Below are 144,179 nucleotides of genomic sequence, written 5' to 3'. Positions count from 1 at the left end.
AAATAAGGCAGCTGGGAGCCTAAGCAAGCCAGTCTTCTCCAGAGCTGAGACCCTTAAAGTTGTACAGCAGAGCTCCAAGGGCCAGGACCACCAAGGGCTGCTACAGTAGCTGAAGATGTGTGTATGGCAGGCACACCTACTGAGACTTATTCACACAAGTCTAATCCAATATGGTAATCAGCACTTCACTCTCCATGCAAAGACCAAGCTTCTTTTCTCCCCAGCCTGTCTGTGGCAGGGGATCTTCCTGTCATGTAGAAAGGCAGCGTAGCTCACTGCTTATGCTGCCTTTGTTTATGTCTCTCACTCACTACTGTTGTTTTCAACTCTGCTGGGGGCTGATGAGGGGAACAGAAAGAAGAGAGGAATGCTAAACTTGTGCATAGAAAAGTGCTTATCTCTCAGTGGCTCACACTAGTAATCCCAGCACTCTGGGAGGCCAAGGAAGGCGGATTGCCTGAGCTCAGGAGTTCCCCACCAGCCCGGGCAACATGGTGAAACCCTGTCTCTACTAAAATACAAAAAATTAGCCAGATGTGGCAGTGTGTGCCTGTAGTCCCAGCTACTCGGGAGGCTGAGGCTGAAGAATTGCTTGAACCCAGGAGGCACAGCTTGTAGTGAGCTGAGATCAGCCACTGCACTCCAGCCTGGGCGACAGAACAAGACTCTGTCTCAAAAAAAAAAAAAAAAAAAAAAAAAAGAAAAAGAAAAAAAAGAAAAGTGCTTATCTCATGGAACTATCTTAAGGCGTTGATTCTATAGTCTCGGGATGTTTTCTGGGGTTCTGAGAGTGTCTCCTGCTGAGCCCCTACAAGGCAATTTTCATATAGAGGACCATACATTCTGCTCCTTTTTGGTAGAGTCATCAGTTCACCCCACACAGACTTTTTCTATGGGGATCTGCACTCCTTCAAAGTCTGCTAGGAAAGAATGTCAATGCCCCCAAGCTGGCTCTTATTCTATGGGGCTACCCCCTGGCTCATAATCCCAATGAAGTAGCTGTGGTCTCCTTTTTCCTAAGCAGCTCGTAAGCCCTCCTCTGGTGCCCTCTTGATTTTCTAAGTGTGAATCAGATGAGGGTCCACCATATCCCACAACTGCCAAAATCATACAGGAAGTTTTGCAAGAGACCTCTGGACATGGGCCAACAGGACTCCCATGGTGCGCTCAGAAATTCCTTTTACAAAAACCTCCCAAATATTTGACTCCTTTCTAGCGGCTCTGCGGGTAAGGAAAATTCAAGAGTCACACAAAGAAATCCTAATTGGCAAATGCCCCACAGTGAGCGGGCATCTCATTTTGGAATTTCAAATTGATTGTATCTTTATGCTTCAGTCAAAAGTTCTAATTCAATATCCGCATTTACTGAGCACAAATCATGAGCCAGGTACTTCTTATAAGTCTTCTAGATATGTTGTCTAAAGTATGCTTCAAAATAATTCCATGAAGAAGGCGAAACCAATATCCATGTTTTAAAGAAAAGGAACCTGAGACCTTGATTCTAAACTCAGTTCAGTACAAAGTCTAAGCTCATAACTATCTCAAGCAAAGGACCTGGACATATTCAAAAGTAGTCTATTTTGTTATTGGCACCATTTTACTATGAAGCTCATTCAAATCTGTCTTTCCTGCCTCCCAACTCCATTAAAATAACTTTGTTGAAAGTAATCAGGGTACTCCCTGTTGCCAGATCTTAGCATTTGACACAGTATGAGCACTTCTGTCATCTTGAACCACTTTCCTCCCTAGGATTCCAAGACAACACACTCTTCTGATTTGCCTTCCACCCCACTGGCTGCACCTTCTCAGGTGCCCCTTTGATAGTTCTCCACCTGACCTCTAAATGTTGAAATGTCCTAGAGCTCAGTCTTGAGCCCTTTTCCTTTTGTGAATTACATTTTCTCCCTAGGCATTCTTATTCAGCATGATGCCTTTAGAAACCATTGCTACGGTGATGACTGCCCTATCTAAATCTCTCAGGCTGACCTAAGTACCAAACTTGTATATTTCCACTTGGAAATATTCATAGACATATCAAACAAAATCTGTCCAATGTGGAGCTGATGATAACCTTTTCCTATCCAAACATCTTTTTTCTGCCTTCTTTCTTTCCATTTTTCCCATTTAATAAAATGGCATCACAGTGCATCAAGCCAAATACCATTGTTACACTGCACATAAATATACTGTGCCCTCATTCTCCACCTTTCTTCCATCATCAAATTCCACTGGTTTTGCTTTCAAAATATATGTCAGATACTTTTAATCCTCTCCAACTTTATGGCCATCACTCTAGTCTGAGCTACCCTTGTTTCTGCAGATTATGGTGACAGACGTCAAATAATCTCCCTGTTCTAGCGTTACGACATCTGCTCACAGGGCAGCCAACGTCATCTCTTAGAATTGTGAATCAGAATGCATTACTCCCTAGATTAAACTCTCTCAACACTATCCTATGGCATTTCAAATGCAGTCCACACTCAGTTTTATAGCCCACTTCTTTCTTCTTATCTCAAATTTCTTCTTGTCTCTAACTATGCTTCAATTCCACTGCCTTCCCTTTATTTCTGAGCAGATCTGGAAATTTGCATTTGCCATGCACTGTCCTTGAAACACCCTTCCTCCAGCTTTTTGCAGCAGGGCTGGTCCCTTCTTCAAATATCAGCTCAGGGAGCACCTTCTCCCAAAGGCCATTGCTGTTTTATTTGAAATGACTTTTTTCAGTTACTCTCCAGCTCATCGATCTCTTTGTGGCCATCATAATCTTATCACAATCTATAAATAGTCTGCTTATGCGTAAGTCTGTTTAATTGTTGGTCTACACATCAGTAAATAAGGTTTAGGGGAATAGGGCTCTTGTCTATCTTTTTCATTATTATATTCATGTAACTTCTCATATGCTAACTAATCAACAAATATGTTTGCTTGAGTGAATGAATGAGTGAATGAATAAATGATGTAGAGATAGATGGAATATACCACAGAGCAGGTAACATATGACATTCCTGATTAGAATCTGACAAAAATGAATAGCCCACGAAACATTAAATAGAAATATTGACCCTGTTTTCAACTGATCCCCAATTTTTCTACAAATTGTGCCCCCCCTTCCCCTTTAGAAGCTGAAGCCACAGCACTCTTTCTAGCTAATGTTCTGGAAGGAGCAACAGAGCAGAGTACTCTGGGCATCTGATGAGCGTGAGGCAGCCCAGGGGAATGGCAGTTGGAGGAAAGTACTACTTCCATCAGAACAAAAGTCTCCAGTAAGGCTTCAGGTTCCTGAACGATGATAGCACCGAAGGCTCCACTTGGAAGATTTTAATCCTAGAAAAATGGCTCTAATGCATAACCTGCTGTGGGGATATTTATTTGGGAGCAGATTGAGCTTAAGTCAAATACTCTGCATGTACAAATCCAGCTGATTAATACATAGCCACAGAATTTTGCTTTTTCTCTGCAATACACTCAGTAAAATGAATGGCTTTTATTATTCTACTTATTATTTTTTATCAGCAAAAGTTAAAAAAAAAACGTGATTTCTCCCATCCCGCCCAAGCTGTAAAATGAGAGTGGCAGTGTGATTATACACTGCTGGAAAGAGATGCAATTGTAGAGAATTATAAATCATATTCTTTTGTTTGGTTGGCATTTTTTGTTTATTTGTTTCTAATGCAAAGAGCAGGAGATTTACCATAATTTGCGTTCTATAACCTGCCGTACATGTGACAGGAGAAAAAAAAATCTATTAGCAAAAATATATTTTGCCTTTCTAGACCAAAAGCAAAATAGCACCGGGTTGAAATACTCATCTGTTTCTTCTGCTATGGCTTATTCCTTTTAGTGACAGTCTTCCACCTTTAAAAAACAAACAGACAAACCACAACTCTTGGGGATTTTCTCAAGAATAGATTGGTCAAAATACAAAGCTTTGTCTTCTGGTCTACCCTTTGCAGATCATTAATAACTGCAGTGATGCTCTTCTTTCTAAGGAGGAGAATTATTTCTCTTAGGTTTCGTTTGTTAAAAAAAATGTGAAGGACTAAGTGTATTTTGTACAGATTCTGAGAGTGGAACAATATGCTTGGAAGTACTTCTGCAGCATTATGTGCACCCGAGGTAGGAATACTAGGTAAGGGCTAATTCCTCAAGTGGGTTTATGTGTGCTTTACATTCTGAAACCACATCTCATGCCAGTATTCAAGCATGTGAGGGAATAATGCATGAATGGTTGAGCAGGTTTTGTGATCATTTCCTTTATATCCACTTCAGAGCAAGCCAAGAGGCTATATATTTAAATTTTAGTATAAAATCTTTAAGCTACACAATTGGAAAGTCTTTGAAACTCTGAAGTTAATAAGACATGAGACACTGTTCCTAAGGAAGTCAGGAAGTCTTAATGTTATAATCTATCCCAAGGAGTTTCAGTTTTGTGTTATCTATCCAATGACATGCTCAAAGCAGATATAAAATGAGTCAACCAACATGTCACTTTGTGTGTCATTTATGCATTGATATACAAGGAAGTACTGAGATACATACATATGTAAGTGGTGAAGATACTCATAATAAAAGAATGGTCAAAATGGGATACAGATACTGGAGATTTTTTATGGCAAAATAAGTTTCGGTCATGTGTGATATGATACATACATTTGACAGAATAAAAACCAGGAAAAGATAGGGTATGTTGGTTCTAAAGAAGCCAATATTAAGCGTGATGTCCAACCCAAGATCTGAGATCAGAGGTATGCAGAGGAAGAAAGGGGTTTGGCATAATAAATCAAGTACTAAAAGTTCCCTAGGAACTAACATGAGTTAAGCAGGAGAGCTTTTGCTACAAAAGAGGAGCTGAGGGTAAATAACCAGGAAAATACCAAAAGAATCTGCTGAGGGTAGAAAAACAATTTTTTGTGCAATCAAGTATAATCTTACTGAGATCTGTTCTCCATCCTAGAGCTGTACTCACATAGGCTGTAGCTCTATGGCATCCTCAAAGCACCACCTGCATGCTGACAGTTTTCCAGGACAGGTTAATTGCTGGGTTGATATGAGTTCGGTTAAATCAGGAGGAGATTGTGTTTTAGTGAATACACACACACACATGCAGACTCACCAGCACTTAACTTCAAAAATTTTATTAATGCCATGTTGTTCTGCTAATCCATTGTCATATAATAAAGCAAGTGAAAATGTACTATTTTTATTATGCTTATTGAATCGATGCATATGAAATTTGGACAGTGTGCAGCAAGGATGGCTTGTGCAGTTGCATGGTGTCTGGGGACTCAACTAGAAAAATTCAAGGCCTGGGTGGTTTGTTGTCTGGGGCTGGAAGTCATCTTGGAGGTGCCTGTGATCACACATCTGGCACTCGATGCTGGCTGCTTGCTGGGACTTCAGCTGAACTGTCAACCAGAACACCTCCACATGGCTTCTCCATGTGGTCTCTCTGCACAGGCTAGTTCAGTCTCCCTCACTGCTTGGAGGCTGGATTCCAAGACAGCAATCAAGGAATGCATAGCTTTTTTCTTTTCTAATCTAGCCTCAGAAATCAGTATTACTTCTCATACATTCCATTGATTGTGGCAGTCAAAAAGTTCTTCCCAGGTTCAAAGGGAAGTACGTACAGACCACCCCTAATGGGAGGGATGTCAAGGTCCCACTGGAGGAGAAGCTGTGAAATATAAGAGATAGTTGTGACCATATTCAGAAAACACATACTGACTTATCAGCTCATCAGCACGAAGACTGGGGACAATTTACCAAGAGTAGAGCATTATAGAGCATCTTCATTTTTAAGAAATCCTCAATATTAAGCTAATAATAAGACATTTAAAATTATCTCACCCAGCAGAGTTTGATGCGACCATTCAGTAAACCAGTGGCCTCCCCCAGTTCCCTACTTTGGGAAGTTCCATCTTACCGCATTGATGGGCAATTGTTAAGAACCAAATTACTGAAAGACAAGGGTGGCTCTACAACTGGTTGCTTAAAAAGGCTTATGACTCATGTGTGTACTCAGGAAATCCTGAAAGCAAGATGGTGTGTGCAGCCTTCAAAGGGGCCTGGAGGCATGATGGAGGCTGGTGGAGGAAGTTTTAAATAAGCAGATCTCTTAAAGGGAGACAGGATACCTTGGTACAGGGTGCACTAAGCTTCACAGTTACTGAGGGATCGGGCACCAGGAGGATGGTCTTCATATCCACCTCGGGCACTGCCAGGACACTGGGAGACATCAGCATTCATGTGGACCATCTCCAACATGAGCACCACCTGGGCTCTAAAACTCATCATTTCCAATGGTGTTTGCCATTCCCATAGGCTACCGCTTCCCATAATGACATCTCAAGCCTTGTTATCACTCACAACTGCTGTATCTCAGAATCTCCCATCCTCTTCTTACTATTCATGTTCTTTGTACTCATAGAGACTTTCAGTCCACTAACCATCTATTTTGAACTAATCTGTTGCCCCTCTCTTTTTTTTCTTTCTCTTCTTGTCCATCTTAAATTACCTCATTATTATCTATCTCAGATAACAAGGTCTATCTTTTTCATAATATTTTTTACCAATGCTCTTAAGCTCTATTCCTCCCTTTTTTAACCATTCATTTTTTAGAAACCAAATCTAGGAAGATTCCTTTATTCCCACCCCCTCATAAGCCCTCCTGGGGAAATGCTTGAATGGGGAAAAAAAGGAGAAAACTACCTAGATAGAAAGAACAAGTCGACTAATATTTCAAAAAGAGTATGTAGCCTCATTAGTTTACACAATATTTTAAAAATAAATGTACTCATTACTGTAAAGAAGTTCAATGTACTATCAGGACATGTAATCATGATCCTAGCTCTTCCTTCACCAAGAGCCCAAAGAGTAGCCTGAAAGCTTCCCATTGTTAAAAAATGAAGTTCATCCTCTTCTTGACATTTATACCTCAAGTTGGCAAGCTGACTCCCATCAACCAAAAAGTATAGGTGGCTTAGCCTTCATGCATCCTGTATAAACATCTCAGAATCTTGCCATCTGTGACTTATTCTTGTTTCAAGAGCTCCCCTAGAAAATGGTTTACCTTCCTCTAATTTTGTCTTTAAAAGAATAACAGGTTTTACATGTTTGTGATAATGGGGTAAAGTCAGAGAGAAAAGTAGAAAGCTCCCTAAACCCAGCCTCCTCTTAGGATAGACATTGGCTCTGCCTTTGCAGCCCAGCACCAGCCAGCAGCCACAGCTGCAGAAATGATCATGCGTGCAGATGATGGTGTTGAACCAACCTGACATTCATCCTCTGCTGCGCTTTGACAAAGAACATTAATTAACGATAAGTAGTCTTTCTCCGGGAATTAATGAGAGACAAATATTGACTTCGAATATGGAAAAGATATGCTGGTAATATTCTAAGCCACCAATAAGAATCAATGGCAAATCCTGAGTTCTGGCTCCAAATGCCTTTTCCCTTTTCCACCAGAATGATCTGATCCTCTACACCTACTGACCATCAGCTAGAGACAATTGCCCTGTCCTGTTGTAAAGTCGGTACAAATGGGAACCTTGCTTCCTCATTTGAGCACTTAAGAAAAGTCTACAACCTTCTCCCTTTCAAAATCTGCCCTCCTCCTCATTTATCTACCTGCATCAAATCTGTCATTCTCCAGGGTCTAGGAGGAGCAAGATAAACACAAGGCCCCACCATTGTGTATGGTCTGTCAGTTGCTAACATGGGCCCGTGGTGGCTGGTCCTTCTATCTGTATTAGAAATCGTAGCAATTCATTCAGAAACCGCTGTTCCTTCCAGGCAAATGTGAGATAATGCAGTTGGCCCATTAACATTGCAGCTGCATAGCAGATTAGACACATTGTGCGGTGCTGCCTGGTTAAAGCATCCACAGCCACTTATGGAATTAGGGGCTGGCACCACTGCAGTGAGCTGGTGCGCTGTTTACAATCATTCCCCAACACAGACAACACAATCGTGATTTTCTGTGTAGACTGGATGGCTGAAAACGTATTCCACCAAGATGGTACTTTCTTTCCAGCTCCAGAGTAAGTAAATATTTTTTAAAGCAGAGTTACAGAGGCTTTTCACTAAAGTAAAAACAAACAAACAAACAAAAAAGGATGGCCTTTATTGACTCTGTCAAGTAAGGAGACTAATAACTTTCTCAAATAAACTGTGTTTTAATAAATACAAGGCTTCTGATTGGTTGCAGTGTATCCTGCAATGTCTTAGAGGGCAGGAAATTGGTGTAATTCTCCTACTGCAGCATTCAGCATCAGGACATATGCCATTAGGCTCTTTGGTTTTAATTTATCTTTAGAAATACATTCTTTTTTATTAGAAATACAAATATTTCATAAATATCTATGGATTAATGTTTTAAAGATTTTTGGGAGAAATGGAAGACCAATACGCAGAAGCTACTTCCATTTTTGCTACACTTTTTTATTTTTTATTTATTTATTTATTTATTTTTTGAGATGGAGTCTCTCTCTGTCGCCCAGGCTGGAGTGCAATGGCATGATCTCAGCTCACTGCAACCTCCGCCTCCCATGTTCAAGTGATTCTCCTGCCTCAGCCTCCTGAGTAGCTGGGACTACACCTGAGTAGCTCCTGAGTAGCTTGCCACCACACCTGGCTAATTTTTGTATTTTTAGTAGAGACAGGGTTTCACCATGTTGGCCAGGATGGTCTCGATCTCCTGACCTTGTGATCCACCCTCCTCAGCCACCCAAAGAGGTGGGATTACAGGCATGAGCCACTGCGCCCAGCCTACACTTCTTAAATGTAAGGGAGAAATGCTCTTGGCACAGACTAAGCATATTTCCGAGCCCTCACTAGGGCTAGCATCCTTCGTCCTCTCAGGGCTGTGCAAGGCATGATGTGGAGGAGCTCCAGGTGCAAACATAACTAACAGAAACTGAAGAAGTTAAGCCAAAGATGGCAAATACCTCTCCCAGGTTTGAGGCTAAAAGTTAATCACGCTTCTCACATTTCTAAGCTTGGAACAAAATAAAACCCAGTATAGCGGTCAGAGAGACCAAGGAAATACTTAGCTTTATTACTGGTAAAACATATTTAAGAATTCTTCTCAAATGTGTTGCCACGCTGAGTTTGCTAATACCTTCCCTAAAGTGACATTCTCACCCTATTGTCACAGGACATCACAGACAGCCCTCTGCTGTAAGTGCAGGCTACCACTGCAAGGAAGAGCAGAAGAGCGATGTGTCCTGGGGGCAGCTTGGCTCATGGTTTCTTGGAACTGGCTGCACACTGGAAGCAGCTGCGGAACTCTGAAACGGTCAACACCCAGAGCTCCACCCCAGATGAACTAAGTGGGACCTGGACTTGGGGATTGTTCAAAAGCTCACTAGGTGATGATGATGTACTTTTAGGATTGACAACCACCAGACTCAATCAAAAGAGACAAAAAGGAAGGAGCTGGGGAGCACATTCTCACTTATTTCTCCCAGTCTCACTAATCACAGGAGTTGTTCTTCTTCCCAGGAAAATGAATGAGTGAAAAACGAGACCAAGCATCCTCTAGGTCTACACTACCATAGTCAAGACTCTTTGGGAGCAGGTAGGTTGGTTCAGCAGAAACAACCACCACACCTGGTCAGGTGGAGGGGCGTTGTTCCCTCTTTCACTGCTCTTGGCATCTGAAAGCAGGGACCTAGGTGGTGGCCAGTCTCTAATAATCAAGGCTCCTATTTCAGGTATAGGCATAACACTTTCAATCGTTCATTTCATACCAGCTCATGGGGGCAGAAAATTGTTACACCCTGTCTTTGCACAAGACACTTATGGACCATGGAAAGCTGAGATTTAGTTCTCTACTCCCTGCACCCCTCTGGCAACTGGATCTCAATTCTGGGCAGCCAGTCAACACGTCAGGAATCCACTAAAGCAAATCATTTTGCTTCTCCACAGCAAGCTGACTTCGGTAACCACCAAGAATTCATTACTGCTCTAGTTTGTTTACACTGGCTAGGAACAGACACTGTTGTGAATTACTTGGAGATACCCCTTTCCCTACAAATTAGTTTCAAACTATGCTTCAAATCAATAGGCCAGCGACAGGAGTTTCTTCTTTTCTCTTTCTTCTTTAGGCAAATGAACATACAGACACTTCCCTTTAAAGAGCATATCCAGTCAAAACAAAAATGTTAAGTAAAATTTAATTTTGGTAAACCAAATCCTACTTTACATTTACTTGTATTTATTTGCAAAGGCATATTTTAGCATTACTTTGATGGTTTTCCAGTTAAAAGCATCACCTGTCTCTTTACCTTTAAATATATCTGTCTTCCATTTCTGTTGTGTGGCTTATGTATGATCTGTAAGGAGACACTTGAATGATCTAAAGAAAATGACTAAATGACTCTTTAAAATAAACTTTTAAATTTAAAAGTTTGAATGAAAGTTTTAAAATTAAAGGGATAAGTCACATTTTCAAGTACTAATATAGTAAGAATGTTGATTATTGTGTTTCATTTAGTTTTGTTGTGCATATTAAGAAGGTAGCACCAATTAAGGTTAATCTGGCATATAGTTCAAACACCAAAGCCATGATGACTGGTGCTTCATTTCTATTTCTTTTTCTTATCACCCAGGCTGGAGTGCAGAGGCATGATTTCAGCTCACTGCAACCTGTGCCTCCTGGGCTCAAGCAATTCTCTCCTCTCAGTCACCAGAGTAGCTGGGACTACAGGTGCATGCCACCACGCCTGGCTAAGTTTTTTATTTTTTGTGGCCATGTTGCCCAGGCTGGTCTCAAGCTCCTGGGCTCAAGTGATCCATCTGCCTCTGCCTCCCAAAGTGCTGGGATTACAGGCATGAGCCACTGCGCCTGGCCTGGCCCTTCATTTCTAACACAAATCCATTCAACACTTAACATGTTGGCACAGGAAGCAAAGCTGAAAGAAGTAAAAATCCCATAGCATTGCGTTATGTTGCCCATTCTAAAGGGGGAATTTAGAAAGAGCAGGAGTTACAAATAAGTCTTTTTCTACATCTTAGTGGAAGCAATATATAATAAAATGTTCAGCTATATCCTGCAGACCAGAAACGTTTAAAGAGGCTCTGCAAATGAATTGGCCATTTGGTGAGTTGATGTGAATCTTTCCTGGAATACCCAGGGTAAATCTTAACCAAAAGCTCGGTGCAAATGCTGAAAAAAGAGAAATAACAAATATTTTATGCTGAATGGTGGCTCTGTACCACAATCTACTACAGAAGTCAGAGGTGGAAAGGGGCTGGTCTATAGAGATAAAAGAGTTTGAGTTTATTGGGTTTTTGTTTTTGTTTTGGCTCATGCAGTTTTAATTTGAGTTCTGTTCATATGATTCTCTAATTTTAATTAGAATGATTTTAATATTGTTACTTTGCCTCTAGACTTGAAAATATCCCAAATGCAAGAGTCTCTACAGAAATTTTTATGTACCTATCACATGTCTTCTGGACTGGACTGGACATGACTCTGGTCATGCCTCTAGGACCAAGGGTTCCATGGTAATAAGTTATATTTTTTCCCTCCAGAGCCTCATTTTCCTTCCCTATGAAAGTAAATTAACTACATGTATAGCTCTGACATATTGCAGGTTTGGTTCCAGGCCACCGCAATAAAGTGAATAGCCCAATCACAATACAAAGAGTCATACACAATTTTTGATTTCCCAGTTCCTGTACAGTAAAAGTTGTATCTACAAAGTGCATGCAATAAAACAGGGTAAGCCCGTATTTACATCGAGATAAACAGTTGTACCAAACCAGATATTCAAAAATATCCCATCAACAGATAGCAACTGCATGTCCAGTGAATGCCAATAACTGTGTTCACTAGGTGTCACTTCCGTTAGAGAAATACACGTGACCTTAAGATGTATTAAGCCAGTATCTCCCCTATTAGGAAAGAATCTTCTCCAGGAATAGTTTATGTCTTATTCATCTCTTTATCCTCTGCGTAGGCAGTAGCAGATAGTAGACACTTAGTAAATAAATAAATATCTTACACATCATATGTACAACTGTGGGGCTGCAAAACTCCTGGGTTTTAACCCCAGCACCAGTGCTATTTATATAAAATTTGGAAAGGTCACTATATTAGTCAGGGTTCTCTGGAGAAACAGAACCAATAGGATATAGAAAGATAGAGAGAGAGGGAGATGAAAGGCAGTTTATACAGAAAATTGGTTTACTGTCATGATGACAGAGGCTGAGAAGTACCAAGACGTGCTGTCTGCAGGTTGGAGACCCAGGGAAGCTGATAATATAACTCTCAGTCCAGAGTTGAAGGCCTGACCTAGCGGGGCTGCTAGGACAAGTCAGAGTCTGAAGACCAGAGAACCTGGAGTTCTGATGTCCAAGCACAGGAGAAGATGAGTGTCCCAGCTCCAGAAAAGAGAGTGAATTCACCTCTCCTCTGCCTTTTTAGCTCTGTCCAGGCCCTTGGCTGATTGGATGGTGCCTGCCCACACACTGGGTGACAGCGGATCTTCCTTTCTCAGTCCACTGATTCAAATGCCAGTCTCTTCTGGAAATACCCTCACAGACATACACAGAAATCATGCTTTAGCAGCTTAAGTTTACACTAAAACTAACCCTCATAGTCACTTAGTTCATTTCCAGGAGGATGGAAATATTAAACTGGCCGTGGTGTACATGATGTGGAAATCTCTGTAAGAATAATGACAAAGGAAGATAGAAGAGAAATATTGGATTTTTATTTAATTAAATTAACTGAAGGGTTATTGATCACCTGTTATGTGCCAGGAGTTATGCAAGCACACAGAGAAAAGATACAAAGAAAGGGCATGAACCTGCCATGAAGAATTTCACTTTTAAACACAGACCTTGGTTAGCCTGGTATCAAATGTGGATACCTACAGGTCGTGACAGTTATAAAGATGCCTTAATCAATTTCTTTAAAAGAGCCAAATGTTAGGGTTCTGGCTTCATTTATTTAATTTTTGGGGGTGAAGGGGAGAATTTAAGAAGCACTCTTTCTCCGGAAATATCACTCAAAAGTAAAACAGAAGCCCAATCTGAAAGAACAGCATCAATATTTAATCACAGCAGGCTAAGGGTTGTGGAAGCAATAGGTATTAAATGTAATTGAAACAAGGTATCCTGATTCCTTGTGGGGTGGAAGGTGGAGGAGGTAGAGGCTGTTCTCTGGGTGTCTCCATCTTACAACCTGCTGGAATATTCCCTAAGTGGATTGTGTCCATTATAAACACATCAAATCAACATCCTAGGAAGGTTTAGTGTGTGCGTGGCCGAAAGACACCTGAGGTAATTTCACCTCACATTACAAATTGGTCTCTTATTCATACAGTAGGAAGCATTTTCTTTCTACAAAATGGATAATGCAGAAGAATAATCTAGCCAGCATACTAATAAAGGGAAATAAAGGTGTCTGGGAAAACTCTTTGAAACCCTCAATGGCTAATTTGGGAATTCTAGGCGTTGTGTGCTAGAGAGACACAGTAAAGATATTATTAAATAACTCTAACACATGAGATGTATTACATCCAGGATGTACTCTTATTTTTGTAATTGCTACTTATCTCAGACCTTTTATTCATTTTCTCAAAGGACATTTCCAAAAGCTAACACTGTCACTACATCCTGAACAGGGTTATTGGAGAGTTTCCTTTTCTTATAGAAGCACTACGTTCATGCTCCCCTGTCCCCAACAACCCAGTTTAATAACTGTGTCCTTTCTGTACATTGTTATTAAGCTGGGGTTTGTTATCCCCTTTCCTGAACATCCGATTAACATTTTTGCCTACCATGCACTAGGGAAATGGCAGGCACATTCTTGATTATTCCCCTTTCTGGATGCCAAAGCTGGTGAGTCTTAACTATGGTTGTATGTGTTTGTGTAAGATAGATAGATAAATAGATAAATAGAGAGATGATAGATAAGATAGATAGATGATAGATTGATAGATAGATAAGATGATAGATAGATAGAATTAAGTCTCAGATTTGGAAGTGTGTTTAAAGGCCAATAACTGTGGCTATCTCTTGGCCCATAATCAGAAGCAGACACTCCAGGCACAAACTGCATATCTGCAGGCTTCAGTGACTCACTTGGCAGAGCTAGACACAACCAACCTAGAGACATTTTGCAGTAAAGAGGAGAGACATAGTAACCCCCGGGCTCAGGTGCAGCCACTTTGTAGACGGCCCCTTCATTAGACTCAAATACTGTTAAACATAAACAATGACACTTGTGTGTCATCAGAAGACCCCATGACATTGTTACAGTGATGTCAAGCGAATCAAGAGCAGAATTTTATTTCCTAATAACTTTTATCTTTACAAGAATTGTGCTTTCAAGCGATACGCAAACTACGCAGCCAAAAACATGTTTTGCAATCTGCTGGACCAAAGTTATTTAAGGATTGTTTTCCAAAAGAAAGAGAAAAAGTCTAAGGAAAGAATACATACCCATTAGTGCACTTCATGTTACTAACTTGAAATATTCCCAACTCTGTCATAACAAACACCAAGACACGAGGCAAAATGCATACATTTTTGGTTCTCGATTTCCCTATCTGTAAAAATTTTCCCTATTTTTAAAAATTTAAGGGAAAGGTGGTCCATGTGCCATATGCATTATATATAGTGGCAAACAAATAGAGCATTGGGTTTGGAATATATGTTGTATTTATATTTTCAAATTATTTTAAATGTAAAAATATAGTGAACATTTCAGTAATTGGAGTTATAAATTACCCTTCTCCTTTAATTATGGAATGGAATCAAAAGTGACTGTAATTTCTTATTTATTGAGTTTTCAATGCATGTCAGTTTCCATGAATGCTATGGAAATCTAACAGACATAAGATTTCCCTGGGAGAGAGAGGGTCTGCAAGTGTCTGCAGTGAAAACTTGCCATCCCTAGTGTCATCCAGAGAGCTCTTGGTAATACTGCAGATCTATAGAGTTTCTGCCTACACTCCCTGGGACCTGAGGTGTTTCAGGCCATCATAGGACAGCTGCTGTGTCTTTTCCACCAGTAAATGGTCTATCTGGAATTCAGAGATGTATATGGCCTCTCTCTAGAAGAGACTGGCTGAGTGGAGAGAGAAGCACTCCAGAGTTGTCATATCAGATAGGAGCAATACCCGCATAGAACAAGACAAAACAGGAATCTGTAATTGAGAGTTGAGTTCAGAATGGAACTTTGCAGAGGACAGTCACACATTTGCTGGACAAAAGATCCAACCATCAGACTTTATAAAGACTGAGGGATGATGTAGTACAATCCCACTGTGTTAAAGATTCGTTTACAAGGAGCCAGAGAAGTTGACTGACTTGCCAAGTCACATTACTAATAAATGAAAAGGAGGAAATGATACCAGATCTTCTGGCTCAAAATCCTGTATCTTTCTTCACCACAATGTGCAGTCTTCTTGGGACCCCGAATACTCTGCCTGGGTCTGGCTTCACGAAGCATTGTTTGATGTGCTCAAAATAGTTGGTTCACACAAAATTGAACTGCCTCTAGAGAAATGTCATGTTGCACTGCCAATCTACCTGTGGGCTCAGCTCACTATGGTTATGACCTCTTTATTCATGGCAGGGGTAAGGGAGATAATTAATTCAAAAAATAAATAGGAGGTATGAACTTTATTAAGCTACACAAAGTTGAAAAGACTTAGTCCCTGGCCCAGAGGAGATTTCAGTGCATCAAAGGAATTAGACAAACAGGGACAAAATATATTGCAATAGGTGCAATGAAAGAGGTCATCAGAATGGGCTATGAGAGCACAGAGGAGAAGCATTTGATCATATATGGAAAGTAGGTAAGATTCACTAGGGAAGATGGTGCCCTAGCTGAATATGGAAGGTAGATAAGAGTCACTAGGGAAGATGGTGCCCTAGCTGAATATGGAAGGTACGTAAGATTCACTAGGGAAGATGGTGCCCCAGCTGAATATGGAAGGTACGTAAGATTCACTAGGGAAGATGGTGCCCCAGCTGAATATGGAAGGTACGTAAGATTCACTAGGGAAGATGGTGCCCCAGCTGAATATGGAAGGTAGGTAAGATTCACTAGGGAAGATGGTGCCCCAGCTGAATATGGAAGGTAGGTAAGATTCACTAGGGAAGATGGTGTCCCAGCTAAATTTTAAAGGAGGGAATAGGAGATAGTCAGGTGGAGAAGTGAAGAATATTATTAGTACCAGAGACAGCGGAATGTTTAAATGCACAGGAATGTAAAAAACAATGCAAAGTTTAGGAAAATGACAAGCATTTGCACATGGCTGGAACGTGGTTGTGGTGAGAGGTGTGGATGCACTTGTGACGAAGGTAAGTGACAAACTCTGAAGGAGCTTTATACCATACTGTCAATAGGCTTCAGCTTTTTAGTTGGAAGGCAATGGGAAGCCACTGAAGTGATACAATCAAATATCTTTTTAAAGGTTCATTCCAGCAGCTGTGTGAGAATGGGTTTGGAGGGGAGGGGAAGCTGGGAGCTCAGAGAGACCAGCTGGGAAGGAGGTTACTTCAGTGACTCAGAAAACAAGTGTGATGGACAGTAGGATGTGCCACCCAGACTCCCCTTCAGGGACCAAGAACTTGTGCCCTCAGCAGCTGGGAGTGCTTCCAAAAGACAGGCCTCAGCTGTCAGCCTTTTTTGAGAATTGCCTTGGCTAAGAAAAGTTCTGTGGTCAATGTCACACCCTCTTCCACGAGCAACTCACATCTAACATCTGTTCAGTGTGGTGTAGAAAAGCTCAGCTTCTCCACCCCCAACTTGGAACAAGTCTGAAGGACCATCCCAGGTTTTAATGGAGTTCCCTGCAGCCCAAGTTGGGACTGCATTGAGATTCAGCTTCTCCTCCTGCCCAGCCCTGCTTCTGTCCACTCCCTCCCAAGGTGGTGATACCAAAAGCATTTCCAGTCAAGTACCTGTGTGCTAATTGCTAATCTCCATCTCCAGGTCTGTGTCTCCAGGAAACATGCCTATGGTAATAAGGACAAAGACCTATACCAGGGTATGGGTACTAAGAAGTAGGAGGGAGCACAAACTAATTCAAGACATAGATGGTATAGGACTGACAGGATTGGGGGACCAACTGGACACAAAGAAGAGGGACAATTTTCTAACATGAAATATTGACTGGCTGACTTTCTCATGAACAACCTTAAATACAAGGATGGACTATAGCACCCTGGAGATCGCATATTTGAGTTGAAACACAGAAGAAAAATCTTTGAGATTATATATATATATAATCTCAAAGATATACAATCTCCAAAGAATATATATATTATATTCTTTGGAGAATATATATATATATATATATATATATTCTTTGGAGAATATATATATATTATATAATATATTATATATAATATAATATATATTATATAATATATTATATATATAATAAATATATAATATATTATATATATAATAAATATATAATATATTATATATATAATAAATATATAATATATTATATATATAATATATATTCTTTGGAGCCTTCACATCAGATTCTAGATGATTCAAATGAAATCATTAAGAAAGAGAAGAAAAATGTCTCAGAATGGAGACCTGAAAGGATCCTCCCAGGTTCATTCTGGTAGGAGCAGAAGGACCAGTAGAAGAGAATAGAAAAGAGAAATGAGAGAAGTAGGAGGAAGAGAAGGACACTAGGGTGTCACAAGAAGTAAGAGAAAAGAGTAAGGCCAGTGTTAATTAAATTAAAATGTATTGAGGAGTCTAATGAGATCAGGACTAAGAACTCTCACTAACTTTTCAACATGGAGGATGTTGGTAACCTTACGAGGGCAGTTTGGATGGTACAGGGGACACCAAATTGAAGTGGGCAGAGGAGTGAATGGGGGAGATATTTTTGAATAAAGGTATTGCAATGGTACAAGATCCTTCAATGAGATAAGCTGCAGGCTACACTTATACTGCAAATCGTAAAAATTATAAGAAAGATCTATTTTTAAAGATTGACTTTAAGAATGTATAACAGTACTGGGAAATGAGAAAGCGTGCCACCAATGGGCTAAGAAGTATAAAGAATGTCTCCACAATGGAATGTAGATGGGATGGACAGAATGAGAACACCAAGTCCAACCCGTGCAGGAGGGGGCTGATGGGCAAAGTAAGAGTGAATTTAGAGTCCTCCCATGCCATTAGATGGTGGATTTTAAAAGCAGAGACAAAGGGGCCAGTCGGTGGGTGTTTGGTTGTAGAATAATAGAAAGAACAGCCAGGCAATTTGGTCTCTCTCTCTGCCTCCTCTACCAGCCCCACCCTCAGATACCGCTGAAGGCTGGGTCTGGAAGGGAGCAGTGCCCTGTGTCTGGTGATACAAAGGAAAGGCGCATATGCTCATAGCAGAGCAGCTACCTGAACAGCTCCCAGGTAGCACTATCTTCCCGTCATCACAGAAAACCAACACTGTAAAGAAATAAAGATAAATGTATAATGATGATTCAATATCTGAGGCAGAACAGCCCCAGAAGGACAGACATTTCAACAGGGATCAACTGATGGGGATACTTCCAACATAGCAACATGATATGATGGGATTCATGACCTGAGACACTGAGTACCATTAGGGCACTTAAAAGACAATGTTAAGGATAGGAACAGAGTAAACATAGCTGTGGAGCCAATAACTGAGCTGGAAACTACTGCTGAGGAATTATCCTCCAAACACAGGAAAAATTAGAACTATGAGGGATAGATTCAGAAGTTTTAGCAGATATTCAACAGCAAATTCAGAAGGGGAAGGTAGAGAAATTTTAGAACACCATCAAATAAAGAAAATCATAATAGCTTACGGAGATCACCTATGCAAGAATGAAGAGATTAAAATAAGATTTATTACTGCCACCACCTGTTTCAAGAAAAAAAATGGAAATTATCCATAGATTAATAAGACAAAAAATTTTGGAAGAAAAATGTGTTATCCCCAGCCATATTCTCATTCAAATATGAGAACTAAGCATATCTTCAGAAATTACGGGTCTCACGAGTTTTATGGCTCTGAATGCTAAGCTACTGATTCAGGTGAATAAAAATCAAAGAAGATGAGGTAAAGATAGTAGATTGGGCACCTACAGCAACTTCTTTTTTTCTCCTAAAATGTCAGGAAAATAACTATAAATGTATTTTAAAAGCAAAACCCTCCAGAGATAGGAAAGATGAGGAAGGGGTAAATAATAACGAAATTTTGGATAGTGCATATCAGATGGCAATGAATATTTCTGAGGCTTGAGAAGACTGAATTCCAAACAAGCAGGAGAGATATCCAACAGCAAACACAATTTGTACTAGAACCTCCAAAAGTCTCAATCATTGAGGAAACCATGCATGACAGAAGCCAGTTTGAAGGAAAGGAGCTAAATTAACGAGGATCGGTTGGAAATTGATTTGAGCAGTAATCAGATCCTCTCACCAACTCAGGTTAGCAGGCTGACAGTCTTTCCTTCGCCCTGGTAAAGAACTGAGACTTGTATTTTGAGAGAATAAAACAGCAGCTCTGTACTCGTGGATAATAGGTTCAGTTAGGACATGAATCTGTACATTAAAAACAGGGGATTTAAGTGCATGCATGGGTACTGGGAACTGATAGCCCATGTCCTATTTTCTATTCAGCCCCATAAATGATGAGAATCAGTTCTTCACTCACTAAGCAAGAGACTAGTAGAGTTTTCTCTGGGGAATTTCACCGTGCCAAGAGGAAAGACGTAAAGAAATTGACACAAGAGGTTTTCCCACTAACTGTCTGAGTCTGATTCCCCCAAGTCTACATCCCACAGCTGCACTATGAGAATTTCCAGTGAGCTTTGTAACAACGACTCAAAAACAGGATCTGGTAATTAAGGACTACCAAACACCTGAGGATAGTTTATACAGGTTGACCATCCTTTATCTGAAATGCTTGGGACAGACATGTTTTTCATTTCAAAATTCTTTTGGACTTTGGAATATTTGCATATATACAATGAGGTAACTTGGGAATGAAACCCAAGTCTAAACATGAAATTCATTTATGTTTCATATGCACTTTATACACATAGCCTGAAGGTGATTTTATATAATATTTTTAATAATTTTGTGCATGAAACAAAGTTTTGACTACATTTTGACTGAGACTCATCACATGAGGTCAGGTGTAGAATTTTCTGCTTGTGGCATCACATCAGCACTCAAAAAGCTTCGGATTTGGGAGCATTCTTATTTCAGATTTTTTAATTAGATATGCTCACCTTACGAAAAATACAGATCAAAACAAATATAAACAGACACAGCTCAAAGAAAACAGTGACTCTGCAAGGAGAAGAAAACTCTTATCTCTATACTTTTAAATAAGAAAAAAATTGCAACCATGAAACAGGAACAGACGTCAAGTAAAGAAACACTAGGAGCTCCAAAAGGAGGCCCTGGACGTTCTAAAAAAATCATATACTGGGAAAGAAAAACTAAAGAGAAGTTTCGAAGACAACATTGAGAATCTCTTACAGAATATGTAGCAGAAAGTAAAAAGGAGATGGAAAACAGGAAAGCAAAGATGAGGAAATACGAGGACCAGTCCAGGTGGTACAAACATAGATGATCACAGCCAGGTCGTTGGATCCAAGGTCTTTGTGATATCAAAGGATCGTCACTGGGGCTGGGAGGTGCTTGAATGAGTGAGTTGAGAAGATAGCGTGTGGGAAGAAAACTAACAAATTGTAGTGTTAGAAGAGAAAACATGAGTGAGAACTTCACTTTAGTCATCTCAAATGCTACAACAAGGGCATATAAAATAAAGGTGAAAAAGCAATCATTAGATTTAGGTTGCTGGTCATTAGGAACTTGGCAAGCAAAGTTTCTTACAAGACATAGAGGGAGAACCCAGATGGCGCTGGGCTGAGTAGCGGTTGATAAATGAGAAAGTGAGAAAGTGCCTTTGGCTACCTTTTAAAATGTTATTTCTAGGGATGTAGGTGTGAATAGGAGTATGCTGTGCAGATGATGAATCTGCGTGACTTCATTGTCCATCATAATGCATAGTCTACAAGAAAGGTTCAGCCTCGGCGAGAGATTGAAGAAGCCCTCCTCCCATGCAATCTGCTTACAGTGAACTAAAGTTTCCGCAAAAACTAAACTAAACTAAAAAGGACGCTAAAGTGTTCCAAGAACTACGAAGGACACTAGAGTGTTCCAAGAACTAAGAGAAAAGAGTGAGGCTAGTGTTAGTTAAGTTAAAGTCTACTGAGGTGTCTGATGAGATAAGAGCTAAGAACTCTCATTAACTTGTCAACATGGGGGATGTTGGTAACCTTACAAGGGCAGTTTGGATGGTGTAGGAGACACCAAATTGAAGTGGGCAGAAGAGTCAATGAGGAAGATATTTTTGAATAAAGGTATTGCGATGGTACAAGATCCTGTAATGAGATAAGCTTCAAGCTACACTTATACCATAAATCATAAAAATCATGAACATAGGGAATAACTGCCATGTCTCATCGAGGAGTCTGGAAGCTTGTTCCTGTGGGAAATGCCTCACAGCCGTCCTCCTCACAGGCTCAGTCACACACACACCATGAAGACTCCTGTGCCCTGGATACGGCTGGCTTTTGGAATATTTCCAGGGTCTTTCCCTGACTCCTCTTTGAGCTATCTTGACAATTGAGTACTACAGATTTTTAACCTCAGATCTGAATCTCCCTACATGTGGACCTTGTTATTCAGAGCTTCCCTTGCTTCTTGACACAGCTTCACTGAGAACCTGGACATCCACAGCCCTGGATGTCAAGCCCACACTGGCAGGAGCCCAACTGTCCCCACAGCAACCCTGGCTGCTAGAACCCAGGCTTAGAGCAAGGTCTAGCCCAGAAATGGAGAAGAGAGATGAGAAAGGAAGGAAGCAAATTGTAGGAAGAGGTGTGTATAGAGCACCCTTAACATAAGTAACTCCATCTTAGAAAAAGACTCCATTTTACATTTCAAATGGTATCATGCCAACTAGGACCAGATATTCACCTAATCAATAAAAACTGCACCCAACCAGATAAGAACATAAGCAGGCATACTCTTTCACATCAGTCCTCACCAGAGCACTCTGGCAATAAAAAGAGCAGGACTTCACCAGCTTGAGACAGGTGTCTTGACTGACCCCAACTTGCTGTCATTCATGATCAGCACTCAGCATCTATGGCTGAAGGCTCTGCCCAAATCAGAGACTGTTCCTTGCAAGACATTGCCGTCCATGAGGATCGGGCCAAGACACTCTCCTTATCCACGTCACTCTCCATGGACTGGTTTATTAAGCATTTTTTTTCTATCTCTTTTTCTCTTCGTGTTAAATGTTACTTTGTTTGATGGGAAATGTTTAATCTATAACTTTATATATTGATTAAGTACACTATTATGCATAGTTTGCAGTATTGACTGACTTGTGAAATGGCTTGAGCCTGCGTGCCCACAGCTCTGACTACTGAGTGAACAGGACGTCCTAAAGAGAAATGACCTTGGGAATTCCTTGTAGCTTGTGGCTTTTATGATTGAAATTGCATCAATAAAAGTCTGATTTTCTGGAATGACACAAACATGCGTGGACCTGGTTATGTCTGACCTTGCGCCACTCATGACAAGCTGTGTCTATGACAAGGGTGTTAATCACACAGTAGCATCTTGGGATCGTACCGGGATAACGGGATGATCAAGTTTGAGCACAGCGCCTGGTATATGGAATGCACAAGATAAAAGTAAGTTGTGATTGTTGTGTTGGTGGTTGATATTGTTCTTCATACAGAACAACCAGCTCACCTGCCACCACTAACAGCAAAAAGGAAGGGGTCACGAAGAAATGAAGGTGAGGAATTGTCATAATAATGCTGTAAGTTTAAGGTGCCAATTCACCTCAAATGTCACTGATGGGGAAAATGAGTCTTAGAGAAGGAAGAAACCAGCCCAAAGCTAGTAAGTGGCTGAACCAGCATAGGAGCCAGTTTGACTGCTTCTACACCACAGGGGAAACATTTTACAATTCATCAAGATGCGACTACAGCACTTCATTTTTAAGGCATTTGCTTTTCCAATTAATGTAAACTTCCAGAAGCAGATGCGCCGTCTACAATCTGAACTGAAACAAGCTGACTGCTCTTCAGGAGTTGAATGAGCAAAAGGTATTCCAGGGGTATTTTGTTCTCCAGCCGCTTTCAGCTAAAGGACTATCAGATTACAGAATTGGACCCAGAGGCATTCGTTCCTCTCCCCTTTTCCATTTCTCCCTAAGTTAGTTTTCATTTCATAACAGTCATTAGCTAAGCTCTGGGAATGAAGTGTAAAAATTTCCCCTCACCCCGGAGCCCTAACTGGCAGCAGTTCCTTGAAACTCCTGCAATCAACGCTCCATTTAAGCATCAAAACCTTATCAATTAGGCCTCAATGTACAGGGATCACGTGGCCGGCCGGTCACGCTGAGCCGGCCGCTGAGGAGTACCAGAGGCCTCATTACAGCCTTGAGCTTTTGTAAAATTCCTGAATAAGCAGCCCATGGAGTGTCTGCAGAAGGGCTGCATTTTATTTTTTTATTTTTTTTATTTTTTTTTCACCCAGCTTTAACAACTGCTTTTACGGACAATTTAACACTGTGGGTTGCCAGCTGTGTTAATGCCTGACCCCCTTCCTTCATGATGTCGCGCCTTGTGAAATGGCTGTCAGATGCGGAGCCCACGCCCCCCTTCCTGAGAAATCTATGCTTTTCTTTTTTTTTTCTTCTTTTTTTTTTTACCTTTTTTTTTTATTATTATACTTTAAGTTTTAGGGTACATGTGCACATTGTGCAGGTTAGTTACATATGTATACATGTGCCATGCTGGTGTGCTGCACCCACTAACTCGTCATCTAGCATTAGGTTTATCTCCCAATGCTATCCCTCCCACCTCCCCCAACCCCACAACAGTCCCCAGAGTGTGATGTTCCCCTTCCTGTGTCCACGTGTTCTCATTGTTCAATTCCCACCTATGAGTGAGAATATGTGGTGTTTGGTTTTTTGTTCCTGTGATAGTTTACTGAGAATGATGATTTCCAATTTCATCCATGTCCCTACAAAGGACATGAACTCATCATTTTTTATGGCTGCATAGTATTCCATGGTATATATGTGCCACATTTTCTTAATCCAGTCTATCATTGTTGGACATTTGGGTTGGTTCCAAGTCTTTGCTATTGTGAATAATGCCGCAATAAACATACGTGTGCATGTGTCTTTATAGCAGCATGATTTATAGTCCTTTGGGTATATACCCAGTAATGGGATGGCTGGGTCAAATGGTATTACCAATTCTAGATCCCTGAGGAATCGCCACACTGACTTCCACAGTGGTTGAACTAGTTTACAGTCCCACCAACAGTGTAAAAGTGTTCCTATTTCTCCACATCCTCTCCAGCACCTGTTGTTTCCTGACTTTTTAATGACTGCCATTCTAACTGGTGTGAGATGGTATCTCATTGTGGTTTTGATTTGCATTTCTCTGATGGCCAGTGATGATGAGCATTTTTTCATGTGTCTTTTGGCTGCATAAATGTCTTCTTTTGAGAAGTGTCTGTTCATGTCCTTCGCCCACTTTTTGATGGGGTTGTTTGTTTTTTTCTTGTAAATTTGTTTGAGTTCTTTGTAGATTCTGGATATTAGCCCTTTGTCAGATGAGTAGGTTGGGAAAATTTTCTCCCATTTTGTAGGTTGCCTGTTCACTCTGATGGTAGTTTCTTTTGCTGTGCAGAAGCTCTTTAGTTTAATTAGATCCCATTTGTCAATTTTGTCTTTTGTTGCCATTGCTTTTGGTGTTTTAGACATGAAGTCCTTGCCCATGCCTATGTCCTGAATGGTACTGCCTAGGTTTTCTTCTAGGGTTCTTATGGTTTTACGTCTAACGTTTAAGTCTTTAATCCATCTTGAATTGATTTTTGTATAAGGTGTAAGGAAGGGATCCAGTTTCAGCTTTCTACATATGGCTAGCCAGTTTTCCCAACACCATTTATTAAATAGGGAATCCTTTCCCCATTGCTTGTTTTTCTCAGGTTTGTCAAAGATCAGATAGTTGTAGACACGCGGTGTTATTTCTGAGGTCTCTGTTCTGTTCCATTGATCTATATCTCTGTTTTGGTACCAGTACCATGCTGTTTTGGTTACTGTAGCCTTGTAGTATAGTTTGAAGTCAGGTAGCATGATGCCTCCAGCTTTGTTCTTTTGGCTTAGGATTGACTTGGCGATGCGGGCTCTTTTTTGGTTCCATATGAACTTTAAAGTACTATTTTCCAATTCTGTGAAGAAAGGCATTGGTAGCTTGATGGGGATGGCATTGAATCTGTAAATTACCTTGGGTAGTATGGCCATTTCCATGATATTGATTCTTCCTACCCATGAGCATGGAATGTTCTTCCATTTGTTTGTATCCTCTTTTATTTCCTTGAGCAGTGGTTTGTAGTTCTCCTTGAAGAGGTCCTTCACATCCCTTGTAAGTTGGATTCCTAGGTATTTTATTCTCTTTGAAGCAATTGTGAATGGGAGTTCACTCATGATTTGGCTCTCTGTTTGTCTGTTGTTGGTGTGTAAGAATGCTTGTGATTTTTGCACATTGATTTTGTATCCTGAGACTTTGCTGAAGTTGCTTATCAGCTTAAGGAGATTTTGGGCTGAGACAATGGGGTTTTCTAGATATACAATCATGTCATCTGCAAACAGGGACAATTTGACTTCCTCTTTTCCTAATTGAATACCCTTTATTTCCTTCTCCTGCCTAATTGCCCTGGCCAGAACTTCCAACACTATGTTGAATAGGAGTGGTGAGAGAGGGCATCCCTGTCTTGTGCCAGTTTTCAAAGGGAATGCTTCCAGTTTTTGCCCATTCAGTATGATATTGGCTGTGGGTTTGTCATAGATAGCTCTTATTATTTTGAAATACGTCCCATCAATACCTAATTTATTGAGAGTTTTTAGCATGAAAGGTTGTTAAATTTTGTCAAAGGCTTTTTCTGCATCTATTGAGATAATCATGTGGTTTTTGTCTTTGGCTCTGTTTATATGCTGGATTACATTTATTGATTTGCGTATATTGAACCAGCCTTGCATCCCAGAGATGAAGCCCACTTGATCATGGTGGATAAGCTTTTTGATGTGCTGCTGGATTCGTTTTGCCAGTATTTTATTGAGGATTTTTGCATCAATGTTCATCAAGGATATTGGTCTAAAATTCTCTTTTTTTGTTGTGTCTCTGCCTGGCTTTGGTATCAGAATGATGCTGGCCTCATAAAATGAGTTAGGGAGGATTCCCTCTTTTTCTATTGATTGGAATAGTTTCAGAAGGAATGGTACCAGTTCCTCCTTGTACCTCTGGTAGAATTCGGCTGTGAATCCATCTGGTCCTGGACTCTTTTTGGTTGGTAAGCTATTGATTATTGCCACAATTTCAGATCCTGTTATTGGTCTATTCAGAGATTCAACTTCTTCCTGGTTTAGTCTTGGGAGAGTGTATGTGTCAAGGAATTTATCCATTTCTTCTAGATTTTCTAGTTTATTTGCATAGAGGTGTTTGTAATATTCTCTGATGGTAGTTTGTATTTCTGTGGGATCGGTGGTGATATCCCCTTTATCATTTTTTATTGCATCTATTTGATTCTTCTCTTTTTCTTTATTAGTCTTGCTAGTGGTCTATCAATTTTGTTGATCCTTTCAAAAAACCAGCTCCTGGATTCATTAATTTTTTGAAGGGTTTTTTATGTCTCTATTTCCTTCAGTTCTGCTCTGATTTTAGTTATTTCTTGCCTTCTGCTAGCTTTTGAATGTGTTTGCTCTTGCTTTTCTAGTTCTTTTAATTGTGATGTTAGGGTGTCAATTTTGGATCTTTCCTGCTTTCTCTTGTGGGCATTTAGTGCTATAAATTTCCCTCTACACACTGCTTTGAATGTGTCCCAGAGATTCTGGTATGTTGTGTCTTTGTTCTCGTTGGTTTCAAAGAACATCTTTATTTCTGCCTTCATTTTGTTATGTACCCAGTAGTCATTCAGGAGCAGGTTGTTCAGTTTCCATGTAGTTGAGCGGTTTTGAGTGAGATTCTTAATCCTGAGTTCTAGTTTGATTGCACTGTGGTCTGAGAGATAGTTTGTTATAATTTCTGTTCTTTTACATTTGCTGAGGAGAGCTTTACTTCCAAGTATGTGGTCAATTTTGGAATAGGTGTGGTGTGGTGCTGAAAAAAATGTATATTCTGTTGATTTGGGGTGGAGAGTTCTGTAGATGTCTATTAGGTCTGCTTGGTGCAGAGCTGAGTTCAATTCCTGGGTTTCCTTGTTGACTTTCTGTCTCATTGATCTGTCTAATGTTGACAGTGGGGTGTTAAAGTCTCCCATTATTAATGTGTGGGAGTCTAAGTCTCTTTGTAGGTCACTCAGGACTTGCTTTATGAATCTGGGTGCTCCTGTATTGGGTGCATATATATTTAGGATAGTTAGCTCTTCTTGTTGAATTGATCCCTTTACCATTATGTAATGGCCTTCTTTGTCTCTTTTGATCTTTCTTGGTTTAAAGTCTGTTTTATCAGAGACTAGGATTGCAACCCCTGCCTTTTTTTGTTTTCCATTTGCTTGGTAGATCTTCCTCCATCCTTTTATTTTGAGCCTATGTGTGTCTCTGCACATGAGATGGGTTTCCTGAATACAGCACACTGATGGGTCTTGACTCTTTATTCAATTTGCCAGTCTGTGTCTTTTAATTGGAGCATTTAGTTCATTTACATTTAAAGTTAATAGTGTTATGTGTGAATTTGATCCTGTCATTATGATGTTAGCTGGTTATTTTGCTCGTTAGTTGATGCAGTTTCTTCCTAGTCTTGATGGTCTTTACATTTTGGCATGATTTTGCAGCGGCTGGTATCAGTTGTTCCTTTCCATGTTTAGCGCTTCCTTCAGGAGCTCTTTTAGGGCAGGCCTGGTGGTGACAAAGTCTCTCAGCATTTGCTTGTCTGTAAAGTATTTTATTTCTCCTTCACTTATGAAGCTTAGTTTGGCTGGATATGAAATTCTGGGTTGAAAATTCTTTTGTTTAAGAATGTTGAATATTGGCCCCCACTCTCTTCTGGTTGTAGGGTTTCTGCGGAGAGATCCGCTGTTAGTCTGATGGGCTTCCCTTTGAGGGTAACCCGACCTTTCTCTCTGGCTGCCCTTAACATTTTTTCCTTCATTTCAACTTTGGTGAATCTGACAATTATGTGTCTTGGAGTTGCTCTTCTCGAGGAGTATCTTTGTGGCGTTCTCTGTATTTCCTGAATCTGAACGTTCGCCTGCCTTGCTAGATTGGGGAAGTTCTCCTGAATAATATCCTGCAGAGTGGTTTCCAACTTGGTTCCATTCTACCCATCACTTTCAGGTACACCAATCAGACGTAGATTTGGTCTTTTCACATAGTCCCATATTTCTTGGAGGCTTTGCTCATTTCTTTTTATTCTTTTTTCTCTAAACTTCCCTTCTCACTTCATTTCATTCATTTCATCTTCCATTGCTGATACCCTTTCTTCCAGTTGATCGCATCGGCTCCTGAGGCTTCTGCATTCTTCACGTAGTTCTCGAGCCTTGGTTTTCAGCTCCATCAGCTCCATTAAGCACTTCTCTGTATTGGTTATTCTAGTTATACATTCTTCTAAATTTTTTCAAAGTTTTCAACTTCTTTGCCTTTGGTTTGAATGTCCTCCCGTAGCTCAGAGTAATTTGATCGTCTGAAGCCTTCTTCTCTCAGCTCGTCAAAGTCATTCTCCATCCAGCTTTGTTCCATTGCTGGTGAGGAACTGCGTTCCTTTGGAGGAGGAGAGGCGCTCTGCTTTTTAGAGTTTCCAGTTTTTCTGTTCTGTTTTTTCCCCATCTTTGTGGTTTTATCTACTTTTGGTGTTTGATGATGGTGATGTACAGATGGGTTTTTGGTGTGGATGTCCTTTCTGTTTGTTAGTTTTCCTTCTAACAGACAGGACCCTCAGCTGCAGGTCTGTTGGAATACCCTGCCATGTGAGGTGTCAGTGTGCCCCTGCTGGGGGGTGCCTCCCAGTTAGGCTGCTCGGGGGTCAGGGGTCAGGGACCCACTTGAGGAGGCAGTCTGCCCGTTCTCAGATCTCCAGCTGCGTGCTGGGAGAACCACTGCTCTCTTCAAAGCTGTCAGACAGGGACATTTAAGTCTGCAGAGGTTACTGCTGTCTTTTTGTTTGTCTGTGCCCTGCCCCCAGAGGTGGAGCCTACAGAGGCAGACAGGCCTCCTTGAGCTGTGGTGGGCTCCACCCAGTTCGAGCTTCCCGGCTGCTTTGTTTACCTAATCAAGCCTGGGCAACGGTGGGCGCCCCTCCCCCAGCCTCGCTGCCGCCTTGCAGTTTGATCTCAGACTGCTGTGCTAGCAATCAGCGAGACTCCGTGGGCGTAGGACCCTCCCAGCCAGGTGCGGGATATACTCTCGTGGTGGGCCGTTTTTTAAGCCCGTCGGAAAAGCGCAGTATTCGGGTGGGAGTGACCCGATTTTCCAGGTGCCCTCAGTCAACCCTTTCTTTGACTCGGAAAGGGAACTCCCTGACCCCTTGCGCTTCCCAAGTGAGGCAATGCCTCGCCCTGCTTTGGCTCGCGCACGGTGCACGCACCCACTGACCTGCGCCCACTGTCTGGCACTCCCTAGTGAGACGAACCCGGTACCTCAGTTGGAAATGCAGAAATCACCCGTCTTCTGCTTCGCTCACGCTGGGAGCTGTAGACCGGAGCCGTTCCTATTCGGCCATCTTGGCTCCTCCCCCCATCTATGCTTTTCTTAACAACCGGAACTCGGGGCTCCACACCAAGGACAAAGCAAGATTTTCTTCCCAGTTGCTGTGTGCACGCAGGCCCTTGTACACACTACTACCTGTTAATTTGGGGGGCGTGGAGCAACTAAGCGAATGAAGTCTGTGTTGCTGGCACTGAGAAAACGTTAGGAATAGGAGTAGAGTGAGGAGGGAGTCATATCCAGAGCCCAGCTGCCTCTCGGTGGTGGAGCAGCAGAGGAGGAGAGGTATACATGGTCTCCATAGGTAACTGTTTGGAGCCTCCACACTGAAGGGGCGGTTTCCGCACATTTATCGCTTTGGTTCTTGGCCCAGCCAAGAGAGGAACGTGTCTTATGTACTGTCCGGCTGCTCCGGCTAAGCCTCCTGTAACTGAATCATCCTAGATCCAAAGCTTGCTTCTTCTAGTTAAAGACTCAGGAACTGACCTTTGTCAATTTGCTTAGTACTGATTAGGCTCTAGGGGCATCTAACATATTGACCAAGTTCCTATTTTACTTATAGATAAAACAGACTGCCATTAGGTTATTTTACAGTGAGAAATATTAGAACACTCTTGTTCCATGGTCCGTGTCTTCTATATTCTCTACCCTTAAGGCAGAAAGGCTTGAAATCTATTTCAAAGCTGTTAGAATACTCTGCAAATTTGTACCTGCAATTGCATCTAAAGAAACTCAAACTAAGGAAATCATTAGGACTTTATATCAATATTTAGTTACACGAAGCATTGCTTATAGAAATCTAGTATATTGGTGGAATAAAAAACCTAAAAAGGATCATCTTTAAAAATACAATTTAGCCATGCATATGTATATTAAACTTTAAATTAATATTCATGCTGTAGAAATATAGTATGCTCTCCAGTTAACCAGCAGACAATAGACTTCATTTTCTTGTAATGTGTTAGGCAAAATAACCTAAGCATTTGTCCTGCAGAGAAATAAATTCAGGACAAAATATATATAAGTATCTTGTGAAGGTATATAAATGATGAACAACCAAATAAAATGAGCATTTCTGTTACTTAGACTTTGGTTTCGAACTATAACTTCTCACTAAAAGAAAACAGAACTTCATGGAAAAGCAATTGATTCTAAGTCTGGGGCAGGAAATTTACAAGATGAGCCTGAAGCATCCAGGGTCCTTTTGCAAGGGCTTCAGAAACGACTTGAAGAGACTCAGTGGCCAAAGATGAAACAATTTTTGTTTCAGTAAAGGTAATACTTTTCATAGATTTAAATTTGTCAAATATATTTAAATCTATGGGTTCACATATATATGTATATAAACACACAGTAACAACGCATGTCTGTGTGTGTATATGTGTGCATGTTTGTACTATAATCGCTTCAGGTGAGTAAGAAACTAATGCATTACAGTAAACATTGGTACATAAACAAAGTAAACATGTATTCTCCCTGTCCTATGTAAACTGCATCACTAGAAAATCATCTAATTGATAAACAGAAGTATCTCTTTATAAAATTATTCAAATTTACAATGCAAATGAAATGATAAAATAAAAATATCACCATTTACCACCCCTGATTAATGAATAGATCAATGCATTGAGAATAAACAGATGCTAGTATCACATAGAGACAGGCAACCAGACACTGTGTGGCCCTTGGTGAAAGTGCACATCACCTCCTACAGACCTGCCAAAGGGATTCAGCCTCTGGACCCAGGGAACAACCTGCAGGAAACATAGAGGACAGAGGAAGATGTGGAAACATCACCATGAATAGACAATCAGCAAAATCCGTGCTGTAAGTGTTTGTTTTCAATAGATAATTGTAAAGAAAAGGGGGGGGGGTCAAAAATTAAAGAGTAAGAAAAAAGGAAATAAAAGATTAACACAACTAAATTTTAATGTCTATGAATGCACCCTTGGGTGATTAAGCTGCATAGAAATCCAAGAACATGAATACTACAAAAGTCAGGACAATGACTACTTTTGGAGGGAAAAGAAGGATATGTGGTTGATGCAGAGCAGATGGATATGGTGGTCAAGTCCTATTTCTTGTCCTGAGTGTTTGTATAAGGATGTTTACTTTATATCTTAACCTATACATGTTTGTGCAGTACTCTGTATATGTTTTTAACTTTACACTAAAAGGTTAAATATATTAAATGTGCCATTGATTTGGCAATAAGGCAAAAAAATCCAGAAAGCTCAAAACGAGAATAAAAAGGGAAATTCATAGAGGTCAATGACAGCTGAAGTCGGCTTTTGATCCTGAGGCCAAATGCTGAAGTTTGGTGTCTTTCAGCCTCTGCTTTGTGGGTAACATCAGGCCTCAGTTGGTAATATCCCAGGGTCTCTGTTGGAAGCAGATTAAAATCCTCTCTGGGCCGGGCGCGGTGGCTTACGCCTGTAATCCTAGCACTTTGGGAGGCCGAGGTGGGTGGATCACCTGAGGTCAGGAGTTCGATACCAGCCTGACCAACATGGAGAAACCCCGTCTCTACTAAAAATACAAAATTAGCCAGGCGTGGTGGCGCATGCCTGTAATCCTAGCTACTTGGGAGGCTGAGGCAGGAGAATCACTTGAACCTGGGAGGCAGAGGTTGCGGTGAGCTGAGATTGCACCATTGCACTCCAGCCTTGGCAAGGAGAGTGAAACTCCATCTCAAAAAAAAAATAAAATAAAATCCTCTCTGAAACAGCACAGCTTCAACTCTAGCATCAAAAATTCCCATAGATAAACAGATAAAGTTCCAAAGAGCATGAGCTTATAGTAAAAATGCCAGAACTCACAAGAAAACAAGGACCTCTGATAGGGAGACAGCAGAAACAACTGACATCAGAATCAGGCCTGTGAAGAATTCAGATGCTGAAGTTAGAAAAAAATCATAGATAATTAGTGTGCTCAGTATGTTTAAAGAAAGCAAAATACTGAAAGTCTGACAAGTAGATTTTTTAAAGCATCTAATGAAATTTCATAAATAAAAATAAATAACTGAAATTTACAACGTGACAGAGGCACATCCAACTAGTTTCACGCATGATGAAAAGCCTGTGGCAGAGCAATGGTCTTGCCAAGATTAACTGAAAAAGAGAATAAAATACAGACAAACATCTATTTGAGGAAATATTAGAATGAAAAAGGTAGTCAGGTTTTAAGAGGAAAAAAATTGGGAAAAATGGGAAACCTCAGAATGAACTGACACTCTGCAGCAGGTTTTTACCTCGCTGTATTCGTTAATTTGTGGTGCAGAACAACAGCCTGATGGCCAAGCCAAAGATCTTCAGCCCAGAGACAATAACCAGTAGGTGGAGAAAACAGGGCATCTTCTGACAGTAAAGAAAGAAAAAATTACACACTTGAGGGGCCAGATGCTTAAGTGAGAAGGGAAAGGTGAAGATCAGAACCTAATGTTATTATTTTGTTTTTCTTTCAAGACGTAGAACAAATTCTGAAGCTGCTTGGGACAGAAGGCTAAGAGACCAAACAAAAGGTCCTTGTATAAGCAGAGTGGTGTTTTTGGTAGTTTCACATTGCAGAGAATAAAAAGATCAGGTTTTGAGGTCTGCCAGTGGAAAGAGGCCTTTGTGAGCATTCCAGGCTGCTATTTGGAAAACTTGGAGCAAGGACAAACCAGAGCCAGAAGAAAGCAGGTGGAGCACAGTAATAGCCAAACTGTTGTTAATGGTGTCAAAACATATACAGAATTAAACTGCAAAGTAATATTAACATAAAAGAAGAATTTAATAGAGTTAAAGTATCATGTGGTTTATGCCTTCTCAAATGATTTTTTTAAGTTCTATTGAACCTGGGACAGCATGTTGCAATCTCTATATTTACCGCGGAAATTAAGTAAAATATATGCATAATCAAACAGATGAAAACAAAAATAAATTATAATATCTGATTAATCCAAAAGTAGGCTAAAATAAACAAACACAAGTTACTGGAACAAAGATAAAACAAATAGCAAAGTGGTGAATAGATAACTATGTTAACAATTTCATCAAATGCAAATTAGATTAAATCCAATTAGAACGCTAAGATGGAAACAGAATAGGCATTCTTCTCAACTTCATGTAGAAAAATTTCTCCCAAATTGGCCAAATGCTGGATCATAACCCAAGCCTCAATAAATTTCAAAGAATTAAGATCTTCAGAATGTATTGCCTGACCAAAATGAATTTAGGCTGCAAATAAGTGAATAAAGATAGGGAGAAAATCTCTATTATGAAATTAACCAATATGCTTTTAAATAAACTACAGGTCAAGAAGAAATCACAGAGTAAATTAAAAATATTTTAAACTGGATAATAATACAAAGATTACATACCAAAACTTACCAGATGTACAAAATATGTGTTTAGAAGGATATTTATATCTGAAAAATCAATTATCTAAGAGTGTATCTCCAGGCACTGGAAAAAAATACTAGCAAATTAAGCCCATAGAAAGTACAAAAAACAAAGGATAAATGTATAAATGAATATATTTTTTAAATATGCAGAATAGAAATTAATACAATGAAAACTTGGTACTTTGAAACCAATAGTAAAATTGATAGACCTCATGCAAGACTGAAAAAGAAAATAAAGCAGAAAAATACAGATTGACAAGATCAGAAATCAAATAAGAGATATCACTAGCAAATTTTAAAATAGTGACTATGTAACAATATATGTTATGATAACAAATCAGAAATTTGTGATGACATAAACGATATCTTGGTAGCACTTGTGTTTTTCTTCCTGCTTGACATCGTCCACGATCTTGATCTATGCATCCCACACACACAGTTTGGGCTTGGCCTTATGCCTTAATTTGTCTAATGAAGCATGAACTGCCATCCAGTGTCTTAGATGAGTTTGCATGGTTTGGCTTTGTTGCTTATCTTTTTTTTATCAACCAGAAGAAAAACAGGCCGTATGTAGACTGAAATAGGTTTGCGAAGCTGGCCTAAACCTAAGCTACAATATAGAACCACATCTGACCTACAGATCTGTGAAAACAACAGCAAAACCAATGCTGATGGCAAACCACTCAGTTTCGGGGTTATTTAGCATTATTGCAATCAGTCTTGACTAGTACACCCCTGGGGGAGGGGAGAGGGGGGTAATTTACCAATATTGAAAAAAAAAGAAATAGAAAATCTGAATATTCCTGTATCTAGTAGAGAAGGGTGTTAATTTAGTATAAAATAATTATGCATTATAAATACAAATGTCCTCAGGCCTTGTTAACTTCATCAGTAACTTTTTCTAAATTATTTAAGAAAGAAACATTATCAATATTGCAAAAATTTGTTTAGAATATTGAAAAAATGACTATCCCATAGCTCATTTTAAAAAGCCATAATTGCATGAATTACAAATTGTAACAAGGACATTATAACTCTTGTTATATATAATATAACATATAATATTATATGTTAATGTAACATATAATCTCTCTCATAAACATTCAAAAGCATAGATAGAAAAATAAGTAATAAAATGATAGAAAGCAGAATCCAGTGATATATCAAAACGGTAATATATCACAGACCAAGTGGACTTTAGTCAACGTAGGCAAGGTTGGTTACATTATAAAATCAATCATTATAGTTTGCCACAATGGGGAGAAAACAAGAAAAAAATATAATCATTTTAATAGAGGCAGAAAAAGCACTTGACATAATTTAATCCTCATTAATAATAAAAAGCACATAGCAAATTGAGAGTAGAAGGAAACTTTCTTATTCTGATATATGGTACAGTTTTAAAATAGTTAAAAGAAAACATCATTTCCTTTTAGAAATATTGATAGCTTCTGCCTTGAATTTGGAAAGAAGTAATTATAAATACAACCAGTTCTATTCAACACTGATCTAATGATCCTTGCAAGAGTACTAGTAAGGAGAAAAAAAGTATTAAAATTAGAACAAATAAAACTGTATTGCTTCAGATATGGTATGACAGTGATCAAAGAAGAAATTATCTATAGATAAATTATTAGAATTATTAGTGAATTTAGCAAGATACCTAGACAAAATCAACAAACAAAAATCTATTTTTTTACAAGTACAAAGAAATATAAATGAAAACTTAAACTAAATTATTTAGAACAGCATAGACAAAATATAAATATAGAACAAAAATATAAAATCTAGTTCTGTGTTCTTTATAAGAGATACACTTAAAACATAAAGACACCGAAGGGTTAAAAATGGAAACATTTGCCAAAAAGACATGAAAATCAAAACTCACACCTGTAATCCCACCACTTTGGTAGGCCAAGGCAGGAGGATTGCTTGGACCCAGGAGTTTGAGGCCAGCCTGGGCAACATAATGAGACCCCATCTCTACCAAAAAAAAAAAAAAGAAAAAATTAGCCAGGCATAGTGACACATGCCTGTAGTCCTACCTACCTGGGAGGCTGAGGCATGAGGATTGCTTGAGCACAGGAGGTCAAGGCTGCCTGAGCTGTGATCATCCCACAGCACTCCAGCCTGGGCAAAAGAACAAGACCCTGTCTCAAAAAATAAAATAAAACAAAATAAAAAATAATAAATGAATTTAAATGTAAAAAAGCAAAACAGGTGTGGCTATGTTAATATCAGGAAAAAATAGACTTTAAGGCAAAGTATTACTAGCAAGAAATATAGTCAGCTCATAATGATCCATTTTCAAGTATGATACAATTTGAAACTTCTATGACACTAATAGCTTTGCATGAGGAAATCTGAAGCAAATATTAACAAAATTTGAGGGGAAAAATTATGTAACATCCATTATTGTGAAAAATTTTAATGTCCTTCTTGGTCTTTGATAGATGAAAATGTGTGAGAATAAAGAATTTTGAGCAATAAAATTGTCAGTCTTGTCTAGTGTACCTTTATAAAGTACCAGTCAACAATTGAAGCATATACTTTCTTTTTAAGCATACATGAAACATTTACAAATATTGATCACATAAAGAGCCATAAATCAAATCTCAACAAATGTCAAAAATGGGAATTCTTATAATCCAAGGAAGTTATTAGCAAAAAGATAATTGGAAAAAGAATATTAATTTGGAAATTTAAAAATTCTTATAAATAGGCATCAATGACAAAAACACAATGGCAATAAGATACCATTTACTCTTTTAATACTGCACAATCACCAAGATGCTTGTGATATGATGTCAAAATAAACATTATTAAATCCTTAGGCTAGAGAAGAAGAAATTATTTTTAGACAAATTAAATATCCAAATTGACACTTAAAAAAGAATAACATAAGAAAAGACAGAAAGTAAGAATAAATATGAGAAGAAATTGATAAACTAGAAGAAAAAAAACATAAAGGCCTAAAGTGAGTTCATTTTAAAGACTGAAAAAGTGACCGATCACCGGCCAGACTGACCACAAAAAAAAGAGAAGATACAAATAAACAGTATTAGAAATAAAAATTAGAACACAGCCACAGACATAGTAGCCATTCAAAATATTCAAAATATATAATTATCATCTTTATGTTAATAAAGATGAAAATTTAGATGAAAGGGACAAACACCTAGAAAATCTACATAATTCACTCAACCTAAAAAGACAATTCTGAATAATTCTATAATAATTTACATAATCGAATCAATAGTTCCAAACCTTTTCCCAAAGTAATACCAAGGTCAGAAAATTTTACAAGTGGGTTCTGTTAATATATCTGAAAACAATAAATTCTAGTTTTACTCAATTTCTACCGGTGTAGAGAAAAACACACAACACCCCAAATATTTTTATAATGTCATCTTTAATACGGCACTGCAAGCGGATAAGGAAAATATGAGAAAGAAAAATTATATGACAATTTTACTTGTAAACATAGAAGCAAAAATCCCAAACAAAATGTTAGCAACCAATAAAGCTGTACAGTAAGGTTTATAAAATAAATGACTTAATTGGCTTTTTGTGGGAATTCAAAGGTAGTTTATAATCAGAAAATCAACTAATGTTATTTATAACACTAACAGACATAGGATCACCTCAATAGATGAATAATATCATTTATCAAAATAACCAGCACTTAATTATAAAATCTCTTTGTAAATTAGAAATTCAAAGGAACTTTTTTAGCCCTTCTACTATCATCAACCAAAGAAAAAGATGGTGGATGGAGGAATGGAAGCAAGACCATGTTTAATGGTAATACTTGGAAAGCATTTTCTTTAACATCAGAAATGCAAACAGAATTCTAGTTTTTGTTCTTTCTAGTTAGTTTGGAGGGTCTAGAAAAAAAAGAAAGACAGAGAGAACTGTGAAGAATGAAATAAAACTGATACCATTGACTGATAAGATTCTTGTGGTAGAAAAACCAGAAAAACATAAAAATATAGAAAAAGCAGTAATATTTTAAATAATATTTTTCCAAGTTTTCTGCTGCTTATGCACAACTCATTTTCATTTATTATACTAGACTTAAATACATAGATTACATAATTTTTAAAAGATGTCATTACTGCTGAAACCAAAAATATGAAGTACTCCTGGTATAAAACTAGCAAAATGTGTGCAAACCTTTATGTATACACAATGTATATACCATATATATTTATTGAAAGAAACTAAAGGAAACCTGAATAAATGTAGAAATATTCTGTTTTTGTGGAACAGCAGATGCATTGCAAAACTGTCAGTGCTCCCTGCATTGACCCACAGAATGATTTAATTCAGAAGAAAATCCCATTAAGTTAGTAATTTTCTTTGAAACTAAAGGTGTTTCTGAACTTTTTTGGTAGAGCAAAAGTCCAAGAACAACCAAGACACTTCTGAATCTATCAGATCATTTAGGAGGACATTTTCTACCAGCTATCAACACTTATAAACTGTGGTAAAACAGTGCAGTAATAGATCAATAGATAAATACAACAGAATGAGAGCCCAAATAGTGACCCACATATAAATGGAAAATTGATATATGTCAGAACTGGCATTGCCAATTAGCGAAGAAAGGAAAGAGTTTTAAATCAATGATCTTAGGGCAACTAATTTTTCATTTGAAGGAAACAAAATTGATTCCTTAGGCCTCGTCATACACAACATTTTATCTTAGTTGGATTAAATATCATGTAATTTTAAAAACACATTGTGGTCCCTAAAGAAAATAAATAGACACACCAGAAATGGGAAGCTTATCTTTATAGACTTTTGTAATATTTGACATGTTTTAGTCTAGAGTATATATGAAGAATGATATGAATCAATAAAAAAAAGGAAACCAAATTAAAAGTTGGCCAAGGGTTTGAATTCTTTCACAGAAAAGAAAAATGTTTGGCCAAAAACATAAGAAAATATGTTCAACATGGCTAACAAGGAGGTACATGTAAGTTAAAATCATAATAAAATGGCATTTGACAGTCATGAAATAGGCAAAAATTAGAAAGTCTGACTCTTCAAAGCGATGAAAAATATAGGAAATAGGCCTGGCACAGTGGCTCACGCCTGTAATCCTAGCATTGTGGGAGGCTGAGGCAGAGTGACTGCTTGAGCTCAGTAGTTCTAGACCAGCCTGGGCAACATAGTGAGACACCCCACCATCTCTACAACAAATGAAAAAAATTAGCCAGGCATGGTGGCTCATGCCTAACTACTAGGGAGGTTAAGGCAAGACGATTGACTGAGCCAGGGAGGTCAAGGCTGTAGTGAGCTGTGATCATGCCACTGCACTTCAGCCTGGGCGACAGAGAGAGATCCTGTCTTAAAATGATAATAATAATAGGAAATAATAATAATACACTACTGGCAGGGTAGTCATTATTTTAAGAAACAATTTTGCTTTGTCTGGAATCCAGGAATTCCAAAATTCTAGCCATATTCAGGCATTTGTGCACCAAAAGACACATAAAAAATGATAGAAATGCTTAAGGAAATGTAGAAATGAATTTCAGTACATTCATATAGTGGAAAACTATAAAAGCAACAAATATGAATCAACTCAAAATATATGGTGAATCTCAGAAACATAAAGCAACATTGAATTTTTAAAAATGCAGATAATACATTCATTACAACTTCCATTTTATACACTTCAGAAACATGTACATTAAGTAAAATATAAAGAAAGTCAGAAAAAAAGTAAAACAAATTCCAGGATTGCAATATTATAATTATTAAGAGGTGGGGGAGGCAGAAGAGGCGCAAATGGATTAGGAAGTACATTCAGACCTTCGAAGTGCTGGTAATTTAATTTTTATGTGTTGGTAGTCATTTTTAAGCTTGTGCATTTATCAAAAGTTTTGCATAAATTACATATTTCAGAAAGTTTTGCTTAAAATCAAGCTATAAAAAGTGAAGTATGATTACAAAAAGATACAAGGAAAGGAAAGATGGAAGGAAGAGAAGAAGGGAGAGAGGAAGGAAACTATAGTGATTGCAAAATTTTCAAAAACACAACAAATCGAACATTTTAAACAAATATTTATGGAGTAATTAACATTATGATTAGATAATGTGTATGATTTTAACATATTTAACAGATCTGGACTCAGAGAGTTGATTTTCCACATATCACCTAATTGCTAAGTGGTAAATCAACATTTTAAACCAGTTCTCTTTATTTAAGATTTTGCTCTATCTTTGATAACTAACCTGCCTTCTAAGAGACTGCAAGTCCAAAGTTTGGGAGTTTTGGAAAGTCTTTGATGGTAATCAGTATCTTCCATTTAGGAGTATCTTACATCAAGACTAGGCTTTTTAAAATGATTATTAGGTTACTGATGTGCATTATAAAATATTTTTATACTGTGTAAATTAAAATCCTACAGTGCTCTCTTGAAAAACCATATTATTTTCTATGACTGATATAAAATATAGAAACTGCACCTTAAAATTCGATTATAGATGACATCTTTTTTTAACTTTTATGTCAAAAAATATCATCATAAGCAAATTTGAAAAGCAAGTGGAAATTTGAAAAACAAAACTGTTTATGCCAGACAAAAATTTTATATGACCCAATACCTAATTATCTCTGGTGGGGGAAGATGAAAAATAAAAATAAACTCCCTTCTCCCCAAGACAAAAACAAAACAAGGAACAAAAGATACAAACAGGTAATGTATCAAATAATAAAGGCTAAGGATCCAAAATCACTATTTAATCAAAGAAATGCACATAAAGAGGGACATTTTTTTTCCATCTATCATTTTGCTAAAGATTGGAAAGATTTACAGTGTGTTATGTTGGTAGGATTTAGCCATACTTTTGTTTCTGTGTCCTGTTATTACTAATGTAACTTGATTAAACTTTTCAAGACTGCATTTGGTGAGATTTCAAAGTATAAAATGTGCACATTCTTTGAATAAGAAATTTTACCTACAGAAATGTTTTCTAAGGAAAAGAAAGACAACTTTTTAAAAGCGTATGTATTAGGGGGATTTTTTACAGCATTAATTACAATAATTAAAATCTGAAAGCCTGTATCAACAGGAGCTTGGCTTCATAAATAATGGAATTAAATCAATGCAATATTATACAAATATTTAAATGATGATATAAACCACTATTAGTGACACATGAAATGCTGATTATTCATTGAAAACAGACTATGGAATTTGCACTGGATTTCTCTGGATGATGGGAAGTTCATGGAATTTTTATTTTCTTTTTTGATTTGGCATGATCATAGCTAACTGCAACCTGGAACTACTGGCATGATCATGGTCCACTGTAACCTTTCAAGTGATCCTCCTGCCTCAGCCTCTTAAGTAGCTAGGACTACAGGCATGCACTACCATGCCTGGCTAATTTTTTTTAGTTTTATTTTTATAGAGATGGAATCTTGCTATGTTGCCCAGGCTGGTCTCAAACTCCCAGCTTCAAGTGATCCTGCTGCCTTGGCCTCTCAGAGCACTGGGACTACAAGTGTGAGCCACTACACCTGACCCCATTTTCTTTTTCACAAATTTATTTATTTTATTTAACAGTGAGCACTTCTCTATACAATTAAGCACATATATATTATATTTGTTTATTATATATTTCTTTAAAGGAAGAGAAAAAATAAATCTACTAACACACATGCATATTATTAGCAGATGGGTTTTCAGGAATATGATAACAGCTACCACTTATTGGATTTCTATTTTATGTCAAATGTGACTTTCACAAAAATTATGAAAGGTACAAATTGAGAAGTTAGGCAATATATCCAAGTCTAAATGACAAAGGTCAGTTAGCATATCAAATTCAGGCACCACTGAATTCACCAATCCATGCTATTGCATAACACAGGGGCTCTTACCTTGAGTCACTGGAACAGATAACCATGAATGGGTTTCAGAAGGCCTGTAAACCGATGAAATTATAAGCAAAATTTAATTTGTAGCTGAATTTTTTGAACTAAGAGTCTACAACTTTTATTATGAAGTGCATTTATGCAGTCCAAAAAGATTAAGGACTTCCGATTTTGAGGTAGCAAGGGTTCTTAGATCATTAGTCCCATTTTTATGATGCTAGAACTTCCCAGCTACAGAAAACAATATGTTTTCCCCACTTCCCACTCTCTTCCCTTGCTTCTCCCATCCCCTTGTCTTCAGGAGCTTTGGGAGCTTACTTTGAGAATGAACAGGCATCTTCTTTCTGAGTCTCATGACCTGTACAGGCCACCAGCTTTATGTGTATAAAGCAGAGTACAAGCTTGGCTTATTGCAAGCTTGGCTTATGCATGCTGAACTGCAATCAGTCATCCCAAAGCCATCACTTTCGAATGACATATTGCAGTTCAGTGTGCATCTATGTGACCAGGGACTTGACCTCAGTGGAGACATAAAACAGAGTCAACATCTTGCATTTACTTTTTCACCTTTGCTCTAATACCAGCTATCTGGCTATCCACTGGGGACTACAGTTTAATTCTAGCACTAACCACCTGTAGTTAATGCAGACTCCACAGGCTAAAGAGCACAATTCTCAATAAGACTATCACCAATTCAGATGCCAGCCATATTTTTGAGATCGCCAGCATTTCTGAACTATTGGTTACAAATTCCAGGGTTTCCAAGATCCCTTCAGGTTTGATAATTTGCTAGAATAACTCATAAAACTTACGAAAGTGCTGGACTTAAGTTTTTATTATTATAAAAGATGCAAATCAGGAACAACTTAATAATAGACATATAGGGTGAAGTCTGGGAGGGTTTCAAATGCAGAGCTCTGAACCTTCTTGTGAAATCAGGGTCTGCCACCCTCTTGTCACATCAACATATTCACACCACCAGGAAGCTCCACTTGAGCTTCAGTGTCCAGAGTTTTTATTGGGTTTTATTACATAGGAATGACTGCTTAAGCCACTGGACATGTAATTGAACTTTAAGTCCAGTCACTCCCCTCTCCCTGGAGATTGGGCCGACTCAAAGGCCAACCTTCTAATCACACGGTTGTCCTTTCTGTTGACCAGCCCGCTTCCTGAAGCTATCATTGGGCCCGCTGTGAATCACCCCATTATCCTACACTCTGGTGTGATCCGAGATGTTCATAAAAAACAAAGACACGTTTAACACTTAGGAAATCCCAAAGATTTTAAAAGTTCCATGCCAAGAACCCAAGACAAAGACAACACAAGTTCTTTATGATACAACAATGTTAACAATCTCACTCTTTCAATATTGCTTTTCCACTTCTTCTTTGGCCTTCTTTCCTTAGTTTCCTCTTATTTCTTCCTTTTCTTCCAATTTTAACTGATTTTCTGACTTTATCCTGTTACCCACATTTTGAACTGAAAATGGTGCTCACCCTTTGTTTCATGAAGGAGAAACCTGTTAAGAAGACACACACATTGAGCAGCAGTTACACAAAATACCAACGATGAAGGTCATTCGTATAGTAGGTTATGTAAGCGAATCGTCCGCTAACTTAAAGCAGGAGCAATGAACAATAAAACATGTGAATGGTACACGTGATACAAGAGAAAAAAAAATACTACGTATTAAAATTGTTCTTTATGGTTGAAAATAATGTTTCTTAAATTTTAGGGCACAGGGAGATCACCTGAAGACAAAATTCAGATTCTTGTTCAGCAGCTCAGATGTGGGGCCCAAGAGCCTGCACAGGACCTACATGATGTGTGGAGTCCAGTGCAAAGTGAATATTCAGGGACCCTTGTTCAAAAATTAAGAATTTCAAGATGGCAAAAACAACATATTAAACCAATCCCAGAGCCCTTCTGAGCATAAGGCCCTATGTAACTGCACGAGTCACATGTTGATAATTCCTGGAAGTGCATTTTCAGCAAGCACCCAAATGAAGTTGATGCTACTGATCCATAGATTCTAATTTGAGTTACAAGGGTCTAAAAATGTTCTAAATTGCTCCCCCCACACACATTTTGGATTTATACTTTTTGTTCTCTGACTTTTGATTCTTTAAGATATTTACTTAGGAGATTAGCCAAGAAATTTGGATGCTAGAACTATCTCAGAGACCAATATTTGTTTTTGATTTTGTTGTGGGATATTCAGTAAAATTTGTTTAATTAATAAACAATATGGTATATGAATATATGACTTTGTTTTTAATTCTCTCCTTTCTTCACTCCTCCTTCCCATTACTTCCTTTCTATCCCAAATTCTGTACTAACAATCACCTCCATGAAATTAACATTCTTCTCCTACCTTCAGTTCTACTTACATTCAATTTTTCAAGAACATTCATGCTACTGTCAGACATTTTTGCCTATACACTTATAGTGACTGGGATTCTTCAGCAGGTCCATTCTGGTGCCAGAAATACATCAGTAATATGTCTGATTTCTGTAAAGCAGAGGGTTTCACTGTTATGTATCTTTAATATTTTCAACCATTTTGTTGTGGAAATAGCCCTAAAATATATCATACATATTCATTGCCTTTCAAACAGAGGACGAAGAGCATAATCTAGATTCTGGGGTACAGTTAATGTTTTATGCGATGCTATAATACCCTAGGATACTTAGAAGTATTGTGATTGATGAGGCTACTAACTCCTATACAAAATGTCCCAGGCCACTGGAACGCTGACTTCTTGATTTTATTTTTGTGTGTTTAAAAAAATTTCCCCAAATTGTTACCTGTAATGCCCTAGTGTTGTAAGCCTGTTTGCCTAAACCAGAATTTCACTGCCAAACTTTGTATCTCTAATGTGGTTTTGGCCAAACTTATTGAGATAATTCTATGAAAATTAAGTCATTTATGTAAATTGACTATGGGTTTAAGAAATTCACCTATGAATGAAGAACTAAAATGTAAGTTTTGGTAAATGGGATCTGTGACATAATTTTGGATTGTCAGGAAACCTTAATTTTTCTTTTACTTCTGTATTCTTGATACAACTATTATCAGTGATCCAGATAATTATAGACTTTTCATGAGTTTGACTATAATAAAGTTGGAACTTGGGTTCCAACTGATCATTAAGTCTCTATGTATGTTTTTGAGTGAACTAGTATGTAATTTCCAAGTTCTTAAGATTTTGGATGGCAGGGGGTAGGGGGAGGATATGAAATAGCTTTAGTCTCTGTCCTTAAATGTTTCTAAGTTCATGTGTAATAATAAATCACTTTGATACTCAAATGTCCAGAGATTGGTCATACAGCATATAGATAATTTGGTACCATTTCATCTTCACTGTATCTTTTCTGTTGCTCAATAACCAGTCTCTTTTCATTGCTTAGAGTGAAGAGGCTGCTGTATTAACACTAATTTCTGAGCTTCTAGCTGGCTTTTATGACAACTCTCAAATAGGTTGAACTTGGTTGACAACTGCGGGACAAATGATGAAGGGGAGAAAGCTAGGCAGCAATGCTGATGCTTTTGCTACCACGTCTTCAGATCTTGCAGTGAATGCTCTAATTGACAAGATTCTGAGGGGTGGGGACACAACCTGGAGGCATAGTTAAAAATCTTGAAGAACAGTCACTCCTGAAAGGCAGAGGTGCCTCTTTTTTTTCTTATTTATGCAGGAATTTAAGTTTAGTAAAGAGAATATATAGCACACATACATACACCCCACTCACACATGTATACATACATACAAAAATATACACACATCACATTAAGGAGAAATTGGAAAAAAATGAAAAAGGAATTCCTAAGGTGAGTAACTTGGGGAGAAAGATGAGATGCCCACAGGAGTAAAATAAAAACACAGCACAGATTCCTGTTTCTTACAAACTTATGTTCCTATCAGGATTACTGAAGCAGCTAGTGTTCATTTTGGCATTTTCAACTAGAATACTCAAAATTTCAGGGAACAGTAAAACTCTCCAGATTTGTTTGGAAGGAAAAATCATTACACATGAAACAACAAAGCACTTTTAGGGGCTAAGGCTGGAGAAGGGGCTAAGGGATGGGACTGAGCAGGGGGAAGTTTGGTGTGGAAGTCATTTTCTCTACCAATGACTCCAAAACCCAGAAATGTCCATGCAAAAAGATCTCCCAGTTCAAACATGTTGTCTATTGTCTGTGTGAAGACTAAAAACTCCTGAAATTACCCAAGAAGACAAGGAAACTTCATACAACTACGTTCACATCAGATGCATCCCAGTAGCACCATTTTCTCTCTATAATTCTTAGAGTTTCTTATCAGAAACCCTTGTTGCTTTCCAAATCCCTCTATTTTCTTTCTTCTTGACCTCGGACGCCTCTGGGCATGTGCCCCCAGGAAGATAAAAATGGCTTGAGCAGAGGCATAAAATGATGCACAAATCTTCCATAAGTTCATCCTAAGTCAACTGAAAGCAGCAGAAGAAATGGCTTGCAAAACAACAACAGCAGTAGCAACAAAAAACTAAAAACCAGCAAGATTTTGGTTTTTTCGTCCATGTAGCTTTGGAGCCACCAGATGGCGGTGTTGCAGACCAGCTCTTAGAGCCTCTGGGTGCAGTGGAAATGAGAGAATAGGAAGAAGTATTAATATTAAAGCGATGCCTGAAATGTGCTGGTGTTTGCGTCGCTACCGAAACGCCGAATGCATTGCGACTAAGGACAGCAACTTAAAGGCGGGGATGACTTTTCTTCCACAGTTGATTCTGAAACAGCAGGAAGCTACCAGGCAGTTTCATGGGATTAGACTGATTTAACCTCATCAGCCAGATCACTGTGAAAGGAAAGATGTTCCCAGAGACCCAAGTTTACATGATGACTCCAGAGCAAGAGACGAAACCCGATGAAATCAGTAAAAGCCGTCAGAACAAGCTCTCCAGGGTTCCCATCACCACTTTCCTCCATTTCTTTCTTTCCATTGACTGGGTCCCCAAGCCACCTCTCGCTGCAGCCCGTCACCGATGCTGGCAACACACGCACACACTCACATTTTAAAAAGCAAATGTCACAGAATTTCCAACAACCACACTTGCCAGCCAAAGAAAGCGTTCATTGATTTCCTGTTTTGTGAATTGATACAGATAATTTCTGTGGCTTAAGGGGTTCATTAACTCACTAATTTGAAATAATCTGAACATAAGCCGAGTTAAAGTTTTCTCTTGTCCTGTGTCCAGACTCATTTAACTCAATTTTTGAGAGCACAGTGCTAAGGAAACCAAAGCTCAGTGTTCAATATCCACTTGGTTTTACTCTGTTCCACTGATATGCCTCATACTCACAACCCTGGCTATCTATCTAGGACTAAGGTCAGAAAAGGAACTTAAGGGTCAGAAATGAAAAACAGAGTATAGATGGAGAAATACAAATAAACTTAACTACTGGAGAAAAAAGGTCCCAAATCAATCTTAGGTTTTGGTTTGAGGTAAAATGGGTAAGCACAATTCACATTGTCTCTCCTGTTGAATGTAGCTGTAAAACCTGTGCAGACAGGATGGAGCATCTCTTTGAGGACTCTAGTGGTAAAAAATAGCTGGAGGGTTGGAAAAGAAGATACAAATTTAAAGTACCAAGAAACTGGTAGACAATTTCACATTTTTCCTCCTCTTTCTCAGTGTAGACACACAGTCGCATAAAACCAGGAGGTAGTCATTAACCTTGGACAGATAACACTTTAGGAGACGCCTGGAAAAAAATAAAACTATCCCTACTCACAGATGACATAATTCTGAATGTAGAAAAGTCCCAAGAAAACGACAAAGGAGCTCTTGGGATGAATAAATGAGTTTCCCAAAGTCAACATACAAAACCAAATTATATTTCTATATAATGGCAATGAAATTTCAGAACTCAAAAAGAAAAGTCTTCAATAGCTTTAAAAAAACACAAAATACTTAGTTATAAAAGTAACATAACTTACACTGTATTTCCAGGTTGAACATTACAAAATTCTGATAAAAGAAATAAAAGAACATACTAAATGGAGAGACATACAGTGCTCATGGATTAGAAGACTTAATAAGATAAAGATGTTAACTCTCAAATTAACAGGTAACACAATTTCAACAGTAAAAAGCAAACAACCCAATTTTAAAATAGGCAAAAAACAAACATGAAAAAAAACAACAACCTTGAACAGACCCTTTACTTAAAAGAGGACATGTATGGTTAAAAAATAAATGAAGAGGCCAGGCACAGCGGCTCACACCTGTAACCCCAGCACTTTGGGAGGCCGAGGCAGGCGGATCACGAGGTCAGGAGTTCGAGACCAGCCTGACCAACATGGTGAAACCCCGTCTCTACTAAAAAAAAAATACAAAAATTAGCTGGGCATGGTGGTGCGTGCCTGTAATCCCAGCTACTGGGGAGGCTGAGGCAGGAGAATCACTTGAACCTGGGAGACAGAGGTTGCAGTGAGCCGAGATCGCGCCATTGCACTACCACCTGGGCAAAAGAGTGAGATTCTTTCTAAAAAAAAATAAATAAATAAATGAAGAAACACAGGAAAAGATTATCAATATCACTAGCCATTAGGAAAATGCAAATTAAAACCATGTGAGACACCTCTCTAGGCCTTTTAGAATGGCTAAAATAAAACATCCTGATAATGTTAGGTGCTAGTGAGGACACAGAGCATATGTAGCTAGTGAGAACACATATTAGCTTGTCAGGCTTTATAAAGCTAAACAAATATTTACCATATGACCCAGAAATTCTATTCCTGGGTATTTTGTCTTAGAGATATAATAACTTGTATTCATACAAAAACCAGTACATCGAATGTTCATAGCAGCTCTAGTCATAGTTGCCAAATCTGGAAGCAATTCAAGTGTCTTTTAATGAGTGAATAGATAAGCAAACGGTGACACATCCATACAATGAGATACCATTCAGCAATGGAAAGAAACAAACCATTGACACATGCAACTTTGATGAATCTCACAGGCATTATATGACCTGAAAGAAGCTAGTCTCAAAAGTTTATACAGCGCATAATTCCATGTATATGATAGTCTCAGGAAGACAAACCTGTAGAGATAGAGGATATATCAGTGTTTGCCAAGAATTAGGGGTATGGGGAGGCTACAGAGTAATAGCACAAGGGAGTGTTTTGGTGGAGATGTAACTGTTATGCATTCTGTGGTTATATCAATCTATAAATATGGTAACATTCATAGATTCGATTTGATTGCATGCTAATTTAAAAATTAAAAAATTTAAATACAATTCCTGCTGACAAGAGATCAAATGACATCAACTTGATGTGTCTGAAGGGAAGCACATTTTATTCTGTGGGGGAAAAGTTCAAAGAAAATGAATTGTGCACACTCTTGTGGGACAGACACCTTACATTATCTCATGGAATTATTATAAGTCTCCTGTTGGTTGGGTTTTATTATTCTCAGGTTAAAGATGAGAAATGGGCATTTAGAACAGCTAAGTAAAATGCTCAAGATGAAAGAGTTAACGAATGGAGGAATAAAAATTTGAAAAGTCATTTGTCTGCTTTCAAAGACTACATGCCCACCTGCTCTGCCACAGCTTCCCAAACACTCAAAGGAGATATGTTAACACTACTTAAGAAAATAAACTTTCTGATCACTTTTAAAACTGTATTTAAGACATAAAACACATGCATTTATTAAACCAGCCCCAGCATGATTTCTACTTGGAGATAGCTCTCTTTTTTTTTTTTTCCCAGAAGGAGTCTTACCCTGTCTCCCAGGTTGGAGTGCAATGGTGCGATCTCAGCTCACTGCAACCTCTGCCTCCTGGGTTCAAGTGATTCTCCTGCCTCAGGCTCCTGAGTAGCTGGGACTACAGGCACGTGCCACCATGCCCAACTAATTTTTTTGTATTTTTAGTAGAGATGGGGTTTCACCATGTTAGCCAGGATGAGAGATAGCTCTTATTAGGAATCAATTAGTTCTTCTGTATAGTTTCAGAGAGTTCTTCCCAAAATCCTAGAATTCAGATCTCTAATTCTAATTTACTCCACCTTTGCTTATTACATATGGATAAGGCTTTTACTTTATGACATACCTTTCAGAGATGAAAGGATCCATTTCAGAGTTGTTCTGCCTCAAAGCAGAAGTCTTACTCGGGCCCTAATTAAACATGGCACTGCTATTTAAACCTTGTGATTTAAGAACAAGATGTAACAGTGGTTCAGCACTTTGAAGTAAAACACTGCTCCATGTGCAGTTAGTAGAGTGGTGGTGATCTGTGTCTGTGTGTGGAAGCCATGACACAGCTCAGTTAGGACTGTCCTAGTTCTCTCCTTCACAGGGAAGGATTACCAAATAGCAAATTCCTACTGTTGCCTTGTCGCCCATCATGTATGCCCCTTTCCCCCCAAAAAAGAACTGACCCCAAAGTAAGTAATTTTAACATCTTCTACAATGGACATGCTCATTTCTGCCACTCATTACATGCACCAGGCCCTGGGTGTGGCATCCCATGCCCAGAAATGAAAGCATCTTAAGAGAGAAGGCATCCAGCTTCTTGCAAATAAATCCCATAGATGCCATTAGAGTTGTCAAAGGCTGAGCCAAGTTCTATCTCACCTGCCAGCTGGAAAGAGTATTGACAAGTGCTGAGCATCTTGGTGCTGTTCTGACGTAGGAATCTAGGTGAGGGGATTTGGTAAAACATGCAAATTGTTTCTGACTATAATCCAAGTAGTTAAAAGTACCAAGGTTGCAATTGGTGATTAACTTCCAAGTATAACTAAGCGTATACATAATTTCCTTTTCTTTACAGCTTTTCTTGTATTTAAATATGTGTGAACAAAGGAGACTCTACCACAGGTGACTTGTGTGAACCCCAGATATAAATCTTAGGCTAAGCAGTTCATTCTCTGCCCTTCCCAGGGAGACACAAGGAAGGGATGAGAAGAGATCTTTGCATAACGTATCTGTTTCTTCTGTACCTTAGCTGGCATGAGGGCTTGCAACTCTTGCCTGAACTATGTTAATAGTATTATAAGCTGGTTCTTCCTAACTCCAACTTTTCTCACAACCAAAATGCCAGAGATATATGTCTAAAACTCAAATACATTTTTTATGTGACTGTACTACTTAAAATTTGGCAATGGATTAGATAGAGGCCAGACCATTTAGTAGGACATTCAGGTCTCTTCAAAATCAAACCTCCACGTACCTTTCCCGTACCATCCTCTGCTATTCTCCTCTGTATACCTCATGATTTAACAAAGCTATTTGTTAAATTCTCTGGACACACTTCCATTGTGTCCCGTCTTTGCTTACGCTAGTCCTTCTACTAACAAGGACGCTTCTTCCTTCTGCCAACTGGTGAAACACTACTTGATCGGCAAGGCTTAACTCAAATATTACTACCTCGAAGGAGACTTTCCTACCACCTACCCCTTGAAAAACTCAGTAACACAGATATGTAATGTATTATCACAACCTGCAGCTATTATAGGTGCTCACTTAGTTTTACTCTTCATCAGACTTTCTCTTATTCTCTCATGGTGTTTGTTCATATTCACCCATAGCTCTCATCTCATGGCACTTCTACAGAAGTGTCTGCTCCTCTTGCTACAATAAGATCTTTCTGAGGGCAGAAGCCAAGCATAATACATTTTTGTGTGAGCCTAGTTTCCATTTATTGTGGAGCCTAGCATATGGTAAGTGATCAATAAATATTGAAGGTAGAAAAAGAAGGATAGGGTAGAAGGATGGGGGGAAAAAATGAGAAGACAGATTGCTGGCCAGGAGTGAGTTGTTTTCCATTTATCCAGAATGACTGTACCTGCAATTAGCAGAAGACTAGAGGTTCTACCCAAAAGCACAAAAGACATTGGTGGTGTCTCTAAATGACTCCTCATCTTTTTACTTTATCGGTGCCATGGAAGCAGGTAAAAATAATCCTTATGGTAACGATCTGCCCTGAGTCACTGGCAGATCACCTCCTAGCCTCTGGCAGGAAACTAAGTGAAAATAAACCCAGGTCCCACCATAGCCACTTCCTTCCATCATTTCCTGGTCTGGTCTTGAAGCTACTTGGGTGGATAAGAGGACAAGATACCTTGCCTGGAAAGCTTTCACCATTTTCTCTTGCTTTTACCATGCACATAACACTAATAACTGTCAGTACTAACAATACTAATGTTATTATAGTATTCATTGTGCACCCACTACATACACAGACACTGTTCTAGTTGTTTTTGCAATAATATTAGAAATCACAGAAACCCAGACACAGTATCTGTTTATGCGAATGGGGGGGCCAGTTCCTTTTTTACTAGTGATCACATATACACAATTAACACTGAATTCAAGGTTCAAGAGGGGCAATGTCATATGGGGAAGAGCAGTATGGCCAGAGAAAGAAGAAGAGTAGGCTCTGTTTTGTGATTGTTTTAACGAGAGCTAATAATGCCCCAGATCAGGCCCACAGTTTCCTAATCTATATAATAAGGGGTTTCATCTAGAGCAATGCCTCTCAAACTTTAATGCACTTATGAGTCATTTGAGGATCTTATTAAAAAGGCAGGGTCAGATTCGGAAGGTCTGGGGTGGGGATTCTACATTCCTAGCAAGCTCCGCTGTTACAGCAATGTTGCTGCTCCTCCAATTACATTTTTAGTGGCAAGCATCTAGAAAAATCCATAAGGTAACATTTAGCTCTAAAATTCTATACTAAAGAAGAGACTGGAGGCCATTTGAAGGTCTCTGGACTACAGTTTTATAGTTTCTCCCCGCAGCAAGAGTTAGAAACGTGTCTCTCCTTTAAGATCCCATGAGTCAATGGGTAGACATTGGAGAGATCCACCCCCATCCAACCATCAAGAAAAGCCATTGAAAACTATAAATGCAAATGTGATAGAACTTGCACCTATTCCAGTGATTTCTAATGACACATTCCCTGCAATGAAAATTTGCAACCCATTTCAAAAGTCTTGCTTAATTCTAAAATCCTCCTTTTCCTCCCTGCCTCCCACCCACACTGCCACACAACCCAATTTCTTTGAAACATCCCTGTGAGGCAAACCTGAGCTCAGAGCAAGAGTGAGAGTGGGGACTGTCAAGATGTGAATAGCTCAAACTCTTTTTTCCCCCTTCAAATATTGGCCTGTTTTAACACTTTAGAGACTACAGCTCATTAAGAAAGAAAGAAGAAATCCTGAGCTCTACGCCTCTTCCAATTCCCAAAGCAGTGGCTTTCTGAAAAGCTAAGATTCCAGTTGCATGATAATACCCACTTTACAAGGAGGTAGGCACCTGAGTGAAAAAATAAAAACAACAACAACAAAACTGGATTAAAGGATATTCCTGAATCCTAAAACCAGTCATGCTAAATTATTAAACATCTTCAGAATTAATTAGAAACCAGTTAATCTCTAATCTAGGAAAATAATATAGCATATCTTACTTTAATATGTTTGAGATTTGACTGACATTTCATTTGTTCAGGAGGATCTTTTTTGCTCTTTCCTGTCAAGAGATGTTGGCAAAGCTGCGTATAATCAACTTTTTCATTCCGTCTGGCAAGGACTATTAGATGTTAAGACAGGAGATGTACGGCGCCTCTGTCATGGATTTGGATATACAGTGTAGGGATATACAGCAGTAACAGGAAGTTTTAATGAGACACCTCAGCCTCCAAATGTGACCTGTTTGAATAGTATTCAAACTATGCCTAACTTCTCCAGTGCTCTCTCCCGGCATTTGCAAAGCAAAGGAATTAAGCAACCGCAAATTGTCTTCCTGAGTCTGCAAATGTCATTCCCAGGTGTGGTGCCTCCATTTCCCTGTCTGGAAAATGGTGATGGAAATGACCTACCTTATTTAATCAGTGTTTATAATACTTGATTAGCCCCTGAGGCCAAAGCAACTAGCTTTAGCTAAGAATGGAAAGTCCTCTGCCTGGAGCTTTTACCTTCCCTACTTCTGGGACAGAGAGATTCAGCTGCTCCAATGCAGCTGACAATAGCAAAGTGACTTTCACTCCCATCCAGCCTGGGTGGATAGAAAATACGGAGCTAGGGAGGGAGCTAAAAATGAGCTACAGTTCCACTGGGTTCCCAGGAGAGTGTAAAACAAAAAATGGGCCAAACAAGATACTGTATATTTTTAACTCATAAATAGGCCAGCACAATTATCTTTAGTCTTTATAAAGTGCTCTGGAACAAATTCGGCCACTAATAGCCTCCTTTGCCTGCCCATACCTACATTTCTTAATGAATTTTATTTTACTGTATAAAAAACATAGTAAGAGGTTTTGTTAGCAATGACTCTACAATTCAAAAGGAAATAAACAATTTAAGTAATTACTCTGATTGTTTAAATTATGATCGCTATTTAACTCTAATTACATGACTGTTTCAAGAAGTGTTTTCTGTACTTTCCCTCTCTTCTCAATAAAAATTATTTGGGTAGATATTGCTATTCTCCTAAACACTTTCTTGTATAGATAAATTAAATACTCAGCTTTCTTCTCTGGAAATCAAGCATTAAGTCTCTCTGGCATTTAGGTTCTATGCAGTTAAGTTGTAAATTACAGCCCCTGCCTTTTGAAATTTACAAATCAAAAATTCGCTTATTTTTTTTCAAGACGCATTTATTGAGCCTCAATTATTGGTCAGGCATTGTACTGTAAATAAAACATACGGGTGACAGAGTGAGACTCTGTCTCAAAAAAACAAAACAAAACAAAACAAAACAAAAAAACATACGGCCGGGCGCGGTGGCTCACACCTGTAATCCCAGCACTTTGGGAGGCCAAGGCGGGTGGATCACGAGGTCAGGAGATCGAGACCATCCTGGCGAACACAGTGAAACCCCGTCTCTACTAAAAATACAAAAAATTAGCCCAGCGTAGTGGCGGGCGCCTGTAGTTCCAGCTACTCGGGAGGCTGAGGCAGGAGAATGGCATGAACCTGGGAGGAGGAGCTTTCAGTGAGCCTAGATCACGCCACTGCACTCCAGCCTGGGCGACAGAGTGAGACTCTGTCTCAAAAAAAAAAAAAAAAAAAAATACACAGGTGACCAAAAGCAAATAGCACCTTCCTCACAGACAATATAGTCTAGTGGAAAAGTCAAATACTTACACAAATAAATCCTAATTAGCAACTATACTAAATACCAGTTCTATGAAAGATTAAAATTAGGGGACTTAATTCATGCTATAAAAATAACATTTGAACTGAAAAACTGAAGGATAGGAAAGAGGCAACCAGTTGAAGAGTGCAGAGGAAGGATTTCAAGGAACAGTATGTGCAAAGTCCCTGCTGAAGAAGACAATATAATGTATTACAAGAATCAGAAAAATACTAGAATACAGCTGCCTGTAAAATTAACTGTACAAATGAATGAATGCTATGGAACATTAGAGAAGAAACATTAGGAGAGGTGGTCATGGACCACTTCCTCAAGAAAATAGAACTTAGAAACAGACTTTAAAGAAATTGAAGATTTTAGAAAAGAAAGTTGTAGGTACTTAGTATTTTTGAAAACTGCCAAAGCAGAAAACAAAGGTATCAAAGGACATAAAACATGTTATTTTCTTGTTATGCCTTTAATTTTTGTATTTATGAGCTTGTTCATTTGAAAATCAAAGATACATATTGCCATATTTTCAAACTGAATTTATACAGAGACAGGACTACAATGAAAGAAAAACAGTATTTTTCAGATAAAAATTAATTCAAATGAATGTAACTTAAATGAAAAAATAAAACTATGAAATCTTAGAAAAAAAATAAGAGAAAATCTTCAGGATCCAGGGGTCAGCAAAGAGTTCTTAGTCATGACATTGAAAGTACAATCTGTAAAAGGAAAAAACGATCATTTAAACCTCATAAAAATTAAAACTTTTGTTCTGCAATAACTCGTGAAAAGTCCTAAAAGATAAGTGAGAAACTGAAAGAAAATATTTGTAAACCAAATATCCAACAAAGGAATAATATCTAGAATACATTTTTTAAAACTCTCAAAACTCTAAATTTAAAAATTCCAATTAGAAAATCGGCAAAAGACAGGAAGACACATTTCACTGAGGAGGATATAAAGATGGCAAATAACACATGAAAAGATGTTCTACCTGTTAGCCATCAGGGAAATGTAAATTAAAACCAGGAAGAGATATCACTGTACACCCATCAGAATGGCTAAAACAAAAATATGAAAACAGCAAATGCTGACAGGTTTGAAGAGAAATAGGATCATTCATACTTTGCTGATGAGAATGTAAAATGATACAGCCACTCTAGAAAATATTTTGGCTTTTTCTTATGAAATTAAACATGCAATTCCTATATGGCCCAGCAATTACTTTCTTGAACATTTATCCCAGAGAAATGAAAGCATTTTCACACAAAAACCTATATATAACTGTTCATACGAGCTTCATTCAAAGTAACTAAAAAGTAGAAATAGCCCAGATGTCCTTCATTGGGAGAAAGGTTAAACAAACTGTGGTATATACACACCATGGAATATTGTTCCATGAAATTAGAAGTAACCAACTGTTGATACACACAACATAGATGAGTATCTAGAGAATTATGTTGAGGGGAGAAAGCCAATATCCAAATGTTACAGTGAATAATTCCATTGATATAACTATTTGAAATAAAAATAAAATTGAACATGGAAAATAGATTTGTGGTTGCCAGAGGTTAGAGATAGGGATGGGAGGCAGGTGGGTGGTTATAAAAGAGCATTCTTGTGTTAATAGAGGAGTTTTGAATCTTTGCTGTTGTTATAGATTTCATGTTTATATCGGCTCCCCCAAATTAATATGTGGAAACCCTTGTCTCCAATAAGAATGGTATTTGGAGGTAGGGCCTTTGGGAAGTAGTTCAGTTTAGATGAGGTCTTGAAAGGGGAGTCCCCATGATGGGATTAGTGCCCATATAAGAAGAGACCAGAGTTCTTTCTCTCTCCACCAATAAAGATACAGCAAAAAAAAAATGGCCGTCGGCCACAAGGAAGAGAGTCACAACCAGACACCAAATCAATCAGCACTTTGATTTTGCACTTCCAGGATTCAGAACCATGAGAAATACATATTAGTTGTTTAAACTACCCAGTTCCTGGTCTTTGATATAGGAATCCAAGCTAACTAAAATGATTGTGGTGTTGGATACATGAACCTACAGCTGTTAAAATTGTGTAGAACAAAATACACAGGTGCACACACACAAACACATGAGTACAAGGAAAATGGGAAATCTGAAATAAGATCAATGGATTGTATCAATGTCAACAACCTGGTTGTGGCTGGGCATGGTGGCTCATGCCTATAATCCTAGCACTTTGGGAGGCCAAGGCTGATGGATCACTTGAGGTCAGGAGTTCAAGACCAGCCTGGCCAACACAACATGGTGAAACCCCATCTCTACTAAAAATACAAAAATTAGCCCGGCGTGGTGGTGCATACCTGGAATCCCAGCTACTCAGGAGGCTGAAGCAGGAGAATCACTTGAACCCAGGTGGTGGAGGTTGCACTGAGCCGAGATCATGCCACTGCACTCCAGCCTGGACAACAGAGTAAGACTCCATCTAAAAAAAAAAAAATATATATATATATACACACACACACACACACACACACACACGCACACACACACATACATACATATATATCTCCTGGTTGTTATACTATACTATAATTTTGCAAGATGTTCTTATGGGAAAAAAATTAGGCAAGGGATCTCTCTGTATTATCTCTTACAACTATATGTGAATCTACAATTACATCAATGCAAATTTCAATTAAAAATAGAATTAAAAAAAGTACAGCTTCTTCCTGGGAAGAAATTGTCTGAAATTAACACAAGAAGAAAACATGAGGATGTAACTTGCTTGCACTGCTCTCAGTGGCAGAGGGGGCTATCTAAACATGACAGCAATGCGATAAGGAACATCAAGCACCCTGAATGATAATGCTGTTGAGGTAACAAAGCAAAGTGGTCTCCAGAACTTTTAAAGATAAGAGAATTCTAGATTTCAACTTGAAAACAGACTTAATTAAAGTGCCAAAATATCAGATATAAAAATACCTTCAGGAAGCATAATTGTAGTGAAAATTTCAAATCTTATTTCTTTCTTTCTTTTTTTTTTTTTTTTTGAGACAGAGTCTCACTCTGTCACCCAGGCTCAAGTGCAGTGGTGCCATCTCTGCTCGCTGCAAGCTCCGCCTCCCAGGTTCACGCCATTCTGCCTCAGCCTACAGAGTAGCTGGGACTCCAGGCGCCCGCCACCACGCCCGGGTAATTTTTTTGTATTTTTAGTAGAGACGGGGTTTCACTATGTTAGCCAGGATAGGATGGTCTCGATCTCCTGACCTCGTGATCTGCTCGCCTCAGCTTCCCAAAGTGCTGGGACTAAAGGCGTGAGCCACCGCGCCCGGCCTCAAATCTTCTTGTATGAAACACTTATCTGAGTATCTGACATTTAGAGTCAGTCCTTCCATGAGCTTTTCAGTCTGCCTAGACATTGGCTATCTTTTTCTCCAAATTAGAAAACAAAAACAAAAACAAAAAAACTGTTTCATTTAAAAAAGAAGGAAAAGAAAGAAAACAATTCTCTATCACTATAAAATGTTTCTATTTATCTCTAGAAAATTTATTTCCTTAAAATATTCTGCCTTGTTAATAAATGGTTATACCAACTTTTGCTTTGTTAGTGTTGGATGTAATATATATGTTTTTACATCTTTTATTTTCAGTCTTTGAGTGCTTTTACACTTGAGTTATGTCTCTTTTAGCAGTTGATGCTGTTGTTGTTATTGTTTTTAATGTAGTATAACAGTTGTGGAAAGGTATCAGTTTAGGTTGTTATACTTTTAATTAGGTATAACAGTCGTTGTCTTTTAATTAGAGTATTTAGTTATTTTACTTTTGATGTTAATGAAATATTTGGCCTTAAATATACCATTGTGTTTTTTTATCTGTCTCACATGTTCTGTTTTCTCTCTTACTTTGTAGATTATTTCCTTTTAAAATAAATTACTTAGATTAAATTTAGTTTTTTTCTATGTTAACTATTTTTTAGTATTTTATTTCCCTTTATTATTTTAATAGCTATACATTATTTCACTGCACTTTCAGTGGTTATGATAGAGACTACAACATGTGTCCATGATATATCAAAAGCCTAATGTGAATTGACAATTTTACCTATTCTTGGCTAATGTTAGAACCTTAGAACATTTAACACTCTTCTGATGTCTGCCTATTTTGTATTGTTTTCATGTCTTTTTTATTATAAATGTGTGTGTGACTTCCTTAGACATTATCTTATTATTGTCTACAATAAATATTTATTTCGATTCACTCTCATATTGACCATTATCACTACTTTTCATTCCTTTCAGCATCATTGACTTCCCATCAGACACGAATATTGACAATTTTAAAGCATATTAGATACAGTGGAAGAGAGGATGAGTAAACTAGAAGACAGATCTGAAAAAAGTATCAAAATTGAAACACACAAGAAAAGAAGGGTAAGAGATATAAGGCTATGGTGGAAAAAAAGTCAAAATGTATGTATTTGTAGTTCCAAAAGAAGGAAATTTAGTGAATGGGACAGACTAAAAAACTTAGCTGAAGCTCTTCTGCTTTAAAATATACATTTATTGAGTTTAATTTGTTGTTGATTATTCAGTCCTAGAACGTCATAGTAATTCATTTTTGTATATTTCAGTTCTTGCCTGAAATTTTTATCTTACATTTTACTTCTTTCAACATATTAAACATTCTCATTTTAAAGTTGATAATTTCATTAACCTGAACCCTTGTATTTTTTAAATTATCTATTGTTTCCCAGGTTTTTTAATTGTGTTCTTACATTTCTGATTATATTTGATTGTATATTGAACATTGCACATAAAAATCATAGAGATATTTGCATTCTAAAATAATATAACCTTTCCTCAGAACATTTTCTTCTGACAAGTAACTAGGGAAATAGCAATTCCAGAACACTATAATCCAACAAGAGATTTATTTGATTAAAAGCTAGGCATCGGTCCATGCAAAGGTTTATTTATTTAGAATTTACCCTTAATCTTAGCATATCACCCTTCCAAGCCCCAACCAAAAGCATAAGGGCTTTGCCAAACCTCCTGTGCTTGCAGGTTGTGAACTCCAATAGAGATGCTTGTCGACTTATGATGGGTTTACAACCCAATAAACCCACTGTAAATTTAAAATATTGCAAGTCAAAAATGCATTTAATACCACCTCACCTATCAAACATCATAGCACAGTCCCACCTAACTTGCACATACTCAGAACACTTACATTAGCATATAAATAAGCAAAATTATTTGAATCAAAGCCTATTTTATAATATAGTGTTGAATATCTCATGTAATTAATTGAATACTGTACTGAAAGAGAAAAAGAGAATGGTTATATAGGAACTCAAAGTACTGTTTCTACCGAATCCATATCTCTTTTGCACCATTATAAAGTCAAAAATTTGTTGTCAAACCATTGTAAATCAGAGATCGTCTGTGTCTGTTCCCAAGTCATTTGAGTCTACTAACAGCTCTGCCCCGCTATGTTTTCTGAATCCATGATGTCCCTAAGGTTAAAAACTCCCTCTAAGTTTTCTTATTAAAGATTTTTGGCTTAGTACTTTTTTGCTGCCTTGTTATATCTCAATGCTTCAGAAAGATTTTTCTCCCAGATTTTTTAGATCATTTTCAGTGGGAGGGATGGTCTAAGCTATCTAGTCTGCATTAGTAAAAGGGGAAGTCTCAGTTGCCTTTTTCTGTTGATATTTGTATAATTTCTCCCATTTTTCTTCTGGAGACTTTTGATCAGAGTCATCAATTCTTCTGTTCCAATATGCAATGTTTATTCCCCAACCCTGCTCTTGTGAAAGATAGAAGTTTTTTGTCCTCACACATCTTAAAAAATATTTGTTTCCCATTCGATAGGAAGTTTTTCTCACAATGGTATTTTTGTTTGATCATTTTAATTCAAATTTTAGAACCCATTTGTCATATTATCTTCTAGCACTTTGGGTTGCTGATGAAAACTCAACTTATTGGATCTGGGGGAAAAAAAATTCTCTTGTCTTTTTCTTCTTTTCTCTCTTTTCATTCCTTTTTCCTTTATCCTCCTCTTCTACTTCTTCTATTCTACCTCCTTCTTCTTTGTCAATAACTGCTAATCGTCTCTTTTTCTATCTTTCAATTTCTATTGGGTGAATGTTGGATCTTCATTATTGATGATCTATATCCATACACCTTGCTTTCCAAAATTATCTTTATTGGTTTTTATAATAAATTCTGGCAACTTTACCAATTTTATGTTTTACCCTTTCTATTAGATTTCCTTGTGTGTATTTCGGCAATCATAATATTAATTTTTCTCTTAATTTTTAGGAGCTTTCTTTCTTGTTTTATGACTGTTCCATTCCTATAGTATCCTGTAATTGCTTTAGAAATGGAGTATCATATTTAACAATACTGATTTTTGTGAGTGTCTCTATGTGGTGGCTTTAAAATACCTAAGTCCGCAAATTCTTTTACACTACATCCTTCAAAAGATAGAGACAAATTCCCTTCCCCTTGAATGGGGACTGAACTGAGTGACTCACTACTAATGAATAGAATATGGCAGAAGCTGTCACCAATAAAATGACAAATGAAGCAGTTTAAAATCTAAAAGTACCAATGTATATGGGCTCAAATCTCATTCATCTATACTCATAAGTTGCAGAATAACTTCTGTATGACAATGCTTAAGGACATGTTCAATTTAAACACAAGTTTAAATAGTCTAGAAAGATAATATGACATTTTAAAATATAGGAACAGGCTACATTAATAATAAGCTTAAATTCCACAAGTCACTAAAAGCAGTTTTTACACAACCAGGTGAATCAAACATTTCCTTTCCAGGAAAGAAAGATTTGCCATGAAGACCAAGGCAGAAAAAGATAAAACATATTCAATTAGTGGCAATAGGTAATTCCATATAGAATAGAGAGATAAATGGCTGGCTGAAATTGGAACAGCCCAGGCCTACTGGTAATAACATGCCAGTGAAAGCAGAAGGACTTGTTTCCTAATCCCTCGCGAGGCTTCATGCATAGTGGGAATCCCTGCTAACTTACCTGATTGTATGGCTATCAATATACAGTTTTATTTCCGTGCTTGCATGTGTTAGAAACCGAGCTAGGTACTAGATATATAACAGTGAGAAAAAATAGGCATCAGCCTGTTTAGAAACTTATTTTCTTGAGAGAGATGGAAACATTAATCAAATAGTCACACAAATAATTATTTGACTAAGTCAGCATTTCCCAAACTTTTGAACACTGAATTGATTAAAAATTAAAATGTATTGATGTAACACCAACAAAAGATCATAAGATATAATGTGCAAATGAATGAAAGTAGACAGCAAGAAACAGCATCACATATTACTTAATTACAGTGAGAAGTCATAACAATTTGATTTATGTGTATTTTTATTTTGTGATAGAAAAAATCCAAATTAGAGAGAGAAAATATTTTATTAAAAACAAGAATAAACAAGATAATAAAATGTCACAATATGTGTTCAAAAAAAGACAAGATATATAAGATAGACCAGCAAAGACAAAATAGACCGCATACATCAATATGATAGTTAGTTTGTAAATGCTGCCTATGCATCAATGCACAAACTGAATGTCATTTACCCATGCATCAGGTGATCAATCATGCAACATCTTGACATTCTTCATGATAGCACCTCATTTCTTGAAAGGCACACTATTGCACAGTAAAACAAACAATAATACAAACATTTTTAATATTTTTATACATATATATTTTTAAATGCTTTTTATAAAAAAAAACTATTCCATGCATCACTTTATTTTCATGAACACTCCTCCTCCCCCAAGTGTTTCTTGGGATACTCTGTATAAGGACCAATGGGGAACTCACTAGAGGAATATATTTTAACTGTCAATAGAATAACAAGATAATAGAATGTTAATAATAGAAATTGACTTTAGAGATAATTTTCATTAAAATGAATAATATTATAAAAGAAGAAATTCAAAATTCTCATACAAATTTAGTATTTTAGAGATGATAAAAAGTATCTTAAAGGGTATTTAGTTAGATTTCCCATTGCAATTATGACATTGCATGAAATTTAGACCAGGCACTCACATAGTATCCACCTTGAAGTTTTCATTTATACATTAATTCCTCCATTTATTCAGTAAATATTAATGGACACTTTTGTTGTGCTAGAGATTGTGAGGATACAAAACCTCAGAAAACATAGTCTTGTAAGCCCTCAAACACCTTAGAGTTTAAAAGTGGATCATAATATTAATAATGAAGTAAAAGTCACATTTGATGTGCTGAAAGAGAAAAAAATCATTGTGGAGTTTTAAATAAGCTAAAAATAACAAATTCAGTATTCAGTGTCAGTTTTGTAAAAGTATGATACTTTTTTATGTGCAATGATTGGGGTGCAGACAGTCATCATTCCAGGTAAAAGAATTAGCATTATACAGAGGGTATATACGCAAACAACCACCACGTATATTCAGGACAACTTTGGTGATTAGTTTGGCTGGGGCTGATATGTAATGACTTCATTGTTAAACTCTGTATTTTTTCTTTCAAAGAAGATGATAAGCATATCTATCAATTCCAAACATCTTCTTGTACCCTTTGTAATTCCTTCCTCCCTTTCCACACTTCCACCAACTCTACACAACCAATGGTCTGTGTTAATCACCATATGTGAGTTTATGTTTTCTAAAATTTTACATATGTGGAATCATACAGTGTGTAATCTTGTTTTGATGGTATTCTTTCATTAGGCATAATTATTTTGAGATTTAAGATTTATCCATGCACTTGCATGTATCAGTCATTCACTTTTATTGCTGAGTAATGTTCCAGTGCATGGATATAGCATAATTTATCTATCTATTCACCTCTTGATACATATTTCAGTTGTTTTCAGTTTGGTGAAATTATAAATAAAGCTTCTGTGGATATTTGCTTGCCCATCTTTGTTTAGACATTCTTTTTTATTTTTGTTGCATATATCAATAGCATTAAAGACTGGTGTATTATTTCTTTCTTGCATTGCTATGAAGAAATACCTGAGACTGGGTGATTTATATAGAAAAGAGGTTTACTTGACTCACAATTCTGCAGGCTGTCTAGGAAGCATGATGCTGAAATCTGTTTGGTTTCTGGAGAGGCCTTAGAAAACTTACAAGGATAGAGGGGGTGAAGGAGAAACAGGCATGTCTTAGGTGGCCAGAAGAGGAGGAAGAGAGAGAGAAGAGAGGTGCCACATTGTTTAAAACAACCAAATTTAGTGAGAACTCACTCACTATCATTAGAACATCACCAAGGTGATGGTGCTAGACCATTCATGCAAAACCACCCCCATGATCCAATCACCCTCCCACCAGGCCTCACCTCCAACACTGGGGATTACAATTCGACACGAGATTTGGGTGGCGACACAGATCCAAACCATATCAAATGGGTTGAATGGTGGTTATATGTTTACCTTTTTAAAGAAACAGCCAAATTATTTTTCAAAGTCTTTGTACTGTGTTTTATTTCTGTCAGCAACCTATGATTATTCCAGTTATTACACATCCGTGCCAATATTTGATATGGTCAGTCTTTAATTTTAGTTATTCTAAGGGATTGCAATGATATGCTAATGCTTTTATTTTGCATTTCCCTAATAAATTGTGATGTTCATCATTTTTTCATGTTCTTGTCATTCATCCGTCTTTTACCCATTTTATGGTTGACTGTTTTTATTATTGAGTTTGAGTGCCTTTCACAACTCATGGCTGTAAGTTCTTTATCAAACACGTTGTTTGCCAGGACTTCCTCCCAGTCTGTGGCTTGTCTTCTCATTATCCTAATAGTGTCATGTAAAGAGCCTAAGTTTTTAATTTTGATGAAGTCCCATTTATCAATTTTTTCTTATGGATTGTGCTTTTGATGTTGAGACTTGTTCTCTGGCCTAAAGCCGAGGTGAACAAATTTTCTTAGTAAAGGGTTAGACACCACATAATTCACTGTATGACCTATGTCACAAATATTCAACTCTGCCATGGTGCTATAGATAGTACATAACCAATAGGCATGGTTGTATTCTCATAAAACTTCATTTACAAAAAAAAAAAAAAAAGAGCCAGATTCGACCTGTGGGCCATAGTTTGTTGACAATCAGGCTAGAGTATGGTCTACAGTGGTTAATGCTCTATGTCTAAGGAAAAATCTGGGTATTCTTTTTGGGGGAGAATTGTTCTGTGACTGTCATTTAAGTCAAGTTGGTTGATAGTGTTTTTTAAGTTTTCTACAGACAGACAGTCTTTCTTATTTGTTGCTTGCTTGTACTATCAGTTATTGAGAGGGGATGTTGAAATATCCAAGTAAAACTGTTATTTTTTTTTTTTTTTTACCATTTCTCATTAGTTTTGCTTCATGTATTTTATAACAGTTACTTGGCAAAAAAAATTAGGATTATATTCTCTCAGAAATCTACCCTTTATCATTATGCAATGATCTCCTTCATCTAAGGTAATAATTTTGTCATAAAAATCTACTTTATTAGATATTAAAATAGCCACTCCAGCTTTCTTTTGATTAGTGTTAATGTGGTTACCTTTCCCATGCTTTCACCTTTAACTTACTGTGTCTTTACATTTAAAGTGGATTTCTTGACAGCATGTACAATTGACCCTTGAACAACATGGGTATTAAGGGTGCCAATCTCTGCGCAGTCAAAAATTTGTGTATAACTTTTGACTCCCCTAAAACTTAACTACTAACAGCCTACTGTTGATCAAAACCTTACTGATAACATAAAAAGTTGATTAACACATATTTTGTGTGTTGTATGTATGGTATACTGTATTTTTACAATAAAGAAAGATAGAGAAAAGAAAATGTTATTCAGAAAATCATAAGAAAAAAATATTTACTATTCATTAAGTGAAAGTGTATGAGCATAGAGATCTTCATCCCTGTCTTCATGTTGAGTAGGCTGAGGAGGAGGAGGAGGGGTTAATCTTGCTGTTTCAGGGGTGGCAGAGGCAAAGGAAAATCTATGTATAAGTGAATCCATGAAGTTCAAAGCCGTGATGTTCAGGGGTCAACTGTAGTGAGATATTGCTTTCTTATCCAACCTGACAATCTCTACCTTTTCACTGGGGCATTTCAACTATTTACATTTAATGTGATATAGACGGTTGGGTGTAAACCTATCATCTTGCTGTTTATTTTCTATTTTTCTAATTTTTTTTTAGTTCTCTTTTATCCTCATTTTCTGCATTGCTTTGTATTAATTAAATATATTTTTATGATTCCCCTTTGGTTTGTTTACTAGCTACAGCTCTTTCTCTTATATTTAGGGTTTCTGATATACATTTTTAACTTATCAGATTCTACCTTCAAGCAACATACTTCATATCTAGTATAAGAAACTTACAACTACATGTTCCCATTTCTAGCCCCTACTTTTATGCTATTGTTGTCATATATTTTTTTCTACATATGTGAGAAAGATCACAATACATGGTTACTTTCTTTAAACATTCAATTATCTTTTAAAGCGACTTAAATAAGGAAGGCTTCTTTATATTTAACTACAGAATTACCATTTAAAAAATTTTTTTTATAGTTCCATATTACTACTCAAGGTCATTTTTCTTCCTTTATCATTTCTTATAATGTAGGTCTGCTGGTGATGAGTTCTTTCAGCTTTTATACATCTGAAAATGTCTTTATCTTACCTTAATTATGGAAAGATAATGCCATACACTAAAGAATTCTGAATTAACAGGGGTTTTTGGTTTCTGTTTTCTTTTGTTTTTATTTTTAGTACTTTAAAGATGTTCCACTGTCTGGCTTACATTGTTTCCCATGAGAAATATGCTATCTTTTTGTTTGTTAATCTATACATAATGTATCTTTTCTTCCTCTGGCTACTTGTAAGATTTTCTTTTTATCACCGATTTTAAGCAAATTGATTTTTACGCACCTTGCTGTAGCTTCTTTTATGTTTCTTGTGCTTGGGGATTCATGAGCTTCTTGGATCTGTGGGTTTATAGTTTATATCAAATTTGGAACATTTTTATCACTATTTCTCTAACTTCCTTAGCGTCTTTGGAATCCTGTATTCATCTCCTCAACCCAAGGAGACTCCTGGACCACATTTGGTGATACCTCCTGGAAACTTGGTCCAGATAGGAAGCTGGGACAATCCTAACACTCACCTCATTTGTTTTACATCTCTAAGAGATCACTGTTCTTTGTCACCTGATGTTCAGTGTTTTGAGAACATTTTTTTTAATACCTTGCTCATTTCTTTAGTTACTTCAGGTGAGACAGTAAATTCAGTCTTTGTTACTACGATTCACTCAGAAGTTGAAGTATAAACTCATGGATTTTTTACGATCCTCCTTGTGTTACTACATTTTAATTTTATTGCATTGTCATTGGAGAAGATATTCTGTATGCATTGAACATTTGTAATTCCTTATACTGCTTGTAAGGTCTAATCCATGATCTATTTTTATAAATATTACATATGTACTTTGGGGGAAAAGAAAGTGTCCTTTCTATCTGTTAGGTATAGAATTCTACATATAGTAGCTTGAAATTTATATATTTATTTATGTGCTTAATTCACTACTTATGTTTTTCCCATGTGTTCCATCAGTTTCTAAACAGGGTATGTTGAAACTCCATCTAAAATTTGTTTCAGTTGTTTCCCATTTTGCTTCTGGTAGCTATGTTTTAATATATTTAGGGATTATATGGGAAGGTCCATATGTATTTATGATTAGTATTCCTTACTCTCCCATAGTGAATTTTACCAATATGTAATGTCATTCTTGGTTTTTAATGAAAATTACCTTAAATTCTTGTTTTCACATATTCAAATTGGTCTCCAAGCCTTTTTTTGGCTCACATTTATTTGCTGTATTTTTTTCTGTCTATTTATTTTCAATATTATTGATCCATTAATTTTAAGGTGACTATTGTGGATAATATAATGCCATAGCACTAGAAAACACAAGAATACATATGTAGTCATGTGTTGTTTGATGATGAGGTTATGTTCTGAGAAATGCATCAGACAATTTTGTCATTGTGCAAACATCACAGAGTATACTTATACAGACCGAGATGGTATAGCCTGCTACACACCTAGGCCTTATGGTAGTGGCTATTTCTCCTCCAAGGCTGCAAACCTGTACAGCATGTTACTATACTAAATACTGTAGGCAACTGTAACACAATGGTAAATATTTGTGTATCAAACATAGAAAATGTACAGTAAAAATACAGTATTATAATCTTAAGAGACCACTGTTGTATATGTGGTCAATCATTGACCTAAACCTTAAGCAGCACACGATTATAACAAAATATGCTAAATATCCCTTTATATAAAAATATAAAATATTACTGAAAGAAATTACAGAATACTTAAATAAGTATAGGCATGCACTATGTTCAAGATTTGGTAGATCCAACATTATAAGGACATCAATTCTACCAAATTGATTTATGCATCAAACACAATTCTAATAAAAATCCCCAGAGGTTATTTTGTAGAAATTTTTAAGCCAATTCTGAAATTCACTTGGAAATGCAAAACAATAGCTAAGGTAATCTTAAGAATAATAATATGGCAAGACCTACTTTATCAGATATTAAGACTACAGTCCTTTTAAAAGAGTGTAATTATGGCAAATGTATATAGATTAATAGATAAATTGAACATAATAGAGTGTCTGACTTCAGACCCACACCTGATTTATGATAATGCTAGTACTGCAGACCATTAGAAAAGAACTGACTCTTTAGGAAGTGGTGTTATTCAGTCAGCTATCTACATGAAAAAAAAATGAAAATTGACTGTAACGTCACTTTATTTGCAAAAATAAATTTCAAGTGAATTGTAAACCTGTGACTTCTATAGTACAATATGAAACTTAGGATCTAGAAAATTTTCTCAATACACAAAAGCACTAGTCATAAATGAAAAGTTCATTATATGCTAATTAGAATTAAGAAGTTCTGTTCTTCAGAAAACACCATTAAATGAGGGAAAAGTCACGTCATAAAGTAAAAGACAATAATCACACTGACTGATATTCTATAAATAAAAACCCATATGTATCAAAAAGAAAAACAATATCCAAATGGAAAATGATGAAGAACTTAAATACTTCAAAAAATTGATTAGCAAAATGTCCAACAAAAACAGGTAAAGGTCTGCCATCTCATTAAAAATTAAAACAATATAAATTAAAACAATGAGGTATTACTACAACATCCCCATATACAGTAAAATTATTATAATAAAACAAAACAAAGCATATTATCAATATCTCACATTGGGAAAGATATAGAGCAACTAGAATTTTCATCTTCCTCAGTAGGAATACAAATTGGCATGATTACTTTTAACACCAATTTGGCATTATTTGCCACTGTAGACTGAAGATGTGCTCCCTCAAAAGTCGTATGTTAAACCCAATCCCTGATAGCATTTGGAGGTGCAACCTTTGGGGGGTGATTAGGTCATGAGGGCAGAGTCCTCATGAAAGGGATTTTATAAGGGCACTCCCTTATAAAAGAAACCCTAGAGAACCCCCTCACCCATTCCACCATGTGAAGTTATAGCAAGAAAACAAACATCTACAAACCACGCCACCATGGACCCTCTCCAGACACCAAATCTGCTGGCACCTTGAAATTGGACTTCTCAGGCTTCAGAACTGTGATAAATGAATTTCTGTTGTTTATAAGCCACCTAGGTTATGGTATTTTGTTATAGCAGCCCAAATGAACAAAGATGTTTACTAAAGACAAAACTTATTACCTATGCAAACGAAGTCTTGTACAGAGAAATTCACAGCAGTTTTATTTGTAATAATATCCAAATGGAAACAATTCAAATGTCCATCAAGGCAAAATAAATAAATTGTGTTATGTTTATACAACGAAATGCTATATAGCAATGAAAATTAAGATTTTTGTGATAATCATCCCTTTCCTTTTTTTTTTTTTTTTTTTCACTAATTTCATCTGTGTGTGTATTCTGATACCGTTTGGTTGTGTCCCCACCCAAATCTCATCTTGAATTGTAGCTGCCGTAATTCCCACATGTCATGGGAGGACCTGGAGAGAGGTAACTAAATCATGGGGGTGGGTCTGTCCCATGCCGTTCTCGTGATAGTGAATAAGTCTCACAAGATCTGATGGTTTTATAAAGGAGAGTTTCCCTGCCCACCCTTTCTCTTGCCTGTTGCTATGTAAGATATGCCTTTGCTTCTCTTTTGCCTTCCACCATGATTGTGAGGCCTCTCCAGCCATCTAGAACTGTGAGTTCATTAAACCTCTTTCCTTTATAAATTATCCAGTCTCAAGTATGTCTTTATTAGCAGTGTGAAAACAGACTAATACAGTAAATTTGTACCAGTAGAATGGGGTGTTGCTGTAAAGATACCCAAAAATGTGGAAGTGGCTTTGGGACTGGGTAACAGGCAGAGGATGGAACAGTTTGGAGGGCTCAGAAGAATATAGGAAAATGTGGGAAAGTTTGGAACTTCCTAGAGACTTGGAGGGCTCAGAAGACAGGAAGATATGAGGAAGTTTGGAACTTCCTAGAGACTTGTTGAGTGGCTTTGACTAAAATGCTGATAGCGTTATGGGCAATAAAGTCTAGGGTAATGTGTCAGATGGAAATGAGGAACTTGTTGGAAACTTGAGCAAAGCTGACTTTTGCTATGCTTTAGCAAAGACACTGGCAGCTTTTTGCCCCAGCCCTAGAGATATGTGCAACTTTGAACTTGAGAGAGATGATTTGGGGTATCTGGTGGAAAAAATTTCTAAGCAGCAAGGAGTTCAAGAGAAAGCAGAGCCTGAAAGTTTTAAAAATTTGCAACCTGACAACGCAATAGAAAAGAATAACCCATTTTCTGAGGAGAAATTCAAGCAGGCTGCAGAAATTTGCATAAGTAATGAGGAACCCAGTGTTAATCACCAAGACAATGGGGAAAATGTCTTCAGGGCATGTCAGAGACTTTCATGGCAGCCCCTCCCATCACAGGTCCAGAGGCCTATAAGGGAAAAATAATTTCCTAGGCCTGGCCCAGGGCCCCCTGCTATGTGCAACCTATGGATTTGGCGTCCTGCGTTCCAGCCGCCCAGCCACAGCTAAAAGGGGCAAGGTGCAGCTCAGGCAGTGGCTTCAGAGGGTGCAAGCCCCAAGCCTTGGAAGCTTCCATGTGGCGTTGAGATTGCAGGTTCACAGAAGTCAAGAATTGAGGTTTGGGAACCTCTGCCTAGATTTCAAAGGATATATGGAAATGCCTGGACGTCCAGGAAGAGGGGCCCTGCAGGGGTGGGTCACTCATGCACAACCTCTGCTAGGGCGGGGTGGAAGGGAAATGTGGGGTTGGAGCCCCCACACAGAGTCCCCACTGGGGCACTGCCGAGTGGAGCTGTGAAGAGAAGGCCACCATCCTCTAGAATAAAAGTTAGATTCACCAACAGCTTGCACTGTGGGCCTGGAAAAGCCCCAGACACTCAACACCAGCCTGTGAAAGCAACCAGGAGGGAGTCTGTCTCCTGCAAAGCCACAGGGACAGAGCTGCCCAAGACTGTGGGAACCCACCTCTTGCATCAGCATGACCTGGATGTGATACATGGAGTCAAAGAAGATCATTTTGGAGCTTTAAGATTTAATGACTGCCCTGCTGAATTTTGGACTTGCATGGGGCCTATAGGCCACATATTCCCCTAAAATGTGGAAGCGACTTTGGAACTGGGTAACAGGCGTAGGTTGGAACAGTATTGAGGGCTCAGAAGAATATAGGAAAATGTGGGAAAGTTTGGAACTTCCTAGAGACTTGGAGGGCTCAGAAGACAGTAAGATGTGGGCAGTAAGACTGCCAATTTATCCCATTTGGAATGGGTATATTTACCCAATGCCTGTACCCCCATTGTGTCTTGGAAAATCACTAACTTGATGTTTTACTTTACTGGCTCATAGGCAGAAGGGACTTGCCTTGTCTCAGATGAGATTTTGGACTTGGACTTTTGGGTTAATGCTGGAATGAGTTCAGACTGGTGGAGTCTTGAAAAGGCATGATTGTGCTTTGAAATGTGAGGACATGAGATTTGGGAGAAGCCAGGGGCAGAATGATATGGTTTGGTCTGTGTTCCCACCCAAATCTCATCTCTAATTGTAATCTGCATAATCCCCACATCATCGAGGGGTGGACCTGGTGGGAGATGATGGGATCATGGGGGCTGTCCTCATGAAAGTGAGAGTTCTCACAAGATCTGGTGGTGTTACAAGGGACTCTTCCCCCTTTGCTCCTTGCACTTCTTACTCTCCTGCCTCCATGTGAGAAGGTCCAAGCTTGCTTCCCCTTCCCCTTTTGCCATAATTGTAAGTTTCCAGAGGCCTTCCCAACCCTGTGGAAGTGTGAGTCAATGAAACCTCTTTCCTTTATAAATTACCCAATCTCAGGTAGTATCTTTGTAGCTGTGTAAGAACAGACTAATACAGAGTGGAAAGGGCAGAGACTAGGATAAACAAATACAACTAAAATAATGAAAACAATGAAGGCCTAAACATCAATACTCCAAACACAATGGTGGACTGGCATATTGTTATATTGAGGGGTATGATTGGGCACTAACACCATTTAAGAGAAGCTATTTCATTTATAGTGTACTCTTGAGTTATATATAAAATTATAAAAATATAATTCCTACAGTTTTATTAATTCAGCTCTGTCCTTTGGACTGAATAAAATGAACTTTATTCTTAATTTATAGAACATCCCTGCAAGAATTTAAATATAACAAACCCGTGTGGCTAAGTTTACAAAGCTATTTAAGTAACAGAATAGCAGGGTTGAACATGAGGTTAGGGTTCATATTGTTCAACAATTCATCCACAAAATGCATTTTTTTCATCTAGCCAAAACACATTGCCTCAAAAAGTGAAGAACTCATGAATTTCCCAAATGGAGAACACCACGTGGCAGAAATAGCTAGAGACTTGAGATAATACTAACACAATATTTCTCAATCATGGCTGTGGCTCTATATCTACACCATCCTTGTTAACAGTCAGTATTGCCTCATAGATACTAATAGTTGTGACTAATTTCATTAACTTCCACCATTTCTCTCTGAAAAAGCTTGGTTTGAGTTGATTAGGAAGAAGCTAATAGGAAAACATATTTCATGGAGTATCATTCTAACAACAAATTTTCCACCTGCCAATCTAGTCCAGCAGTCTTTACCTTTTCACAAGGAGGAAATCTTTTCCAATGACTTAATACAAGGTAAGGCATACTTGGCTATGAGCATGTGTGGATGTCTTCCAAAGCAGAAAAGGAAGAGTGTGGAAAATTCTAGGACCCACATTCTTTTAATACATAATTCAGATATTATAATTAACCAGTTGGGGTGCTCTGGCATAACCTTTTGGCTTGTTATGTTTTCAGCTTATTACTTCAGAGAATAATTTAGAAGTTTTTATAAGTATTTACAACAATGAGGTCACTCATGACTCACTATTGCCAATTTAAGAACCCTGAAGCCTTGGTTTGAGGCTCTAGTTAATTGCAATGAGCTACTTAAGTGAAAAAAATTTCAGTTCTCCATACTCTTTGCAAGTTGATATTTTAATAGTTTTTTCATATTACCCATTTGGCAAGCAGCTAGGATACTTCCAACTCGGAAGACAATTAGACCTTTCCCAGAAAACTGTGGGGTGGCATGCTAAAAGGAAATGGTACATTGAGTCTTAGAAAACCTACTATTTCATTTGGTATCAAAGGGATTGATAAGGTTTGGCTGTGCCCCTACCCAAATCTTAACTTGAATTATATCTTCCAGAATTCCCACATTTTGTGGGAGGGACCCAGTGGGAGGTAATAGAATCATGGGGGCCAGATCATTCCCATGTATTCTCGTGATAGTGAATAAGTCTCACGAGATCTGATGGGTTTATCAGGGGTTTCCACTTTTGCTTCTTCCTCATTTTTCTCTTGCCACCACCATGTAAGAAGTGTCTTTTGCTTCCTGCCATGATTCTGAGACCTCCCCAGCCATGTGGAAGTGTAGGTCCAATTAAACCTCTTTTTCTTCCCAGTCTTGGGTATGTCTTTATCAGTAGCATGAAAACAGACTAATACAGGGATGTTTTCAGAGTACAGGCATAACCTATACTCTGGATGTATTATCCAGAATAATTTTCTTCTGCTTGTTTCATTTCACCAAATCCTACTGAGGATATATAAATGTTCAGTCTCTTCCAAGATGTCTCCAATAAATATTCCAGAAAATTTACTTTTTAATATTTTGTTTGCTTTTTTTCCCAATCTGTTTACCAGGCTTGTTTTGTTTTGTTTTGTTTTGTTTTGTTTTAGAAATTGGCTTACCAGTTGTCCTATAACATATAGTTTAGAAAAATGTACAGTCCCACTAGTAGTGGATTAACACATGTCATGATTATCTCCAAAGCTACTCTATAGACAAGTTCCAGTTCTGATTAAGATAGAGCAGGCATACTCCATTCTATCTCCCCCACTAAATGCAACAAAAATTACTGGATAGAATGCACAAAGCAGCTATCTAAAGGCTCTAAAAAGTAAATGGCAGCAGATGCATTGGACAAAAAAAAACCCCAAAACTTTTAATCCAATAGTCCAATAGATTTGACAGTGAGTACCCTAGATTGTTTTTCCTTCCATATCCCCCATTGTTGATTCAAAGGCAGCACAAATCCCAGAGTTGTGTACCACGTGTATACAGAAATAGCTCTAAAAGAAGACTCCTTATTCTGATCTACCAAACAGAGAAAGTAAGATAAACTCTTGTCTTGTTTTCTTCTCTTTTTCCAACCCGTCTCCATTCCCAAAGTGCAATTATTCCACAGCAGTCACTATAGTACTATAGTAGTTGGACCTGACCTTAAAACTGCAAGGGAAGAGGATCATTCTTTCTGATCAGAGAAACTTGGTCCAAAGACTGTGTAGGGAATTTATGTTGCTTTTTTTCCTGTCACTGTCCTCCTACCACTTGCCCCTGGAGGATGACCAGATTAGGGAAAGTGATCAGCAAAGCACAGAGAGACTAAAGTACCATTTTTTTTTAAATGCCTGGGTGCCAAAGAATGTGAGTGAGATAGCAGAGAGTGCAGAGCTTGAAAAATAGAAAATCCTGGATTCATCTCAACCTGCTCATGCAAGGATATGTCCATAAATGTGCCTGAGTAGGCTCTCAAAAAACCTGAACTGTGCCACTGCTCAGATTTCAGATTGCTCTTGGAAGATGCAGATATTGTACAGATACAAATAACACTCCAAAGCCTTTGAAAACAAAACTTACATTAGAGCTGTAGTCCATGGAAGGTGAGTTTGAATTTTTGATTTGAACCGAACCAGATTGGTTGATGGATAGAAAATAAAAACCAAAAACACAATCTCCATAAGACTTGCAAAAGACTCAGATTTACACAACATATTTTTACAAACATCTAGTATCCAATACAAAAATCACAAAACATACAAAGAAACCAAGAAAATTTAACAATTCTTAAAGTAAAAGACAATAGCAGAAACCAACCACATTTTATCAGATAATTTGAAACAGCTGTTGAAATTATCTGATTAAAAGTTTTAAAGTAGTTTTTATAACCATGACAAAGTAAAAATAAATACTATTGAAACAATCTAAATGATAGGAAGTCTCAGCAGCAAGAAATAGAAGCTATAAAATAGAATCGAGTGAAAATTTTAGAGTTGAAAAATATAATAATTGAGATAAAATTCAGTGGATTGACTTAATAGCAGAATGGAAACTACAGATGAAAGAGTAAGTGAACTTGACAATAGAGCAATTATAAATTTTCCAATCTTTCAAGTGTTAAAAAATAGAGTGATTTTGTATTTAAGGAATAAAGCCTTAGGTACCTGTGAGACAATATAAAAAGAGCTAACACTTCTGTTATCAGAATTCCAGAAGATGAGAAGAAAGGTTTTGGTATAGAAAAGATATTTTAGAAAATAATGACTAAACACTTTTTAAAATTTGTTGAAAGACAAACTGGCAGAAAAAGAAGCCCAACAAACTGCAAATAGGACACCTTCAGAGCAATGCATGCCTGGATATATTGCAATCAAAGTGTTAAAATAAAAGATAAGTAAAAACTCTAAAAAGCAACCAGATAAAACCAACATGTTACATATAAGGGTACACCTTTAATTGATTGCAGTAAATTCAAATGACTGCAGATTTTTCATGAATAATCGAGACCAAAAAATAATGGAACAATGTGTTTTAAGTGCTGAAAGCAAAGAACTGTCAACCCATAATTCTATATTCAGTTATTCTATTTCTATTCAGAGATAAAGTCAAAGTCAAGAAATTCTAGGATGAAAGAAAACCAAGAGAATCATTACCAACTGACAACTTCTGAAAGAGCTATTAAAGAAAATTCAAGTAGAAGGGAAATGCTGTTAGAGAGAAACTTGGCATTTTAAGAATGAGGAAGAACAATAGAAATTTTAAATATCTGAATATATATAACAGACTAATTTTCTTATTTTAAATTCTCAAAATGTACATTACAGTTAATGTAATAACCAAAAATAAGTAAGGAGATTGAACCAGCATTAAAAAATCTCCAATCAAAGAAAAGCCCAAGATTTCAGCTCTTCATTGCTGAATCCTACCAAACATTTAAAGAAGAACTAATATAAATTTTTTTCAAACTCTCCCAAAAATTAAAGAGAAGAAATACTTCTAAACCCATTTTACAAGGCTAACAATACCCTGATACCAAAGCCAAAAAAGGACACTATAAGAAAAGAACAAGCCAATATTCCTGAGCATAGATGCAAAAATCCTCAACAAAATACAAACCTGAATCTCTAAGATTAAATGAAATTTATCCCAGGGACGTAAGAATGGTTTAAAATACACAAATCTATGTATGTGTTACATCACATTAGCAGAATGGACAGAAACCATAGGATCATCTCAACAGATGCAGAAAAAGTGTTTGACAAAACTCAACATCCTTTTATGATAAAAACTCTCAATAAATTAGGTATAGAAGGAATGTACCTCAACACAATGAAGGCCATATATGAAAAATCAACAACTAAGATTGTGCTCTATGGTGAAAAGCTGAAAGCTTTTTCTCTAATTTCAGGAACAAGATAAGGAAGCCTATTCTTTCTACTTATATTCAACATAAATACTGGAAGCCCTAACCAGAGCAATTAGGCAAAAAGGACAAAGCTGGAGACATCACACTATCTAATGCAAAATATACTACAAAGCTATAGTAATCAAAACAGCAGGGTACTAATTTTTCAAAAACCTAGTTTTAAAAATTGGGCAAAAGATTTAATCAGGCACTTCACCATAGAAGATATGTGAGTGAAAAAGAAGAACATTAATAGATGCTCAACATCATTAGACAAATTAAAACCATTACGCAATGCTAATATACATTTATTAGAATAAATAATTAAAAAGCAAGTATTGGTGAGGATGCAGAACAATGAGAACTCTCATATATGTTGGTGGGTATACAAAATGATATAACCACTCTGGAAAAGTTTGGCAGTTTCTTATAAATATAGAATTACTGTATTACCTGACTTACATTAATTTTTAAGGATAAAAACACAGTGTATTTAATCCTTAAAACTTTAAAAAAAAATTAAAACTTATGTTTACACATTCAACAATCAACTTGTACATAACTGTTTATAGTAGCTTATTCATAATTGCTAGAAACTGGAAACAACCCAAATGTCCTTCAGTGGGTGAATAAATGGAACCATTTTTAATGGAATAATACTCAGAAGTAAAAAGGAAGTGACTATCAACACACAGAGTTTGATGAATCTAAGTGAAAAGATCTAGCCTCAAAAGGTTGTATACTGTATGATTCCATTTAGATGATACCTTGGAAAAGGCAAAACTATGGGGAGTGAAAATATGTTAAGTGATTGCATAGGGCAAGAGGCAGATTACGAAAGGACAGCACAAGGAATTTTGTTTTTTAATTGATGTAACTGTTTTGTATCCTGATTGTAGAGGCAGCTACTTAAATCTATACTTGTGTTAAAATTCATAGAGTTTCTCACAGAAGTTAATTTTACAGCGCGTTTATTTTTGAAGTGACATTACAATCTCTTTAATGATTACATCTCTTATTTATACCTCAGGTAAAACTAACAATACTGAAGTTCGTGCTAAGAAAAAATTCATCTATTTCTTTTAAAATTCTGAATAGACAACCATGCAAAAATTGAAACAATTAAATACATATAAATATTTTAGCAGTGCTGTCAAGAAAATTATATTAAGTAAAATGTATAACAAAGTTAATTTAACATGCATTACTGTTATAAAACATTAGTATTGGTTTCCATGGTATGCAGTCCATTTAAATGACTGAATTAGTATTACTTTTCTAATCAACCTGTTTAAAAAATTTCTCTAGTATCTATAATCATTGTCAATATTTTTAATACTAATGCTCATCACACACAAAATTCCTATATTCATATTTGACTCATGAAAAATACCCATATTTGGCTCACAAAAATGAAATATGTCTTATATTTGGGGGCATAAGAAACAAGAGAAAAACTGGAAGTCGCAAACAATAATTGAAGCATTGAGCTATTCAAAAGAAATGTTGGATTGGGTGAAAAAAAAGGAGTTAAAACTTAAAACTTCTATTAACCCACAATGATTTACTGCTACCTACTTCATAAAAGATAGGCTGTTAGAAAATTAAGGGGATACAATTGCAAATAATCAAAAATCTCTGACCTTCAAAGAGAGTCACAAAAGAGTGAGAAAGATACAGTCCATGAAATGGCAGATTCAAATTTTGTAAATTTTAAAGTGTTCTGTGAAATAAAAAAATTATACAATTCAGGTTTTAGTATATGCTATTTCAGACATAATAACAAAATGTATAGGTTTTTATAAAAAGAAGAGATGATTTCTAATTGGAAAGATGTAGGGACTTTTTGGGAAGGAGTGATTGAGTTGAACAATTAGAGGCAAGAGCAGAGTTCAGGCAGAGGCAACAGTGAGCTACAGCACGGAAGTCAAAGAAGGCAGAGCGGGTTTGGGAATGAGTCAGTAGTTTGGCCTGGCTGCAGGGAAAGAATGAGATGAAGGTTGTCAGTGACGGTCTGATGTGAATGACAAGATAAGAAGTCTAATCTTTCTTGTGAGTATGATTGGTGAACAGTAAAGGCTTGGAATGGGCAAATAGTGTGCTCAGAACATTTTTCAGGCAAACTTTGTGGCAGTGTGAAGAACAAATTATAAGAAAGACCAGAGGACTCAAAATTAAGGGACCAGTTGGAAGGTTCTCTAAACAGTTCACATGAGACCAAATCATCCTTAATTAGGGAATTGTCATTAGGAGTGGGCAGAAGGGAAAGAGTGAAAAGTATTGCAAAAGAGGCGTTGCCAGGTTTTGTGCCAGCCTATCTTTGGCTGGATGAGAAGAGGAAGGGTCTAAGATATTTTAGGATATCGAGACTGAGCAATGGCAACTTGTGATGTCCCTAATTGTGTTAGGTGGCATTGAAATAGATGCTGAAAAAGATGAGTTTGATTGGAACAGGTTTAGTTTTAGGCATGGATTAGGTGGAAATGCCAGTCAGAAGCCCAAGCCTGATGTGAAAGGAGGAGCTCCTGTCCTCTCACATAGAGGCTACAGTTAAATAAGTAAATCAATCAATAAATGAAGTGGAAATGAAAGAGATCATCCTGAAAATGGATAGAATAAGAAGAAGAAAGATTGAACAAACACCTAAATCATATGGATTTTAATGGGAGAAGGAGTCAACAACATAGGTTGAGTGATGACTGGGGTGGTAAGAAGAGCCAGGAAAGTTCACCAGAGAGTTAAGAGAAACCATATAGTATTAAACCATGCAGGATGCTGCTGACTTACTTTTTATAGGCTGGAAGCCAAATTTCAGGTAGACAGAGACATAATGAGAGACAAGAAAGCAAAAACACAGGGCAAGGAGGTTTTAAGCATCAAGTGTGAAAAGCTTTAGAAGGACATTACTCAGCCTTAAAGGATAACATGACCTCAACCCACAGCTGGATTACATAAAGAATGGCCCCATTTCTTCTTGGAACAAAATATCTATCCATGCTTGGCCACCAGTACAGAACCATTAAATACCTGTGGCTGTAGTGGAACAAGATCAGGGGCCAGGAAGTCACTGTGGGAGGCACTTTTTTTTGATGATTTGCAATCTTCTGGGGAGAAATAATGAAAACAGAAACATTGAAAGCAGGGTTTATCTTCAGCTGGGACTAATTTCCCCACACTGCATTAAGGCAACCAACTTGAGACCAGCAAACTCAGATTTGAGCTCCAGGTACATCTCATTCCCCAGCCATGCGGGTATAAGAAAGCATCACATCTTTCTGAGGTCATGATTTGCCTTTTGTTTTTAAGAACACAGTTACATCATCCATAACAGATTCCTTGGAAAGTTTGTCAGCAAGGTTTTGTGACGTAGTTTCAAAGTTCAGCCTGCAGACTTTGCTATGACAAAGCATTTTTTTTTTTTTTTTTTTTGAGACGGAGTCTCGCTCTGTCGCCCAGGCTGGAGTGCAGTGACGCTATCTCGGCTCACTGCAAGCTCCGCCTCCCGGGTTCACGCCATTCTCCTGCCTCAGCCTCCCGAGTAGCTGGGACTACAGGCGCCCGCTACCACGCCCGGCTAATTTTTTGTATTTTTAGTAGAGACGGGGTTTCACCGTGTTAGCCAGGATGGTCTCGATCTCCTGACCTCGCGATCCTCCCGCCTAGGCCTTCCAAAGTGCCACAGGCGTAAGCCACCGCGCCCGGCCTCATTTCTTATTTGCTATCACCTTCTCTCTAATCAACCAGAGGTAGAAACACTCACCATTTCTGGGGGAAATTATGGATGTGCAAGGTAGACTGGAGAAACTGGAATAGACATCTCTATGGAGCCTCTTTTTTCAGCAGTCACACAAGACAGTGCCCCCATGGGATAGAGTAAGACATTTCACATCCTAAGAAAACAGAACAAAATGCCTCTCCTTTTATGCTGCATCAGTCTCCTCCCCCAGGACTTGACCACTCCAAGACGATAAAGTGGAGTGTTCTTATCTGTGTTTTTGTTTCATTTTACTGCAGTTTTATTTTACTTCTTTGGAGACCTCGCTTGAGGATATTGGAAAAATGCTAAATAATAATCAGGCTGAGAAAAAGAAATGGATTTCCCAGCATAGTGGGTATAAAGAAAACAGGCTTAATTATTGATTCTCACTCCTGCCTTGTTCACACCTCGGCTCACATTCAAATAACTTGAGGGGAAAAAAATAGTTCAGAATCTAGTAAAGCAGAAACTATTCTAAGGCTGTTAGGGTGTCAATTCCATCTTTCTTTAATTTGGAAACGTGTTTCTATGACGTTGTACTAGATCAATAAAGAAAATAGAGGAAGGAAGTTTACCGATATATGGTCTATCTGCTGAAGTTGGAGCTTGCCAGATGGCAGACAAGGAGGGATCAGACAGCCTGGCCCATGGGAAGTTGTGAGGCCACTTTTCTGTAGGATTTCCACCTGGTTTCTGTTTGGAAACTGTATTTAACTACCAATTAGAAACCTCAGGGAAAGTCTCTGGGGTAGTAGCGTGAATCTTGCTTTGGCTTTTTATAACTCTGTGTTTTGACTCTCCCTAGCTTTTTACTAATGGGACCATATTAAAAATTAAACTGTTTCAATTTATGAAACCCGTTCCAAACAATCTCCTGGTATATAAGGGTCAAATCCAATAAGTTCATTTGGAAGGAAAAATGCATCCGATAGGCATATTATCTTTTCTACTTTCAACATGAAACAGTGGATTTGGGCTTTCAGTGAAAACAAGAAAAAGCCTGAGCTTTATGAATAACAAGAACATGTTTGTAATTGTTCCACAAGCTTGACTTTCAAGATGTTTCTACAAAAACAGAGTGAAAGAAGAGAATTGAGGCAATTATATAGTCAATCTACATGTCAGCTGAGGTCGTCTGTCCTTTGAGACTTACACGAAATTAACTTCAACCACTACTTTCATCTTTAATAAGAAGTCCAATATCCTCTCTGAGATTTTTGCACACATCTGAAATGTACCTTCTCATGGTTATCTGTATTTTTTAATTAACTATTCCCATTGAACTTACATCTCTTCTTTCACGACTGTCCTCTTCTTGTTGCCCGGTGATAACTCATACACCAAGACAGCCCCTTATCCCTTTATTTCCTGAAACTCTATTCTCACAAGGCAGTTCAGTATAACCAATAGCTATTACACTGCAGCACTAAACAGACATGATTTTAAAATTAAGTGCAGTAGACATATATGTTCCTAAACTTGCCTCAGCCATCACTGCCACCAGAAAATTCTCAATGCCCATCAATTCTTTATGAACTTAATCTCATATATACCTGAATTTAAGTTGCTTAGACCTGTTTCTTTTTTTCAGAAGACTTCCCCTGTCCTGACATCTGGTTTTCTCAAATAAATGTTACCTTTCATGCAATGTAAATTAACTTTTTTTTTTTTTCATTTCATCGTCTTCTTTAGGAGCTGAGGCTGATCAAGATACTTTGTTAAACAAAAGGTGATCATCTTAGGAAATACCACTCTGCTAGGAGCCAAAATGGCAATTGTTTATTATAATGTTCTTAATTGTTTTTTTTCTATGTTACATATAGATAAAGCAGACCACAAACTCAAGAATACCTCGATGTCTAGCTATTTTAGACCACAGATGAAGATAATCTGAATTAATTAATGATGCTCCAAATCTTCATTGTATATTTTGTGATTAGGCCCAGCCTCAGACAGCCAACTGTACTAACTTGACCTGTGAAAATAATATTGAATTTGATATGAGCTCCAGTTAAATACAAATCACTATATATGCGATCCTTTTTCAAGAGCTAAGCAGATTAAATTTTTATTTATATTAAATATAATAGGGAGCAGAGTTTTAATTTGCTAGAGAAAAAGAAAATGTTGCACTCCTTCTTGTTCTTCATGATTACAGCCATATTATATTAAGGAGCCTTGAGAGATATCCCAGCCTCTGTCCCAGCCTCATTCCCTGGCGTATTACTGCTAGCTAGCGAATCATAAACTATTAGTATTTGAAGAAGCCACAGAGGATATCAAATATTATCTTCCATGGGACTCCCTATAAAATACTTTCTGGGCTTTTGCTAGAAGAATGACAATAGTGTATTTGGAGAACATTAACTATTGGAAAGTAAGGTATAAATGAGTATAAAAACTGTATAATATATTGTATATAATATAAGCTTAGCAAGTGAAATGTCAATTCCGCCTCATTCTTTCCCTAATCTCTTAACTGAGATGAATATTCTTTTTCCTCTTTTGAACTTCCTTCCTTTGTACATGGTCCTACCTCCTGAAGAGAGAAGAGAATCTCTATTTTCTGTTTCTCATGAGAACATTTCAGATTCTTAAAGATAACTGTTTTGCTTTGCTTTATAATTTCTTCAACATTATTTTGCAGCCTTAACTATTCTAATTCTCCAACTCTAATTGTTTTCCTTGGTGCCAAAGACTTAGAAAAAAAGCTCCAAATTTTGTCTAACAAGCACAGAACACTACTTTGTGTCTACAGCTATTAGCACAACCCACATTTTAGGAGTCATATCACACTGTCGGCTTTATCCCACAGTTAAAATCATCTAAATGTAAATATTCTTTCTTTTCCACCGATGGATGGTTGTTAAGCTGTATTTCCCCTACTCTGCATTTAATGGAGCTCATTTTAAAAAATACAGAAAATTTACTTATATATTTAAACTTCATCCTGTGTTATTTGTCCAACTTGTCAAGACCTTTTAGAGTTTTAATTCTCTTATCCAGAAATTGATTTATTCCTGCTTTGATTTATCTGAATCAGAACCATGTTTTAAATATTTTCTATGATTTTACAAATAATGGTGAACAACACAGACAGCAGCAGAGTCTTTTGACAAGCCCCTACAATCTTCTGTTCAAGACAACTAAGATAGCCACAAAGACAACAGAAGTTTTCTGGCATGTGTCGCTGCACACCAGACACTGTCTCAGGCAGTTTCCATGAGCTCACTTTAATCTTCGTTATTTCCACCTAACATAACTATCCACACTGAAAGATGACAAAACTGAGGTTTGGCAAGAATGATGCAACATGTCCAAGGTTCACAAATGTAACTAGTATGGTAATGTAGGTAGGTCCATCTGGCTCCCAAACTTAAACTCTTCTGCTGCTTCAACCATGTACAACCTCGTTTGGATATGGTTGCTCAACCAACCCAAACCCTACAATCCCTAGCCCATACTTGCCATATTATTAAAAAAGGTATCAACATTGTATTTCATATACCATATATTCTTATATTGATATCCAAAAGGATATCCAAGTAAGTTTTGCTAAAATTCTAGTTGCAAGTGAAAATAATCTAAAATCTAAAGCATTATTGTATTAGCTACATTTTTAATCCTGCATTTTTTAATGACTTGAATTTGGTATAACTTAATTTCTTAACAATCTAAAAATTCTTAGTAATCTTATAAAATTCAAATTCAATTCAGTTGTCTCCTATGCTAAGCACTCATATCATTATTTTATTTTAATTTCCAGGGATTACTATCAATAACCCTAGTCTGTAGTCTGAAATGTGTCTTTTCTCTGTATTAAATAATTAGACAGCTTTTGTCTGTCTCAAGCAGCCTCTGGCATGACCCCAATCCTCAAAGTACATCACAATTGGTTTCCCAATTGATTTTACCATTTTTCCCTATACTCTGGATGTAATTTGTTTACACCAAGTAACTTGAATACAATTTAAAGTTATTCTTTTATCAGCTCTATTGATATTACTGTTTTCCTCTCCTTTCTTCACCTCTGTTCTTCTCCTCTTTATTTTATTTTCTGATTATAAAAGTATAGGGTTAAGCAACAACCCATTAGACAGAGAAGACAGTCAACATGAGTCTTTTTTTAATGGATTGTCTCTAATGTTTCATTATGAAGTATGATGGTAGCTGTTGATTTTCAAAAGATACCCTTTTGCAATTGAAGAATTAATCTTCTAAAACTTGTTTCCTCAATATATCTGTGGTGTTTTTTTTTTTTTTTTTTTCTTGAAGGGGGAAGGGGAAAGGGAAAGGGAAGGGGAAGGGGAAAGGGAAAGGGAAGGGGAAGGGGAAAGGGAAAGGGAAGGGGAAGGGGAAAGGGAAGGGGAGGGAGAGGGGGAGGAAGGAAGAAAGAAAAGAAGGAAAGAAAGAGAGAGGAAGGAAGGAGAGAAAGAAAGAAAGAAAGAAAGAAAGAAAGAAAGAAAGAAAGAAAGAAAGAAAGAAAGAAAGAAAGAAAGAAAGAGAAAGAAAAGGAAAGAAAGTTAGGTGGCATATTGATTGCTATTGGACTTTTTACAGAGTCCTTTCAGATTACTCCGGGGATTTTTTGTACTGGGCTAAGTGGTATTGTATATTATAATCATGTCTCCCCTGATAATAAACCAGCTTTTCAATCTGCAGACAAATCCTCCTTGGTCATGGTGAATGATTATTTGAAGATACTATTGGATTTGATTTGCTAATAGTTAAAGAGTTTTGCATTAATATTTCTCAGATAACTCATTTACAGTTTTGTCTTTTTTTCCCCCCTGGCAGGCGGGGGTTTTCTTGTACAGGTCTTTTGTGGCTTCAAGCTGAAGAAAATGAAGTGGATACCACTCTGTCTTTTTCAAAGCTTTAGATCAGTTTATGTAGCATGGGAATTATCTGCTCTTTGAAATTTTAACAGTAAAATTATTTGATCATGGGTCTGCTACTGAAGGATACTTTTTGATCATTTATTTTCGGTTTTTGTTCAAATCAAAATTTCTACTTGTCCTCAACTTAATTTTGGGCATTGATTTTTTTCCCCTAGGTAATCATTCACCTAGTGTAGTTTTAAAATTATTTAAAATAGCTTGTGTGTAGACTTAAAAAAATTATCTGCTATTATATCCTTATTTTAAAAAATATTTTTGCTTTCTTTTTTCATCTTGATTATATTTGTTTTTTGCCTTTTTTATTGATATTACTGTATTACTGTTGTGTTTAAAGAAACAACTCTTGGATTTATTGAGAAATTATATTTTGTTTTCAAATTCATTAAATATCTGTCTTTGTAATTATTACAGGTTCTTCTCTGTTTCCTTTGGTTTATTCTGTGGTTGCTTTTGTAACTTATTCCACAGATTACTAAATTCCTTTATTTTATTGGTATTTTAATAATGAGAGCTTTTAAGATTATTGCCTCTGAATAACTTTGGCTGCATGATACTACAATAATAAGTAATGTTTGTTGTATCTCTATTATTTTTTAAGTAGTCTATTATTGTAATTTTGAATTTTTTGTCCTAATAGACTTTTTAAAGAATGTTTTAAATTATCAAATTGCTGGGTTTTATTTCTGTTTGTTTTTTAAACTTTGATTATTAATTTGTGATTTATTATATTGTAACTGGACAATTTTCTGCTCAGTTTCTGATTTAATAATTTTATTTATGAGTAGAATATAATCAATTTTTATACTTATGAAATTTGAAAATAATATATATGCTCTGTGTATACAAAGTTCAATATATCCATGATTCCAAATTTGTTATATTAAAGTCATATTATGTATTCATATTAAAGTTGTTCATTTATTTTAATGTTTCCTATAACAGCTATGTTTCTCTCAAGTTCTCATTTATCTATTTAACAAATGTTACTAAGCACCTGCTCTGTGCTAGGCTTATTTCTAGGTGTTGGGGATGCAGCAGTCAACCACAGACAGGAGGACCTCTTGGGACAGGTGGCACTGAGAGGGCAAAATAACTGTTCCAAGGTCATCCAGTAAAGCATATGTAAGGCAGACATATGCGTATGTACATGTATACATACACACATGCGTGCATGATATAAATGTCTCCTTTTAACAGAAATGGAAGTGCTTCTATCAATACTGCACTTTCTATACACATTATTTTGTATTTTGCTTTTTATCATTTTTCTTTTCATTTTAGGTTTCAGTGTGTCTTATTTTATTGTGTCTTTGTAAAAGAAGCTGGGACCACCAGCCAGGCATTTTTCAATGGCTTCAATCCTCCCTCCCTAAATTTTGCCCGGCCTATCCTTTTTAGCTTCATGCTTTTCTTCCCTTCATGTAGAAGTTGTGGCTGAGCTGTTTTACTTTCCCACTCTGCTCTCTGGGTACATGACAATATCCTCAAGCAAGTCACCGCCCTTCTTTATCATGCACCTTTTAGACAAAGCTTCAGGTCCTCTAGGTCCCGTCTCTTACTCCAGCCACAGCTGCAGCAAGCAGCTCCAAGAAGGATTGCACCAACCTGCATCACTGCACCTGTGCGCTATGTCCCCTCCTTCTTGCCTAGTGTCTACTGTGACAACCAGAGTATCCAGTTTTGGTTCTCAACTAGCCACAAACTGCTAAGTGCAGGAGAATGAATATCCAGGATGCCATCCCTGACCACTGAAGGATGGGAACAGATGGATAACACATCTAGCTTTTAGATCTAGGGCAGACAGACGTGAGATCCACCCCAAAGGCACTTCAGTAGCCGCCATTTGGGGTCTCTTAACAGTGACCAACTCTATAGTGCATCTCTGTATGGCTTTTTCTCCTTCTCTGCTTCACATTCTCTGTGCCTAGTGCCTGTTCCTTGGGATCACTTCCAAAAATATTACCTGCATGCAAGCCTTTGTACCAGGCTCTGCTCTCTGGGAAACCCAGGCTAAGACGTCTTCCTTGCTCAATTTCTTGCTCTGCACGAAGCTCTCAAATCTCCTTATGCTTTTTAAAGGATCTTTCTCAAATATTTGTCTTAACACTTTGGCTACTGAACATTATTCCTACAGCCTGGTGCTGTTCTTTTGTGTTTCTACTTTGTGTTTATTCTCCTCCTTCAATATTTAATGTAAGTCCTTTTATAATAGGTGCTTAAGTTGCAGTTATACCAGTTTGTTTAGATTTAAATCTTTTTGCTTTATTATTAGAATAATTTCTGATTATGTGGAATTTTTTTTTCCTGAGTTTTTCTACCTTTCTATCTCTCTTAAGCCATGTTATTGTTCAAGTCTCTTTCCTTGGAATTACACACACACACACACACACACACACACACACACACATTCCGATTATTTTTGACTTTGCTGTTCTGAAGTCAAGTCTAGGACTTCAGTAACATCAAAGGGGTTACTCTCTCCAAGGTCCCTGCTGCTCTCATGACATCAACCAGTTTTGTCTCAATGATTAGAATTAAATCCATGCAACAATTTCCTCCTTGTGACTTTCTTTTTCATTTAAAATGTAAAATAAGAGCATTTTATATTATGACTATGAGAAGATGCTCCACTTTTAGATGTTTCAGACTCTCAAGAGCTGCCCAGACAAATCAAAATATTCTCCTAGGTCAGTGTGTTTCCCTTCAGAAGTTTTGTACTATGTTTAAGATATGCTGAGTCTAGAGTCTGTAGCACCCTCTGCCATTGTTAAACTTCTATTCATTTCTGCTTTTATCTCACATTCAAATATGAGACATCATGTTTCCAATCTTTGACTGACAGATTTCTACAGATATGCGTATCTTAACATGAGACACTATTCTCCTGCCCTTTCAATTAGATCACCTTTGTTTAAATAAGGTACATCCCTCTATTACTACCTTGTAGTCATATTCAAATCCCACTAAATTTCAGTGATACTTCAAAGAGGTTTTCTATATATATATGTGTATACGTGAGTATATGTGTATATACATATACGTATATGTACACCTACACACATATATGTATGTTTGTATCAAAATATAAAGCCATATTTTATTTATGGAGAATGTTCAGTGTCTGGCATATTGATGTCGGAGGCCCACTGATATTGTTTCTATTATATTCATTATTTTCTCATCATTCCTTCCCCACTCTAAGGTACACTGTTTGCTTTCCATAGCATTAATTTTGCAGTTTAATTGAAGCCTTCCTCTCTGACTTTTCTTAAAATGTGTATTTCGTTTATTCTTATCACATTGATGAGTATGTTTCCACATTGTTCCAGGTTTTGAGAAATGTCCTCCACCATTTGCTCAAAGAACATCATTCTTTTATAATGAACTGCGATCCAGAAAAAGAATTTTTTCCTTATTCTCAGTCAGCAGATTATTTCTCATATTTTCTGTTTGGTAATAATAAAATAACAACAATACAGTTATGAATAACTGAATTTCTTCTGTGCTTCCACCATGTTTTTCATGTACATTACATCTAATCCTAGTAAGAACCATAATAAATGAGGACTTTTTTGCCCTTTTTTAATGTAAGAAGACTGAGTTCTCATAACTAGTAAGAAGCAGATCCACCATTCATGCTAAATTTGGCTCCAAATCTTTTGCTCTTTTCACTATCGCAATATATGTACTGATTATACTTCAGAAATTGTTTTAAGGTCCCTTGCTTGTTATTATCACAGGGAAGATAGGAAAGAAACATGTTTTATAAAACCTATGTGTTCAGTCTCTTATCATGGTTTCAGATTCAATAAAGGCATTTTCTAGTTGTCTTTTAACCATATTTTTTTTCCTTGTAAAACAAATGAAACAAGTAGTGCTCTGAGTATTTGTTGGTACAGGTGCAGCTTGCCCTGTTGTATATGCGCTGGCCATTTCTGTGTCACCATTGGCATTGTGCTACTCCTATATCTTGTCCTTTTGGGCTCATAACAGGATTCCCTATACCTGCTATATTGCTGTGGGTACCACAGGATGCTGCTGCTTTTGCAAACATCTTAGCTTAGTCCTCTATTGGAAGATAACCAACCCCTTAGGTAGCCCTTTTGAGGACATTATATTTACTGCCCAGGGATAGAAGTACAGACAGAAAGATGTACCACCAGTGAGTTAACTGATAATGAAAATAGTTGAACATTGTGAAGTGATGCCCAAATAGAAAACTTGGCGTCAAATCTCTCCAGCCCACTAGCAAAAGTACTTAAGGGGATGAAGAATTATGTTCTATGTTCTTTCCTTACATTAATGCCATTGTTACCTAAAATTTCACTTAATTCATTCTCCCAAGTGTCCACAGTCTGAAACTGGATGTCTACACTGTCAAACTGAGTGTCTGCTGAGCCAAATGGATGCCAAAAGTCAAACAACCTTAATTCATTTTGTGAAGCTCATCGTAGATGAAATAGCTTTGCATGGGATTCAGGGTTTCACCACTTACTAGTTATGTGTTCTTCACCAAGGTACTAGCTTCTCTGTGCCTCCTTTTCCTCATCTTCTACACAGTTGTACCTTAATGTTCATAGCTCCCATGTAAGTCCAAAGCCCCCTTAGGATCTCAAATGTCAATGAACTGTGTGGTTTGAAAATCGGTGAGGATTTCTATGGGTGGTCTAAAAGTTACCAGAAGCTTCCTATCTATTGATACATTACTACAGTGATAGTGAGACAGCTATTGGCTCATGAGTTTGCTGGACATTGCAATTACGTTTTTGGAGGAGAATCCATCTGACTGCAGACCTCAGTCTCTGTCTCTGAAATGAATGACTACTGTCTTTTGCAGAATCTGCTTTGTCTTTCCTGTGAGAACAACTTTTTCATACCCAATAAACAAGTTATTGGTTTAGTTTTCTTTCTAAAAAAAGGTGAAATACTTTTTAATTTTTTTTAGTTTCCATAAGTTATTGGGGAAAAGGTGGTGTTTGGTTACATGAGTAAGTTCTTTAGTGGTGATCTGTGAGATTTCCATTCATCCATCACCCAAGCAGTATATACTGCACCCAATTTGTAGTCTTTTATCCTTCACCCCCTTCCTACTCTTTCCCTTTGAGTCCCTAAAGTCCACTGTGTCATTCTTATGCCTTTGCATCCTCATAGCTTTGCTTCTACTTATGAGTGAGACCATACAATGTTTGGTTTTCCATTTCTGAGTTACTTCACTTAGAATAATAGTCTCCAATCTCAGCCAAGTTGCTGTGAATGCCATTAATTCATTCCTTTTTATGGCCGAGTAGTTTTGTTTTCTAGGTGAAAGAGGGAAGTAAATATAAAAGGAATTAAGTAACCTTCCCAAAGTCATATGGCCAATAAGTGAGAAAACCAGGATTTAAACCCTAGTCTTCTACACACTAAACCCTCTATTTTTAATCCTACAGTATTATTCCTGTGGAAAACCCCTTTGAAAATATATTTACTAAAAAATAATGCTAGTGCCATACCACAAGGCAAATAAAGTTTAAGAGGAAAGTAGGATTTTGGGAGAATGCTGGAATGAGGTGTCGGAAGTTAGTTCTATGTGGAATTCCACATGGGCGAGTAGGACTATGATTTGTACACTGGGAGCTCTGAGGAGGAAAGCTGCAAGAGGAAAACAGCAGCACCATCAGGTAAAAGCTCTATGAGGACAAAATTAACCAATTTTACACATTTTTCTTAGGGTGATGGCATAAACTCTTGAGATTCTTGTTGGGTCAATACCCAAAACATTATCCAGGAGAGTTTACCCTCTGTTGCTTATATAATCAAACTCCAGTCTTACTTTGTAGGAAAAACAATATGTGAAGTGCCCAGTAATCACTGTTCTTAATATATATTAACGGATGAGGAGGGGAGAAAGAAATAAAGATAGCAATGGTGTTTGGCCTTAGGACATCATGCAGAACCCACCTCTTTAGTTTCAATATCCCCAATGGACTAGATACTAGTTTTGCTGCATTGATTGCTGTTTCATAATATAAAATTTAATTATCTCTATTATTTTACCATAAGCTTTTCTGCCTTGGGGCCTCTGGCACAGGGTACAGTTAGTAAGAAATCTAATAAATAAAGAAATAAAACACTTCATTTCCTTTTCAGAAGGAAGTTGTGTTTTGCTCTATATGCTTGGAGCTTAAGGGAATTCACTTTAGCTTTCCCAAATATATTTGTTCTTTGGCTCAGATAGGGCAAAGACATCTTCTAGAAGATGTATTTCAGAAAAGCTTCCATTCTGGAGCTCTGAGACTCTAAGTCATGGGAACTATTGTGCTCCTTCCAACAGGGATTGAAGTAAATATGCGTCTCCACACAAGCTCTCAAGGGCTGTTTCTTACTCTTCACATCTTTATTACTGTATTCCCCCTCATTACATTTATGTAGCCCGAGAAGCATAGAATTAAAAGCCCTGACTCTGATTAATACTTCACCCACTTCTACTTTGTTTACCCAATTGTTTTTTCAAGTGAAGATTTCAAGACTTAGACAAATGCAGCTTAGCAAATAAAAAACACAGCTTTTGAGAGATTAAAAAAAATGCTATTGAGAATGTAATTGAAGTCAAGCACTAAGCAATGGCCTAAGCAATGAAGAGAAAGAGATGAGATGTATTTATTATTGAACTAGCTGGGTTTTGGGGAATATGTAATAAAGGGTCTGCCATTCAAATATATACTGTATTTCTCAACATCATGTATTTAATAAGTTATTTTAAAAGAATAAATTATGTATATTCTTTAGGCCTGGTGCTATTGAAGATACAAAGAAATCTGAAACAAAAACTTTGCCTTCAAAGGACTAATAAAGCAAGAGTAAATACAAGAAAAGATGCAAAATTGTATTACAAAACAGAATATAGGAATTCCTGAAAAATAAAATGTTGTATCAAAGAGCATATAGGCTGTGACACAGGGATTGGGAATATTTCATGGAAGAGATGATACTTACAGTTAGCTTAGAGAAAGGAATGATCTACAATTACATGTATCAACAGGAATGAATAGTGAACATAATACTGAACAAAGAAGCAATTCCAAGGAAAATATTCAATACAGGTATAGTCTATTTTATAATTTTCAAAAATTAAAATATGTTGTTTAGAATATGTGTTATTCCGTTTTCATGCCGCTGATAAAGACATACCTGAGACCAGGTAATTTATAAAGAAAAAGAGGTTTAATGGACTCATAGTTCCATGTGGCTGGGGAGGCCTCACAATCATGGCAGAAAGTGAAAGGCACATCTTACATGGCAGCTGGCAAAAGAAAATGAGAGCCAAGCAAAAGGGGAAACCCCTTATGAAACTATAAGATTTCATGAGACTTATTCACTACCATGAGAACAGTATGAGGGAACCACCCCCATGATTCAATTATCTCCCACTGGGTCCCTCCCACAACATGTGGGCATTATGGGAGCTACAATTCAAGATGAGATCTGGTAGGGGACATAGCCAAACCATATCATTCTGCCCCTGGCCCATCCAAAATATCATGTCCTCACATTTCAAAACCAATCACACCTTCCCAACAGTCCCCCAAAGTCTTAACTCATATCAGCATTAACTCAGAAGTCCACAGTCCAAAGTCTTATCTGAGACAAGGCAAGTCCCTTCCAGCTACGAGCCTGTAAAATCAAAAGCAAGTTAGTTATTTCCTAGATACAATGGAGGTACAGGCATTGGATAAAAACGCCTATTCCAAATGGGAGAAATTGGCCAAAACGAAGGGGCTACAGCCTCCATGCAAGTCTAAAACCCAGCAGGGCAGTCAAATCCTAAAGCTACAAAATGATCTCCTTTGACTCCAGATCTCACATCCAGGTCACACTGATGCAAGAGGTACGTTCCCATGGTCTTGGGCAGCTCTACCCTTGTGGCTTTGCAGGGTACAGCCTCTCTCCTAGCTGCTTTCACAGCCTGGTGTTGAGTGTCTGCAGCCTTTCCAGGTGTATGGTACAAGGTGTCAGTGGATCTACAATTCTGGGGTCCGGAAGATGGTGACCCTCTTCTCACAGCTCCACTGGGCAGTGCCCCAGAAGGGACTCTGGGTGGGGGCTTCAACCCCATATTTCCCTTTTGCACTGCCCTAGCAAAAATTCTCCATGAGGGCCCTGCCCCTGCAGCAAACATCTGCCTGGACATCCAGGCATTTCCATATATCCTCTGAAATCTAGGCAGAATTTCCCAAACCTCAATTCTTGACTTCTGTGCACCTGCAGGCTCAACACCATGTGGAAGCTGCCAAGGCTTGGGGTTTGCACCCTCTGAAGCATGGCCTGAGCTGTATCTTGGCCCCTCTTAGCCACAGCTAGAGTGGCTGGGATGCAGGGCACCAGTTCCCTAGGCTGCACACAGCAGGGGGTTCCTGGGCTTGGCCCAGGAAACCATTTTTCCCTCCTAGGCCTGTAATGGGAGGAGCTGCTGCAAACGTCTCTGACATGCCCTGGAGACATTTTTCCCATTGTCTTGGATTAATATTTGGCTCCTTGTTACTTATGAAAATTTCTGCAGCTGGCTTGAATTTCTCCTCAGAAAATGGGTTTTTCTTTTCTATTGCAGTGTCAGGCTGCACATTTTCCAAACTTTTATGCTCTGTTTCCCTTCTAAAACTGAATGCCTTTAATGGCACCCAAGTCAACTCTTGAATGCTTTGCTGCTTAGAAATTTTTTCTGCCAGATACTCTAAATCATCTCCCTCAAGTTCAAAGTTCCATGAATCTCCAGGGCAGGGGCAAAATGGCACCAGTCTGTTTGCTAAAACATAGCAAGAGCAAGAGTCACCTTTACTCCTATTCCCAACAAATTCCTCATCTCTATCTGAGACCACCTAAGCCTGGATTTCATCGTCCATATCACTTCAGCAGTGTTTTTTGTTTTTTGTTTTTTTGAGACAGAGTCTTGCTCTGTCCCCCAGGCTGGAATGCGGTGGCATGGTCTCTGCTCACTGCAACCTCCACCTCCCAGGCTCAAGCGATTCTTATGCCTTAGCCTCCCAAGTAGCTGGAACTACAGGTGCCCACCACCACACCTGGCTGATATTTTCTATTTTAGCAGAGACAGTATTGCACCATGTTGACCACGGTTGTCTTGAACTCCTGATCTCAGGCAATCCACCTGTCTTGGCCTCCCAAAGTGCTAAGATTACTGGTGTGGGCTACTGTGCCTGGCCCATTATCAGCATTTTGGTCAAAGCCATTCAACAAGTCTCTAGGAAGTTCCAAACCATCCCACATGTTCCTGTCTTCTTGTGAGTCCTCCAAACCGTTCCAGCCTCTGCTTGTTACCAAGTTTCAAAGTCGCTTCCACATTTTTGGGTATCTTTACAACAGCACCTCACTCTACCAGTACGAATTTACTGTATTCGTCTGTTTTCGGGCTGCTGATAAAGACATACCCGAGACTAGGTAATTTATGAAGAAAAAGAGGTTTGGGCCACTGCGGTGGCTCACACCTGTAATCCCAGCACTTTGGGAGGCCGAGGTGGGCTGATCACGAGGCCAGGAGATCAAGACCACCCTGGCTAACGCGGTGAAACCCCGTCTCTACTAAAAATACAAAACATTAGCCGGGCGTGGTGGTGGGCACCTGTAGTCCCAGCTACTCAGGAGGCTGAGGACGGAGAATAGTGTGAACCCGGGAGGCGGAGCTTGCAGTGAGCCGAGATCGTGCCACTGTACTCCAGCCTGGGCGACAGAGCGAGACTCCGACTCCGTCTCAAAAAAAGAAAAAAAAAAAAAAAAAAGAAAAAGAGGTTTGATGGACTCATAGTTCCACATGACTGGGGAGGCCTCACAATTATGGCAAAAGGCAAAAGGCATGTCTTACATGGGAGCGGGCAAGAGAGAATGAGCCAAGCGAAAGGGGAAACTCCTTACTAAACCGTCAGATCTCATGAAACTTACTCAATACCAAGAGAACAGCATGGGGAAACTGCCCCCGTGATTCAATTATCTCCCACCCAGTCCATCCCACAACATGTGGGGATTATGGGAGCTACAATTCAAGATGAGATTTGGGTGTGGACACAGCCAAACCATATCAGAACACATATACAGATGAAATTAGAAAGAAGAAGAAGACGAAGAGGACAACGATGAAGAAGGAGGAGGAGGAGGAGGAGAAGGAGAAGGAGGAGAAGAAGAAGAAAATAGATGATTATCACAAAAATCAAAAAGTATTATTTTAACTCTGGGGAGAGGCAACAAGATTGGGTTTGTGACCCACAGGAATGACTTCTAGGGAACTGACTATCACATATTCTTAATTACGCTGATGGTTAGTGGATTCTGCTTTATAATTACCCCTTAAATTGTATATAACTCTCTATATGTATGTAAACTACATATATATATGTGTGTGTGCTTTAGACTCTTCTGTATGTACGATGTATTCAAAAATAAAAAAGGTTAAAATATACATATGTTATAATTAAATTTTTAAAATAATATTATAAAATGAAAAATCATTGACCATTGTAAAGATCAAGCTATTTGGGACAATAAGATTATATCATAATGCTATTAGGTCTATATAATTAAAATGAAATTGAACCGAAAAATAATAATGTAATCAATTCGTATTTTAGCATGAGGGGGTGAGCATTAACACCTAAACTAATGTCAACAGAGATTTAAAAAATAGAGAGAGTGATTCTGAAGCTTTGAGGATGGACAAAGCATATTAGTTAGAGTTTTTCTTAAGTCACAAAAAATCCACCAACTATCATAATAAAAAAGAGATGTTATAAGGTTATAGGGATACATCATGAAGTCAAGAGATCTAAATACTGTCAGATCCTAAAAAGACGACCTACACAGTCTGTTTTTCTCTATCTCAGAATCTCTGCATCTACAGAATGAGACTTAAACTATCTTGGTTTAAGCTCCAAATCTTTGAGTACAGCACCCTGGTACATATGCAGGATATTCACATCTTTATCCAATCAATTATGGCATGAGTATGCTATCCAAAAGTAGCCTTCATTTTTGAAAACCTTATTTATTTCTCATGTACCCCAATCTCTCAACTATTCAGCCTCATCCCTTTAAATGATCTTCACCTCTATTATGCTTCAACTATCCACAGGATGATCAGCCACTGTATGTTATAATAGCTGGAAACTCTTGGTCCTCAATAATTTTTGTAAGCAAATCCTGAGAATATGTTATTAGAACATGATTTTTCCACTGTTATCTAGTAGTACTAGTTGACGTATCCATCTATAAAAGGCAAATGTCAGCATGCTTTCTTCAAGATGTATCATAAGCTATTTTCTTTCAGTGAATGGAAGTGTTTGACAGAAAAACACCTTTGTAAGCAAAGCTTAAGAATATGTTATTAGAACATGTTTCTCTCTTCATTGGTACCTATTAGGACAAGTTGACATATGAGGTTATAAAAAGCAAGTATAATCATGCTTTTTAAGATTTGTAAACGTAAGGGGTACAAATGCAGTTTGTTGACATGGATATACAGGTAGTGGTGAAGTCTGAATTTTTAGTGTTGCCATCACACAATGTACATTTTACCCATTAAGTAATTTCTCATCCCTCACACCCCTTCTATGCTCTCATTCTTCCAAGCCTCCAATGTCCACTATTCCCTACTCTTTGTCCATATGTACACATTATTAAGCTCTCACTTATAATTGAGAACATGTGGTAGTCAACTTTCTGTTTCTGAGTTGTTTTACTTAAGATGATAGCCTCCAGTTCCACCCATGTTGCTGCAAAAGACATGATTTCATTCTTTTTACTGCTGAATAGTATTCCATTGTGTACAGACACCACATTTTTAATCCAATCATCCACTGATGGAACCTTAGGTTGATTCCATATCTTTGCTATTGTGAATAGTGCTATAATGAACATACAAGTACAGATATCTTTTTAATAAAATGATTTCTTTTTCTTTGGGTAAGATTTCCAGTAGTGAGGTTATTGAATTGAATGGTAGTTCTACTTTTAATTTGAAAACACTACATACTATTTTCCACAGAGTTGTACTAATTTACATTCCCATCAACTGTATAAAAGCATTCTCTTTTCTCCGCATCTTCACCAACATTTGTTATATTATTTACTTTTTAATAATAGTCATTCTGATTTGTGAAAAAGGATATCTCACTGTGATTTAAATTTGCATTTCTCTGGCAATTAGTCAGGTTGGGCATTTTTTATATAGGCATTGTCCATTTCTCTGTCTTCTATTGGAAAACATCTATTCACATCCTTTGCCCACTTTTTAATTGGGTGATCTTTGAGGTTGTTGTTGAGTTATTTGAGTTCCTTGTGTATTCTGGATATCAGTCACCTGTTGGATGCATAATGTGCAAATATTTTATCCCATTCTGTCAATTGTCTGTGAACTCTTATTTCCTTTGCCATTGCAGCTTTGTAGTATAAAGTCCCACTTGTCTATTTCTGTTTTTGTTGCTTGTGCTTTTGAGTCTTAGTCATGAATTATTTGCCTAGACCAATGTCCAGAAGAGTTTTCCCTAGGTTTTCTTTAGTATTCTTTATAGCTTCAGGTTGTCCTTTCCCCAGTGTATGTTTTTGTTGACTTTGTTAAGTATCAATTGTCTATAAATATGTGGCTTTATTTCTGGGTTCTCTATTCTGTTCCATAGACCTGCGTGTCTATTTTTTTTTTTTTTTTTTTTTTTTACCAATACTATGCTGTTGTGGTTACTAGAGCCTTGTAGAGTAATTTAAGGTCAGGTAAGGTGATGCCCCCAGCTTTGTTATTTTTGCTTAGGATTGCTTTGGCAATTTGGGCTCCTTTTTGGTTTCACATGATTTTTAGAATTGTATTTTCTAATTCTGTGAAAAATAACGTTGATATTTTGATAGGGGTTGTATTGAATCTGTAGATTGCTTTTGGAAGTATGGTCATTTTAACAATGTTAATTCTTCCAATCCATGAGCATGGGATGTTTTCCCATTTGTTTGTGTCATTCACATTTTTTTTAAAATCAGTGTTCTGTAGTTTTTCTTGTATAGAATATTCAATTCCTTGGTTAAATATATTCCTAGGTATTTTTTTTGTAGTTATTGTAAGTGTAATGGCCATTTTGATTTGGTTCACTACTTGATTCTTATTGGCATATAGACATGTTACAAATTTTTGTGTAGTAATTTTGTATCCTGATAATTTACTGAATTCATTTATCAAATCCAAAAGTTAGAAGAGTCTTTAGGGTTTTCTAGGTATAAGATTATATTTTCAGCAAACAAATAATTTTACTTTCTCTTTTCTAATTTGGATGTCTTTTCTTTCTTTCTTTCTTTGTTTAATCTGATTGCTCTGGCTAGAACTTCCAGTACTATGTTGAATAAGGGTGGGGAAAGTGGGCATCTTTGTCATCTTCTAGTTCTTAGGGGGATTAATTTCAAGTTTTCCACATTCAATATGATATTGACTGCAGATATGTTGTTTGGCCTTTATTATTTTGAGGTATGTTTCTTCTATCCCTAGTTTATTGAGGGTTTTTATCATGAAGGGGTACTAAATTTTATCAAATGATTATTCTGCATCTGTCAAGATGATCAGACAGATTTTGACCTTCATTCTGTCTATGGGATGAATCACATTAACTGATTTGTGTATGTTGAACCATCTTTGCATTCCTGAAGTAAAACCTACTTAATTGTATTATCTTTTTGATGTACAACTAGATACAGTTTGCTAGTATTTTGTTGAGGATTTTTGCAACTGTGTTTATTAGGGTAATTATTTTCTAGTTTTTCTTGTGTTCTCACATGGCTTTGGTATAAGATTTTATTTTCAGTGAACAGAGGTGATGTGACTTATTCTTTTACAGTTTGGATGACTTTTATCTCTTTCTCTAGCCTGATTGCTGTGATTAGAACTTTCAGTATTATGTTGAATAGCAGTGGTGCAAGTGGGAAATTGGGGTGATAATAACTTTATAAAATGAGTTAGGGAGAACTCCCTCCTCCTTGACTTTTTGAAAAAATTTCAGGAGGATTGGTATTAGTTCTTTTTTGCTCATTTGGTAGAATTTGGCTGTGAATCTATCTGGTCATGGTTGTTTTTGTTGTTGTTGAGAGATATTTTTAATTACTGACTCGATGTTGCTACCCATTATTGGTATATTCAGAATTTCTAATTCATTCTATATCAATGCTGGGAGGTTGTACGTTTTCAGGAATTTATCCAGTTCCTTTACGTTTTCTCAATTGTGAGCATATAGTTGTTCATAGTAGTCTTTTGTGGTTGTAATATTTCCTTTTTCATTTCTTATTATGTTTATTTGGATCTTCTCTCTTTTTGGTTATTCTAGCTAGCAGTTTATTAATTTTGTTTATCTTTTCAAGGAAACTTTCTGTTTTGTTGCTCCTTCAGGTTTTTTTTTTTTTTTTTTTGGTCTCAATTTTATTTAGTTCTACTCTGACCTTTGTTATCACTTTTCTTCTGCTACCTTTGGGTTTGGGTTGTTATTGTTTTTCTGCTTCTTTGACATGTGGCATAGGTTGTTAATTGGCTATTTTTCTATATTTTTTATGTAGGCACTTAACACTATAAATTTCCCTCTTAGCACTACTTTTGCTGTATCCCAGAGGTTTTGATATATTGTGTTTCCATTCTCATTCATTTCAAAATTTTTAATTTTCCATCTTAATTTTGTCATTGACCCAAAGATCTTTCAGGAGCATATTGTTTAATACATATATTTTTATAATTCTGTAAGTTTTTCTTGGTATAGACTTCTAGTTTTATTTCACTATAGTCTGAGAAGATACTTGATATAATATCAATTTTTAAAAATTATGGTCTGTCTTGGAGAAGGTTCTGTGTACTGTTGAGAAGAATGTATATTATGTGACTTTTCCATAGAATGTTTGCTGTAAATAGGTCTATTTAATCTGAAGTATAATTTAAGTCTAGTGTTTCTTTGTTGATTTTCTGTCTTGATATTCTGTTACTGTTGTGAATGGAGTGCTGAAATCTCCACTATAATTGTATTGCTCTCTATCGCCTTATTTACGTCTAGTACTTTTTTTTAAATTAATCTGGGTGCATCAGTGTTGGGTGCATAAATATTTAGGATTGTTACATCCTCTTGTTAAATTAATTCCTTTACCATTATGTAATTAACTTCTTCGTCTTTTTTTTTTTTAACTCCTGTTAGTTTAAAGTCTGTTTTATCAATGTTAGTGTAGTTACTCCTGCTTACTTTTGGTTTTCATTTGCATGGAATATCTTTCCCACCTCTTCACATTCAGTCTATAAGTGTCTTCACCAGAAAGCTGAGTTTCTTGTTAGGAGCTCATAGTTGGTTCATTTTTTAAAAAATCCATTCCACCAATCTATATATTTTTAGTATTGTATTCAATCCATTACATTCAAGGTTAATATTAATATGTGAGGTTTTATTCCTGTAATAATGTTAATCGTTATCTGTTTTGTAGATTCATTGTTTATCTTTTCTTCTGTGTGTTTTTCTTTGTAGTTTGGTGGAGTTCTGTCATGTTACCACTTGATTTCTCTCTTTCTTCATTCTGTAATTATTTTATAAGACCTGTGAGTTTTACACTTTTGTGTATTTTTATAATGGCAAATTTTGACCTTTTATTTCAATGTTCAGTACTCCTTTGAGCATTTCTTGTAGGGCTAGCCTAGTGGTGATGAATTATCTCAGCTTTGCTTCTTTAGAAAAGACTTTAAAATTCTTCTTCATTTATGAAGCTTATTCTGGGAAGAGATAAAATTCATGATTGGCAGTTTTTTGGTTTTTTTTTCCTTTAAGCACTTTGAAAATAGGATTCCAATCTCTTCTGCCTTGTAAGGTTTCTGCTGAAAAGTCTGTTGTTAGACTAATGAGGTTTTCTTTAGAAGTAGCTAGGTGCTTTTCTTTTGCAATTTTAAGATTTTTTTCTTTATGTTGACTTTAGACAATGTGATGACTATTTGTCATGGTGAAGTCTGTTTTGCAATGTATTTTCCTGGTGCTTATTGGGTCTCCTGTATCTGGATATAGAAATCTTTTGATAGACTAGTGAAGTTTTCATCAATTATTTCTTTAAATAGGTTTTCTAAATTTTTACTTTTTCTTCTCACTCTGGAATACCCAATGACATGTATGTTTGGTCACTTTATGTAGTCCTATATTTCTCAAAGAGTTTGTTCACTCTTTTGTGTTCTCTTTATTTTTGTCTGAGTGGATTATAAAAAAAAAAAAAAGTCTTCAAACTCCAAAGTCTCTTATTCTGCTTGGTCTAGTCTATGATTGAAGCTTTCAACTGTATTTTGTAATTCCTTCAATGAATTTCTCATTTCCAGAAATTCTGTTTTATTTTTTAAGATATCTATATCTTTGTAAATTTTTTATTTATATTCTGAATTGATTATTGATTTTCTCATTTCTCTATATTGGTTTTCAGATTTCTCCTGAATATCACTGAATTTCTTTAATGTCAATATTTTGAATTCTTTATCCAGCATGTCAAAACTTTCTTTTTGGTTAGGATCCATTACTAGAGAATTACTGTGTTCCTTTGCAGGTTACACACACATTGCTTTTTCTTTTTTCTTTTCTTTTCTTTTCTTTTTTCTTCTTCTTTTTTTTTTTTTTAACGGAGTCTTGCTCTGTCATCAGGTTGGGCTCACTGCAACCTCTAACTCCCTGGTTCAAGCAATTCTGCTGACTCAGCCTCCTGAGTAGCTGGGATTACAGGCACGTGCCACTAGGCCCAGCTAATTTTTGTATTTTTAGTAGAGACGGGGTCTCACCCTGTTGGCCAGGATGGACTCCATCTCCTGACCTCATGATCCACCTGCCTCAGCCTCCCAGAGTGTTGGGATTACAGGTGTGAGCCACTGTGCCCGGCCCTCATTGCTTTTTCATACTTTCAATAATATTATGTCTTCACATATGGAGAAACAGTCACTTCTTATTTTTGAATTGACTTTTTTTCTTCTTGAGGGTGTGACTATAATATATGTTGAGTAGGGCCATTTAGGCTTCACTTCTGGGTGTGTTCAGTGGTGAAAACTCTACATGATTTCCTTAGTTACCAGTAGCCTTAGTGATGAGTATGGTGGCTTTCTCAAATGCTGGTTATACTGGCAGTGCAGGTGGGTGAGCAAGCTTATGACCTCCTGGGTAGCTGGAGTGGTGTGGAGAATGGTGGTAGCAGAGGTCATGAGAAGCTTGTCTGCTTTCTAAGAGCTGTTCGCTTGTGTCAGCAGATGTTGTAATGGCCTCTGCAGGTTGACCTTCAGGCCAGTAGGCGGTGCTTGCAAGTGAGAGATAGTTACAGCGGGTGATGGCAGTAGGGCTTATGCTTGACCCTTGCCAACCAGGAGAAGAATTTGGGTGTCCCAGGCAATGGGTTTGTTGGTGGAACACTCAGTGGTCTGGGTCCCATGCTCTGCCTCTGAGGCTAGAGGTGATGAATCTGAGCAGGGCTGGGGTGGTGAAGCCTGCAATCAGGTAGTTCAGTGCTGGGCACAAGTGCCAGCCCTTGCCCAAGTTAGGGAGCAGTCCTCTGAGCCCTGGAGAAATGCCCCAGCAAGAAGCAAGGCAACTGCTGCTGTGCCCATCAAAACCACACCTGTTCTGCTCTTTTCCCATGAAGAAGGAGAACACCCAAATCCAGATCCCATGACTGGAGCCTATGCCATACTGTACTGTCCATTCTGGCCATGAGGGCTCCTCCCCTGCTCAAGTCCAAATCACAATCCCTAGCTCAAGATGTTACAAACCATTCCTGCAACCCCCACTAGCTGGCGGGTTCCTATACAGCTTGCTATGAGCTAGAATCAGGAATGGCTTCCTTCTGTAGGAGCCCATGTCTGGGAGTATATGTGGGACACTTCCCAGTGCTGTTCCTTTTCACAGTCTCCCAGCAGTCCACCCAGTTAAATTGAAGGCTTAGAAGGTTCAAGGCACTCCCCTGTGACTTAAATTGCATGGTTACCCAGTAGAAATGTGTACTGTGGAAACTCTCTCTCTCCATTTCCCCTCTAGGGATTCACACATGGTTTTCAGCCAGAGCTCACCACAAAGGCTGTGCCCACTTTCTTTTATCCAGTATCTGAAGTTTTCTTTTGTTTTTCTGTTGAACTCCCATGTTTCTTCTTGGATAAAAGCTCACAATGTGAGTCTCTACAAACTATTTTGTTATTAATATTTCCAAGTGGGTGAGGCATACTGACAAAACCTCTATTCTGCCATCTTGGAAAAAAGTAAAAAATAAAATCTCAATATTTTATATTTAATAAATCTTTTTTATGCCAATTTCCTATATTTCTATTTCTTCTATAGCCTCTCTCCTAGTTAATGTGCTCCTTGACTTTGTTGAGAATTCCTGTTGCTTTATTCCACTAATCCATTGTATACTTATGGAGCTACTTGCTTCTTCTACATGATTGGACCCTTAGCAAGCCATTTTACTTATCTTTCCTAGTGTCCTAGAGTTCACGTTCTTGAAGTTTTGTTACACTCACTTAGCTATCCCTAAACTTGGAAAAATGCTACTGTTTGTTTAACAATACCCATCTCTGTATTGTGTGTTAATTTTGGGAGTCTACATTTTAGGAATCTGACAGCCTTCATTCATCTTATCCTGTCTCTTTCCCTGTTGGCCCAAGTTGGCAGTGCTTCTGCTGACATGATATTCTCAAAAATCTTGTGGATTTTCCATGTATGAAATAGGGATTCACATCATTAGAAAAGAGGGTTCTTCACAGATCTTTCCTGTAAAATTCCATCTTTATTCCTTGCTTCTACTAAAATGGTTGAGTGGATCTATTTATTATATACCCAAATATCTTCAGAACAAGATTGTCCCACCATACTCTTGTCCTTCTCTTTAGGGCACACTTTCCTAACAGTGAATCTCCTAATTTTAGCATCTTTTTCAATCTTGATATATTGAAAAATTTCCAAATCATCAAATGCTGGTTCCTTGTGCTTACCAGTTCTTTCCTTGATTCATCTCTTTTCTTTCACATTTTACTATAAGCAACACAGAGAAACCAAGCTGCACTTTCAACACTTTCTTTGAAAATGTTTTTAGCTAAAACTCTAAGTGTATCACTTAGAAGTTCTGCTTTTCACTAACTGTAAGATATAATTCAGCCAAGTTTTCTGTCACCATGTAACAAGGATTCCTTTCCTCTAGTTTCCAATCACGTTTCTTAGTTTCTACTAATCCCTTACCAGAATGTATTTAATGTTCATATTTATAACATTAGATAGATAGACAGATGATAGATAGATAGATAGATAGATAGATAGATAGATAGATAGATAGATAGATATAGCTATTCTCTAAGACTATAGAAGCTTTCTCTACAGTGCTCCTAAATTTTCTGAGCCTTTAACAGATAATTGCCATATTTCTGCCAATTGTCTCTTCAAGGCAATTTAGGCTTTTTCTATCATGCACCTCAAAATTTCTCCAGCCTCTAGCCATTACCCAATTACAAAGCCACTTTCACATTTTTAGATATTTGTTACACCAGCACTGCACTTCCCACTACCAAATTCTGTATTGCAGTCCTAGGACTGGTGTAACAAATTACCACCAACTGGGTTGCTTAAACCAACAGAAATATATTATCTCACACTTCTGGGGGCCAGAAGTCTGAAATAATGTGTTTGGCAGGACCATACCCCTCTAGAGTCTCTGGGGAAGAATCTGTTCCATACCTCTCTCTTAGCTTTTGGTAGCTGCCAGCAATACTTGGCATTTCTTGGTGTGTGGCTGCATTACTTTAATCTTTGCCTCCATCTTCATAGTGTCTTCTCTTCTGTGTATGTGTTTCATTTTGTTGGTTTGTTTTCTGTGTGTTTATCTCAAAATTCAAAATCACTTTGCCTCTCTATTATAAGGATGCATGTGACTGAATTTAGGGTCTACCCGGATAATTCATGATAAGTTCCTCCTTTCAAGATTACTAACTTAATCATATCTTTTGCTGTATAAAGTAGTGTTCATCAGTTTTGGGGATGTGGATGTGGACATGTCTTTTGGGGGCCACTAATCAGCTCACTACAGATTAGATGGAATATATTTCTGAAGATAAAATTATAATCATGCATATTGGAATCATGATACATTTGCATCTTTTTTAAGGAAAAGCTGACCTTTAGTCTGTTTATCTTTTTATTTCCTCCTGGATGACTTCCTACCTCTTTACTTAGAGCTGGTTCCAAAATCTTTTAAAATAAAGATTCCTCAATTCCTGGACTGGAGCTTCCATATTTATTATTTCTTCCATATTTCTTTCATATTTCATCACTTGAATATTACTTTCAGCACATGACCTTGCCTCATATTTTACAAGAAAAATTAAGTCTACCCAGTACAAGTTGCTTAGGATTCTCTATTATCCATTAATTCAATTCATTTGATAAGATACCTAAACTCTTCTAAGTGTTTAGCACATGTTTGTAAATTAAAATTTTTTGAAAAATTAACAAAGTCACATGCTCATAAGGAGCTTACATTCTGATAAGGGGATAAAAAGTAAACATAATAAATTACTAACGTGTATATTAAATGATGGTAAGTACTATGGTAAAGAATAAAGGGCATGGGGGGTTCCTGGGGGCAGGAAATAATAGGTATTGAAATGGGAGTTTTATGGGTCTATTGAGAAGGAGAAATTTTAGCAGGGAGATGACGGAATTAACTAGGTAGCTATCTAAGGCAAAACCATTCAGTCATTTGAAAGGAATAGAGCAAAGGCCCTGTGATAAAAGGATGCCTGATGTCTTTAATAATCAACAAGGAAGCCAGTGTGACTATAGGAGAATAAGCAAAGTGGAGAGTGGTGGTAGATGAATTCAGAAAGACAAGAGGAATGCAGAGAAGGCAGATCAAGTTGAGTCTTTCAGCAATTGTAAGGACCTGGGCTTTTACCCTGACAGAAATAAGAAGCCATTCCAGAATTTTGAGAAAGGGGTGACATCATCTGACACTAATTTTTAAAGGACCATTCTGGTTGCTGAGTTAGAGTAGACTTTGGAGATGAGAAGGTAAGTGTAAAAGCAGGGAGACTGGGCCAGCCTGGTGGCTCATGCCTGTAATCCCAGCACTTTGGGAGGTTGAGGCGGGTGGATCACGAGGTCAAGAGATTGAGACCATCCTGACCAACATGGTGAAACCCCGTCTCTACTAAAAAAAAATACAAAAATTAGCTGGGCGTGGTGGCACATGCCTGTAGTTGCAGCTACTGGGTAGGCTGAGGCAGGAGAATCGCTTGAACCCAGGAGGTGGAGGTTGCAGTGAGCTAAGATGGTGCCACTGCACTCCAGCCTGGTGGCAGAGTGACACAAAACAAAACAAAAAAATAGGGAGACTGGTTAGGAGGTAATCACAGTAAGTCAGTTGAGAGATGATGGCTTGGACCAGGTGGTAACTATAAAGGAGTAAGAGGTAGCTGGATTCTGGATATGTTTTTACGGCAGAGCCAACAGAATTGCTGATAAGGTGTTGAAAAAAGAAGAGTTAAGGATGGCTTGAGCAACTGGAAGGATGGAGTTATTCCCATCTGAGACTGAGAAGCTGAAGGTGAAGTGGATCTGAAAGTGGATTGGGATTTGTAGTTCAGTTCTGGATGTAATAATTTTGAGGGATCTATTACTCAGTCAAGTGGATAGGCTGAGGAGGTAGTTAGATATATGAATCTAGATATAAAAGTCCTAAGTGTGAGGGAGAGTCCTGGACTGGAGTTTCCATATTTCTTATTTTCTTCCACATTACTTCCATATTTCATATCACTTGCATATTTCTCCTATGAGTCCTTTCTCCTCTCAAGACCAAGAGAATTAGTACTTTTCCCAGTTCTAACACATAAGCTATATCCTTGATCCCATTCTTCAGATCTCTACTCCAATTTGTTTACTTAGCTATTTTCTGTTTTCTTTTGAACCACAAAGCCTCTAGTTCTACTTTGGCTGTTTTCCCTGTGCCTAAAATCGAATCCAGGCTTTTCTATCCAAATCTATCCCCTTCTACCTACATTACACAGAAAGTTTAAAATCTCTGTTATTCCTGATTTGTCCTCTTCCTTGACTGTGTCTGTCTCCTGTCTTGCAAGGTTCAAAATATGGAGAGTGTTGTTGTCTATGTTTGATGTCTCTCATTTCCCTGCTTGGCTTATAAAACAGTGCACCCCTGAAGGACTTCCTGTAGTCCAAGATGACAGTTTCATACACTGATTTTTTAAACTGCCACCAAACTAGGAATATGACAAACAGTAGACAATCATCTCCTTTATCCAATGGAAATCTTCCCACGTTAGAAGGAAGACATAGGAGTGGTTCCAAGCAGTAGCAAGTTTAAAAAGTGACTTTGATGCTTTAGAATTAACTGGAAGAATCTGACAGCCTCTCCTATTGATTCCCTCTATTCCAGCTACTGTAGCTTCCTTGATAACCTCAACTACTCCAAGTTCAAGCCTCAGTGCCTTTGAATGTTCCGTCCATTCTTTCTGGCACTCTTCTCCCCCCAGACATCCCCATAGTTCACTCTATCATTTCACACAGGTCCTTGCTCAAATATGCACACAACAGAGAGGGCTTCTCCACCATTTTGTCTAAACTAGAAACTCTGTCACTTCTCATCCTTTTACCTGCCTTTCCCCACTTCATCAGCATTTTTAATACCTGACATTTCATATAGTTGGGTGTGTGTTTTATCTGACTCTCCACACTGGAATGTAAACTCCATGAGAGGAGGGACATTGTCTCTTCTGTTTGCTGATGTGTTCTCAGAATTTGAAATAGGGCCTGGCATATAATAGGGCATAATAACTATTTGCAAATGAATGTGCTTGCAGTTGAGGGATCTTGACAGATGTAACAGGTCTTGTGCCCAATGAGCTGAGAGAAAATCTGACCAATAAATACCCTGAATTTCCTCCTTCTTTGATTTCCCTAACGGCCATTAGGACACTACATTGGATGACATCTGAAATGAAAAATCAAGGAGAACAGCAGGACTAAAAAGGAAAATTCCTTTTTACTTCAAATAAGTCTTATAAAGGATCCAGAATTCCTAGTTTATCTGAGAGAGCACCTAAGGTGGGAATATCCATCATTCCTCAAGGATACCTCAAACAAACAAAAATCAAACAATCAAAAGCGGCTTGCAATGCATATGTAGATTCAGGATAAGTTTCATTTTATCCACCTTTCCTGCCAAGCCTCCCTTCCAACAACAAAGTTATCCTTCCATTACAAAAATTCAGGAGCCATCACTATCGAAAAGGTAAGTAAAATACAGTCTGACTTAGTTGAGCATGGGGAAGCTGTTTCAAGATTCAGATCTGATAAGAAAGGCAGCTCAAGTGTAGGGGTGGAGAGCCTCTGAGGTTCACTAGAAGAAAGAGAACTGACAAGGGTGGAGTGTAAATGAGAGAGATTAGGAGAGAGGAGGAGGAAAAATTAAGGGGTGTCTAAGAACCAAGATTATGAGAAGTGGAATGAAGAAGTCGCCTACTAATGGATGTTATTTTCAATCTTCAGTTCTACATATAACAAAGACTCTCTAGGAGACTGCCTCTTTGCCCCCATGCCAATCTGCCCCTTCACTTCCTACCAGCATCACATATAAGCCACTGATGCATGTGGCTCATTTTCTTTGAGCTTTTATGAGGTTTTGGTTGGTAAGACCATCCCACTGTGTTCACATTCTGTTTACCTACAATACCACTATATGGTATTCAATCGAAGGGCATTTGAAAGTGGAATGAAAGGAAATGAAAGCTTGTCCTCACTTTGAATCACATATCAGGAGCTGAAATTAGATCCCACCCACTGAGAAGGGAGAGCCTGTGTCACCCAACAAACTCAGCCTCCTTGGCGCATCCAAAGTTTCACATCCCTGCCCCCTGGGCTTTGGCACCAGGGGTTCCATGGCTGTGCCCAGGATGAAAGCACTGTCCTTAGCTTGCTCTGAGGCAAAAACAGCCTGCTTTTAATTAGAAGCAGGAACCGTTGTTAGATTTCTATTTTTCTATCTTTTTTTTTTCTATGCTCGATGGCATGATGTGTGTTACATATTTAATTAAAGAGGATCTAATGAGTACTTCTAACAGCCCTGGGGTCAGAAGAGCCACTGCAGAGATTCATGCAAATGAGCCAGGCTTTATTGCTTCCCTAGTGAGCAGCAGTGATGTTGTCCAAAATGGCAGAGTCAGGGGGGAGCCCATCAGCTTTCCAACTTCCACAGGAAAAACCCGAGGGGAGGCAAACAAAGAGGTGGGGAGGAAAATTTGTAGGCTTTGTGTATGGGCCCAGAAATAAGTCTAAATATATAATAGTGATAAGTCTAAACTTCTGAAATAAAGTGTACAAATAAGCCAAATGGGGCAATGGCCTAGGCCAGACAACAACCCAAAAGAACCAAGACTCAATACACAGGGACACACTTTTTGACATAGGAAGATAATTAGAAAAGAAGAGTGAAAAAAGGAGAGATAAAACAAAATGTGCTAGGTCACAAGTCATTTGAATTTTATTTTGTGGGAAGTGAGTCACTAAATGTGCTTGCTTCACCAGGCTCTAGTTGTTTTTTTTTTTTCCTGAGACAGAGTCTCGGTCTGTTGCCAGGCTGGAGTGCAGTGGTGTGATCTCTGCTCACGGCAACCTCCGCCTCCCAGGTTCAAGCAATTCTCCTGCCTCAGCCTCCCGAGTAGCTGGGACTACAGGCATGTGCCACCACACCCAGCTAATTTTTGTGTTTTTAGTAGAGACAGGGTTTCACCACGTTGGCCAGATGGTCTCGATCTCTTGACCTCATGATCTGCCTGCCCTGGCCTTCCAAAGTGCTGGGATTACAGCACGCTCTATTCTTATACCTGTTATAGCACTTGCCTTGTGAGTTACCAACAGACATATCTATTTCTCCATTATAATCTGAAATGACTCCTCAGCACTGAGGACCTGGTATCTCTCTGCTCCCATGACTCCTACTAATTCCTTCCATGATATCAGGTATCCCACTATATTACAATTGCCTGTTGAGTTTCTGTCTACCCTGCCTGAGTGTAGGTTGATTGAGTGCAGGGATTTTGTTTATTTTTTTTCTCCATTTTATTTTTGTCTTGTTCATGCCTAGCATCTAGCACAGTGCCTGGAATATAATATGACCTCAATTAGTTATTATTGAATGAATGAATGATCGTAATGTAATCAGTTTGATTTGAGGCTATTCTCAGCATACTTAGGGCATCCAAAACAAAGGCACACTTCAAATTTGTCCCTGCAAGCACTAAAGAGTTGTTTAGACTTTTGCTGAGTCCACAGTTTGGCAAATGGGGAATGATATCATATTGCATATTATACCAGAAGACTTTTAAGAAACTGCCCTTTACCTAAGAGACAGAATAAGAATTTTAATGCATTGTCCTTTATTGGAACCCTGTTTAGAAAATAAAATTTAAATATTAAAGACATTTTTTAGATAATTGGGAGATAATTGATATTAGATGAAATTCAGAAAGTATTTTTGTTAGATGATAATGGAATTGAGTTATGTAGAAGACTGTTTTATGGTGATTTTTAAATATAGCTACAAATCCTTTCACAGTCACATTGAAGAGGGGGATCTTTGTCCTTTCCACTTGAATATGAGTGTGCTTATGCCTACTTTGACTGTCAGGATTCAGTGGAACTGATGATTCATAGCTTCCGAGGTGATACCAGAAAAGTCCATGCAGGTTCCATCTGGTTCTCCTAGAACATCCTTCTCTGAAATTCCCTTTCTTAAGAGGCTCCCATTCTGAACCCAAACACATGATGTGAGATGCCTCCCTTCCACGACTGTGCCCAGGATGAAAGCACAGGGAGGGGAAACATTTGGCTATTCCAGTCCACAGGCCCAACTAAACCCAAAGTTTGAGTCATTCCTGAGCTTATTTGCCCAGAATCTTCCAGATAATTTCAGTCCCCAGACATGTGAATACTCCTAGCTGAAATTCTAGATATTGTGGACCAGGGACAAGCCATTCCTCTGTGCATTCTTGATGCATAGAATGAGTGTAATGAAACAGTAGTTATTTTGTACCATTAAGTTTGGAGGGGTTTGTTAAACAGAAAAAGTAACTCAAACTGTCCCCATGATATCTTTAACTTACTTTTAAATAGTTCCAAATAAAAGTGGGTAAAGATAGCCAGATAGGTATATTGAACTAATTCAACAAAAGATTGATAATTGTCAAATCTAGATGCAAATATATTGTTATGCGTTGAAATATTGTTCCAACCATTCTGTAAACTTTAAAATTTTCATAACGAAGTTTTTGTTAAAGTGCTTTTAAAAATCTTTCTTCCCCCACCCCTCAAGTTCTTTTTGTCACAGAAACCTACATTTATGACTCATGTATCTCTTTGATTTCTCAGAAATCTCTTTCTCCTACTTCCCTCAGAGCCATTTTCTTTGGTGTCTATGCCTTTCCCAGTGAAAGCAAGAAAAACTTTCTCTCTTCTTTGGTATCTGTTATTTTACAAGGCAGAGGGTTTATTAGGAATGTAAATACTAATACTAATACATCCTTTTTTTCAAATTAATAAAATAATTTTAAAAATTTTAGAAACTACTATGATTAGTAAAACAGAAGACTTTCATTAAATTTGATGTTTATTGGTAAACCTACGGCAAAAACTCCCTGCATTCAAAACTTAAAATTTTCTGAAGCAATGCTACAGATTACTATTCTCGTGAAAGATAGCAAAGCTTGTTTTTAACTGATTACAAGTCAAATCAAAGGCAAAAATAGGGGGAAATGATCTAATTAAAAATGTTTCTTTCTCTGTCCTCTCCACCCCGTATTTCCTTTACTGCATGATTAACTCTTAATAGCCCAGCAGAAATTCTTTCCTCCTTTACCAGCCCCTGGTCACCTCCCCAAATAATTGTACCCCTTACCTCTTGAAGAGCCCTGCTCCCCTGAGGAGCAGAACTAGGGTGAACCTTGGAATCCCAATTCTGTTATAGACAAAATCCCTTACATCTTTGATACTTTCTTTAAGTACTCCTCCCCATGTGGCCACATAAATTGAAAACTACTTTTCTCCTTGATAACACCACTTCCTTCCTATATATCCTTTCCAATAACATGAAGAAGAAGAGGAAGAAGGAGGAGAGGAAGAAGAAAAAGAAGAAGAAGAAGAAGAAGAAGAAGAGGAGGAGGAAGAGGAAGAGGAAGAAAAAGGAGAAAAAGGAGAAGAAGGAGGAGGAGGGGGAGGAGGGGGAAGACGAGAAAGAGGAGGAGGGGGAAGAGGAAGAGGAGGGGGAGGAGGGGGAAGAAGAGAAAGAGGAGGAGGGGGAAGAGGAGGAGGAGGGGGAAGAGGAGGGGGAGGGGGAAGAGGAGGGGGAGGGGGAAGGAGAAAGAGAAGGAGAAATAGAAGAAGAAGAAATAGAAGAAGCAGCAGAAGCAGCAGCAAGCTATTTTTCACTGAGTACATACCATATGGTGGGTTTTATGCTACTCTCTTTTAATAATTATTTTAATCAATCATCACAGCAATCCCATGAGGTGAGTTCACCATTATTGCTGCTTTAGAGATGAAGAGACTGAGGCATAGGGTGACTGAATAGCTTATCCATGTCCACCCAGTTGGGAAGTGACAGAAACAGGATAGAAACCAGGTAGTCTGATCAAGAACCCATGCTTGTAACCATTACACATATTGTCTTCCTCAGAGATCCTCCTAATAAGCTCTATTTCTCCACTCTGCCACCCTGATCCTGGACACCCAGAACCAGAAGGGATCATTCTGTGTACACCGCAGCATCCAGAACAGTGTCCCTCACCATCCCCAGCCATCTGCTACTACTTGAAGCCCATACCATAATGTCCTCACCATCAACCTAGCTCCAGGACACTCACAGCTTCTCCCTTGACATCAGCATGTGAATTCCATTATGCTTCTGCCATCTTTCCCTGGAACTATATGCCAACATTTATTCTTATGATCTCATCACTCTCTAGCACCTTCAGAGACTAGCTAATATATCTACGATCACAGCTGCACATCACCACCACTCAGGTTCTTGAACTTGCAACAATTTTTAAAAATGATTTCTCTCTTCTTATTCTCTACTTCTCCTTCACTGGCACTTCTACTGAACTGGGTTTCTTTCCTAGCCACAAGTTCCAGTAACCATGCCTTTCCTTATTCTCTTGTAACTCCATTCCTGGCTCATTCCTCTTCCTACTCACCTTAATGTTATATGGAGTCATTTCACCACCACTTTCCAATGCCTCACTTTCTGTGACATTTTCTCTTTGATAGTTCTCAACTTTAGTAAACTACCCTTTGCTTTTTCTGTTCGCCCTCCAAGGCTGTAAAATGCAACTAGAGAATTGCATGAAAATATGTTTAATTTTTGTTAGCCATTTTGCTAAAAGGTTAAGTCATTTGAATTGAACTCAGCTGGCCTTTCCATCTCATCTTAATCTCATCACCTCCTTATCTCACATCAGCTCCACATTTCATTCTCCCTGGTAGTTACCAATGCTCCTATTTCTTCATCCATCCAACCCACCCATTTTCTTACCCATCTCATCCCACGCATCTCACTCCCAGGCGATCCTGAAAATTATGTGCTTGACCTGCCATGAGCCTAGAATGCCTTTCTTTGCTCTCTCTCATTCAAAGCTCCTAAACAGAAGCAGTCCATGATTCCTCTTAAAAGAAAACTCACCACCTAGGTTGTTTTCCTACCACTTTCTGCTTTCACAAAGATCTTGCTGTATCAAAAACTCCCCCACCCTTTGTCTCATAGCTTGAGCCATTCTCTCTGCTCTAGCTGTTTTTGCTTTATTTACGAACATATTTCTATCTCTCTTTACCTATAAAATAAAATTCCCTTCTGCTGTCTTGCTAATCTATCTCTTGCTATTTTTAAACTGCTATCTATCCCCTCAACAAAGTTGTGTGCCCCCTCAGTGAAGAAAACTGCATTCATATCCTAACCATCCATTAACTCTTTGCAAGATAGCTTCCTCTTATCAGTCTCTCAAAATGGTACTCCCAAGGATGCCGGTGATCTCTACATCACTAAACCAACAATTGTTTCTTAGCCCTTATTCCCTGACTTTTCTAAAGAATTTAAAATCTTTCATTATTCTCTTTCTCATGAAATTTTATCCCACATGGATCTCTTGTTCTCTTTCTTTCTTCTCTTTCTTTGTAATTCCTCTTTCTCAAAATAAGACTCCTGAGGTCTTTTATCATCTGGTTCCATTAGATCCCTTGCTTTTTCTAAGCTCCTGCAAATTGGCACCTCTATGCAAATTTACATGCAAATGCATATTTTCAGCCTCTGCCTACTTTCTCTGGATCTCCATTCTGGAATTGCCAAAGTGCTCCCGGATATCTCCATAAACTGCACACACATTTAAGACCCAACATCGAAACCTGGACCCCCAAAGTTTTTACCATAACTAGCTGATTGCTGTGTTTGAGACCACACACTCCTCAGTACAATAAATCACGAAGTTCTCAAATTTTGCTTTGGAACTCCCACTCTTACTGAATTCTCTCACTAGCCCTTTACCTGGATGTCAATAGCCCATACAGTGCAGCTGTCATCATAGCACTCCTCTGCTCAAGAGCCTTCAAAGGCTTTCTACTGCCACCACATCAAGCCCAGCGTTTTGAACTGTCAATTTCTTCCAGGTTTTATCCACCCTAATTTTTCAGCATTATCTCATCTTCTATTATGCACTTATTCACTTACCTGATAGACCAGTGTTTGAAAAGTTTAAATTATATTAAAAGTGTGTGTCAACATCGTTTATAAAACAATGGTGTCTATCGCAACATACCTCTAAATATTCTGCAGGAGAGTGTAGCGGTTAAAGTCATGGGTACTATTGTCATAATAAAGAAGTTTAGAGTCCTAGTTCAGCCCATTTGGAAGTTGCATGCCCTGGGAAAATTACATAATCTCTCTAAGCCTCAATTTTCTCATCTATAAAATGGGTGCTTTTAAGAATTAAATGAAATAGTGCAAGCAAAGTGCTGCCCACAGTACCTGGCATGTAAGTAGTAGTTTAAATGTTTACTGTTTTTGCCATGTCAAATTGTTTTATAATAGTATCTTTGCTACTTTAATCTGGGCCCCACCCAGAGTTGGCCTCATCCCAAGCCAACTGCATAAGCAAGCAATGCATTTCTATAACAGAGAATTTGGACTGAGTCTCATCAGCCAGTGTCCTATTATCTTTGGTTGGAAGAAACTAACCATGTGATTTACAATCTCTCACTTTTCTGAAGGTCACTTAATTTGATGAGTACAACTGTCCAAAACCAATAAAACCAGAAAATGAGCATCTGAATGTTCTGAGCAGCCAAATAGAAGTACAAGGTAGCTCCCTTACCCAGTGGAGGTTTTTTCATTGGTGTTCTCTGTCCTCTTTAACCCCCAACCAGCTGACCAGGTTCTTTCTGAATGGGAATCAAGTATCTGAGTTCTAGTTCTGAATATACCAGGAGATCTGTGTGTGACCAGGTGAAGGAAATAAATTTTCTGGGCTTCAGTTTTCTTATCTGTAAAATTAAAAAAACAATTAGAAGAATTTTCCCTACTCTCACCTAAAATCCCCAGGAATGGCACATGTTAGGTAATCAGCAAACAATGTGCTCAGTGAATAAATAGCGATGTGAGGCCAGATGAGTTATTAAGAGCAATCACCCTTCAAAATATGGAACAATAATTTAAATCTATATCACACGTTATTAAATACCAGATGATAAGTACCCCGAACGCCTAGGTTCAAAGGATTTAATCATTTCAACGACACCTCTCCATCTTCCCAAAACCCTCGGCCTCTCATAAGAGCCCTTCCTAAACTCTTTATGGCAGCAGTGAGCAGAAAAAAGCAAGGCAGCCATCCGAGTGAGCCAGTCTCTGTGCATTCCCAGCACTTGGGGATCTAACTAAATATCAATAATTTCTCCAGGATGCCCGTTACTCATTCCTTTTAGCATTCAGTGAGGTCACAGAGCGAGGGAGGTCCGTGATGCAGCGCGAGCTTCTGGCTCCTGTCACCTGGTCTGTCTGCTCCTCATGTAACCCCAGCCCGCAAGCAGGCCCAGAGGTGCCTCCCGTGCACGCAAGCCCCTGAGCTCGCTCCAATTGGCTCCAGGAGTCTAGGCCCTCTCTCGGCTGGGAGGCGATGACTGAGGTAAACCTTGGCACCACAAACCCCACAGCCATAAATTTCACTTACATCTAGGAAAAGCACAGGCATCCAATTAAACCCATAATCCTATAAACTTGCCAGCAATCAAGCTCACAGTTTAAAATGAAGACGGACAGGTGCACTCAATCAATACCATCGAGGTTACAGCCTGCATTTTGTAGGCTGCTTCTGTGTTGAATCTTCTGTTGTTCTTGTTGCTGTTTGTTTTCTGCCTGGGAGGAAATGCTCTTGCTTAGTCCTCTGTTACATTGCCCTGTGCTTTGGAGTGCAGCTAAACCCTGAGGCTGACCACATGTGGAATGTGCAGGAGCAGAGAGACCCTTCTTGGTGTGGTCCTGCTCTGCACCCAACCCCATGACCCCCAGCCTGGAAGGCCACTCTCTGGCCAGACCAATGACTTAGACTCCAGTTGCCTCTAAGATATACAGGTAATTTTCTCAGCCTGGGCTCGGGATCTCTGCCCCAGGGGCATCTGACTTTTCCATGGATTTCCTTGACCCTCTAGCTGCCATCATGGGCTGCTACCCACCAGGAACAATTTACCCTGTGTTGGGTTGCTATGACTATGCAATTTACAGGGGAGTTGATATAAAGATTAACATTTGAAAGAGTATTTTTAAAAAGTTCATCGATTAACATTTCAACAGGCAACAGCCCCCTGAAACTACAAGGGGAGAAGGTGTGTGTGACTCCCAGCAGCTTTCCCCAGATGCATCTACCGTCTCTGTGCGTCTTCCTCCATCTCCTTTATTGACTCCATGCTTCTCTCATTCTCTCCCTTCTGCATGACTTTCACTCTCTTCCCCTCCCTCTACAGGTCTCTTCCTTGTTTCCTCCCACTCTTTATTGATTTGACCAACGCATAAGCAACATCTACTCTGTGTATGCCTCTATTTGCATCGCCCCTTCTCTTCCTCTACCCTTGCCCAAAATAAACTTACCTCACCTGATTATTAAATGAAAGTGAAGTTATAGCTTTATTTTCACAGTATCGCCCTTTTTATAAGAATAAAGAAAGTGTCTATACATGCCTCTCCATAGATTTCCTTGATGTTGAATTATCTCTCAAAATTTTTCTTACTTCTCTTATCAATTGAAATAAAGATTCATAATGGAAAATGTAAATGATCAGTAAAGGAAAATACATCTAAGAAACAGACCAGATCTGCCCTTTGACAGAATCAAAAGAGATTTTGGTAGCTAATGACTTTTTTGTCTGCAAATTCTAAATTGCATTCCTAGTCAGGCCTTCTGACTATTGGCTTCCCTGATATGGATGTTCTCTGTTGGCTCAGGTATCAGGGCCCAGTATTTGCCAAGTCTTGTTCATTATCCTGGGGGCATGAGTCATTACAACATACAGAAGAAATGTTCCTGGCAGAATGGAAGTCTGATACCTGCAAGTAACAACATCAAAGAGATAGGAAGGCATTGGAAGAAATCCAAGCCTATTCCTTATGTAAGCATCTATGTTTCTCTTGTCCACAGTTCAGGCAATTCTTGAAGTTGAGGTAAAAAAAAAAAAGTGGTTAGGTGGCATAAAAATGATTGCTAAGAAAATCCAATCACGTAGCAATATTCTGTCTTAAAAAGTCATACAACTCACACTCATTAAAAAATTATGTATATTCTCATACCAAGATGATGTTGCTGAAACATGATCCTCACTGGTTAGATCCTCACGCTGGAAGATAACACAAGAACAAGTCTGCCTTTACACTCTCTACCTCCCAGCAGGTAAACCAGAAAATAAACCCTACCTGCTCCAAGTCAAAGAAGCTGATTTGAAAAACATAACTGCAAAATAGGTCTTCAAATGTCAGAGACATTAGACTAACATGAATAACCACCAGAACCAGTGGTCTACTCCCCTAACCTGGTGCTTCAACTCACATAGTTTTGTTTAATTTTTGAGACAACCTCATGTCTTTAATATTATTGCTATTTCCATTTTGTGGGTGAAATGTCAGGGCCAGAAACGAGATATAAACATGGTTTATGCACCATGCTGCCCCTCCTGGGCTTGGACTGACTTGACATGGATGAGAACTAGTCTAAATGCCATTGGCAAGTGGGCAAAAGATGCAATTATCCAGCACACTCGGTGCTGGAAGAGTAACTGAGCAGCTCTTTTCCCCTCCTGCCTCTCCAAACCTGATGACAGGGCTAAACCCTGCAAAGAGGGTAGACTTCAGCTAGTGTGGATAATCTCCTTCAGACACTGGTGGATGGGAAATATATAGATATATATACTCTGTCATTAAAATAGCCCTGTTTTTCTAAGCTGCTAATAGGATTATTCACAATGTTTAAAGCAAAATCCCAAAGCCTGTTATTGGTTTGCCAAAGAAACTAAGTCCTTTTTTAAAAAAATGTAATCTTTCTATGAATGTTGATTCTGAGTCAGGAAAACAAATGGGCACCAGTTTCTCAGCCATGCCAGGCACTCAGCATCCAAGGACTTCTCGAGTCTAGTGTGCTTCCCCAGTGTTTTCACTAGGCATTGGTCCTTCTGTTGGGCACCTCCTCTTCCTCTCCGTGCCTGGACCGCCTTGCTCCTTCCTTGCACCCCCACAGAAACATGGGATGCATCAAATGCCAGCTCAGCAAGCCTTCCTAAGGTACCTATGCAGATGCAGCCAGTAATTTCATTCTTCCACTTCACACTCATTTGGGATGGTAAGAACACGCAGCTGCCTGAAGGTTATTTTTTAAGTGCTCTTCAGTCACTTCAAGTTAGCATGTTTTCTCCATTAATGAGATTTTAAGGAATTTGAGGACTAAGACAGATTTCTGTTTCTTTATTCTGGATTATGCTATCCCTCTCTCTTAACTCCAATTCTCCATCACCACCACACCTCATGATATGGTTTGGATCTGTGTACTCACCCAAATCCCATATTGAAATGCAACCCTGAATGCTAGAGGTGGGGCCTGGTGGGAGGTGATTGCATCATGGGGGCAGTTCCTGATGGTTTTGCACCATTCTTTTGGTGCTATTCTCATGACAGAGTTCTCACGAGATCTGGTTGTTTAAAATTGTGTGACGCCTCCCCCATCTCTCTTCCTCTTGCTCTGGCCATGTAAGACAAGCCTGCTTCCCCTTTGCCTTCCGCCATGACTGTAAGTTTCCTGAGGCCTCCCTGCTGAAACCGAAGTGCTTACATCCTTCTACTTGATGGGTCTCATATTTTGCAGTTAATGGTAGGAAACTACAATTCTATAATTACAGTTATAGAAATTATAGTATATAATTATATTTCTTTTTATAATATTACTTCTCCTTTTACCTTATTTTATATAGTTGGCTAGCCACTATGCTTCCTGTATGGCCTGCAGAACTGTGAGCCAATGAAACCTATTTTCTTTACAAATTACCCAGCTTCAGGTACTTCTTTATAGCAATGCAATAATGAATTGATACATTTCATGAATATCCCATGTGTTGGCATATGCAAAATACACAGTGCTGATTGATTAGGAGAGTGCCAGGGTCAGGTATCAGCCTTGGCAGAAGGAACTGCTTTTCGTCTGAAATTGTGATCATAAGTTCGATTAAACATTATGGAACATCTTTTTGAAAGAGAATATCCAAGCGAATAAAGACTAAAGAGTGAGCTGCATAGAGATATAATATCTAGAGTGGTCAAACAGTTGTAGACATAGGTTTACGAGGTCTTTTATAGAAGTTATTTATGAAATGCAGAGCAGAGCACCTCTCCAGGTAGATGAATCACTCCAGCATGTTTCTTCTGCCTCATCTCTTACTTCTTTTCAGGCTCCATCCTCTTTCTCACCTATATGCCCTATGCCATGGCCACTAATATTACTGAGTATTGCTTAAACATCACCTCTTCTATAAATACCTTCTCTAACCACTGTCTGCACTCCCCACACCTCCACACGTCCCCTGACAGCTGTAGAGCTGTCTCTCGTGCATCCAAGTTCCCATGACACTTTGAGTTGAGCTCTACTTGATCTTCTATTATAATCAATTCGTATTCATTTAAAAAATTTCCAATGCCAAGAACATAAAGTAGGACCATAGAGCACATAATAAGTGTTTAGTGAACATTCGAGATATGAGTTGCTGAATGAAGCTGACTAGTAAGTCTTATTTCTCCTAAGCTGGGTTTTATCACCATGTCATTCTCCTTTATGTTTCTACTCTAAGCACAAACTGCTGAAACTGGAGTCCTTCCCTCCTTCTACCTGATGAGCCTCCCATTTTGCGATTAATGGTAAGAAATTACAGTTATATAATTACAGATACAGAAATTATAGTGTATAATTCTATAATAATAGAATATATTTAATAATAGAATTATATAATAGAATATATAATAGAATTATATTTCTTTTTAGAATATTAGTTCCCTCTTTACCTTATTATATATATACTCACACACATAAAAACTCTAGTATGATATAGTTGCATTCTGCCTAGGTGGATGGGGAAGTCCTCTTGGATTGTGTTTGAAGGGTTAGGTAATTTGTCTGAGACATTTGGGGAGAAGAGTTGATATTATGGAGAAAGAGGCAATTAACATCACAAGGTCATTAAACTGGCAATGGAAGAAAGCACTGATTTACATTCCCCCAAAGCAATCTGGGTGCCTTAAAATAGGAGACAGTCAGTAATGAAAACAAAAAAAAAAATTTGAACATACCCATTTTGTAGACCCCTTGGGTTTGGATTTCAGTAGAATCTGCATCTTGGGAGGACTCTGAGTCAGTCTGCTACACTCCGATGCCTATGTTTTCAGAGCTAAGTGACACCCAGAGCAGGAAGAGATGGCAGACGTGCTAAGAGGGGAAGGGGAAGTTAAAATGCCAAGAAGAGCAAATTGAAAAAGTGGCTACTCAGTGAGAACTATAAGCCAAACAAAATCTGGGGTTTGGAGACAGCTGGAGAAGAAGATATTGGTTTTTAAAATTTTGCAACAAAAATTTTGATCAGGCAGTTCATCTTATATTAAGAAAACAGAAGCCATCACATATAAAGCCCCTCATCCTCTGAACATCATATGGGCAAATACATTTTTCCTTTATTTATCTTCTTCTTCCCTCATGTAACAATAAGCATCCCATCTACTCATTTACTCTAGTTAAAAAAACAAAAACAAAAAACAAAACAGTTATCTTTGATTCCTCTTGTCTTTCTTCCCCATCAACCATTGAAACAGTAAATTCTTAATACCCCTTGAATCTGTTTCCCACATGGTCCATCTTCACAGTCATTACCTTTATCCAATTGGCCTTTCTCTCTCGCTCTCTAGCCTGGCTGCAATGCTGCTAACCCTTATGCATCCCTCAGCTTTCCCTAACTACCCTATCGAAAGCAGATCCCTTCCACAATTGTCTATTTTTCATAGACTTCTCACAGATTGCAATTATTAACGTGTGTTTTTTAACACACATTATGTTCCTAGATCATACATTAAAATGTAAGCTTCCTGAGGACAGGTGCCATGTGGAACTGTATTGTTCACTGTGTTATCCCCAGAGACCACGATTGTGCCTTGGACATAGTAGGCTTTCGGATAGTTGAGTGAACTCAGGCAATGCAGATAAATTTTAAAATAAAATGTGAAAGTATTGTAATCTTTTTACAAGGGAATGCACTTCTATGACTTTCAGGACATATAACATATTCCTGATGAGACCTAATGTATTGAATGGATAAGACTCATTTATAGTTGGCAGCATCTATTTGTACCAATCTGCATCCCAGTAATTAATGCCAAGTTCTTAGAAGCAGTCTGCTCCCTTAAGGAGGCAGAATTTATGTTTAAATCTGATGTAAGTGGACTGAGTAATAGGATAACTTGACTATATATTGTTTTGAATTGTTCTCTAGCTGTCTCACACGTGAGAGCCTTTTCAAACTGATTGTAAGATCCTCAATAGGGAGGAGTTTGCCCTCTAATTTCTCTTTATTAAAATTCTAGAAACTGCAAACTATTCTTTCCTCTAATTCTAAACAAAGAGCATGCATGAGGTAAGGTGTGTGTGTGTGTGTGTGTGTGTGTGTGTGTGTTTGATCGCAATGCTCCACTGCCAGTGTCCCAATCATGCCTATGAATAATGTGCAAGAATCTCGTAGGATCTTTTAATCTAAGTGAAGAATGCATTTCTGCTGTGCTTCCCTGTTATTTTCTATTGCTATTCAGAATAAAATTGAAAAGAAAATGTGGCATAATTTCATATAAATAGTCTGAAATATTAATTCTATGACGACAAGAAACAACGTCTGTTTTGTTCATTGTGGATTTACCAGTCAGCACAGAGCTTCATGTCTGGTGCATTGTAGGTGCTCAATAATAGCAGCTGAACTGATATAAAAATTCCTTCTGGTTTGGATGCTTTCCATAGAATATTGGGTCTTCTTCCTGGCCCAGTACTTACTTCACTGGTCTCATAGTAGGCACTTGCAAAATAAACTCCTGTTGATTTCCTTTGACAGCTTGGGTTCCATCAAGTCAATACCTTCTTATGGGTCCTGTCTCTCCAGCTAAGCTCTTTTGGGGAAATGATATCTTCCCAGCAGTTTCAGTGGCTATGTAGTTTATCTGTAGGCAGCTTTAAAAACAGGCCAAACAAACAAGGGGCTCAGGGATCTAAAAGGATCTTTAATATAGCCAAGCTCATGGGGGCATCCTACAGGTCTGAGCCCTGCAGGATACTCAGGGAAGGACACTGTCCATCTCAACTCCCTCTGGCACTCCCAGAGTTAACACTTTAAGCCTTTATCCCTGTACCTTTTCTGTTCTTAGATAACTCTGAAATGGCTGGATTAAGAATGTCAAACTTGGCCTTTAGGTAATCCTCAGTGCAGAAGTCAGCAGAGTTAAATTTGAAGGGAAAAATGGTTAAAAGATAAAGAAGTTCTGAAGCAGCATGAGGAGTAAGCACTCCTCATTTTGGAGGGACACGGAGACATTTTCAAAAGGCTTCACATCAATTAGGAGGCTCGGTATTTTCCGTCTATTCACCACAGCCCCTGTGGTGTGGGCTGCAGGACTACAAATCAGAAGGAAACCCTGAAGACCTGCCACATTTGGAATCTCACAGCCAGGGGGATCTGTCCATTTTTTCAGCTCTGGCTCTTGGCTCAACAGCCTGGGCTCAGGCCCTGGTGCTGTCACTGGTGAGCTATATAGGATCTTGAACAAATTGCTTCACTGCTTGGAACTTGTTTCTCGCCTGGAAATTGGAAGCGTTCATAGTGTTTATGTTACAGAGCTGTTGTTGTGAGTTTACCCAAAACAATACCTCTTAAGGGGCATGGTGCATATTAAGTGCTTATTCAATGTGATCTATGCCACCACTGTCATCATCTTCTTCATCATCACCTGGAACAGTCCTCATCCCTTTCCTCTCCCTCTACCAGCACAACAGCATGGCCTATCAGGACCCACCATCCTGTCTGGCAGTAATGGGAGGGGGAATCGCTCTCTCATTGTTCTTCCCTCCTGCTATTTCAATTTCAGCACCTGCCAGCTATAGCCTTGATTAGGACACCAGCTTTGAGCCTGGCTACTTGGCATCCTGAACCTTTCCACCCTAAATTCCTCCTGCTCACCCCTTTCTTTTTCACCTTGACTCCAGCTACCCTTCTAAATGCATCTCTACCACTGTGGTCTATTTGGATATCTCACTGTCCCAATTAATGTGTTTGCCACACAGCCCTTCTGGTGTTTTCTGTGTGTGTGTGTGTGTGTGTGTGTGTGTGTGTGTGTGTGTTTTGAGTGTATGTATGTGTGCACACACACATGAGTGTTTGGCAATTCATCTAATAGACCATCCCTGTAAATACAATAATTAGATCTCTCTAGGGATCTTAAAATTGACTTCCAATATCGAGGTGCTACAAAGACTAAAATTCTGCCCTTAGAAATATTTTCATGTGGGTTAAGCATTGGACTCACCCAGCTGTCTTTTTTAAATGCCAAAATCCTGTATCGGGATCACTCATGTCTTAATATGAATTCAATTTTCAGGTATTTTTTCTTTCATTCAAAGACCCAGTAGGCTAGGCAGGGAGTAGGTTTGTATATGTCAGGGAATGACAAGCTAGAGTCTCCAGACAAACTTCATCTAGGGCCTACTGAGCACAAATTCCTCCTTGCAATAGTATCATCCTTGTCCAAATGTGTTGTTCTAATACTACAAATTTGTCAAAGCTGTTCATGCTGCCACCCCCAAAGCTTCAGAGCTGTGGGAGAGGAGGCTGGGTGCGGGCCATTAACGTTCATTTTTACGACCCACAATATCCATTAAGTCCTGGCCCTCCAGCCACCGCCGGGAGATAGAGGGCATTTCTCTAGAGCTAAGAGACAGTGCGATTATTTTTATGTAACTATCCCTATCCACAGTGAGACACTGTACGGGGCCAAAGCCGTGGTGCCTACTCGGCTCAAAACAGAGGGCAGAGATCTCTGCAAGATCTCAACACAAAACGAAGGAAAACAAATGTTAAGTTTCCAAAACTCAGTCTGAGAAAACTTCATAGACCATTGCCAGCCCAGAGGGGTTGTGGTGTTGTTGTTCTTTGTTGCTTTGTTTGCTTTTTAAACACCCTTAAACTAAAATCCTCCTCCTACCTTTATGTTTGTTGTTTCATATGATAATGATTTTTTGAAGAGTCCCAACCAGTTGTTTTATAGAAGAATGTCTCTTGTATTAGTTTCCTATTGTTGCAGAAGAAATTACCCTAAATTTAGCAGCTTAAAATAACACAAATGTCGGCTGGGCATGGTGGCTCATGCCTGTAATCCCAACACTTTGGGAGGCCGAGGTGGGCAGATCACCTGAGGTCAGGAGTTCAAGACCAGCCTGGCGAAGTTCAAGACCAGCCTGGTAAAACCCCGTCTCTACTAAAAAAAAAAAAAATTAGCCGGGCATGGTGGCGGGTGCCTGTAATCCCAGTTACTTGGGAGGTTGAAGCAGGAGAATCGCTTGAACCCAGGAGGCAGAGGTTGCAGTGAGCCAAGATTGTGGCGTTGCACTCCATCCTAGGCAACAAGAGTGAAACTCCATCTCAAAATAAATAAATAAATAAATAAATAAATAAATAAATAAAACACAAATGTGTCACCACAGGCAGTTTCCGCGGGTTGGAATTGTGGGTCTGGGGCCTCTGCTTAGGGCTTCACTGGACTGAAATTGAGGTGTTAGCTGGGGCCACCTTCTCATCTAAGGCCAAGTAAGGGTCTTCACCCAAGCTCACTCATTGTTAGAAGTGTTCAGCTCCCTGCGGCTGTAGATCTGAGACTGTCAGCTTCTAAAGGCCACCCATTGTTCCCTGCCACGTGGTCCTTTCCATGACACAGCAGTTTGCTTCTTCAAGGTCAAAAAGAGACAGTCCTGCTGCTGCTTCACCCCCAAGGAAAGGGCTAAACCCTTATTTAAGACCTCCTACTGAATGAGTCAGATCACCCCAGAGATTTTTCCAACTGATTATCTTAAAGTCAACTGTTTAGAGGCTTTAATTACACTTGGAAAACGCTTTCCCTTTTGCCACGTATATAACATACTCAAGGGACTGACGATCCATCCCAGTCTTCAATGGGTCTGCCCACACTCAAGGGAAGGGGACTGCACAGGGCAGGAGGAAGCAGGAATCTTGGGGTCTGTTTTAGGAATCCGCCTATCACATCCTCCACTTTAGAGTTGTCTGATTTGTTTGATCTATTTCCTCCTGATTAAACTCAAATTAAACACATTTGACAAGGTTACTGATAAGGTGTTTCAAACAGGGTTTCTTATTCCCAGTGCCTCTGGTTTCTCTCCCCAGCTTCCACTCACAGACACAGTCCACTCATCCTATCAGAGGCTATGAGGCTCCATTACACTTCTCCTAAGAACATAACAGGAGGGAAAGGTTCCTCACCAAAGCTGGTCCGTGTCTGTCTAATTGCTCTAATCCCAACATGATATTAGCTGACTTGAATGGACACCTCCCCACGGTGTCTCCCATAAGAGGAAGTACCAGATACTGATGGATAGTGTAGACCCTGGAATATGACTGTCTGAATTTGAATTCTGACTTCAGCACTTACTAGCAACTGATCGAACTCCCTATTTTCCCATATGTAAAATATAGGTATTGATATCTCTACATCAGGTCCACCCTCAATATTTTTAGGGCCTAGAGAATGAGTACAAATGGCAGCTCATGCATCACATGTCAAAACACTCAAAAGTAGAAGTCAAGCCAACAAAGCACTAAATAAAACATGCTCTATCTTCCACCTTGACAAATACACATTAAAAATGACCTGGAAGCATAAGGTTTGAGTTCAGCATTCTTGCACCCCATGGAGTTCCTCTCGAAATATGATGGGGTAGGGAAAGCACCCCAGGCTTTTGCCCATAGCTCACTGTCCTACCCTTTTCTCCCCACCCCAGCTCCATCCCATATCACAAGTCATGCAAGCCAGTTGCTGACAGTCCAGCCCATATGAAACTTTCTGTCCATAAGCCACACAGATGGCCAGCCCTTGGCCTAAGGACCTAAGATCATGCTATGGACACAGTCTACCAACAGGATGAACCCAGGTAAGAGGACTGCTCAGAACCTGGATTGGGCTTGGGGATGTTAGAAAATGGAACTCCAGGGTGCCAGGCACCTGGTGGGTATGTCCTCTTGGCCCCATGAAGCAGCTTCATCCCCTTCATACCCTTGGAAAAGGACACAGCTGGAGGCAGGCACACAGGCCAGCTGGAGCGGAGAGTGCAGGTGGGGTCCTCTGTTGTTGGAATCTAAGGGCAACTCTGACTTATCTCAAAAGGTTGTGGTAAGAAATAAATGAGAAAATATATGTTGCTTGTATAGATCAGGGTCTACACATGTGTTAAAAACTTACACGTACCAGGCCAGGTGCAGTGGCTCACTCCTGTAATCCCAGCACTTTGGGAGGTCGAGGCTGGTGGATCACGAGGTCAGGAGATCAAGACCATCCTGGCTAACATGGTGAAACCCCCGTCTCTACAGAAAAAAAAAATACAAAAAAATTAGCTGGACGTGGTGGTGGGCGTCTGTAGTCCCAGCTACTTGGGAGGCTGAGGCAGGAGAATGGTGTGCACCCGGGAGGTGGAGCTTGCAGTGAGCAGAGATCACGCCACTGCACTCCAGCCTGGGCAACAGAGCGAGACTCCATCTCAAAAACAAAACAAAACAAACAAACAAACAAAACTTACATGTACTAGACCCTGGTCTACACATGCAACATGTTAATATTGCAATGTACTAAGAGGCTAACTCTTAGTATGTTCAGGTCATTCATCTAGGGATTGAGAATTGGAGAAATAGGTGGGCATATTGCCAGATTCTCCAGCATCTGGCCCTGAATCCCTCCCTTGCACTTCTGCATTTTCTAGCTTCTTCTCAAACCTGAAGGCAAACAGAGAAGGAAATCTGCAAGCAAGATGTTGTATTTTCAAATCAATTTCTGCAGGCAGAGATGATGTTCTGTTCTAAACCATGCGAGTCAAATTAAAATCCCTACATACTCCTCTACCTCAAACAGAGCCTGCCTGATCAAACCAGTGATCACAGACAGGAACAAAACACACACCTCGCCGTGTTTGACATCCCAGATCCCTTCTTCATTTGGCCAGTATTCATTCTCTGTCTCTCTGAATCCCTCATTCTGTTTGTGAGTTATCATTAATTACAGAGTAAACCAAGAATACATATTAATCTAGGGGATCTCTTCTTTGAAATGCTTCTTTCTGCCTTCTCAGTTTATAGAGAGCTGTGTTGGGAAAGAAAATGCATCCCTGGCTGGCAGACTTTGTCTTCCTTAGAATTTAGGTGTGATCTATATTCAAATGACAGTTTAATGAGCCTTTTCCTATTTCCAGAAACCTTATCACATCATTAAAGTGTAGAAATGAATAATACATCTAGCAGTTGAATTAAGCTGAACTTGAGACCTGACGCATCTTCAAAGGGGGGAAAATGAAGCAGAGGCAAAATTGAGAGATGTTGAGTTAAAGAGAAGGGGTTAAATGAGGAGGTCATGAGGGGCTATTTTTATTCTGATGTATCAACATAGGTAAATGTCACCAGCATTTTTTAAAGTCTTAAAGTGGCATTTCTATTTCTCTGGGCATGGGCTATAAGAGGATTTTGGAAAACGATCTGCTGCAGCCATCATGGCTAAGGATAAAGCATTTACCTGCCCTGATTTCATTGTGAGCAAGCTGCAAGCTGCCTGCATTAGTGTCCATGCTAATTCTACCCACCTTCTCAGGGCAGGGGAGCTCACAGTGGCTGGAGGCCTCAGCCCTAGGGTCAGAATCTTGCTCAGTCTTCTGGGAGCTGTGTGTCCTTGGGTTGAGTAGCTTGACCTTTTTAAGCCTCCACTTTTTCATCTCTAAAAAGAAAATATAAGTATACCTGCTTTGATAGGTTGTGGAGAAGATTCAATGAGTAATTCTAGAATGAATTAGCGCAGTGCTTGGCACACAGTAAGAGCACCACACTTTTCAGCTATTATTTTTCATTCTGTAATATCTACACATGCTGTTTCCTATGCTGGGAATGATCTCCCTCCTTCTGCCCTTTGCCCAGAGCCACTCTCTAGCCTCAGTCTTCCAGCCCTTTCTCCTTCTAAGAACTCCTACTCATCTATCAAAACCCATTTGAGCTGTTCTCCACTGTCACCCTCCCTGACACCCACAGTAAGATCAAGTGCTTCCTTCTCTGAACCTTCTAGATTCTGTTAACATGTTTTTGTTAAGGGAATTAACAAAATCTCAGCAAATTAACACTTTGCTGAGATATTGTGTTTTACGGTGGGTTCTTAGTAAATGTTAGTCAAATGAATCCATATTAATTTTTATCTCCTTCCTGATATTTAGGAATACAGAGGTGACAGTACGTTTCCATATAGCCTCAGGGCTCTCTATGCAATGGTATCAGATGGACATGTTGGTGGCACAAAGCTCCTTATTGCCCCAGAGGGAAACTGTTTGGTAAATATGGCCACAACAGCACATGTTCAAACCTCAACCATGCCACACTCAGCATGTTGGCATAAGAATGACAAGTTGAGTCCTCTTTCGATTTCACTATCCCGGATAAATGTTCTGAAGAGGTTGTAGCTAGGTGTGGTGGCTTATGACTGTAATCCCAGCACTTTGGGAGGCCAAGGCAGGAGGATCACTTCAGTCTAGTAGTTCAAGACCAGCCTGGGCAACATACTGAGTCCCATCTCTACAAAAAATAAATAAAATAAAAATTAGCCAGGTGCAGCAGCACACGCCTGTAGTCCCAGCTACTTGGGAGGCTGAGGTGACAAGATAGTTTGAGCCCAAGAGGTCGAGGCTGGAGTAAGCCATGACTGTGCCACTGCACTCCAGCCTGGGCCACAGAACAAGACCCTGTCTCAAAAAAAGAAAAAAACCCAAAGAGGTGGTAGACCTGAAAGTCACCACTGACTGCTCCTTTTGTCCTACACACCGCACTTGGGGAGCTGCCAGGATCTGTTGGCTCTACTCCCCCACGTTTTCCCATCTTCTTTCTCTGCATCCCTCTTACCACACTCCTGGGATCATGTACTCAACATCTCCCTCAAGGTGTAATTTCTTCTAACTGGCTCCCATCCATCTTATATGGATATGAATAACATCATTCTTATACTTTTAAACACCATCTTTTTTTTTCCTAACAAAAGGAGCCCACACTTCTAGGCTGAGTTAGAAAACCCTTCACACTCTGACCCCAGCTTTCCTTTAGATTTGTATGCTACTACTTTCCTTTGTGAATGTTAGGTTGAAGCTAAACCTCTGTGCCATTGTATCTCTGCAGCCAGTGATCTTTTAAATACATAAGTCAGATCACGCTGCTCCTCTGTTTAAAACCTTCCAGTGTCTTATATAATCACATTGGAGCACTGTTTGGCAGTTCCCCCAAAGCCGATCATATGAATACCCTCTGACCTTACAATTTCTCTTTGAATATATACCCAACATAAATCCCCGCACAAGCTCACCTAAAAAACGTACAGAGCTCTTCAGAACAGCACTATTTGTAGTAGCACCAAACTGAAAACTTCCTAAATGCCCATAACTGTGTAATGGATACATTAGGGATAAATTGTGTTATACTCACACAATACTATACAGCAATGACAATAAATTTTCTAGAGCTATATGCAACAATCTAAATGAATCTCACAAATAATAATTTTGAGGAGAGAAAAGACAAATGCAAAATACTACAAACTGTATAATTCCATTTGTATGAAGTAGAGAAACAGGTGAAATGGGGCAGCATTACCCTTGAAGAAGGTGGTAATTAGAAGGGGTCTGTGGTGAGTTACATTTCTCAATATTTGTGAATTTGAGATTATTAGGAAATATGGTTTCTAAGCATGCAATTAAGTTAAGGATCTAAAGACGAGATCATTCTGGATTTAGGGTGGGCCCTAAATCTAATGACTGGCCTCCTTAGAAGAGAAAGGAGAGGGCGATCTGAGCCATGCAGAAGGAAGACCATGTGAAGATGGAGGCAAAGACTGGAGTGGCGCATCCACAAGTCAAGCAATGCCAAGAATTACTGAAAATCACAGGAAGCCAGGAGAGAGGCACAGAACAGATCATCCCTCAGTGCCTCCAGAAAGAACCAACCTTGATAGCACCTTTGTTTTACCCTTCTGCCCTCCAGAACTGGGAGAGAATAAACTTCTTTTGTTTTAAGCCACCCAGTTTTGATAACTTTTATAGCATTCCCAACAAATATAAGGACACAAGAGGGGCTACTGAGATGCAGATTAAAATTCTGGCTTTTATTCTATGTGAGTGAGTATATTAAGTTTATGAAAATTCATTGAGCTGTACACTTTCTTATATGTGCACTTTTCAATATGTATATATATACATACATATTTTACTTTAAAAAAGTAAAAAGTATATGTAATTACTCTTTATTCCACTTGAAAGAAGTTTAAAGTCATCATGGTGCAGCGGTGAGGATAAGATAGGTCGCAACAAATGATTCCAGAAAGTCCATGGCAACCGAAGTTTACATCTCACCCATGCAATGGGTCTTTGGGTGATGAGCTGCAGCTCTTCTTCATATCATCTTCACCAACCAAATCCGATTTTAACTCTGACATGAAGCCTGTCCAGAATTCTCTAGGCAGACAAGTGATACAGCAGAAGTGTCTTTCTCCAATTATATTACTTTTATTTTGGCTACTTGCTGGCACATTGATTCCTGGTAGTAGTTGTGAATGCCCGGATCACAAGAACATTGTCTTCATAGAGTGTAGCTTAATGATTGGACACACATATTTTATTTTTTAATCTTTTTTACATTTTTAAAAACTTTTTTTGTTGATTTCTAATTGACACAGCAATTGTACATATTATGGGGTACAGATTGCTATTGCGATACATGTATACAAACTGCAATGATCAAATCAGAGTAATGAGCATACACATCACCTCAAACATTTATGATTTCTTTGTGTTGAGAACATTCGGAATTTGTTCTTCTAGCTATTTAAAACTATGTAATAACCTATGGTTAACTGTAGTCACCCTACAGTGCTGCAGAACACCAGAACACATTCCTCCCATCTAACTGTAATTTTGCATCCATTAACCAACCTCTCCCTATCCCTGGAAGCACATATTTTTTTTTCTCAGACTTAATATCAGATAAAGTTGGGTATGAATTCCATCTCTAGTGACCTCAAGCAAGCTAATTAATTTCGCTTAGCCCCAGTTTCTTCATTTGTAAAATAAAGATAGTACTATTATTAAGTTTTTAATATTTTTGTGAAGATTAGCAATGATAGCACACATGTCAAGTTCTTATAACCAAAGCATATATAAGGGGTTCAGTAAACACTGCTTATATATTTAATATTATTGCATATCTACTACATGCCAGGCTCTGATTTAAAGTTCGGGGTTTAGTGGTGAACAAGACCAAGTCCTGGCCCTTAGTGGACTAGGCTGTCATCATTACTATTATTATGGTTATTATTAATTATTACTGTCATTTGCTTACCCAGTAGCTAGCACAGTGCTCAACACCTAGTAGGCCCATGGTAAACATTGTTGAACAAATGGTACCATCCTCTGACTCTGAAATACTTATAACTTCTAGCCCTTATCAAATTTATTCTTAGTATTTTTTCTTCCTTAATCTTGTTCTCATTTTTTTCATGAGTCATCCCTTTAAAAAAATTAGTTTTTTGGGTGAGTGTCCGAGCCTAATCATGTTAGCATTACATCCATAATAATCCATGTTAACAGATGCCCTATTTAAAGCAACGATGTGGGGAAATTATTCATCTCATGTTTTTGTTGAAAAAGCAAAACACACAGTAAATTAAGTCTGGTCTTCTTGAAATTATGCATTTTAAAAAAATTGTGATGGGAACAGTGGTGTACACTTTGTACAATGTGGCATTAATTATTCAGTCATTCTGAATACGGTTTCAATTGCATTACATGGAAAAATGTAAGAGCCCTCCAGTGGCCAAATAATCCCTCTCAGATCCCAAGGGTTATTTGCTACAGACAGCATCTCTAACTGAATGAAATGCCTGCTTCATCTTCTGTAGGCAAAGAAAGAGGGCAAGACCTAGTACAGTCCCATTTTCCCATTTTTAAAAAGAGTCTTGTCTGATCTCCAACACTCAGACAAGTTTGAAGCAAATTGTTTTATCTTGTAAGAAGAAACACTCCCTCCTCTCTGACAGCTAACCGTTACAATCTGATAACGCTTTTTTATTGAGCACCTACCGTAGGTCCAGTACTGTACTGAGGGACTCTGTGCAAGAAAATAGCCTACGGAGACAGAGAGAAAGATGCTAGAACACAGAGGTTCTAGCATCCACGGACTGTCCAGGAGACAAAACTAACTCATTTGGGCCATAGAATGATCATTTACAGTGCTAACCTTGATCTTTCTTGTCAGAAGGCATGTTTGACTCTCTCTGCAGGAAAGGAGAGAAAAACTGCCTCATATGAATAAATGACATTTTATTTTCTGTTTACTGAGGGCATTTACTTTGCTAGGTATTGGGGACCACAGGAATAGCAATATAGACATGGTGCCTGCTCTTGGCCCTTCCAGTCTATGGGGAAGAATAACAGTGAATAAGCAATTGTAAAGAGGAGTGATAGATGCTGGAACAAGTAAGTACAGCAGCCGTGAGGGCACATGGAGGAAGCATGGAGCCGAAACTGAGGAGGAAACAATGGTCAGGGAGGGCTTCCTGCAGGAAGTGACATTTAGACTAGTGCCTGAAGTGAAGAATCAATCATTAGCCAAGTGATGAGGTTGGGGTTAGAATGTTCTCGAAAGAGAGAACAGAGAATGTGAAGGAAGAGCAGATGGTGAGAGGCAGGGTGGTTGAGAGGAGGGGAAAAGGCGTGGAGAGAGAAGAGGTGGAAACCACATCAAACGAATGGCAGCTACAGCTAAATAATGGATTACTAGGTGCCAAACAAACACATCCTTCCATCACCCTCCACCCAATCACCATGCTGTCTCATCAGACTTATTTTTTGGTTCTAAATCTCAAATAAATATACGTTTTTATTTTTGACCACGACTTGTCATCCAAATTCAACCCCATCCTCAGGTCAACCCTTGGTGCCAACCTGTTTCTGGTTCCCGGTCTTCATTTTCACATCCAATCCTCCTTTCAGATGGGCATCTTTCCATCACTCGTCTTGGTGGTATATCCCCCAGCCAGCCCAACCCTCCTTGATGATCAGTCCACACCCTGGATGAGCCCCTCTCCTGGGCACAGCCAGAGTTTCTAAAAAGAGTCATCAGTGGCCAGGTGTGGTGACTCACGCCTGTAATCCCAGCACTTTTGGAGGCCAAGGCGGGCAGAACACAAGGTCAGGAGATCGAGACCATCCTGGTGAACACAGTGAAACCCCATCTCTACTAAAAATACAAAAAATTAGCTGGGCGTGGTGATGGGTGCCTGTAGTCCCAGCTACTTGGGAGGCTGAGGCAGGAGAATGGTGTGAACCCAGGATGCAGAGCTTGCAGTGAGCCAAGATCGTGCCACTGTACTCCAACCTGGGCGACAGAGCAAGAGACTCCATCTCAAAAAAAAAAAAAAAAAAAAAAAGTCATCAGTGAGGCCTGGATCAGGCAGGAAGGACAAGCTGTGAAACACCCAGAAGGCCAGCAGTGTTGACACCTCCACCACTCCAGGGCGCTCATTGCTGCTTTCAATATCACCACCAGAATCACCAAAGCACACTGTTGAAAGGGAGTGGCCCCACATCAGTCTTAAGGCTGCACAGAAGAAAATCAGGCTGGTTTGGGTGTGTAATTTGTCAATGGATGAACAGAAAATCTGTTCGTGAAGTAACATTCCTATCTAATGTCACTGTGCATAAGTCCTTCAAAGTTTGAATTAAACCATAGAAACAAGAGAGGGCAACACCCTCTTCCAGATCTGACATGGTTCCACGGCAAACCTTTCCAGGTCTCCGGCCGACCTCATCCTGGTGACTATTAAACCTTCCCATGCTTCACTGCCGTCCAGAAAATGACCCTCAGCCTTCAATATGGAAAAAAGAATGGTTCTCAAAGGAAAGTAAACACGTTTTCTTCTTTCATCACAGAAAACACTTTGCAGGGATGATGAGGAAGGTTACACCTTTGAGCTACGTTAGCCTGAAGGGTCAGGATGACAGGGTCACTCATTCAAACTTGTGCAGAAAGTAATTTGGGCCCAACAGCTTTTTCTCAGTGGAAGGCAAACCCAGCAATTTCCATCAGCCAGAAACACACGTTACCTGCTGCCAGGTGACTTAGCCTGCTTGACACAGACCACGGTGATGTGGGCTCCAAAAGGAAGACACAAGTGAATTTCACCATTGAGGAGGATTTAAAAACCGTCAACAGCACCCGCGGAACTTACAGATCCTCACATGGTGACTGCCCAAACTTAAACGTAAATTGAGCTGTTATCTAATTTCCTCCACGTGCAACTGATTTTTTCCAGGACAAATTTTTGACACAAGGGCTGGTTCAATCTTCATTAACAAGACCGAGCAGGGTAAGGACCGTGTAGATTCCAGTCCAAACAATTCCAGGTTTTGCTACCTTGTCTGAGGATCCCGGAAAATAAACGTAGTGTTAATTTCATCATCCTCTATTGATTTCATCTTCCTCTCCCTTCCTGTTTTCTGAAATTGTGGTAAGAACACTTAACTTGAGATCTACCCTCTTAACAAATTTCTACGTGCACAATTCAGTATTGCTAAGTTTAGGCACAATATCGTAGAACAGATCTCTAGAGCGTATTCATCTTACATAATTGTAACTTTATATCCATTCACAACAACTCCTCATTTTCCCTCCCCTAGCCCTGAAAAACCACTATTCTACTCTGTTTTAAGGATCTTGAAGGAACCCCTACAACTCGATAGCAAAAAAATAAACAGCCCAATTAAAAGATGGGCAAAAGAACCGAACAGACATTTCTTCAAAGAAGACAGACAAATGGCTTACAGATGAAGTGACATGCAACATTGCTAATTATCAGGGAAAGGCAAATCTTCCCCCTTAGTTTCTGAGTCATCTTGAGGTCAAAGGAGGAGAAAGAGAAAGGTACCAGTGTGGCTCCGGATCTAATGATGCCGTCAGATCGTGTATGTACGCTGTCTGTATAGAAGAGGGTCAGTGGACGGAGAGATTGGGAGACTGGGATGAGGGGAGCAATCGATTCCAGAGAGCCTACAGTTTATGTATACTGAAAAAATACATACTTTTTTCATTTGCCAGTCAAAGGCTTGAGTCCTGCCTTCTGAGGCTTAGCAGTTTTGTAACCTCAACCGAATCAAGTATTCTCTGCCAGCCTCAGCTTCTTCAACTGGAAAAGGGGAATAGTAATGCCTGCCCCTAGAGTTATTGTGCAGAATCACAAATATAGTAAAGGGGCCAAACACTCCAAATTGACAATAGGACCCAGGCAATAAGACAAACATTGAACTCAGCTGGGTATAACATAATAGTAAACCGGGCACTGGAGCAAACTGCAAAACACATGCTCCACATGAAGGGTTTTTAAATTCTATTTAAAGCAAACCGATCGGTGTGCGTCTGGTTGTCAATCATGGTCTACAGCCCACCAATTTTTAAGCCACAGGACAATGGCTTGCCCTGAAAATGAGGCTGTGGTTGTTTAGCTGTTGCTATTTTCTCCAGAGGAAGCCCCAACTCAGACATTCCAGACCCCTCCAAGGATGCCTGGCCTGCAGCAAAAGCCCGCTTAGAAACCTGGCTGCTTTCTATGTCTCATAGAGTGTGAGGCCTTCCCTCATGGAGCACAGGAAGAACTGCTGATTCACAGCTGAAGCCTGATGATGGCTGGCAACGATCTCTATGTCCACATGCTTCCATAGCTTCCTTTGGCTGCAGCAGCCCTGTGCCTCCCTCCTCCCTCTCACTCCTTCTGTGAGGCCCAATCTAGGGACTGAGAGGATCACTGGCAAGGATGCCCAGCCGAGGACGCAGACCTTAGTGGTCTACAAATCAAGCCTCTGCTCAGGGACGCCTCTGGTTTCCTCTTGCCTGAATTCCTACAGATCAGAGCTTGACCACACCATATGGTTAGACTTTCAGGAGAGAAGCTTGACTGCGTCTAGCTATCCAGGAGCTGGATTGGAGTCTTGTAGCAATAGACTGCTGACCTGTAGACAAAGCCAGGAGCAAACTAGGTGAAATTTGCTTTCTCTGTGGAAGAGCCTTTTATCCTGGAGGTTAGAAACTCAAAATAGCCTTTGACTCATGCTGACCCTCCCTGCATGCCCAGGGCTTCCTCCCACTCAGAGAGATCTTCTAATGTGAGGCCCAGAACGAGAAACAGCGAATAGCAGAGGATGCTTTAGGTGTTAACCTTTTGACATTGATCACATCATTATGCCTCATGGTTTTGGAAATACTCAAGCATCTTGTGTCTGGTCTTCACCTGTTATTTCTTCTGGAAGCCCTGAGGTCCAAGAGATTAAATTGGCTGCAAGGGATGATGTTTCATGTAAGCTTGGTGGTTCCACATCCTTGCAGACATATTATCTGGGAGATTTTCAAGGTTAGAATAGAAAAGTGAGTATGGTGAGTCTTTCTCCTGACCTGGGGATTTCCTCCAGACTACAGGAGAAACTCACTCACTCTATCCACCTCCCTGCCTCCACCCAGACGCCATTCCTCCCTACAACATCACTGTCAATCACCAGGGGCTTTAGAACTGTGACCCTTTTATTTATTTATTTATTTATTTTTGAGACAGAGTCTCCCTCTGTTACCCAGGCTGGAGTGCAGTGGCATGATCCTGGCTCACTGAAACCTCCTCCTCCCCCGAGGTATAAGTGATTCTCATGCCTCAGCCCCCTGAATAGCTGAGATTAAAGGTGTGTGCTGCCATACCTGACTAATTTTTGTATTTTTAGCAAAAACAGGGTTTCACCATGTTGACCAGGCTGGTCTCAAACTCCTGACCTCAGGTGATCCACCTGCCTCAGCCTCCCAAAGTGATGGGATTATGGGCATGAGCCACCATGCCTGGCCAGAACTATGACGCTTAACAATGGGCTTCTTCAAAGTCCCCAGTGGAAGTTGTGCAGAAAGCACATGCTTTAGGACTCCCCATGGAAATTCTTACCCAGAAGCCGAAGGTGGAGGGTGCATTTTTAAAAAAATGTCCTGTGGTGGCTGGAACAGGAGCTCATGACTAAGAATTGCTGCTTTAGAGAGTAGAGGAGAGACAAGGGTGTGCCCTGGTGGCCTCTCACATTCTGAGCTTTAAGAGCCAGGGACCATGCCTTCTTAACGTGCCATAGTCATTAGAACCTGTGCAATCTGTTTCACTGGATTGGTCTTTGCACAGCAGTTGCTTAATAGATGTATAACCCAAATAATCAAGTAAGCCGATTAAATCCTCCTGTTTCCTGCAGAAATCATGAGTACAAATAGAGGGGAGACAAAAGCCCTCAACTGAGATGTGTGAGTCTGGACTTGGTCCTATCATCACCTACCCAGATGACCTTGAGCTAGACAGGCACTTGAATTCCTTTCTAATCTTACTTCTTCACCGACAATAAGCTGGAGTTGGAATAAATGATCAGGAAGTTCCTTAGTAGTAGCAAACTTGTGTAATTAAGCAATTATGTTATGGACCTTTAATGAATTTAATTTTTCCTTTCTTTTGGAGTATCAGTCCTTGGTTTCACTGTCCAGCAGCAAAATGATGACCTGGGGACAGTTTTAACTCTGTCATCAGGTTCCTCTATGACCTTGGCTAAGTTTCTTCTCTTCTCAGTGCTCACACGTCTAAGGGAAGATGTTACAGGAAGTAATAAGTGCTAGAAGAGCACCAAAGTCACCAGAATTAGTAATAAGACAGGTGTCTGTGGAGTTCATGCTCTGACATCATTGACAATATCCTGGCTCAGTCAAGGTAAAGAAAAACCTTTGCTGAAACTCCTGGCCAAGCAAGATTCCTTTCCCTTGTAAAGATTTTGCAAAATAATAATAATAATAATAAGGGACAGGGTAGAGGGTAGAAAATGGCTGTATTTGAAGTAGAATCGTGAATCTAAAGAGAATGTTTTCAAAGATTTCTATGATGCATCAGCAGCTCCTTAAAGTAATAGCAAACAGTTTAGATCCATTATTTAGTTTCCGAGGAAAATAAAGAGCAGGTTCGAGTAGAATAGTAATAGTGGATTTAGCTCTTAGTCTCCATTCATCTTCTGTGTCCATACATTTTTAAGACAGGAAAGCATTTTCTCAATTATAGCTGATACATGAAGGAGAGAAGGAGGTGAGCCAGCTTGCCAGGCGCCTTGGTTGTGCCCACAAAATCTGGGATAGGAATGGATGTGTTAGTGGGTGAGATGGCAGCTGAGAATCATTTCTAAGGTACCAGGGGATACCTGGTCCTCTCTAGGCAAGGCCAATCCCTGAACTAGGCCAGGAGGTCTCAGAGGTTTACAGGCCCACTCTGACTGTGCTGGTGCAGCAGAGACACCCTGTATCTGAATTTTGGGGATCTCAGAACTGGAGGGAGGACCTCCACTCTCAGGCTGTGTGCACTCACTCCCCATGTGCACATGGGGCGCTGGGGAGGAGGCTTGGTGTGTCCAGATATGCCTGTTCACAAACCAATCAAACAGGGCAGTGGCCCGCAAAGCCTAGCACAAAGGCCTCCCTGTCCCCTGGGCTACCCTCTATAGACAACAGTTCAGTTACCTCCTGGAAAGCAAAGTGGGGGATTGGATCTAGCTTTGTGTGCTTCCTTAGCTCGAGGACATGCTGGAGCTCCTGACTGTGGTCTCTCACTGTCTGACCACACTTCCTCACTTAAGAATAGAAATGACTTCACAAACCCAAAATAGCAGTAGCTGTGAAACAACACAGTGAAGTTCAGGCAATAAGAGCCAAATCAAAAAATGGAAAACAAAAGTTAAAATGAAATTATCCACCAAGCATCCAAGGTGGGGTAGGGTCCCCTCATGAGGCTGCAGCAGGAGAGCTGAGGTTCTGGGACTCAGGCCCCCACAATAGCTCTGTCCTAATGAGGCAGCAGAGAAGTCAGATTTATTCATTCTAATACCCTGCTTTGGTCATTTTGTCAAAAGCTTTGAATATGACAGTTTTAGTATTGGATAGAGTTGCTTGAGATTTTTCTACAATCAGGGGCACAGGACATCGGGAATTTCAAAATTTATCCCCTCTTCTGTGTCCAGAGGGATCCATCATCCCCTGCCCATGAACATTAACCCTGGAGGAGGGAGCCAAGGCATCTCCAACCTCTCTCATCTCACCTTTCAGTCCCAATTCCTGCCTAGTAATTATTGCTTGTGATTCTGAGTGGTAATACCTAGTTATCAGCAAGCACACAAGGAGGTTAGCAGAACAGGGCGTCCCCCCGTAGCCTCTTTATTATGTTTTTATGCGTTACTTTGCCCTGTGACTATTTTGAGACAGTGATCTCCTCTCTGCGGGGTGATCTGCTATGTCCAGTCCATTATGGACTACTCCACTACCACCGCAAGCAGGGAAGACTTCAGGAGTCTAGACTCTTCCCTGGAAGAGGTAAAACTGAGCCCCCTTGTTTCCTTTTGGAGTAAGATCTTCACTCTTGAGTTTCTCCTCCAAAACTCACCAGCCCGTGCAGCCTGAATCCTTGCTTTGTAGTTAATGAACTGAATGGTTCTAAGACTTGATCATTTTGTGGCTCAATTTCCTCACCTATAAAATGGGAATCAATAATATCTACCTCATAAGGCCTCTGTGAGGATTAAACTGAACATACAGAAAATAAATAAGTCACATAGTAAAGTTTGATTTAGCATCTTGTGTCTTGTCACAGTTCGGCAAATAGTAGATGATATTATTATTATTTGCTGTGGTTTTGCTGTACAGTTTAAAATAACTGATATTATGCCCGAAACAAGACTCAACACATGCGCCAGCTGCCCTTCTCCCTGCATGGGGCCACTGTCCCCCAAGCAGCACACCTCACCTGGGTGGGGTACCTGAATGTTGCACACTTCTCCAGCTCAGCCTTCCAGGGCATCTCTTACGTACATGTGACTTTGTCAGTATTAAGGAAAGAACACTCGTTTCTCTCCTCTGCTTCTATCTCTGCTCAGCTCTCACAAACCAGACCTCCAAGGAGAGGAGTTGGCCGGTCAGAACCTGCACATTTACGAGGCACCACTTTAACAGCCAGAGATAGAAATCTCTCATGTTTCTGGGTTTAACCTTTATACCAGCCCCATAAGAGGATATTATTATACCCATTTCACTATTTTTTTTTTTTTTAAGATGGAGTCTCGCTCTGTCGTCAGGCTGGAGTGCAGTGGTGTGATCTCGGCTAACTGCAACCTCCTCCTCCCGGCTTCAAGCGATTCTCCTGCTTCAGCCTCCCGAGTAGCTGGGACTACAGGCATGCACCACCACACTCAGCTAATTTTTGTATTTTTAGTAGAGACAGGGTTTCACCGTGTTGGCCAGGATGGTCTCGATCTCTTGACCTCATGATCCACCCGCCTTGGCTTCCCAAAGTGTCGGGATTACAGGCATGAGCCACCGCGCCCGGCCTTCACTATGATTTTTAAAAGGTTAGTTTCGTTTAGCAACTTGTCCTAGGCTTCATGCATAACATTTGAGTGGTAGAGAAGGATCTGAGCCCTGTGCCTCTGAGAGGATCAGAGGAGATGAAGTATGAGGAATGCTCTAGCACCATGTGGAACATGCAACCTTGGTAACCCTTCTCCTCCTTCCCTTATGAACTCACATCGTGCCTCCTCTCCTGTCTCTTCCTGCCTCACACCCTGTGCCCAGCCACTGAAAGCTTCTCCCCAGCAGCTGCACCTTTCACATGTGTGTTTTGTCGGGGCAATCCTCTTCTTCCTCTAGCGACCTTCCCCACTCTCCATTTCTAAAAACTCCTCTGATAAGAAACTTGCCCACTTTCCCAAAGGACAGTTGGCCATTTTTTTACTTGGCTCCAATAGCAGATTCCGACTCCATAGCTCTGATGACAAATTCTCTCATTTTTTGATTCTCTCTCTTCCTGGACTCAGAATCTTGAATGCCAGAATTTATGGCTGATTCATTTTTGTAATCATGGCCTGTAGCAGAAAGGCTGGTGCATAGTAGGCACTTCATATATATTTGTTGAATAAATTGAGGCTATTGAATACAACTTATAGATTCCCATGACTTACTGAGTCTCTGCTGACACTCTTGAGCACAGATAATGAAGGCTGAATTATTAGAGGAATAGCAATTGAGAATCTGGAAAGAAATCCGGTAAAATTCAGGCCCTGCTTTAGGAGTTATCAAATTAGCGCATTGCTTCTCCATGAGCAGGAGGGATTTCAGTTCTGTACAGCTCCCTGAAAACTCTAGCCACCTCCTTCATAGATAAAAAGAATGGTGTGTCGCCACTGCCAATAGCACACAGAGCAGGTCCTGGCATCTTCCAGGGACATCCCCATTGGCTCAATCAGCCTGAAGACAGCAGTGCAGAGCGCATGCGTCAAAAGGTGAACTCCTCCAGGTCTGACACTATGATAGAAAGTTATTGCAGACACTTGAGGGAGGCTCCTTAGACAGTAATCCTGGCTGGGTTTGTGTGCAGCTGCAGAAAACTGTGTGAGCTCCACGAGGGTGCATTGGCATAAATGTACCAAATTCCTATTTTTCTTTTTTTTGCTCTCTGTACCTATTCTCTGAAAGGTCTAGGATGCTCACAAGTCCCCAGCAGCATTGCTGAAAGGCAGATCATGGAAAGGAGAATTTCAAAGGCCAGAAGACGAAGATAACAGAGACTAAGCAAAATAAACAACACATTGGGAATGTATGGACATGACAAAACCAGGACTGAGTGTAAGGAAAAGAGAGTGGTCCAAACCAGTGGGCTGGGAGATGGCACCCTTGTAGCTATTTCCAGAGCTTGGTTCACCCTCTCTGAATGAACATGGACTTAGCATGTCTCCTAATCTATTAAATTGTGAGAGTAGCATTTCATTGTCATAGAAGAAGAAGGAATCCCGGTGATCTATTAGTCCAAAATTCCTAATTTTAAAGATGAGGATACAAAGGCTCAAAGAAATGAAGTGATTTGCACAAGCTCACATGGCCAGTTTGCAATAGACCTGGAATAAGAACCCAAATATCCCTCTCTCTCAACCACCAGGTTTCCTCTGAATCGCATTTCAGATTCTTAGAAGACAACTCTCTCTGCCAAATAAACTTATAGTCTTGCTCTCTGTCAAAACTGGTGACTACAAGGAGTTAAGCACCAACTCCAGAAGGCCAAAGGCTGCTGAGATCATTTGTCTAAGGTTTGTGCCTCTGAATTTGGGTCTGTGGCCAGATGCTGTATTGAACACTGAAGTCAGGTAGTCTCAGGAAGATATACCAATCAGGTATTTGTTT

General features: G+C 38.6%; 2 long non-coding RNA genes across 2 annotated transcripts; both read right to left on the bottom strand.

Moving 5' to 3' along the window:
• Positions 1-40,610: 40,610 nt before the first annotated feature.
• On the bottom strand, positions 40,611-44,561 carry LOC134731170 (uncharacterized). Its single transcript, XR_010113303.1, has 3 exons — positions 44,434-44,561; positions 43,403-43,562; positions 40,611-42,093 (listed from the first exon to the last, which is right to left on the bottom strand). It is a non-coding gene; the product is annotated as an uncharacterized LOC134731170 (long non-coding RNA).
• A 12,600-nt stretch (positions 44,562-57,161) lies between these two features.
• On the bottom strand, positions 57,162-128,856 carry LOC103786291 (uncharacterized). The gene is made up of 3 exons (XR_003029105.3): positions 128,101-128,856; positions 116,399-116,567; positions 57,162-57,634 (listed from the first exon to the last, which is right to left on the bottom strand). It is a non-coding gene; the product is annotated as an uncharacterized LOC103786291 (long non-coding RNA).
• Positions 128,857-144,179: the final 15,323 nt, after the last annotated feature.

Source organism: Pan paniscus, chromosome 9, assembly GCF_029289425.2.
Source record: "Pan paniscus chromosome 9, NHGRI_mPanPan1-v2.0_pri, whole genome shotgun sequence".
Taxonomy (NCBI): Eukaryota; Metazoa; Chordata; class Mammalia; order Primates; family Hominidae; genus Pan; species Pan paniscus.
Note: the sequence above shows the minus strand (reverse complement) of the source record. Positions and strands in the feature narration are given on the sequence as shown.